Below are 144,179 nucleotides of genomic sequence, written 5' to 3'. Positions count from 1 at the left end.
GTGATGTTTCCTAGAGTGTCGGCCATCATTGACAGACTTGATACACAGACAGACCAACTTAAGAGTGGAGCGCCACCTGCTGAGCGCTGGGTGCATTACCTCAGTCTTGATCCCCAGCAGCAGGTAGGTGGCAGACACCTCGTTGTATTTCTGATTGAGCAGAGAGTCCTTGATCTCCTCGGAGGTGAAGCCCATCCCAACCATCACCTCTATAAGAGGACAGACAGACAGACAGAGACGTGAGAAACAGAGGCTCTGTGGCTCTGAGACATACGGTTATATGCAGAGCTCTGGGTACTCCTGAATACATGGCACAACTAATATCAACGATATTGCATGAAAGAAAACAGCTTTTGTAGTACACCCTCAAGGAATACACTCTGAGCAAGGGGGTTCTGGTGTGTTTTTGGTTACATCAGTTATATCAGCAGACCAGCTTCCTATTTAAAAATCTACATTCCATCGGATGCAGTTTTATTTGCTTATTTACCAGTGTAACAGGAAGTTGTTCTGCCGGTACAATAAAATGCAGAATTGTGACGTGCATAGAGGCTATATGCCCGTTATTGTGCTCTTTACTTACAATGATTAGTGATTACTGCAATGAACAGATGTGATGTGCAGTAAAGCTCAGTAAGAACAATAACTATAACGATAACAAGCAAACAAAAAACTATCACTCTGGCTAATATGAATGACAACGTCCTTACATAAACTATAATGATGACAACATGAAGAATAATATCATTGGGGTCACTTTCAGTTATAGTTATCCTTTTAGTTATCGTTATAGTTATCGCTTTAGTTATCATTATAGTTATCGTTTTAGGTGTGAGTGGTCCTTAAAGCAGGAGGTTTTAAAATACACCCACTTACAATACACCTATACTATGACACCAAGTGCACTTCAACATAGTGTATGTTACACTACAGTGCACTCCATTTCAGCATTATTCAGAAGCAGTTCTGTGTTTTTGGCTGTAGTGTGGACAGTGAATTTATGTACTGACCGATGCGGCTGGCGTCGCTGTAGTCGGCCACAGGCTCTATGTGAGGCTTGAGGTCGTCACCCTCAAAACCAGCGTTGATCCATTTGTCCTTCATTATTTGCTGAGGACGTTACATTATAACATATCGTATCATACATTTGTCCTTCATTATTTGCTGAGGATGTTACATTATAACATATCATATCATACATTTGTCCTTCATTATTTGCTGAGGATGTTACATTATAACATATCATATCATACATTTGTCCTTCATTATTTGCTGAGCAGGACATATCAAATGATATGTTAATTGTGCTTTTTCACATTTGAGATAAAAGGGTTGGTAAGGCTGTGGAAATATAACAAATATCGTTAGTCTCAGTGTTCAGGCAGTGTTTAGACATAGGAACACATATAACCAAAACAAACCATATAGCTGGCCTTAGTTTTAAGTTAAAACAAATAATAACAAACTTTCTGTAGTTATCTCAACATTTACTGAACTATGTCAAGGAGGCTACTTTGTGTTTGCTAGAGATGGGGATTAGACCACCTACATCAAGTCTGAGTCCAGACCAAAACCTTAAAGGGTCAAGACCAAGTCAAGACTGGGATTTTAGAGCAGGTGAACCCCCTCCAGCTACGCGCCATGCCACACACCTGCCACACAGCAGACTGTTACTGGTGTATGTGTGTGTGTGTGTGTCAAGACTAGGTTTTTGGCAAAGCGAAGACCAACACCTAAAGACCATGAATTTAATTACATCACAGATACGTAATTCTTCTCCACTCTAGGTCTGCTACATTGCGGCTCTTCACATTACAGAGTGGCAGTCTCTCTCTCTCTCTCTCTCTCTCTCTCTCTCTCTCTCTCTCTCCGGGGTCCGGTTCGCCCTGTCGTGACTTATTTTCCCAATAATGATAGGCGTTCTATACATTATCCCGCTTATTACACGGCTACTTGCTAAAACGAAACAATAAACTCCCCACGATATGACTCTTTAGCCTACATAGCCTAGGCTATAGCCTATTTGTTATCGTTCATTGTGGCTTTTGCTAAGAAACAAATAGTTTGCAACACACGCTGAACTTGAATCAAACATTCTTTAGAACACAGCTGATCAACCTGCTTTTCACTTTTGAATGAAGTTCTAGTAGTTGCGGAATGATATGAAAGACCTGAATTAGAATGACAAACTCCGTTGACAACGGTCTTTTTTTTTTTTTTTAAAGGTCCCTAGTTGAAAATAATGACGGCTAGAACTTTGGGAAATCCCATTCAAGTCAATGGAGTGTTCTACTTGCATTGTGAAGAGCCGTGTAATAAATATATTTAAATGAGCCGTGACAAGAAAAAACATTCTAACTCTGAACAGAGCCTTAGAACCATGTCCTGTTATGTCACAGTGCAGTGTGGTCCTCCCACCTCTAGGGTGCAGCGTTTTGTGGGGTTGAGCACCAGGAAGCGGCGGAGGATGCCCTCGCAGTCAGTGGACATGTAAAAGGGCACGCGGTACTTCCCTCTCAACACACGCTCACGCAACTCCTGTAAAGACACACACACACACACACACACACACACACACACAAAGAAAGATACATTATTGACGAACATGACTCACGACTCACAATCTTCACAAAAGGTAATTGAGCGTCTGACTGAATTAGTGAGTATTTAACCCGATTCTCCATGCCTCGAGGTTCTGTCCATAGAAGGGCATGAGTGGCTGACCAGCATGTACAGCATAATTATCAGGGTTCAGATAGCCACCATGGGTCTGTCTCAATCGCTGTCAGACATACACAGACCCTCTACTCTAACCTTTAGGTTCTGTTCTTTGAGAGGGCAGCATTAGAAGAGATAACCTCTCCAGAGAGGTCTGTCCTTAGGCCATGTCAATCTCTCTCTCTATCTTCTCTCTCACACAGACACATACACACACAGACACACACACACACACACACACACACACCCACACACACATACCATATTTTCCGGACTATAAGTCGCTCCTGAGTATAAGTCGCACCAGTCAAAAAATGCGTCATGAACAGGAAAAAAACATATATAAGTCTCACTGGACTATAAGTCACATTTATTTAGAAATGTATTTCACAAAATCCAAAACCAAAAACAGAGACTATGTAATTGGATTATTGAGGCCAAAAAGATTAATGTTAATGAAGACTAAGGAGTGAAGGCAGCCAAGAGGAGGGCAGGAAGGTAATTGTAAAGCAAAAGATTCACTGAAAGAAAATGCCATGTGGTACACCAAAATGTGGAGAATACAATGCAATCAAGCATTTTGGGCGATGTGGAGTCACAAGCTGGCAGCAGATTAAATTCTCACGAGAGAAAAAGATGCAGTTTTAAAAGGATGTGACAGAAGCAAGCCAGGGATAGGCCTATAGGCCCGATGGTAATTGTAAAGCAATTTACAAAAGATTCACTGAACAAAAATGCTGATGTGGTACATGTACATGAACATTTAGCTAAAAATGTGGAGAATGCAATGCAATCAAGCATTTTGGACAATATTGGCACAAGATGGCAGCAGAACAAATGCTCGGCTAGCCAGCACCAAGAGCGCGAGAGAAAAAAAGATGCACATTTAAAACCAGGGCCTAAATGCGGGAGAACATGGATGTGTTCTCCATTTGAGGAACGTTGAATCGATTGCGGACGTGAACAGACAGCTACAGACACGGAGCGCATAGTAGGCCTACTTTCACTTTCTGTGCGTATTGATAACGTGAAAGATAATTAGTAGCAAAACAGCGATCAAATATTACATGGCAGTGAGTTTTGTTTTGAAATGGGTGAGGAATGTTTAGGAGACAGACTATGGTAAATCCTCAAATTATGGCTGGAGTCTTTTATTTAGGTTGTGCAAAGCACAGCACCTTTATTTGGGCCATGGCTTGTATTCGAGTCAGCTATAGGCCTTTATTTCTTGCGTTTTATTGTGAGACATAGGCCTACTCTTCGTTTGGAGCGGCATACCGGTAGGTTATCAAAAGCAGAAGATGTTCAATTTGAGATTTCATTTACGTTTGGACTGTTTGATTATATTGCTAAATATCGGGACTGATGACCACTGAAATCTGTGAGGTATTTAATGGTTCACTATTAAGTTGTGTGAAAGAGTGTCGGGATTTCCATCCGCTTATTGCGAGATAAGGCATCCGCTAACGTGTGCTGTACTGCAAGGGAAACCTTATTCCATATAGCCAAAGAGTTCTAAGATAGCCTAAATTTAGTTATTTTTTAAATTATGCATGATTTACTTTTTTTTAGAAAATTCATAGGCTGATGCCTGGCAGCAACAAATGTGTTTAAATGTAGGTTACTGCTTCAGCCTCTAGCTCAGAAGGGGGCAGAATGCGACTTGTAGCTTGAGAGCAACCTGTTGGAGACTCATGGTGTAGGACAATGACTTTTCATTGGCAACAATATTAAACCAACCAACAATATAAAATATTAAGAAGAGCTCTTTTATGAGTTAAACTGAAACAAAATTATACTGGCTTTTATTTGTCCGAATCTGAGGCCCGGCTATGAATAGAATCCTGGCCATAATTTGAGGATTTAGGTACCGTACAGTGCTCGAATTACGTGGGACCCAGAGGGAGCCGAGCTCCCTTAGTGTGAGGACTGGCTCCCATGAAAACAACAAAGTCAAAAATCTGAGGGGGTCTCTCAAATCTGAAGGTGTCTGGCATTGTAATTTAATCTTAAACAACGCTCATTATTCATCCCTGTGCGATCTCTTACCATTAAAGACGTTAAATTAAAATATAGGCTACTACTGGATGTAGACCTACCCTACGCTCTTGAACGCATGCATGACAGCACTTCACCACCACACCACTAGACTATATGAGCAAACCGCATACGATCGATTTGACAGCAGCAGTCCGAAGAAGTCAGCCTGCTTGATGCGAGTGTTTTGTCTATTTACGTAGGCGTTCATTGGGCTAGCCTGGTTGGATATGTGCTGAAAAAGTCCAGTTTGCTGTTGAACTTGCTTCGCCTCTTCTATGTTTATTGACAAAGCCATAAATTATGGCCCCCTTCTATGATTGTGTGCATTGATAGCTATCCTCTGCCATTCAGAGCTCCGGAAAGTTCCCAGATATTTTGAAACACCTGTTAACAATCTCTGATGGTGGTATATTCAATGGCTACCCGACAACATCTCAGTGCAAATTCCAAAATTGTTCGTCTATTAATTTCCACGGTTCAACACACGAGACGACTGAACACCCAGTGTGTAGCCTACAGTAATGTACATTAGCGGTAAAACATAGTTTGGCTGCAAAGGCTTTATTAATTTCTGCCAATTAGTGCATTTTCCCTGTGTATAAGTTAAAGACTAAATGCATTATTGTGTTTGACACTGAGGATAGCCTATCTGAGACGGTGGTCTGGTTCAAATGAGTTACGTTGTGAAATTGAGAATGGCACTCCGACTACATCACTATTTCTTTGTGTTGTGAATTTGAAATGAAATGAAATATGGACTATTGCAATCAATATGTTGAAATTAACTAAAAGGAATCAATTTCTATGAAAAATCTCTGTATGTTGTGTGCGTGTGTCAAGTTATAGCCTAGGCCTATGCGCATACTGCGCAAAAGCGCCACTCGCGCCTATAATGTATCGCCTTTAGGCTATGCGCGGGATGTGCCAACTTTTATGAGATAGAGAGACCCCCTTAAAGACAAAAAGATAATTCGAGCCCTGGTACTGTATGCACGTGTGTTTCAGGCATGTGCAAGCACTAATCTCTGGCTGAAAGTGCACAGGACTTGTGCATTTGAGAGCGCTCTCTCGCGGCTGTAGACAGTAATGTTTCATGTAGGGTTCATGTCAAAAACATGTTCAATTATATATTTTTTTCATATATAAGTCACACCTGACTATAAGTCGCAGGACCAGCCAAACTATGAGAAAAAGTGTGACTTATAGTCCGGAAAATACGGTACACATACTGTACATGTACACATACACACACTTCGGTCTAACCTTTAGGTTCTGCCCGTCGAAAGGCAGTGACCCGCTGACGAGTGTGTAGAGGATGACCCCCAGGCTCCAGATATCCACCTCTGGCCCGTCGTACTTCTTGCCCTGGAAGAGCTCGGGTGCGGCGTAGGGCGGCGATCCGCAGAAGGTGTCCAGCTTGTTGCCCAGTGTAAACTCATTGCTGAAGCCGAAGTCAGCGATCTTGATGTTGGCGTCAGCGTCCAGCAGAAGGTTTTCAGCCTACGACAAACCACACAAACCGGAAAGAGATGAGCCATATACTGGAGGCTATATGTGCTGTTCACAAACGTCTTGGCAAAACGTCTATGGGCTACCACAGACGTTCAATTCCGAATCACAGCAAAAAGAAACCATACAATGGCAGTAATTCTATCTAGTCCTGCTGCATACATCTCATACATCCCTGTAGGGTACACGATTAACCATTTATCTCTTCTGCACAAACAACAAGAAGCATTCAGCAGCATTGTACATCCCACACTGAAAACGATTTAGGCCATTCTGCCTGTCTGTCTGTTTGTTTCCATTCACTGCGCAGTAAATCTGTCATTTCAGTTTTAGTTGCACTTGGCACATGTTGCACTAGGCACAGAGGAAAATGTTGTTAAACACACTCAGAAAGCAACGTGAACATTTCAACATTATCTATCTATCTATCTTTGAGGATCAACTAAGAAATATATATCTATCTCTCTCTAAAACAGAGAGTGGGTCTCACCTTCAAATCTCTGTGGACTATGTTTTTCTGGTGGCAGTAGTGGACAGCAGACACAATCTGAAACAGACACAGTGGTTGTGAGAGTCAGATGACCCATGATCTGGTCACCCATCACACTGACTACACTCAGCATCATCCTCATCAGAGATGAAGACTATGATGAGCACTGACTCCATGAGCTGAAACTGACACAATGGCTTTGAATCTAAAGGTTAAACATGGACCAAATAATCCTTGTCCAGGTTCAACCTTGGTCTATGGTTTGAGAGTGGTCTAACTCTGTGCACAAAGAAAATGTGAAAACCATGACATAGCTAACGCTGTTAGCAAAAAATGACTTTTCTTGAGATTGAAGCAAACATACAGTAAAGAACAGTACACCCAACATGGCATTTTCATAGATGAAGAGATTGAGTATTGACACACTATAGCAGTGTTTTTCAACCTTTTTTGTGCCACGGCACACTTTTGACACTTAAAATGTCCCACGGCACACTAACATCCTGTGTGAAGAAAAAATAAACATACCATAGCCTAACATTTTAAATAATACACAGATATGGCCTTATTATGGCTTCTATGCAAGACCTGCTCAATAAAACAAGCGCCCTCTGTTTCATTTGTAGTTGACTATATCTAATTTAATTGTCGTTATGAACTGGATATGTGATGATTCTGTGAATACTGGATATGGGGCCCCCGTTGAACAATGCCTGCATACCACAAATAGTGCAATCATACAATCAACGAGAGCATGTGGTTCTAAATTCTTTGATGCAACAGTTGCTTTTCTGGACCAGTGAGGGACATTTGGGTAATTTTCTGCGGCATACCCGATGATCTCTCACGGCACACTAGTGTGCCCCGGCACAGTGGTTGAAAAACACTGCACTATAGTGTAAAATGGAAGACATTGGGCCCTAATAAATGCAAATCTATTAACAAACAAGTCTTGCTCATAGTGTTATTTTTTTTTTTTTTAACCAATTAACTGTGATTAGATTTAACTTTGCACTTTGTCCATCGATCAAAATAAGGCCAATAGAGTTAAGAGCCTTCCTCAGAGTATAAAATGGGATGGGCAGACGTTCAAACCACTGCTGTGCTACTATGACTGAGACATAGAGTCCATTAGAGTATAGAAGCTCTACTAGCGCTACTGTGGCTAGCCTGAGACAGTGCAGTACAGTACAGATGCTCTGCTAGCGCTACTGTGGCTAGCCTGTACAGTACAGATGCTCTGCTAGCGCTACTGTGGTACGCCTGAGACAGTGCAGTACAGTACAGATGCTCTGCTAGCGCTACTGTAACTAGCCTGAGACAGTGCAGTACAGTAGGCCTACAGATGCTCTGCTAGCGCTACTGTGGCTAGCCTGAGACAGTGCAGTACAGTACAGATGCTCTGCTAGCGCTACTGTGGCTAGCCTGAGACAATGCAGTACAGTACAGATGCTCTGCTAGCGCTACTGTGGTACACCTGAGAGAGTGCATTAGCGTACACATGCTCCACTAGCGCTACTGTGGCTAGCCTGTGACAGTGCACTACAGTAGGCCCTACAGAGGTTCTGCTAGAGCTAGTGTGGTACGGATAAGACAGTGCACTAGAGTAATTCACAGAGGTTCATTCTGTGGCTCAGCAAAACTGGCTTCGGATAATCCAGAAAGCAGCTGACTGAGGAGCAGATCAGGCATTTAATCTGGCTGTGAGCCGCCGGATCAGACACTCTCCACACACACCCTGGCAGCATGTTCAACTGAAGGGTTTGGTATTTGGTGTTTTAAGTGTTTCATGAAGAACAAAGTGAATCAGTTTATCTTTTTTTTCTAATCTTCATCTTTAGTGTCCAATGTACAGTATATAGTCAGTTTTGCCCTCTACTATATTTCCATAGTAAATTTATTAACATTCTTTTCTTTTAGGCCTGTTTTTTTTTTACATTTTCTTTATGCAAAGCACTTTTTTCTCATGCTATAGAATAAAGCTTGTTGTTGTTTTGTGATCATTGCATTCTAACATATTAACACTATTATTTGCCATCTCATTATTAGGGTATGTTGTCAATAGCCCACCCACTCCCAATGTAGGGGCCAAACCTCCTTACCTGCCGGAATTTGGCTCTGGCTTCTATTTCCTTCATTCTCCCATGAGACACGAGGTAGTCAAATACTTCACCTGAGGTGGACAGAGACAACGAGTGTCAGACAGGACACACATCATCGTCAACCGAGAATGAACAAGGTTTATTTGACATGCCCACAATTATGGGCACCAATAATATTTGCATTTACATGACACCATGTTGGCTTCCTTCAAGGCTTCAGTTCAAACACACAAAACAACACTGACGTCATTGATGATCTCAGAGGTCATGTGACATGGACCTGGACAACATGCCACCTCAAATATAGAACCTTTCAAACTGTTCCTAGAGGGTTTCTGGTTTACACATTCAAAACCAATGCATATACCTCATATTCAATCAAACTTTAGGCTATAGCATAATGCTCTAGCCTGGGAATACCCATAGGACCTTTCAGTAAATTTGGAATTTGTTCTGCAGGTCAGTCTGGCCAAGAGGCCATTGAAGCTCATTTCCAACATCCCTAAAACACAGGCACGCAAATACAATCTCTAATCCGACATGGACGTGTATTTCGAAAACCGTTTACAAGACTGTTACACTTTTGAAACGATTTGGTAAGAGTTTAATGTACCAATTTAAGTTTAATTTCACTGCTTGTTACGCCCCTGCTGGAAGTCGCAAGTCAATAAACCTTTTCCAGACCCACTCCCAATTGTACAATTGTGAAGATCTGGGTGTTCCCAGGCTAGTAATGCTCTAGAGAATGCCGACTTTAAAACTTGTTTTCTTTTTTTTTTGTTTCACCCCAAGTTGCCATTAGCTCAATGTTGTTTTCTGTACCACCAGAAATGCCTTAGGAATGCACGTTTGTGTATTCAGCATGTTGAAAGGGTCTATACGTGGTACCAGAGGAAAGAAAATGTTAAAATGAGAGCTCCTCTCTTTCTCGATTGTTTCTCCTAGACAATAATGAGATCACAGTGATATAAAAATGAGATTATTGCTTTTTGTCTCCCGCTTCTCAGGTTTGTCTCTGGAGCAAAAGAGTTAAGTTATCTCAGTGTAGACTCCCTTTAATCTACAAATGAGATCTCATCAATATTTTAAATAATGCTCAGTGTTGTCTAATTTATACATCTCATATTTTACTCAGGCTGATCCACCAGAGAACTCTCTCTGTAAACTCATGCAATTCTCATTTCAGATCTTTTTGGTGAATCTCAGATTAGGCTCCATCAGTTCTGTAAAAGAGATCTCTTCACAAGCTTGAACGTTCTCATTCTAGTCATCTCAGTTTAGTCCTTTTTTGATTTACAAAAGAGATCTCAGCAAAGGCTTATACAATACTCAGACTTGCTCAATTTATATATCTCATATTTTACTCAGGCTTATCCATCAGAGAGCTCTCTAAGTGAACTAATGTAATGCTCATCCAGACCTATTTGTTTTATAAATTAGTCTGATCTGTAAGAGCTCTAGCTGTTGTACAACAATTCTCAAATGATTTTCATTGGCTTATTTGTTTTAATTGCACATATTTTCAAGTTCACATTTGCAAACAGTAGGCCTAACCATGTGATGTGACCACCACACATGACGATGCTTGACAGACCTCTGAAGTTCGCCTACAAAAAAGCTACCATCTATGCCCATATAAGGAGATCACCTGTTAAATTCTCGCGCAGGGAGACGACGAAATCGGGAGACGCAGACGTTTTCCTGAACGCACTTTTGTCTTCAACCTTCGAGTAGATATTATAATCAATGGTACGTGAAGGCGGCACAATTTGATTTTTGCTACCCCAGAGCTAACTTGCGACTTGTTAGCAAATTAGAGAAATCAAGTTAGACTCCAGAGGTCTATGATGGTCGGACGTGACGTGCAGAAGACTCCTACCAGAAAATGCAGTCTAGATTTGGCGCCCAGTGAAACCAAGTGAAACGGTGTGTGGGTATGAAGGATTGTGCAGAACTTCCCACCACGAAAACTCAGAGAAGGTACATTAACATTTTGGTAATTTGCTAACGTTCTTGCATATTTTTAGACTCAATATATCATTGAACAACCTGACGAAGCAGCGCATAAAGTTAGCTAGCTAGTTAATGTTAGCTACTTGTAAGTTACATCACTGACTGTGCCGCTTGTATATAAAGCTAACGTTAGACAATTTAACGTTGCTAGCTTACTTTGCCTTATAGCTTTAGTCTGTATGTTTTGAATGGTGTTAAGCCATGCTGTAGCCAAAATGCACGGAATTTTAAAATGTCTTTGGGATGTCAGTCAAGATGACGAAGCTAACGTTATTGCCACTGGTTTAAACTGGTTTCAGCTCAATTCCACTGAAAAGAGGCCGGCAGCTTCTTAAAAAATTGGAAGACTACGCTAGACCATCAGATCAAATTGCTGAACAAACAGCGTACCAAAATGGTAAGTATATTTTCCCCCACAATATGTTCTCACTTTTGTTTAACCTGCTATAAATTACAGCATATTGTAACAGGAGTGAAAGGGCATTCTTGTAACCCAGGTAAACTAGGAAGTAGCGTTGCTGCGGTCGATTGATCGAGAAATAGGCAAGTCAGCATCTGCTGTCATGAATAACTTACCAGTCAACATTTCTTTTGCAATTAATAGAATCTGTAGCATGCAAATCAAACCAGCTATTAGCCTACTGAAATAAAACCATGATATATCTAGGTATGGTGAAGGGTATGTGATGTGGGGCTATCTATCTATCTTTTAATTACAAAGGCCAAGGGAGTCCATCCAATAACTGGCCTTTAAAAATAAAAATCTGCCTGCCTCTATGGGATTTTAACATAGGGGGTTCCTTACTTATGCCCCCTGTATTTTAAGGAATAACATTTATTAATTTACGATACCTGTTGTTCATTCACAAAGAATATTGGTGTGTTTAAAGGTTGGAAGGTTGGATTTTTTCCTCATTTTTTAATTGAGGCATTAAGATCAATTTCCAACAGATGATTTATTGTATTCCTCTGGTTGTCTTAACTTATGCACAGTTGATGGTTTTATGAAGACACCCCTACACCAATAAATAGTTCATGTAGACTGTCACACAATGGTAAGTGGAACATTGGCCACAGCTTGTAACAACTTCATTTTTTACCATTCTTTGCGTAGGGATGTGTACACAAGGATGTGTAACCTTGTGTAACTTTGTGTAACTTGGGAATTACAACAGAAAGGAACACGTTTCAGCTAATCAAAATCAATGACTGGAACTGTCAGTTTCAGAGCTATTATTACCACACTGATAGATTGATTTTGCTTTTTATTTGCAGCCTACGTTATGCACTGGAACGCTCTGCGGATGGACAGCTGTGGAATCCGCAAAGGTCAAGAAGGCCTTTGTTACGAGGGCTGGAGGTTCCAAAACATCCATGAAGCTGGGGTAATTTTCTCTTATTTTAAATTATTTCCAATTGTGGTGAGCATTATTGGTGGGCTTTTTATAAAGGGTTGGCCTCTATTGCACTAAAATTATTCAACTTTTATACAGTTAACATCAAACTGTGTAGCTACGAAAGCTACAAAATCAAACAGAAACAGGCTCAAGATGTGAAATTAGCACAAATACATTAGGGAAACCAGATGCAAACACCATACTCAAAAAAACACAAATACCTTACTCTCACATAAAATGTCTTTGTATTTGAATAAAAATTTAATACAAACATATTAAAGTTAATTATCTAAGTTGTCTGTCACTGGGCTATGCTGTTCTAAAACAAATTCCATCATGGGGACATTAAAATATAATCAATTTTATTATATTACTGTAAATCAAGACATTTCCCCCACTCTATGGCCATCTATTTTTGTAGCTGTTACAATAATTTGACCTGCTTTTTTGTCTATTTGTTTATTTTCTCAAGAAACTTGAGGTTGGTATGAAGGAGTGTATTGTGTATGTGAGCAATTTCATCTTCCTGAATCTTAATATTATGATCACAACAAGTATGGGCAAATTATTAATTAAATTTTCACGTGGGGTAACTTGTTGCAGGGCAACCATAACCGGTTCCATGTCTTCCGATTAGATGATTAATCATCAGTTTCTTGTGAACTTTAAAGTTCTCAAGAAACTTGAGGTTGGTATGAAGGAGTGTATTGTGGATGTGTGCAAACATTGTGCACGCTGCACATGGTGCAACTTCTTGCAGGGCAACCACATAACCGGTTCCATGTGTTTGAATTGGATGACTTCCATGTGTTTGAATTGGATGACTTCCATGTGTTTGAATTGGATGACTAAAGATCTCCCTGAATCTCAATATTCTGATCACAACAACTCTGGGCAAATTACAAGTCAGCACCAGTGCTGCATTCATTGTTTTGCACTTTTATAATCACATCACCAAAAGTAGGTTATTGGTTTTACCAAAATAATTTGGCACTATTTTTAAACTACAAACCTATAAAGTATTTTGATACAAAATATGATGACATTTTTTTCCAACTAAATAAAATAAAAATGACAACATACTATTTTGTATTTTACATACATGTATCAGACATACTGCCTATCCCTGGCTGTTGGCTGCAGCAACTCAAGTTAGATAGTACTGATTGTTTTGTGTTTGTTTTGTGTTTATGTTAGTTTTGATCCAATTTGACAGCTTTGCTATGTTGCCCACCCAAAATTTCTACCAGCCCACCCAAATATAGTAGCCTAGCCTAGGTTAGAACCAGTCCTGCCCTGCATGGAGACATATTTTACGATAATAATGGAGAAAATGTTAACGGAATCTCCCGACCCTCATTCATCTATTTGCGCAACAGCCCACATTCTGCCTTCAATCCAGCGAGACAAGCGAAATAAATGTTTTTTTTTTTGTTTTTTTTTTAAAGCTGTCATCGTCATAGGCACGATATTTAGGCTACCTCTGTTAAGCCTACACAAAGTTGCGTATTAAGGAGTATTTCCTGATCGGGGAAACCTTTCGTTCCGCAGTTCAATTGTGCCGCAGGCCAATAAAGGCAAGTGTGTTTGCCACTTACATTTCTGACGTCAAACACTTCACACTGCTGCAAGTGCATCAAGAAAGGTCCCGCCTTACACCATGTTAATGGCCAATCGTAGACTAGGATTTGGGGTGGCACCTGGGGTGGCCAATCGAATCTCAAGGGTGGCCTGTGCCACCCGGAGCCACCCCTCTGGCTCCGCCCCTGTATATATATTATACATACATACATATACATAGCCTAAACATTATGATGCTCCGGACCTTTGCTTGAGGAAATTTTCCGTAACGACCTCGCTGAAGATTAATTGAATACCCCTGGTGTATACTGTATTTTCTGTATTTTGTTTTTGTTCTTGACGATTGTCAGTGTCTCTTGAGTGATCAGAGCTAAATGTTTTGGGCTAATTTAGATGTAATATTGAGTCATTTGTCTTTGATTTACCGGATTGACCCTAAAGCACTCCTTGTTTACAAATCACTTAAAGGACAAATCCGGTATGAATTGATCCATAGCTCTTGTTGGAAATCACTGTGTGCTGTTCATAGGAAAAAGAAAATGTGGCACAGCCAATTCTGAGTTATGGACAGGGAAGTATAGCCCAGAGCCGTATAGAAGTACTTTTGGTATTCCTGACATAATGCAGGGTAGCCGCGGGGTCTTAAAAGTCTTTAAACGGTCTTAAATGTCATGTTCCTTAATTAAGGTCTGAAAAAGTCTTAAATTCCGTTGCCAAAGTCTTAATTTTTTAAACGAAGGTCTTCAATTTTAATTATACTAGCCTGCAAGCAAGGTGAAATGGGGGAAAAAACTAGCCTGGCGGGCCATCCTATATTGACGTACAGGCTGAGCAAATTAATTTGCCGCCGCTAGGGTGCGTCTAGATTTCTAGGCTAGGAAAAAACAACAACAATGTGAAAATTCAACAGGGGGTTGATTAACGTCAGAGATCGTCTAATTTAGTGTTGCACGGTGCACCGATACTACAAAAGTGTCGCAATAGCTATTAGCAGTTGTCACAATACCTAATTTTATTAGTATCAATACTTCTTGATTATATCAATCAATACAGACCGTGTTCTTGTTTGTGTGCACAAGGCATGCTTCTAGTGCCTCCTCCCCAAGCCTGTGGCTGTGCGTCTTTTCTCCTCACACACATATGCGCAGCTGTCGTGCCATAAACAGCGAGACATGGCTGCTAGTTTAGCTTAAGTGATTCTGTGGTAACACATAATAATAGGCTAATATCAAGTTTCTTTGCTCACTTGCACCTCTCAACTTTGTGTTGCTAACCTACCTAGGCTATGAGATGTACGTAGGTCTACTATTGGGTTTAATGTCATTTAGAAATAGGCAGCGCAACCTTTGCAAACTTTTACATCTGGAGAGAGCTCCTTGCTAACTAATTCTGCTAGCTCAGGTCATGTATGTCATTCGTAATTAGTGCTAAAATCATTATTGAACATGATCCCTTCTATGAACTTGATAGTTTTTTATTTACATTTATTTTATCTAATGACAGACAACAATGAATTGCATCCACATATCCTTATGCATTATGTGCAACTATTATTCACTAGCCTAAAACCGTGAGACTGAAGGCTACAGTAATTACTCACGTATTTCTTAAAGTGACAAACACTCAATTACACCTAGGCCTACACACCACATTAAAATTTGCCTAGGTGTAATAGTTTAAAAATAAATATTAAGTATTCAAATGACTAAATATGTTTAGCAATTAAGCAGATTAATAGTAATTATGCAGATTAAAAAATACTATACATTAACTGTACACTTTATATGAATTCGAAGGTATATGAAATAGAAACATATGAAATAAGCCATAATTTTCCGTGTGTGTGGAAAGAGTCGAGCAGAATCTAGGATGCCCACTGGTGTGAATGATAACACTATATTCAGTATTACTGATGATGTTAAGGTGGTCTGGGCCCCCAAATCAAATACATTTTTTAAGAATTATCGAAGAAGTATCGAAATCGCAATCCTTGATGTGGTATCGGTATCGAAACTATAATTTTGGTATCGTGGCAACTACACTAGTCTAATTTCTTAGGATATGTGCAAACAATACTTTGGGTTTTCGCACCGGCAGCAATGAATCAACATAATCAGTCGAAAGGAGAGGACAGCACATCATGGGGAAGTGTTGTTTTAATTGTCATTATGGATTTGATCTGGTGTTTTACAACCGCATAATGGGTGTGATGTAGGTCTTAATTTTCATGTAAGTGGTCTTAAAAAGGTCTTAAAAAAAGTCTTATTTGGGGTGGTCAAACCTGGGGAAACCCTGTAATGGAAAGAAGATACCGAAGGCTTTTTTGCCATATTGAGTCAGCTTTACTTTCTTGTCCATAACTTGTCTAGGTTATGACACATTTTATTGTTCTTTGTCCTTTGTCCTTTGGACAGTGCCTGGTGAGCTCGAACAACAAGGCTTTGAATCAGTTTACACCAGATTTGCCCTTCAATGAGACTGTGTGACATGTTCCAGCAATACTCATCACTTAAACCTCACTGGTCACAGGAGAAATGTTCCTGTTGAAACCCACTATCAGAACAAGGCAACGCTGCATTTAGTTGTTATGCGTTCTGACTATGGAGCCAGCTCCCAGATGACAAAAAAACATCAGGACTCTGAACTAAACTATTTTCAGATGCCCATTTCTTTTTTTACACTGAATAGGCTTAGTCCAACCAAAACAAGGTTTTGCCTAGTGGTAAGCTGGATAGGGGTTAATCCTAGCCTGACAATACAGTTTACTCACTAGATGAGGTGAGGGAATTCAACAAACTTGTTTAAGCTTGACAAATATATCAATACAATCTGTTTTTCAATTGGGCAACATATAGCAAATGTGAGTGGTAGCTATCACATCCCCCATTCTGTGTTTAAGTGATTAATAAGGTGTGTCTGATCTTTGTGCTGTATCAAAATTCCCACAGTTATGAAAGCAGACGGTCAAACAAATGTCTTACTTTGTATTTTTAATTGGCTCACAAACTAACAATGTTCTATTTTCTGCTCTTCTCTCCCTCCTCCCTTTGGTTGGTTCCACCACCAGGATAAAAGACGCAGATTGACCAGCCCACGCTTTCATCCACCATTGTACACAGTATGGCACGCTTTGGCACAAGTTCAGTTTGTTTATGTTATTGTTTATTAGTTCATTTCTCCATGTTGTATGATTTATAGATAGACTTAAACTGTCATTGTGCAGTTGGTCCGTACAATGCAATTTGCTTGTGCAGCTTTTAAAAATAATACTCACATACACACTAACACACACAAAAAAATAAAAAATAAGAATACACATTATAAAAAGAACATATCAAGGCATTAACATGCTTCCATTGCTTGAAGTCCATTTTAAAGTGCAACTGTGCAAGCTCCCATTGCTTAAAGTCCATTTTTAAAGTACAACTGTTTTGCTTTGTTTTATAAAATAAAAGTTTGAAATGCTATGGAGTGCCCTATTTTTTGACCCTCAAACTGATATCTCAATTGTAACTCCTACTTCTCAACAGTTTCTCATTGCAATGTCTCCTCATTTGCTCTATTATTTCTCCTAAGGAGAAACAAGTTGTAAATGAGACTACACTCAAACATATAAGAGATCTCCCGTATTTCTCCTGCTTCTCAAACTAATATCTCTTATGTGACTCCATCTGCTCTATTATTTCTCCTAAGGAGAAACAAGTTGTAAGTGAGACTACACTCAAACATATAAGAGATCTCCTGTATTTCTCCTGCTTCTCAAACTAATATCTCTTATGTGACTCCTACTTGTCTTATTGCTATGTGTCTCATCTTTTGCTTGTTTTATTTCTCCTAAGGCCAAAATTAGGAGAAATAATTGTGACAAAAGTAATACTTAAATGATCCTTAAAAGAGAATCACCATTTTGCCTCCTTAGCAACAGAAGGGATACAAATGAGAAGCAAAAGTTTCCTCTGGGGTAGCAAGTGGGCAGAGAAGAGGAATAGACAACAATAGCACAATTCCTTTATCAGCACATGGCCAAATCTAATGTTGGTTATCCAATCACAGAAGTGATATTATTATGGGTTATTATTATCTTCAAACTCCTTCCTTAGTTTTGGTGACCATGTTTGTTGGTTGTTGTCAGTACATGTATTTATTATAATTCACCAAAACTAGGATCTGTGATGACTTGCCTGATCAGAAATGTTTTGATTGTAGGCATATTTTTTTTGTATCGTATCATGTCATGCCATGTTATGCTGTCCAGCCTGTCCTAAATGTGATAGTGCCCATGACTTACCTCCACTGGCATACTCCATAATCAGATACAGTGTTTTTTCTGTCTCAATCACCTCAAACAGTTTCACTGTAAAGCAAAAATGACAAACATGCGACACGGTTACAATAACATCCCCAGGTATTCCTGTATGTGGCATTTGGAGTGCCTGAATAATGAATTAGCATTGATAGATTAGCCTCCCGTGCTGCTGCCATTGCCCCTGTGATATTTAGGCTGACTGTGTGTGGGTAACTCACCAATGTTTGGGTGATGTAAGCCTTTCATGATTCTCACTTCTCGAAAGAGCTGTACAGGACAGAAAAATCACATTATCACAAAAAAACTCATTGTAAAACAGTCATTGTAAAGTCAAATGACCAAAAAAACTAAATCTTGTTTTTCTTCTTCTTGATTACAATGCTTTTGTAATTAAATCAGTGTTTCTGCAGCTGGTAGAGTGTCTAGTAGACTCAGGAAGCACATACAGGCTACATGCATATCTGCACTGCTGGCTATTTTAGATTTAACTGTCTGCTAAATGAATACATTTAAGGAATGACATTTCAGACACAAGGTGTGCCAGCCAGGTTTTATAAACTTCCTGCAGTCACTGTGGCTGTCTCCAGCACATGCAGCAATGCCAATGGTTGACTTTTTAGCAATGACAGGACAGAAACTTCTTTGAACAGACTATAGACAAAGTCATCAAAATATTTTAAAATTAATTCAATTCAATTTCTAAAAGATATCCTTATCCACATACAGGTAGCTTTTATATATGTGCATGTTGATGGGGGGAAAACAGTCCACAACTGTATTCTTTTGAGGGAAAAGATGTTATTCACATTGTTACACATTTCCAACTTTCAATGGACCTGAAAGACCTTCACATGGGATTAAAGAGGGGAAATCTGAGAGTGCAAAATACATCAGAACAGGGTAATACTCATCCTGACATGCTCTAAAATATGGCCTGTGATCTGTGGTATTTAGAATATTTAAAATATTATATTTCTGTCATCATGCTGTACATTTTCTATCTCTACATTCTACTAGCTACTACCCTAGAAACACACACACACACACACAGAATCAAGTGACTACTGCGGGGAGGGCTCCATCTGTGTCATTCTCTAACAAATATCACTTTTAAATCGACCATTATTGGTAGACTTCACTACTAAATGCAGGATTGCATAGACAAATCATATCGTCAAATACTGTAAATTCTACTGTTGCTGTAATATACTGTAAACTAGATGTACAGCATAGCGGCAGCCTATATGGCGTTTCCACCTGTCACCTTGCCTGTGTGTGCATATGTGTGTGTGTGTGTGTTCTCCTATGTGCGTGTGCATGCACTAGTGCTAGCGGCGGTCATAAAAATCTATTACATTACACTACGCTATATTATACTGCTTGCACTACACTGTCATATTCTATACTGTGCTAACTAAACTACTGTGCTAATACGATCCTATACTGTGCTAATGCTATGCTATGCTAACACTGTTCTATGATATACAACTGTCCAGGCTTTCTACCAGTAGATTAACGCACAGAGGTGAACAAGCATATGCACCACAGATGCATTTCAATTACAGGGGACACTTGCGCCCTAAGCCTTAAGCCAGCTGGATTAGTGCTACCCAGAAGGTACCATAATAAACTGATTAGTTTTAGTGAAACCGAGGGCAAGTCTCATAATGCCTGAAATACCAGTCTGGAAACTCAAAACAAAACAAGACCGAATTAAACTGGGTATTACTGACTAACTTTGAGGTTCCCCATAAAAACATACAGCAGTCAAGCCCATCTCACAGTAATGAAGAATGCTAGCAGTGCGTGGTAGGCCTATGTTACATGGTGAAAATAACGCATATTTCCCATGTTCTCTCCATGCCGTACACCTGCATCTCCTTGTAAACTGCACTTCCCACTTCCTAAATCCTCTTACATGTTCTCCCCTTGGTTACTCAATCAGTGTTTAACATTATGCACAGACTTAATTTGAAGTACCAGGTACAAGTGTGTGTGTGTGTGTGTGTGTGAGAAAGAGAGAGAGAGTGCTCATGTGTGCATATGTGTGTGTGTGGATGTGACTGTGCGAACATTTGTATGGCTATATAATTTTGTGTGCACTACTTCCATTAGACAAGTCTGCAACAAGAGAGAAAAGCTATTTTCATGACACTGATAAGTTCGCCTGTGTGTCGCCATGTGTGTGTGCGTGTTTGTACAAACTTGTGCACACTGTCAATGTCCCTGTGTGTGTGTGTGTGTGTGAGTACGCATGGATGGATTGTGAAATCAAGTGCCCCTGGGCACATGAGCGTTCTGGCCCTCCACCCCAACGCACACAGCAGCAAGCTAACTTGCAGGGCCTGGCACACTTCAGCCGTTCTAAGCAGAAAACAATTATGTTGGCCCTCCATTTTCAAGGTGCCATACCAGAAACAACACAAAATATTGCGGGTCAACTGAGGGTCATTTTAACTGGTGATGAAAGATCACAACACACAACAATGCAGTTTTAGATAAGATAACAGGCTAGCCATTAAAAATCTTTGTAGAGCCTCTGTCACTGATGCACATTCTGTAGATATTCAAGGACCCCACACAGAATGCAAAACATACATTATAAGTAGCATGTTTATAATGATCAGACATTCAGGCTGGGGGCCCATGTGTCACTTTGCCATGACACCTCAGCATTCAGAAACAATGGGCATCGCCATGACACCTCAGCATTCAGAAATACAGTTTTCTATCCGGCCGAAGCTGTGTTGTATTGATTTTAATGTGGCGGTAGACGATAATGTGAAACAGAATAGAACGGAAGATGAAAACCGGATTACTGTAAGGAATAAGGTGGATAGGTTCTCAGGGCCCCTGGATCCCTGTCATTTATAGCCCCCTGGGTCGATGCTTGTCTCTATATCTGTGTGTCCGCACAAACTCCAAACGTTTCACTACACCATTGTGCACAGTACATCCACTCTGCAATGTGTCAGTGTATGTACGTGTGTGTGTTTATGTGTATGAGTCTCTGTGTGTGTGTGTGGGTGTGTGTGTGTGTGTGTGTGTGTGTATGTGTGTGTATGTACAAACTTGTGTGTGTGCCTCTACAAACAATGTGCCTGTGTGTGTGTGTGTGTGTGTGTGTTTGTCTTGAGATAGTGAGAAATGTCAGTTGCAAGGCCCCCTATGGATGGAATTTTATGAAATTACACAATACACAGTCCACATATAACATTCAGTCTCCCAACACACAGTCCCCACAGAATAAGTTCCACTGCATGACAGTGCTACAGCTCCTCATGCTATACTGGGACAAAGCCACTGGTGCAACATGAAGACATCACAGTCCATGTCCAGAGTTAAGTTCAACTCAGAGTTGCTAGGTCAGGCAGAAAACAAAGTTTCTGTTTTGAGAGACTCTATGCAGCTTCTTGCTGCAGAGCAGAACCGTTCTTGGCTGAAGCCTCATCAGTCAGCATAGTCTACAAACCCACTTTAATAAGAACACAAGGATTGAACACTCCCAGAGGACCTCACTTGGCTGCGGCTTAACCCTGGGAGGCCACTAAACTATGACCAATAAATATCTCCTGCTCTCGTGAGTGAGTGAGTGAGCAAGCGGGTGAACGTGTCAGTGAGTGAGTGGGTGAATGTGTCAGTGAGTGAGTGAGTGAGTGATAGGGTAAGTGAGTAAGAGGGTGAGTCGGTGATTGTAAGTATGAGAGGGTGAGTAAGTGATTGTGAAAGTGAGAGGGTGCTTGAATATTTTGAGGGGAGCTCCGAGCTCCAGACCAAAAAAACAAACCAGTCCACAGAGGGCACAGAGAGAGCAGAGAACAGATGAGGTTCTGCGGATCATGTGATAATCTTCACTGCCCAAGCACTGCCCATCTCCTCTCTCTCTCTGTCTCTCTCTCTCTCTTTCTCTTTATCTCTCTCTCTTTTTCTCTTTATCTCTGCCTCTCTGTGTCTACACTCCACTGGGCGCCCTCCCTCTCACTTCCACTCTTCTCCCCCTCTTTCTCTCTCTCTCTCTCTCTTTCTCTCCTCCCCCTCTCTCTCTCCCTCTTTCTCTTTATCTCTCTCCACTTTCCTCTCCCCTCTTCTCTCTCCCTCGCTCCCTTTCTCTCCCCCTCAGTCTGTCTCTCTCTTTCTACCTCCCTCTCTTGATCTCTCGTTCTCTCTCTCTGTGTCGTTTCTGCTTCGCCAGCCAAACCCCCACCCCTCTTTTCTTTGCTTTGCCTCTCTCTCCGTCTCTCTCTCTCTCCCTCCCTCTCCGTCTCTCTCTCTCCCTCCCTCTCTCTCTCCATCCCTCTCTCTCTCTATCTCTCATGCGTAAAGGGTCACATTGTGGTAATGTCATCAGTGTGGCAGTTCCTCTCATGCCCCCGGGTTAACCAAAGCATCTTTACACAACGCCAGCCAACCACGTGCCCCTTTTTCCTCTGCTGGCCAATCAAATTACTCCTCGCCCGCCACACTGTCCAATCAGCACTGGTCCCTCCTCCTTCCCATGTTGTTCAGCTGCAACATCCTTTCACCTGTCTCTTATCAAGTAGAAGAGCGAATGCTTCAGTCCTGTTCATGTATGTAGCGATGCTTGACCGATCTCGACAACACACTGGACAATTCTCCGCAGAGATCCTACACACATGCAACAGTGCCATGTCTGTTCTGGAAGCAACTGCATGTCATATGCCATGTGCTGTTGCATGCAGACAGACACACACACACACTCGCACACACACGCACACACACACAAACAGACACAAACACACACACCCACACACACACAAACAGACACAAACACACACACCCACACACACACTCGCACGCACACACACACTCACGTGCACACACACACACACACACTCGCGCGCGCGCACACACGCACGCACGCACGCACGCACGCACGCACGCACGCACGCACGCACGCACGCACGCACGCACGCACGCACGCACACACACACACACACACACACACACACACACACACACACACACACACACACACACACGTCGTGAACCACTGGCTCATCGTCTGCCACATGTCCCCCCTCCCCCCTTCCCCCAAAGCTCTGTTAATCTGCTCCTCGGTCACAGCACTTACTCCACTGGAGTTATGAAGCTTTGGGACAAACGAGAACACTTCTTTGTGTTTGTGTGTGTGTGTGTGTGTGTGTGTGTCGAAAACAGACTTGACTAAAAGTTAATTGTGATCAATAAATGCAGCTGTTTTAGAACTTTTTTTATCCTTTCCTTTATCATATTTTGTGAAATGATGAAAAATATCAAAATGTTAAATTAAAAACCCAATGATTTTCTCTACTGAAAAATTCCTGACAACGTTGAGGTGACAGGTTACAGTGTACAGTGTACAATGCTGCGGCTACTATGGATACGAGGACGGGTGCTATAAACTCGCAGTATGTAGCTTTGTTGTAATGAAAACGCTTTAGGACCAGGGACTATGAGAGATACTGTATATACAATCACTCAAAAGCAAAAGGATAAAAGTGTGCATGTTTGCGTTTGGCTTTTTGCTTGTTTAATCCCATATTCGTTTTGTCTACTAGTTTATATCACAAGGTTCTCATGTGAAAGCCATGAACTACTTAATGACTCTGTGGGTGTGTGTGTGTGTGTGAGGGAGAGAATGAGAGAGAGAGAGAGTGTGTGTGTGAGAGAGATAGTGTGTATGTGTGTGTTCACTCTTATTGAACTATAAAAACACAAAGGATGCTTTGTACTGAGTGGCGTCACTACATTATCAACTTATTTATTTATATTTGTTTAAGCTCTTCTGACCAGGTTGCCCTCACTGAGATTTGTAATCTCTTTTACAAGAGAGACCATGCCAAACCCGGCAGCCCAGCAGATCATCTCTAGATGAAAACATTACAACAAAAACAAAAAATAACATCTCCAAAAAATATACTGCCACTAGAAATATTTACTAAACAAAATAACATCTCCATAAAATATACTGTCACTAGAAACATTTACCAAACAAAATTACATTTCCATAAAATATACTGCCACTAGAAATATTTACCAAACAAAATAACATCTCCATAAAATATACTGTCACTAGAAACATTTACCAAACAAAATACATTTTAAAGAGTGATTAAATCCTGCAATAATGTGAGCTCAGTCTGTGAATCATTCCATAAAATGTAAAAAACAAACTTGCTATTTTCCCTGCTTAGTCCAAACACAGTGCATTGTCCCAAGACTAATGTCCACTCACATCCCACATTCTGCAAGTGCCACAGTGGTTTCTGGGTAACAGCCTCGTACAGAATGACACCCCAGAGGACAAGTGAACATATAGATTAAGTAGGCCAGTGAATGGACTCTCCCTTAAAATACTAACTCTGTGCTAGACCATGCCAAACATGCTAAGACCAGACTGTATGTTTATGATACGACTACATCCACCATGTTAACAAAACTGACTGTATGACTCTGAGAGACCATACCCAACTTGTTTAGACCACTGACCATATGTCTATCAGTGATAACACCACTGAGCATTAGCAGGCATGGATGAGGAGGGTCAGCAGGTCATCTGCGTGCTGTAGAGTGCCAGGTAGTAAAACTGTGCATGTCTAGCACGTGTTGGAGTTGAAGTTGAATGGACACTGGAGAAACAAGTGAAGAGCTCTTTTCTAAAATGCTATAAATACATTTTTGAAAACATTAATAAGCCATGTTATTTGATTGTGTATTGTGTAAAGTGCAGCTGTGTTGTTTTGATTGGGTAAAGATAAATCAAATAACAATTACCCAATTACAGTTCCACTGAAATTACTTGGGAAACAAAATAAAAAAAAATATTTATGAACATAAGTTAAAATATTTATATGGATATAACGTTTCGGAAAAGAACTCCTAAAGTAGAGCGGATGTAAGGAACACTCTTCTGTCAGCTAGTTTATTTAGATAGCCCACCTAGATAGATAGATAGATAGATAGATAGATAGATACTTTATTGATCCCCAAGGGGAAATTCAGGAAACCTACAGACATTTCACAGATAGTTCTTTGACATTCAGGTTTAGTCTTTCTAATTGTTCACTGAGCATCACCTTAACCAAACCCAACCCCTTATCCTGACCTTAACCATATGTTATAGTTAGCAGTGTCAAAAGATCTAAGCATCCTGTAGATAACCTATTCGGTTATTAAGTGATGATGCAATAATGGGATAATAAATCTCTTTCCGGGTCCAACGGCTTTCAGAGCTGCTCGTTTCTCCGTAGACAGTAAAATATACAATTTTTTCCACTATTCAGAGTAGCCTTTAAGAAAATTGTCATCCTACTACTCACTTGTTGCCTCAACCTAATAAATTATGTTTTCTAAACAAAGTTCGGGAGGAGCCCTTAGGGATGATTGACAGCAATTAACTCACCTGTCTTCCACTGCCAGGGTATTTAAGCCGGCCTCCTTATCCATACGTCACACGCCGCGGCGCTCGCAAAATTATCCCTCCTCCTCCCCTTACTCCTCCATTTCACTGATAGCCCAGTTACACATTCTCCTTACACTGGGGGGTGCAAGCGGCCATCGCTCTATCGCGATCTCCGCTTCAGGCATTCCATGACCACGGCCAGCTACCATGCCAAACACGCGTTTAGCTTATACACTCAGTATAGCAATCATGCCGACGGGCGAACTAGTGAAAATCCTATTTTTCGTGGAAGCCTGGACGTTACCCTTGATTGTATCATTTGGCTGCACAGCTACAGTAATAAGACCAAAGAGATTGTTGTTGACTTCCGGAGAGGTCACACCCAACACCTGCCACTGACCATCGACGGTGCTGTGGTGGAGAGAGCGAGCAGCACCAAATTCCTGGGGGTGCACATCAGCGAAGACCTCTCCTGGACCACCAACACTGCATCACTGGCGAAGAGAGCTCAGCGCCGCCTGTACTTCCTGCGGAAACTCAGGCGAGCAAGTGCTCCACCAGCCATCATGACCACATTCTACCGAGGCACCATTGAGAGCATCCTCTCCAGCTGTATCGCTGTGTGGGGCGGAAGCTGCACTGAATACAACAGGAAAGCCCTGCAGCGCATAGTGAACACAGCTGGAAGGATTATTGGTGCTTCACTCCCCTCCCTGAAGGACATTTACACCACCCACCTCACCCGCAAGGCGACCAAAATTGTGAGTGATGCAAGTCACCCCGCTCACAATCTGTTCGATCTACTGCCCTCTGGGAAGAGGTACAGAAGCCTGCGCTCCCGCACTACCAGACTCACCAACAGCTTCATACACCAAGCTGTAAGGATGCTGAACTCTCTCCCTCCTCTCCCCCCTCCACCCTCAGCTACATAACATCCTGGACATTGGACCCACAATGGCCGCGTGCACTACTCCACTTGCACACTTGCACACTTGTACACTTTACAACTTGTTGTTGTCCTGAAAACACAACACATCTGCTGCTCTTACATAACTTGCACCACTATGTCACTTTCTTTCTTACTTAGGTCAAACAGAACTACCCAAGCCTTTTATTGGCCTGACTTTGCACTAGTATTTTATTGACTGTCTATGCACAATTTAAACCAAATTTTGCTGCTCTTATTTTTTTTCATTATTATATGTGCCCTCTTATTTACTTACTTTTTTGTTTACTTGAATGTTATGTTTGTCTGTGGACTTAAATTGGTAAAATATGTCTTGTCTTCACCGTGGGATAGAGAGAAACGTAATTTCGATCTCTTTGTATGTCTGGAACATGTGAAGAAATTGACAATAAAGCTGACTTTGACTTTGACTTTGACTTTGATTAGGCTACTCTGTTAAAGTTAAACGGTTTTATTCTTACTAAAATGGAGGTGATGGTGACAAGGTTTAAAAATTGCGAAAACCGACTGGCTGTGCTAGTAAACGTTTTTTTGACGAAAAAGCTGTTGGACTCGTGACATCGGACTTAACAACCGGATAGGTTATCTCCACACCACAGAAACCACTGAGTCACCACAGAAATCTATACCTTACTGCAGGGATTCCCAAACTGTGGTCATGTATCACCGGTGGTACGTGAGATTCCACTAGAGGGTACGTGAGATGAAAAGGGCAATGTCGGAAAAGTGTTAAAAATATCTATTTTTTAAATCTTATGCCTATGTTCTCTTTGTTCTTTGTGTTTCATAATGTTGTTCTCCACACTGTTTTTTAGTGTGAGAGCTCATAGACCAGTTGCACATTAAACATAATTGGCTAATTAAACATATGATGCCTGGAATGCGTCAATAGAATATGTTACGTTTTTATGTGTCGGATGGTGGGGGTACGCAAGCCGAGTCAGGATGTAGGTGGTGGTAAGTGGGAAAAAAGTTTGGGAACCGCTGTCTTACTGGATTATGATGCTTATAGTACTTACACTAATAATCACAAAACACATCTTATGCCTGTAATTGTAACAGTTGTTAAATGAACAAAACTACATATAGCGTAGACATGGAACACAGTGCTGCTTTTCTTTGGACAGAACTGTGAGTCAGAGACTGAAGAGTCAGTAACGCGGCTCTGTGCATCTGCAGTAGACATGGGAAGCTCTCCCTAAGGAATCTGAGAATATTTCTGCGCAGTGTATCTGTGCAGTGTACATAAGAGGCTCTCTGTGATCAGTCACCTAGCCAACTCTGCTGGAGTAGACGCTGTATGACTGATCTGTACTACTGATCTGTACTACTGTAATAGTATGCACATGTAGTATACTCTGTGAAGTAGTATGCACATGGAGTAATATGCACATGTGCAGTGTACATAAGAGGCTCTCTGTTATCAGTCACCTAGCCAACCCTGCTGGAGTAGACACTGTATGTCTATGAGTCTATGTGATTGGCTGGTCAGTACAGTCAGTACACTGTGTAGTATACATCTGCAGTTCTGTATGACTGACTGATCTGTACTACTGCAATAGTATGCACATGTAAAATACTCTGTGAAGTAGTATACATATTTAAAATACTCTGTGAAATAGTATGCATATGTAGAATACTCTGTGAAATAGTATGCACATGTAAAATATTCTGTGAAGTAGTATGCACATGTACTATACTCTGTGAAGTAGTATGCACATGTAGTATACTCTGTGAAGTAGTATGCACATGTAGTATACTCTATGGAGTAATATGCACATGTAGTATAGTCTGTATGAACTGTGTGTGGACTCTGTGTGACTGGTCAGTAACTAGTGCTGTGGTACACATGAGTCATAGGCATGCGTAACTCTGCATGACTGACCTGACTGCAGTTCTGTAGGACACATGTGTAAATGTGTAGTATGCTAAAATGTGAGCTAAAGCTGTAGCCAAAAATGGTACATTTTCTGTTTACTACGCATGCTGTGCCTTACAGCACACTTCATGCAGACACTCAAATTGGCAATACTGCTGACCAATTTTGGCTCTATTATTTCAGAATGTAAGTGCAATGGTGCCGTGGAAACCACGGTTTCTGCAGTTGCTGGTTCACATGTACAATGACCGGCGTGTGTGTGTGACCAGTCAGTCAGCAATAATGCAGTAAATGTGGAGTATAAATAGCACTGCATGATTGGGCAGTCATCAGTAATGTAGTACACGTTAGTACTACACACACATGCCATTCTGAGTGGACGGACGGTCTGTGTTAATGCATTGTGCATAATGTAGTATACATGTGTAGAGCAAGCAGCCCCGTGTGATTGGCCGGTCAAGGATGACAGCTGTGGTCCTCCACAGGCCCAGCATGCCCCACTGTGCCTCAATCTGAGCCCCGCTGCTGACCAAGAGTCACCAACACACACACACACTGGGTCACGTAAACACGGCGACTCAGGACACACACACACACACACACACACACACGCATCACATAAGTCTCTTCTATGACAACTGCATGCAGGGTGGATTGAGATTCAAACAAAGAATTTCAGATAATATAATTTCCTAACATCAAGACAATAGGCATGCATGAGTGGTTGTGTGTGTGTGTGTGTGTGTGTGTGTGTGTGTGTGTGTGTGTTTGTTCATGTACAAACGTGTATGTATACCGGTGCGCACAAACATGCCCATGTGTATATACAGTGCAGATGAGACATCAGGAGTGCACCCTAAGCGAGGATGAGCCCTGACTGACTGACTAAAGCTGGCCTGAGATACCAACACACTGATGACTCACTCCCCTCCACAACCTCCCCCCCCCTTCCCCCACCACGCCTGGGTCGAACTAAAAATCCTCGAAAATCAGCTCCTCCTCCTCCTCCTCCTCCTCCTCCTCCTTTCGACCACACACACGCAGCGCCCTCCGCGATGTGACATAATTCCAGGGATATCGTTATGTTAGAGGGCCAAGTAAGACCTGCTACCAGACGCTCACCATATGCAAGCCTACAGTACATGTGTGCTTGGGAGGGCCCTCGGCTTCTAGAAATAACCAGCAGTAGTAAGAAGGAAAACACTACCCAGGAGTATGATGTGTTTTGCATTGTAGGGTTTAGGAAAACAATATTGAAAGTAATAATTAGGAATTTGTTGATATTTCCATGACATGCTACCATAAACTGTGACAATGGACATGGATTAAACCTAGTCCTACACTACAACAGACCTTAAATGAAAAAAGAGCTCAGTCTAGTAGGAGTAATCTTAATCAATGTCCATGATCTTGGCCCTATATGCATTAAGTTATGGTTTAAAGTGCACCTGAATCACTGTGGCAAACAATAGCTAAGCTTATGCTCTGTTGTACAGTGTGTTAAACCAAACATAAAGAGGTAATGGCCCTTCTGATTCTGATTGAAACTGTATACAGTTTCAATTTTTCATGTCAATAACAGGCATCAGGTAGGGGCGCCATATGGTACAGGATGGTTAAGATGGTTCAAAGGGCCCTGCACTGACTGGAAGGGGGGATTATACAACATAATGACCCCTGACTGGCACATATAAGACTGAATTGTAAGAACACACACACAAAAAAGAGGTAAAGGCAGTTACTTTAACAATTATTTAACAGTTCATACATTTCAGCAAATGCAAAAATATCACAGAAATCACACAAAACCAAAACCTCTTGTCTCACCTTTTGTAGGCTGGTTGGATTCAGCTGAGTTTTGTCAATAATCTTTATTGCGACCTGAAACACAAAGTAGCAACCAAAATAGCAAAAAAAACATTACTCTAATTTGCAAATGCTTATGCTGACAAATATGTTTACAATATCATATAACATTTATGATCAACTTATCAAGCATTTATGATCAATACAGGGGTCCAGTCTGTGCTGGTCTTTCCTATTCCCCCCTATACTAAACCAGTCACTTCTTTCCCCATTAGGACATGTGGTGTGTTTGTGCATGTGTGTGTGTGTGTCTGTGTTTGTATACAGTACGAGTCTTTCTATACCTATTTCGGTGTGTTTGTGTGTGTGTGACTTTGTGTGTATGTGTGAGTCTTACCTCTCTGCCTGTAAGGATGTGGCGTGCCAGCTTGACTTTGGCGAAGTTGCCCTTGCCAATCGTCTTCAGTAGCCGGTAGTTTCCGATGTGTGGCTGCTCGTCCGAACAGGAGGCCATGGAACTCCGACAGCGGGCACCCAGTGAACGGCTGGACACGCTTGCGCCCTTCTCGGAGCGACTCACCGCCAGCGAGGCATGCTGGGTAAAAGAGAAGAGAATGGGCAGGTGGACACAGTTAAAAAAGGAGTCAGGTTCTGGTGCTTCAGAAGTACCAGGACAGGTATGAACGACTTAGGTTGTGTTCACATTTCAGAGCAATAGAATGCTATGCTGTGAATTGAACTGGATTCCAAAGTGATGCCTCCATCTGTCATCAGGACTCATCACGGGGACTGTGTCAAAGACGGCACTGATGTAACTCATAATCAGATGAAGCACTACAAATCCTAGAACACCTGCATGGATACATCTTGTATTGATGGAACAAATGCTGTTCTCACGTGCGTGCGACCAACCAGACAGACAAAATGGACGCCCTGAACTCGACTGAATGCAAATCAAAGTAAAAAGCCCATTGTTCCATTCTTTTACCGAACCCTGGGGTTATAAACCAGAATGGGTCCACTTTTATTTGGCCTTGTCCTCTTTGCACCTCTCTATGTGTCGATAGTAACTATCTAGGCCTTTGTTTTGAGTCCACTCTAAACAGAGCGAGTAAGTGCACAGACGTTAAAACCTCTGCAGCAAATGTAGCTGGCTGGACTGGACTAGAAGTGCATGGGGACGATGGGGACAGAGTCAGGGTCAGTCACAGGGCTGGGGTCACTCACTGAACGGCTGTCTACTCGACTGCGTGGGCAGTGGGAGCGTCGGTCTGGCCTGTATACTGCTCAGGTTGCCATACTGTGTGTGGGATTGTGTAGTCAGCAAGGTTACTGCTGATGAAGTAGAGAGAGCAGGGGGTGGTCAGTGCTGCGCCTAGGCCCCTTCTCATGAATAAAGGCTCTGAAATGTCCCATCTCTCTCCAGCATATCTCCTGAATAAAGGCTCTGAAATGCCCCCATCTCTCTCCAGCATATCTCCTGAATAAAGGCTCTGAAATGCCCCATCTCTCTCCAGCATATCTCCTGAATAAAGGCTCTGAAATGCCCCCATCTCTCTCCATGCTCCCAGCACATCTCCTGAATTCAGAGTAGTTACAACACTCTTGATTAGCTTATAAGTAATCAAATAATCAAAATGACCAAGATCGCTTGCATAGCAAATCAAGGCAAAGGCTGATTTTATTTCTGCAGCACTCTATTCACATTGGTAATCCACAGTGTTTCACACATGACCAGATCAAGGAACATGAAAATAAACCGTGAATGCTCATACAAATGTTGTGGAGCGGATCTGAAGAGGGAGACAGACAAAAGACGTTGTTCGCTCTCTCCATAAAATAGTCAGTAAGTGCAGTGTGTGGAGGTTAGTCTTGATTTTGGTCTCTAGGCTTGATAAGCATTGAGCCAAGCAGCTTAGTGAAACTGGTTAGATGGATGGTTGCTTGGTTGAAACAAACTCCACATTACTCTCGTGGGGCTGGTTTGCCCATCAACATCTGCAACCGATTTGTCTTCTCATTTCACATACATTATGACGTGATCGTGTTGCAATTGGGCCTCATTAAATGTTTTGGCCTTTACTTACAAAGTGGCATGCTGCCAAGCCGCTGCGTAGAAAAATTATATGTAAGGCCCTGCAGCTATTTCATAAAGTGTCATTCTTCAAGCCAACATATACAAGCAGCACTAAGTGGTTGGCCACGTAATAAGTAAAAACTATCACATACCAACATCAAATGCAATTTGTATTGTGTTTAGTTAGTCTAACAATCCTGTCAACAACAATAAATGTTTGGTGGAATAACTGCAGAGTGCTTTTTTTGCCAACCTCATGACCTTGCAGTGCAGTTAATTTATAAAAACATTATTAATCCGTTTTTCTGATGTTGCAAGTCACTTTGGATAAAACTGTTTGTCAAATACCATAACCATAACCAAAAATGGTGACATGGTATCATTAACAGAGTAAATACAGTATGTCAGGTAAATGTTACTGACTGGCCACTGTAGGGGAGTCTGACATTAGCTCCTGTGGCTAGGTTTAGCTAAAGTAGGCCAACTACTAGATTTTTCTGGATTGGGGAGTTGTGCCGGTTAACTACTGGCAATTGAATGAATGTCTGGATTAGAGGTTGATGATATCCCGGATAGAGATCGTCTCAGGCCTGGATCTTTCTGGCTCGGACGGATGGACGGATGGACCTGGCACCGTGGGCTTAGCCGCCGCCGGCTGCGACCGCTGCACGTGTCCGAACAGATGGGTGAGTGTTTAGAGTACTCAGGAGCTGTGAAGGATTTCATGGACAGGGAGTGTGTGTGCAGGTGTTCAACAGAGCTCTGAGGATGAGGATGATGAGGAGGAAGAGGAAGAGGGTGGACATACAGAGTCATACGGTGGGAAAAATAGAAGAGAAAGTCATATCTGAATGAGAGCAATGACATAACACTCAATAGAGGTTTCTCTGTTAGGAAACACAGATGGTAAAAACCAAAACCACAAAAACAAAATCATCTGAAATATCATCTAAATATAATATAGTAATACATTGTTATGTCATACATTTGCTGAATAACTCCCATCCTGAATAACTCCCATCAATAACAAGTTGAAAGCCATATGATAAACAAAGAACACAACTCTGCCATTTAGACAATTGTCTCATTAATTAAGAATGGCCAGTAACGATACACAACAGCATAGTATACAGCCAAGTCAATATAGATCAATTCCACGTCATTAATCTAGTTCGGGTATATTACGTCTGCAAGGTAATCCAAGATTAAGTAACCATTGCTGGTCTCGACCAACTGTCAGGACTTTGCTGCTGCTGTTAACAAAACAGAATATTATACTATTAACAATGTTGTATATTTAGTGGATTTCCAAAACAAAGCAACAGTTACAGTAAATAGGGATAAATATTGTTTTATGCCATTTTCTAAGGTTTCCAGTTTCACTGAACAATACTGTTGGTCTTATTACCCTTGTCTTAGTCTTAGTGGATGACTTGATGAGATGACAGACAGGAAAAGAGAGATTCAACCACAGCCCATCTGTGTAGCCTCTCCACACATTTCTATTATTTTCCACAACTAACTAGACACATCTCTGCATCCTTACATTTGATAAATCTGAATATCACATTTTTAAATCTGAATGACTCCCATACACCCAAAGATGGTGGCATATCTAGTCAAAAAAGCCCTTCAAACTTCTGAACTTCCCTTTAAGAAGCCATGTTAAATGTTTCTCTGAGAAGTGAATGTGATGGCGACTGATGTGAAAAGGCATGCTGCAAGGAACCTTAAGTGATGCTGGTGACCAATCACTGATTAAGTGGATTCCAGTCGACACTAATAACTGGTCCACTGGGTGATATATTTACCCATGTCAATTTTATTGATTAAAAAGTTAATTTATTTTAAAGTAATACTACTAATGAATAACTGTTATATGCAACTGTAAAACATAATTAGTTTATTGTGGCTGATTTACTTGTCAATTACTTTATACACTTTTTCTTTTTAACATTCTCCATCTCCTAAAGCCAATTTAAATTCTTCAGATAGAATTAGTGTGCATTTGAGAGGTGGCACTAGCAACATTATTTGACAACAATAAAAAAGGGTGCTTTTGCAATATCAAAAACAAAAACATTACAAAAACAAAGGTAGCTTCGTGTTGTGGTCCTATTCCCTAAAAGAGTTTATTCTTTAACACTGCATGCTGTCTATCCCTTACTCAAAATCTAGCAGTGATATTGTTTCTGTGGTGGTTTCATCTCCCACCACCAGGTGATTTCCTAGAGGCACAACTGTACAGTGCTTGGCAAGTGTTCATATCAGGAATTGATTTAATAAATTACTCAATGTTTGGAGTTTCTCCACAAAGCTATCCGTGTGCAGTTCTGACAAATATAAGTATCAGTTTCACAGCTTTCACAGCTATCACTAAGGAAAGGTTCACACTATTTCATAGTTCGTTTTCATGATGGTGCCCTAAATAGGAAATTGATGTATTTCATTTTCTGATCATTATTCTGCACTCCTACACTGTTATGCATGCCTGTAATAGTTTAGCAATTAGACAGAAGCAATTGAAAAATGAGCAGAGAAACCTGCAGGGGAGATAAGATCAAGAGATTAAATAAAGCAACATATACCTACAAACCTTTTACCTACAAACACCAGTTTCAAACTGATTTTGATGCCACACTGACTTACAGTAAGAATGGAGCCTCTGACATGATGCATCCTCAGAACACCTCACTACGTTGTTGTCATGGGTACAATAAGAATGGAGCCTTTGACATGATGCACCCCCATAACATCTTACTACGTTGTTGTCATGGGTAGGAGCAAGGCCCTTTTTTTCAGTTTTAGAAAAATTGGGTACCTTAGTGCTAAATGGCCATCGCATAGGTACCCCATGCTTTGTTACTTTAAGAAAATTGATGGTGTACCACAAGCCTTGTCCAACATTGGTTCAATTTAGTTGTGTACCTCATCATGCTGAACAGTTTTGCTTCTCAAATCCTTAAACGTACCGTCAGCGATGGTGGATGCCGTCACGTCTGCTGATATTTGAACCAAACACCAACAAAACAGAGAAGTCAAACTCACCAATCCCCTCCCCAAACTCCCATTCCATTTCCCCAAACTCCCATCACCCCCTTTTGGTTATTGGCTGGAACAGTTTGGCTATGGGGGACAGGCTTGCTCCCCTGTGCTTGTTCCCAGTTCAGGGAGTCAGGGTTGTGAACGAAGACAGGGATTTTGTACACTCTTAAAACAAATCTGTTTTAAAACATTCGTTTTAAGAGTGTACAGAGCACTCACAGAATGGAGAGCTAGCCGATCATGAGGAGATATTTGCTGAATGTGACAAAAACCAAATATCGCTGACGCTACCTTTATATTGGATTCCCACCAATTTGGTTCTTTTAAGAGTTTTCCCTTTTCCCAATCGATGGCTCCTTTCCCTTTTCAATGGAAATGAACCAGACATGAGTAATATCTCCATATGGTTCACAGAACCTCCTAAACCTCAGTACGAGTTCATACAAAATGTGGCATGATTAAAAATGTTCAAAAAGAGTTATTGTGTCCACATCCCACCTTCTGGCAGGTGCAGGACAAAAAAACATACTCCAGTGAAAAAATATATAATGTCCGCAACACTGCTTAAACTCCCATATTTAATGTACAAAAGCAACGTTTTGACCCTGCTGGGTCTTCTTCAGGCAAAATCAAGAAGAAGACCCAGCAGGGTCGAAACGTTGCTTTTGTACATTAAATATGGGAGTTTAAGCAGTGTTGTGGACATTATATATATGATTAAAAATGTTGCCATATGTTGTCAATCAAAGTGCTATGGGGAGTGGCCCTGATGATGATGCAAGAGGAAAACATCTTCATTTAAACTTTGATTACAGTAACGTGCCTATTGCTGAAGATGTCTGATTCAGAAGCATTTTATTGTTATGTGAACATACTGTATTTCACGTTTTGTTTTTTAAGGGGAAGGATTCTCTGGTTCCTCCATTCTGGATTCTATAAATGTTATTTATTGTATAACACTCATGCATTCCAAGTGAGCTTTTGTGCGTTTGTGACAAGAGCTGCAAGATCCAGCACGCTCAACTGTTCATTAACTATGCTCCCAGCAACTGGAATCCAGTGTGGTGCTCCCAGACCACAAAGAAGGCAACAAATGTAGGTTTGCAAGGGCAGGCTCTATGAAAACAGCTTTGGATTGCTGCAGGCCTATTTCTCTTACAACCTTCATGATTGATGTTATATAGGCTATGTGACTCATCTTTATCAGTCATAAGGAGCTATGCACTTCTTGTATAACATTAGTTGTATTGCACACCACTGTATTGGACGCTTTAAACTTTCTGTACTGTAACAGCTTATAATGGCATAATGGCCTTTGCAGAGGTTTGCCAATTAAATTAACCCATGTTGCAGCCCTTTCTATTTTCTTCAAATTTGCACCTTCATTTTCAACCCTCTGCCTTTACCCTTAAACCTATTCATTTTCACGTTCTTTCTGTGTTCAGTTCTCCATTTTGGAAATGCTAAATCTACTAAATGTACCGATGGGCTTCTACAGTGTGTCTAGCCCTTTGAATTCACACATATAGTGCAGAATTCATAATAGCTTGCAGACTTAATAGACCCATTGTTTAATAAATATCAACGTAACAATCATATTGAGCCTGTAAATGTGATTCACGTTGATATTTAAACAATGGTGCCTAAAGGCCATAGGCTTGTTAACGCATATAGTAGCCTACTAGCAAGCTGACTCTGCTAGCTTCCTACCCGGAGAGGTAGTCTAGATGTATATTATTATCATCTGAGCCTGCAGCAGTGTAATCTTGCAGGCCCGTGGTGGGAGCTGCACCCTCAATCCCATGCTAGCTGTAGCCTATGCTTTTCAATGCTGTTGTTGGTGCTGGACGCTATTTTACCTTCAGTATATTGTAAGCGATGGAAAAATGACCAATTATTAATTCACCGGAATCTTTTCATATAAGACAGACAGTGTATTCTGCTCGTAGTAGCATCCTTAAATTATGCTGCTCACTTGCGGATGGCGCTGTTTGGCCTCGCCAGCGTTTAGAACAGCACGAAACGCAATGGGAAAATTCAGCACTCTTTTGTCGATCATTTGACGGCTGAGATTTTTCGCCATGAGAGCGGCAGGGAGAGGCCTGGGTCAGGCTAGTCTAATGTTCGCCCCGCTGTCCCGAAGCATGAGAGAAAACGGATGCAGCATGCCAGTCGAGCGAAGGCAAAACGGCCTCAAAAGGAGAACACACAATCAGAATGTGACATCATTATCTGCTTGGTGTTATAATGAGAAGTGACGGCCGTGAGGATGGCGCTTCTGCGCACATCCGCCGAGAGCCATCAAATGCGGATGGGTTTAACCACGGCTGTTTGCCTAGCGTTACCACCGACAGCTCCGCACATACAGTCACACAGACACACACACACAATCTTTTTTGCAAAAGAACCTGCTGTAGCATAGCGCAGGTTTTTTCTCAGTCATCCATTCATTCCACCCATGTTCTTGGATAAAATGCTGCAGAATAATGTTAGGCCTATATGCACAATGCACATTAACATCATTATAAGACAGCCTTCAAAACAATAACGGTGCTATTTGTGCCTATGCAATATAAGCATCCTTTCAATTTTCATAAAATGATTGCACTTACATGGTCTGAGCTCCTCTCGTTCCCAGGTGGTAATGCAGACCGCGAGGACATTTTCCCTGAGATTCGTGACTATTATTGATGATTATTGTTAATGATATTTACAGAATCGAGCTCCTACGATGAGCTGTCGACATCGGCCTCTCCGCGGCTGCAACCACGACCCAGTCAATCTGCCTGTGAGGCTGCCGGCTGAGCCATGCCCGAGAGAAAGCCTGCGTTCGTCATGGCAGCGGCGAAGGCAGTCAGCGAATATCAAGGATGTCCTCAAGCCTGCTGCATCTTCTCTGACCGAAAAAAAAAGCTGTGGTGTACAAAATGAAAATTCACCGAAGGAAATGAAATACAACCGAACGAGGCCGAGGACAAGCTAGAATAGGATGGTGTTTGGCCAGAAACCAGCGTTTCGGTGGCGATTGACCACCCCCTGCTTCATGTCGCCTAGCAAAACAAATACGCATCCAAAAGCCTCGTCCCTCTTTCACATAACAGCCTGATATAAATTACACGAGTCTATTTCTTCTTTCTTCCACACTCAGTCTTGATTTCGGATGCGACTGACGTGGCTGGCAAAAGAAAAGGCCGGACTGCTCACATGATAGAGAAGCCCATTATTCCGGCAGCGGTCCGTGAGATGCGCCACTGCTCCCTCGGAAACACTGACTGACACATCAACCTCACCACAAACGTAAAGCCAACCAGAGCGGTCGTCCGGAGTCGATAGAGAAATTAAAGGTCTCAGCTAACCAGCACTAAATATTTAGAAAAGAGCGCCGTCGCTCAGATATAAGATATTGAATTGTTGTTTTGCAGTAAAAAAAAAAATATATATATATATTTATAATAAAAAAAAATATTGCAATCCACTGATTGGTGCAGACTACAATATTTGACAAAATTCGACTATACTAAATTTGATACTGTAGGCCTACCCCACCATATTGTAAAATATTCTACAAAAAATATATTGTAAAACCTTATTCTGAAATAAAATATTAGTGGGCCTATGAATGTTAATATAAAAGCCTGTCTGTGACAACTTTTTATATTTGAAGCTATATGTTTTCATAATACATTATAGCCTACATAGGATAGGATAGGATAGGATAGGATAGGATAGGACAGGACAGGACAGGACAGGACAGGACAGGATAGGATAGGATAGGATAGGATAGGACAGGACAGGACAGGGTAGGGTAGGATAGGATAGGATAGGATAGGATAGGACAGGACAGGACAGGACAGGACAGGACAGGACAGGGTAGGGTAGGACAGGACAGGACAGGACAGGACAGGGTAGGATAGGATAGGACAGGACAGGACAGGACAGGACAGGACAGGACAGGATAGGGTAGGGTAGGGTAGGGTAGGATAGGATAGGATAGGGTAGGATAGGATAGGGTAGGATAGGGTAGGATAGGATAGGGTAGGATAGGATAGGGTAGGATAGGGAAAAGAAAGGTCATTGTACCACTTGCATACTCCCACCATGTCACTTTTTACTTGTTTTGTTGAGCACAAAACAAAAATGGAATGCATGAAAGAAAAATCACCATTCCCATTCATTTCAGTGGCTGACAACGTGCTGGTGACCAGGAAGTACACAAATGACCACCAACTTTTTGTTTCCTGAAGCTAATATAACTTCATGGCACCACTAAAAGCTAAATGGCTGACGCCATCTCTAATGCCTAACCCCCTGGTTTGACAGGGACTCTGGGATAAGAAAGGCAGCGCAGATGCTTCAGACTTAGGATACGACTGTCTGCTAAAATAAGTAAATGTCATATAACGTAAACAATCTTAACCTGTGTATCCAAAGTGACTCACATGAGAAACTTGGAGTCTAAGCACTGAGCACAAAGTGCAATGAGAACGGTTAGAGAAGAGCACATAGGCACTAGTCTAGTCACAATGGCCCATGACCCTGCTGGTGTTCAGCAAACTACCAACTGCAAACCATACAGACACACCACAGATGTACTGATGGAGTTCATTGACTGATGTCAGCCACTAGCTCACCCTGAATGGTGTGATCAGGGTGTCCAGTTTCCTGACTCTGACCTCATACTATAAACACATCATCAAGAATCACACCACAACTGACAGCCTTTGACACCAGCTAACAGATAGCGGGCAGCCATTTGACCAGTCATAACTACACCATTGCTTTTGTTTGGACCGGACCTGCCCCCTGGTCCTTTCCTGCACTGAACATATCGGTCCGGAGATGTAGGTTACCTCACTCAACACCACACCCAATCCAGTTAGGGGCCCCAAAGTAACATGTACTGTGAGAGGCAATCCCATACTTCAACCCCCGAGCAGGGCTGGTGGCCTTGTTAGCCAGGAAGCTAAAACCCCATTGGGTGCTAGACTGGCATCTGTGGCTAACAGGTCTGCAGAAGTGAGGTTTTCTCACTGCCTACTTTCCTCCATTAGACAAATTAGGGAGAAGATATAGCACAGAACCATGGGCTCTGTAAAGCCAATCACCAGTCAGCAGACAAATGTAGAAGTCAGCCTAGAGCTGCCTCAAACCCTTAATTTAGAAGTCTATGCTGTAATCTATGGCTTGGTGAGAGAAGAGACACAATTAAAGACCCTTCTAGTTTTGTTTGCCTATGGTCGTACAGTTGTCTGAGAAGAAAGTTCAACATGAAGCATCTTTGTAACTGGAGCAGGGTCCATTCAACATTTACATTAAATGACTTTACATGTGATTCTATTGTTTTGTCAACTGCAATCAATCCTAAAAAAAGATATTGTGAATATAACTGTAGCCTATAAATGCTGAACCACTCAGTGGAACCCCCCTCCCTAATGATTAACATATTACTAGGATTTTCAAAAGCCAGGAACAGTATCACAATTATTGTGAAAATCGATGGTTATTAATATATGTGTTTCACATTTATTATGGCCCTTGAGCTAAAGTGTTTGCTGCTGAAAGGTTGCACTCACCAGCCATTCATTAGTTTATCTACCACCAGGGGACGCTAAAATCTGGAAATCATTTTAAATGGGCGAATTAGATATTTACATTTACATTCTTATCTTTTTATTTCTTACTGGCGATATTGTTTCAGTTCAATGCCTCCCAATTTGCTCACTCACTGAGTTGCTATTTAGGTTAGGTAGGGGTAAAATAACATACACAAAATCTATCCATACTACACTGGTTCACAAATCTGGTGTACCCAGATGAGCATATCCAGACGACCGTAAAATAAAGGCTTAACAATTCAATAATACATTTATACAAACAGAGTAGACGCTGCCATAAAATTACTGTCATCCTCAAAACATTTACTTGAATTACTAGGTCGTTAGCGTGGAATTGCATGCGCTGCAGTACTATGACTACACAGTAGGTGGAGCCGGAGAGCTAAATGAACAGCCATGGGGCTCAGGTGGCCTGAACAACCTTTGCTAATAATTTGGTCAACGGACACCGAGACACGCATGCATTTGCATTAGTGCCTTATGGGCTCCATTGTTCTGTTTTCTCTCAGGACTCCTGATTTTATAAAATACCCTGGCCCTCGCCAAGGACTGTATGCAAAGCTCAAGGGATATTGTAAGGGAAAAGATAAGCCAATACAGAGAAATCAGTCAACTTTAAAGGTAAAGATAATTCTGCTTTTTTATCTATATCTTATTTATTTATTTATTTATTTATTTACAGAGAACGTGATATAATCATGATCCAGTCTGACAGGGAGTGGTCTGGCCTGTTTTTGGCTATTGAGTGCCCTCTACTGGCCAATGAATGAATCGCTATCTATGCAAATATTTATTTCCACTGATATTGAAATTCTTGCTAGAATTTCAAACGTTTGCCCTATAGCAGGATGCCCACAGACACCCATGCAGGTCTATAGACCCAGGGGTCAAAGACCCCTGTCTTTGGGTTTGGTTAGATTAGGTTATTTGTATTTGTTTGCAGAAATAAGCATTTTAAGCATTTTTAGTTCAGCCTGTGTTTTAGCAGAGGACTGATTATTATTTAATGTTCATTTAATTTAATGTTTAATGTTCATTTTAATACAAAAAACTATGGTAGGCTAGGTGGTGGCATGTTGTGCTATGAGTTATCTTTCTTTATAGGCACTCTTTATTAGCACAAAAAACATTTTGTTACCGTCTGTGATTCTGTCATATTGAATGTTTGTGTGGACTGTGTTTTGCTTCTTTCACTCTCACCCGCTCTGGAAACCGCATCATCTCCAAATACTTTTGAACTATTCAAATAGCATCTTACACTGACAGGGCTCTGATAGGGCTATATGGTCATGGCACATTGCCATACTGGGTGGCAAAGACACACAGGAGGTAAAGCCAAAGGAATTCTACGCAGATAAAACTTCCTGTTTTTAACCGTCACACTTTATCTACAGGTAACCTGGCAACCTGGTTTGAATGAACTTAAAAGTGTGTTTAATAAAAATAGTATTACAAGACACTTTATGTTATTTCTTATAGATAGTGTATACAACTCTGAGTCCTGACTTTTCTTGTGGTAATGCCTCCCCCACCATAAGTTTTAAAAAAAGAATCCATTCTCTTTCTTGTGTTTTTCCTCTGAATGAAATACCTGTGTTGGTTTGGTTAGTTGTCGGTTGTTCTGAGCTTGTTCTGTTTCCACGGTAGCACCCCATTCAGAGGACCTCTCCACAGCTGGACCAGTGACGTGGTCACGCAACTCTAGTCGAGTTGGCCAGTCTCACTTTAGCAAACAAGGGTCTGGGGGAGCAGGAAGAGACGTGCATGTGGGAAATGAACAACCTATAAAGTGTGTGTGTGCGTGCTTGCTTAAGTCATTGTGAGTATTTCAGTGTGAGAATGAGTAAAAGTCTGTGTGTGTCTCTCTGTGGTGTGTGTGTGTGTGTGTGTGTGTGTGTGTGTGTGTGTGTGTCTGTCTGTCTGTGTGTCTGTGTATGTGTGTAGTAGTCTGTCTGATGTGATTGATTGAATAAACAACAACAAATATTTAATAGCATCTAAAGTGTTGAAAAGTTTTTTTTTATATTAAAGTGTTACATCAACTGTATGCTTTGGATACAAAATAATAATATGGCACTTTAGATTCCACTACCTCTCCCATTGACTGTTCTTAGATTCCACTACCTCTCCCATCGACTGTTAATCTACTTCAAAATCATTTGAGTGATTCTTAGCAAATGAAACATAATAAGGTTACACAGGCGAACAGATGGGCGGATAACTTTACTTTGGTACGACACAAGCAGAGGTGTGGAGCCAGGTCTGAAATGGGATTAGGCTGACAGTTATGGTGTAAGTGGATTGATGTGTATGACTTTTATGAGGTGTTAGTGTGTAAGTGGGTATGTGTGTGTGTTCAGGGAATGGGGCTGCAGCAGTGCTAGTTAATTGGTTGAAACTGCTAGTCTGAGTGGTAGTGTTTTGTTGTGGATGCTCATACACTTACTTACATAAGCTCTCTCTTCTCACACACACACACACACACACACACACACACACACACACACACACACACACACACACACACACACACACACACACACACACACACACCCCTCTATTCTGGCATACTGGCATACAGCATCCACAACAAAAGCCGTTTGTTTATGCCTGATTTAAGGCCTGTGAATCTGACCCCATTAACCCACAACCAAAATGCATTATTGGGCCCTCATTTCCTGTTTCAGTCACACACATTAGCTAGTTTAACAAACAAACACCCATTTATCTTAAATTAATACATTCACAGGGACCAAAGAAAAATACATAGACAAAAAAATGTGCTATCTTGAGAGTTCTATCAAAGCTTTTAAAACGAGGCTTAAAATTAATCTTCCACCTTCCAATATTCATAATTAAAACAATCACAATATGACAGTATATGCATACATATAAGATAAACAATAAAAATTAAATATAGAGAGACTGTAACACTAGCTGGGGTAGAGTCAGGATTCACAGCGACTAGCAGACTAAACTACCTTGCACTACTGTCAGCGGAGTCCTTGACACTAAACACACGCCACTTACAAACAACCTCGGGGCACAGACTCAGACAAATGGGTCACACACGGACACACAGACACACACACACACACACACCCAAAGCAAACTCAGTGAAAAAGTCACTAAAAAACAGAGAGAAACATGACCAGTGTTGTCCTCCACTAAAACAAATCTTGCTCTAGCTGTTTTAGGAGTATAAACATTTGCCATAATTACTGGGGTAAGAGTAGGGTCTTATGAGAATAATTGTACATTTCCAGGAAAGGAAATTCAGCAATTCAGTACCTAACTGTACCCTTGTGGAACATACATGACATGTACATACAGAATGTACACACTGTGGGTTCTCGGAAATGAATGTGAGTGAATGAGAGTTTGCTAGATAAGTAGTAATTAAAGTCACTGCCATAAAAACCTTAACCATTGAATGCTTATCTGCTATAGCCAATTCCATTTTTCATTTAGCATACTTTTCCCCCCAAAACATTTTAAACACTGAGAGGTTGATACTTCAGACATTTATGTGAAGTCCGCACTTAAACTCTAAACTCAATGTCTGGAACACTAGACCCAGTGGAATACATGTATTCCAGATTACGTATTTAAAATACAAAATTAGTATTTAAATGCAGTTACAATTTAAGTGGGTGGTATTCAGATTACACAGATAAATTTAAGGGATTACATTTTTAATCATTATATGGTTATGGCAATGGTTATGATTATGGTTATGGTTACGCTTTTGTCCAAAGCGACATACAAATACAAAACAATATACTACTTAAAATGTAACAGTGAACAAATTAAGATGTTGGTCAGACTATAATAAGGAGAATAGCAATAATAAACCATGTCAATTCAATCAATAGCCTATATAAAATAAACAATGAAAAAAGGGAAAATAGCAATAATAAACAAAAATGTACATTTAATCAATAATATAATAACAATAACAATAGCATGGTAAGACTACATTATGGAGAATATCAATAATAAACAACAATGTCAAATTAATCAACAGCCTAATGAAAATAAAACAATACTATACAAACCATAACACATAAGAAGTGCTTAATAAACTAAGTGCATGTTGAACAGATATGTCTTTAGATCCCTCTTAAAAGACCCAAAACTATCACAGGAATGGAGAGCACTGGGCAACTCATTCCACCAACATGGCACCAATGAGGAAAAAAGTCTTGAATTTGACCTAGTGTTTATGACTAGTCGACACAACAGCTCTTCAGAAGACCGCAGTGGGCAGTTGGGGGTGTACATCTTGATCATTGAATTAAATTAACAAGGAGCAGATCCAGTCAGTGTTCTATTGGCCAAAGTGAGAGATTTAACTTTAATTCTGGCTACTATAGGGAGCCAATGGAGAGTAACTAGGAGAGGAGATACATGTGTCCTCTTTGGCTGATTGAAGACCAGGCGTGCTGCAGCATTCTGAATTAGCTGTAACAGTCTTACTACACAGTCACATAGGCCATGCTTTATCAAACTCAAATTCAAACATTTTTAACCACACCTTGTAGTTGGCTCCTTTCTCTTTCCCTCTCTGTTTATATTGATAGCCTAAATGAAAAACCTCTCAGGGAATGTAGTTTGTTGTAGTCCAATAGGGCCTATATCCAGCCAACATGTTTTAGGTCAGTATAGGTTCTCGTTTCTTGACAGTGTTCCACAAGTAACTCCCCTTGTGCTGTTGAAAATCTTTGGGAAAAACCCTGTAGGCTACATTGTTTGGTATTTGGATGTGCAGATTCTCTGTGTAGATTCTGTAATAAATATCCAAAAAGGCCTGTGTACTTCTGAGCAGCAGAAGCCATTGTGGAATAGACACTGAGCATGTAGTGTGTGAATGTTGATACATGTATGTTGGAAAACACCTAAATGAGTTAAAGTATTAGTATCATAGCCTTAAAGTATTGTACACAGAGGGCAAAGGACAAAGTTGTATTCTCTACAGAGAAGGTTTGTCTGAAATGTTTGCGGTCAGAGAAATGTTTGTCTGTCCATCAGCTCTTTATTTTCCATACCTCATGTTTTTCTTGTTGTTTTAGCTGACTGTTAATAACCGCAGACTGTCGTCTGAATAATATGGCATAGACAGTTACTGGGGTTGTGACCACAACTTCTTGGGAACATTTGGTTAACAAGAAGACTAAAGCCATCATTACACCAGAAGACTTTGACAAGATTTGGGAAAGATTCTTGAAAGATTGTAGTCTTTTGAGTTAAGCTTTAGTCATTAGTTAAAAGATTCCAATCTTTCAAGAATCTTTCCCAAATCTTGTCAAAGTCTTCTGATATATGGGTACCATAAGCAAACAAGAGGGCATTAGGTTATTTGAAGATAAGACCCAAAGCCCCCAAAACGCTTTGTAAGGTGGATTGATGTCACAACCCTGATTGGTTTGCCAAGATGTCAGTCATCTACTGAGGATATGAAACCCAGGTGTGACAGTTCTTTGACACAATAACGTTTCATAGCACATAGGCTTATATATCAATCCATCCTCATTGTAAAACAGGTTGTTGGTTGTTGCTGACACAATGGGTCTTATATAGCCTGGAAAAATCAAAACTCAATCACAAAGTGAATAGAGTCTGGTAACTCGCAATTGGGAAATGTTTATAAAACTTGCATCGCGACAGGCACTGAAATCAATGGTCCAGCCTTACCAATCACATTGATCGGAGATTCCTAACGTTACTTCCTACTTTGCCTAAACTTTACAAACTGACAATAAACAGCATCAACAGTCAGGAAACAATGTATGTGGGTCTACCTTTGCTGTAAATATTACTGCATTTTTCCAATCGCATTCTTTGACGTTTGCAAGTGTTGCTGCTTCTGTTTATCACAATAAGTTTTGGTTTCAAAATTTTTCAAAATTTTTCAAAATTTTAATGCATGTAATCTGTAGTGGAATACATTTTAAAAGTAACCTTCCCAACACTGACTGGACCTCAGAACATGTTTTGCTCATCCACTATAATTACTGATTATTAGGCTTTATTTACAGGAGGATAGTATTCTGTATCTTATATGGTATCATGTTACTGCAGTGTTGCAGGGATGTACAGTACTTAAAGGAGAATTCCGGTGTGATATTGACCTAAAGTGTGTTGTAAATAAACTACCAGTGCTTTTTCAAAGTTCTCTATGTCTCGTTTTAAATGTCAAGGCCCTCGGAAGTCTACCAATGAAGTATGGAGCTACTTTGAGCCTCGTAAATGGTGTAAAACAGTGATTTATTTGCATGGCTAGGCCGATGCCCGAGGTACCACAACGAAACACTGTGTTGGTAGCATTGGCTAACTAGCGCCAGATTTCTGAGTGCAGGGGACAAGCCGAGGTGAGCTATGAGACATTCACACTCGGTATCATGTTTCAACACACTTTAGGTCAAAATCACACCGGAATTATCCTTTAAAGGTAATACACACACAGTACAATAAAAAAGATGGGCTGGTAGATGAAAGGAATATTAACACAATATAACAGTACCACAATATCACAAAAAAAGTAAAAGTCATTAACATTAACAAAGACATTAAGGGCACTCACCGTTCGCAGTGCTCAGTCCGAGGGGTGGGATAATCGGTTGACTTTTGCCAACTTAATAAAAGCTTAACTCATGTCACACTGTTCGCCAACAGCAACATTATCTTATCTGTTTTCAAGTAGCAGGGAATTCAAGCCAAACTGTTGCAACTCTGCCATCAATCATTATGTTAAGCCCGCCTAACAACTCAATACACGATTTGATTGGCCTGATAGAAGTTTAAATTTTCGAGCTCACAAGCCAACGGAGAGTTGCTAGACTAGCTAGGGTGCGTCTAGATTTCTAGGCTAACCATAAAGATCATGCCACATTTGTTTTGTGATCTAATGCATACACTTGACTTGAGGGTAATTGACACAAAGTATAACTCACCTTTCTCTCGTAAATTCCTCATTTTAATCAATCAAATGTTTCCTGAGCAATATAAAGTTTAACAGGTAGACTAGTCTTACAATTGATGTGTGTTTATGTCTGTATGAGTAAAATGTATTGCTGTTTGTGTATACTGTTGTGTGTTGTGTACTGTTGTGTTTTAATGTGTGCTGTAACACAAAATGCCTTTCAAGGACATTCAAGTTTCCTAAGTTATAATGTCCCCTTTCTATTCTAAACTTTTATGAAAGAAAACAGTCCATTTTGATACTATTAGTCTCCTATTGTAATCCTTCATTACAAGAACTGTGATATACTAGTCCAGCTTAATAAATGAATCACATGTCACATGAACCTGTATGACTGTGAGGTTGATTAGTAAATCAGAATCAGATTTGTTGTTTGTTACCAGGAATTTGGTTTTGGAAACTGGTGACTCCAGAAATACAGACAATATACAGATCAGACAATATACATTGCAAACGTATATAGTATTTGGGTAATGTGCTGTATGTGACGGGAGCATGTGTCGTGTCTGAGGTGCCTGGAGTCGGGATCTGCAGGGTCTTTACACTCACTCACACGCATGATAAGAGCACGCTGGCCTGTCAACACACACACACACACACACACACACACACACAGGTATGTACACATTGAGATGCAGACACACATACACACACACACTCACATATACAGGCAAAATATAGTATGATTTAATTCTGAGAATACTGATATATCTTACACCGTTGCAAGCTTAAAAGCTTTACTTCGTGCTTATGTGATTCTACGACTGGTTTAATGGTTGCAGCAGAGATAACTATGAAATACTTGGTTTTTGTGACATTGTCATACATGGTCCTGCTACATTTTTGGTTTGCAGTGGCCATAAGCTGTCAACGTCACTGCTCAGGTCTTACACTAGTAACTGGTTTCATGATCGTTTGCATCCATTCCCCTCATAATTCCGCAACAGTGTGTCAACCTCACAGTCCCTTAAAATGAACGTGCCATTAGTAGAAACTGTTACATGAACTGCGCATGCTACCTCAAAACTACTTTGATAACAGAGCCGAATCTCAACAAACACTTAGTGGCCGGCGATATAGTTATATTGAAAGAATGTCACAATGGAAAGAAGGACCACCGTATACTTCCTCTGCGTCTGACTGCTGGCTGGAGTGAAACGTGTCACTAAAAGGCTTAAATGGCTCTAAGGAGGCCCGGGGAGGCGTAAGTGGCCAATGCTGACAGGTTCCAGATGTGCAGAGGTGCATGGGCAAACATGGCAGCCAATTTGACAGGTGTGTCTCTAATGAGAAAGCACCATTGCTCTCTGTCTTTGTTGTCTATGGTTTCAGATGTCAGTACACAACATCAGCAAATCTTCATAAAATATAATGGAGGGACATACTAGTATTGTGGAAAGATTGTAACAGTTTATGAAAGATCCAAACAGAACAGAAATGCATTTCAAATGTAAATATCGGCAAGTGTTTTTCCATTTTAGAGCAATTCTGGTGCGTAATCACAAAGTAGAACATGTCGACTGAAAAAGCTAGGCTCTCAAAACGAAAAAACGTCACAGAGCCTTAATTTTAAAGTTTATGGGGATCAATAAAGTATCTATCTATCTATCTAGTCTTTTAATTGATGTGTGTTTATGTCTGTCACTGCGATGTCCGCCCACTCCAGGCCAGTCCAGTGACTTCACTGCATCTGTCTACGTCTCTGTCTAAACCTTACTTCTGCTACCATCTTTTAGTGACGTGTCACTGGGGTGCTAGTTCAGCTCCAGAGTCCAGGGGTGCATATTGTGTTTTGATGTGTGTTGTGTCAGGATGCCATGTAAGTGCGCTGGTGAGTTCCGAGGCTCGTGGATGAGGCTGGTGGGTGAGGTGTTGAAAGGCATTCCCCTTCTCTCTCTCCTAGGACCAGATGCCCAAACCTGTCTGCTGATTTAGGATCTCTGCTGGCAGAATGTAAGCCATCTGACACAGGAATGCATACACAACGTATTGCAAAGCCTACACCACGCAATGCAATAAAATGCAGAGAAACGCTGTCAAAAGAGCAGACGTAAGGATGTGGCACATTTACCATCCGTCTAACTCATCTGCTTTCTTTTACGCTCCGTAACACGTTACCACACGGTTAAGTTTACATAATCTGGCCCAGGGGCGCTGCTAGAAAATTTGGGCCCTATGACAGACAATTTTGCCCCCCCCTATTATCAGGGGGGCTCTTTGGGGGTCCCCTGTCAGTGCTGGGCCCTTAGAATCGTCCTACCCGCACCCTTTATCAGCATGTTAGTACCCTGGATCCATGAAATAACTGGCCTTTAAAAATAAAAATCTGCCTGCTTCTATGGGAATTTAACATAGGGGTATGAATACTTATGCACCCTGTATTTTAATGAAGAACATTTAATTATTTACGATACAATATTCATTCACAAAGAAAATTGGTGTCCTTAAAGGTTGGATTTTTTTCCCATTTTTTAAATGAAGGCATTACGATCCATTTACAAAAGATTCCTCTTTTGGAATTCCTCTTTTTTTATTTATAATTTTAGTCAACTTTAGCATGGGGCTGAAGACTTTTTATAGGCACTGTAAGTAGATTCGGATAAAAGCTAAACACATCTCTGAACAGATGCTGTAATGTGCACACACAGAAGTTACAGTCAAAGAAAGAAAAGACATCAAAAACTCATCAGGAACACAGGTACGTCTTGTTAAGAGGATTTGAACAATGTGATCAGTGGTTATTTTTGGTCAGTCTTCTCAGACAACTGTGTACAGATAAGCACTCAGCAGTGGTGCCGAACTACATTCAGTGGTGCCTAACTACATTCCAAAGGTCAAAGGATCACCTCTCACAGATACATCTAGAGTGGAAAGAAAGCAGAGAGAGAGAATGAGACAATGCCCATAATGCTTTGTGTTTATTTGTTTGTCTGTTTTAGCCTCTTATCCATGTGTTTATTTTTTCTTCATTTATTCATGGTGTTTATTCTTTATTCCAGCTTTGGCAATGTTGTCCACTGCACAGGCATGCCAATAAAGCACATGAGACCCAAAACCAGACAGAGTCTGATAGAGAGAAGGAGAGTGAGTGGGCGAGAAAGGGAGAGAGAGATGGGACTGCTTTTTCTTAAACAGATATCTTGAGGCTTGGGAGAGCAAAGAGAGTAGTAACACAGGCAATGCGCTCTAGAGCAGAGTACAACCCTCCCCCCTCTATCTTACACAAACAATCTGACAGAAAACCTGTACAACAGGACATAAACATCATACATTGAAGACGGAACATCATAAAAATTGCTAGTCGAAAAATTGATATAAATGGCAAAAACCTGGCTGCTAAAAGTAGGAAGAAATGTACTAAAATCAGATGGCTGATCTACAAACACCAGAATATATATAAAAAAGTATAGCCTATATTATGTTCACATGTTATGTTTTAAAGCCAAACATTCAATCATTCATCATTCACAATTATGATGATGATGATGATGGTCATGATGATTATGATGATGATGATGATTAATATTATTATTATTATTATTAGTAGTAGTAGTAGTAGTAGGAGATGAATAGTCTCTGAGCCTCTTTTGAAGCAACACGTTTTCCTCTACAAAAGGTGTTAATGACGCCTAAGATTATAGTCAGAGGATTGATCCACAAGTTTAGTTATGCACTGCAAACATAGTAAACGTTATCATCATCATCATCATTATTGTTATTATTATTATTATTATTATTATATTATTATTATTTGGACGCCTTATTGCTGGCTTTGTTTAAATGCAAATAGAATACACAATAGACCACATAATCCACGTGTCTTACTTACATAATACATACTTATCAGTTATTTCAGAACCTCTACTTTAATGAGCTGGTAAACAAACATCAGTCGCTTGGCATGTAAACCAGAAGTAGCGCTCATAAACTAATCTCCACCCTGCTTTGTGTGTTCTGACCTATTGGCTTTCAGCTCGCTTCGCTATACCCAAGTCTAGTGACGAGGTATTTCTCCAGAGATAGATTCTGGTTGGTCTCTCAACATAGGCTACCTCAAATGACAAATGCTTGATAGGACGTAGGCTATCAAATAGTCTAAATATAGGTTGTGATATATGGTATAGCATATATCCAAGGCATGTAGCCTAGTGTGTGTGTGCGAGTTGGTTTTACTAGAACATCGGAAAATATAAAACGTATACAGAAGACTCAATATACCAAGGCGTAAGTTATTAACTTTGAAACAGTTCTGTGATTCTTCAAAATGAACCTAATCGGAAGCTATAACCATCACCATATCATGCATGAGACATTTTCTTTCGCGCAACGGTGTCACCAAGACAACCCCTACCTCCGTAGCTGGTTGAATAACGGAGAGCACCCTATAGATCTCCAAATACACACATCAAATTGGACAGAATTTGGAGAGGCTGTATCGGTCCATGGGAACCAGCAAGACTCCTTTGCAGCCGAGATGGTCCAACGGCGAACAAGTGCTCCTAAAAAGGAGCGGCGGAGGACAGAGAACATTAATATCGCATTTGCTGAATTGAGAGACTGCATCCCCAACGTTCCCTCGGACACGAAACTGTCCAAGATAAAAACATTAAGACTTGCCACAAGTTACATTTCCTACCTCATGAATGTTTTATCCAGTGGAAGTGCGACTGAGGGGTTCAGGGCTGAACTGCAGAATTGTGACAACACAGACTCAAAAAGAAAACGAGAGATTAGAGAAGTTATAAAGGTAAGTTACGTGCGTAAATTCGTTAAAAATCTGTCAAATAATGTATGCATTGGCTAACAAGATATTACCTTTACCTGTTATATAATTTAAGTCAAATATCAGTGTCAAACCTAGTTCAAGTGGGGGGAAAAGCCTACAATAATTACATGCCGGGACTGACATCTGATCTTGAAGTACTTTTTGAACAGCTAAATTATGCCTTTTTTTCAGAATGAAGACAAGCCAGAGGAATATTGTCGTGAAAAGAAATTAAAAGGACGAACTGGATGGCCGCAGCAAGTTTGGGCACTTGAGTTAAATCCGTGAAGGGGGTTAGCCTACGAAGAAGCCAAGTGCTAAACTGCCTAAATTGGCTACGTGCAATCAGATTATTTATAGAACTTCATATCTGCTTCAAATGTGTTTATCGTTGTTTCATTTTTATGCAACGACTTCCATAAACTTTGTCACATATTTGCCTATAAGCCTATATCACAGATTCCACATCATATCACAAATAATTATACCTCAAGGATATTTGATTTTTAATTTAAAACTGAATCTGGATTGAATTCAGGATTTAAATTAAATCATTTTGAAAATTGCTGGCGTCTCAAACCGAACTCTCAGGGCAATGACGCTCGCAATCCCCAAATGGATAAGGCCACTTTATGAACTTTTGATGGGGGAATAAAAGTTCAGCTTTTGTAATTGCTGATTTGTCCTTTAAACAAATTATAAAATTAGGCCTATCAAAATTGTAAAAGTTTACAATAAGAAATGAAGTTGACACAAAATTACAAGTGGTACTATTGTCTTCGCACTTGCGTTTTTACGCATATTTTTGAGTCCTTTTTTGTCATTTATTGACTATTACCTCACCTGAACTTTTGACTTATGTCAATGAATTACACATGATGCTTGACGTATTTTTCACTGCACAAATGGAATGTTGTAATGTGATAAGAATGGCAATAGCCTGTACAGGTCAAAAATAAATACATTTGTCAATTCATTTTTGTAGTCAAAGTTAGCAAACAACCTCGATACAGTGCAATGTTCTAAGAAGAAATCTGTTTCCTAAATTGAGCCACCACAAAATTAGTCCAGCAATCCCTGCTCGGAAATGATTGCGTGTGGAGTAGGTCACGCACCTGGTTACAGGGAGTTAACAAAATCCAACATTACCAAACATGGCGTGCACGAGGGATTTAAAAAAAAATATATCCAAATACATTTTTTTAAAAGATGTTCTCCGGGGTGCTCTTTCACGGGAAATATGGCCTACTGGACTTAATCTTTTAGTTCATCAGTTTTAGAGGAGAGTTGAATATGCATGGAGCAAATTGGAAAGGGTTTGGGTTGAATCCCTCAGGATTCTCGTGTAGTTCTGCTGCTTAGCCAGTTCTTTAGCACACTAGCAACCAGAGTGCGAATAACCCCACCATAATTGGGGGGTACTGCTCCTTCACTTCTTCTATGACCATCATGGTCCATTACCATATCAATCCCCACCGTGATCGCCAAGTGCAACATGTGTTGCACAACACACATACAAGGTCTAAACATGCGACAAACTAATAATCAGTAGGCTACAGAATATCTCATCGTTCTTATACGGTATATCCAAAAGAGAACGGTTTTGATCATCTCTGCCCTCTGCCCTCATCGTGTCGTCTCCCTGCGGCCTGCTCACAGCTTTTATCCTGTGCCTCTCCTGTCTGCTGGGTACCCCTTTCCTTAACACATATGAACAGTGTATAAAACCTAACTGCACCTACACTTTTAATGTAATTGTTTGTAGATCTTAGTGTTAATATTTCCTGCTTACTCTTTTAGCACCAAAAAAGTGCCTGATGTCTGTGTGCCCTTTCCTTTTCCTAAAGTGTCTCTTTGAATAAAAAAAATAGTTTTATTAAGATAGTAGGCTATCAGGGTTTACATTTATCAAATTAAAAATATGAAATAATTGAATGTAAAAACAATACCAACCAATTAAAAACAAATTCAAATACTAGCACATATTTAGCCTAGGCTACTTGGGTCTTTTTATGTTTCCACAGGTTTCACTATTATGTCTTAGCTACATCAGACCCTCTTATCTCATACCGGTAATATAAAAACACAGGATCTGTGCCAAAGTAATTTCAAAAGGGCACAATAATTTATTCAAGATAAACTGAGAATGGACACCTAGGCTATGGAGTTCATCTCCTTGGAAATGGCAATCGATTTTACCTCATCACAATGTAAAGGTTTATTTAAATAGAGAATTAACTTGCTAACTAACCTATATATCTAATCTTTGCTATATATCTCTTAACCAGTGGCAGTTGCTAGCACAGTTCGAATTACAGGGGGTACTATACCCCCCAATGAAGACCCAGTACCCCCTGTAATTCGAACTGTGCTAGCAACTGCCACTGGTTAAGAGATATATAGCAAAGATTAAACAAACATGGCAGTAATAGCTAGGATGGCTCATAGCAAAGTTAATAACCTTGTCCCCCCTCCCCCAATTACTTTCAACTCCCCTCACTGGCACCCCCATGTGGAAACTAGCGAAATAACCTGACGTCATAGAATACACTTCTGACCAAAAAACCCCCACTTCACTAGGCCTACTTACCTCAAGTGGAAAATTCTCAATGTTTCATATGCATGAAAAGTCCAGGGTTTGGTTTCTCTGGAGAGCAGAATTGTCAGGGGAAATAAACACATGGTCATTGTGTTATGTATCTCATGAGAACATTGGCGTTGATATTTTGACATACATGCATACAATCTCTGGTCAAGAATCCAATCCATATGCCAGATAGACTGTTATGGTGTAGGTATTGGATGCAATTAAATAGCAGACCATTTCACACCCAGCAAGCAGTCACACTAAATCATTCTATTGAGCTTTACAATGACCACTGAACTGCAAAAATGAACTAATGTAACTTGATCAACAAAGCCGAAGAATGCTTATGAACAGAATGCTCTGTAACTACCATAGGGATAGTGCAGGCCACATCGCCTTCTCTAATGTACTTTAGTTGTGGACAGGCTTGAAAAAGTATTTCACAATTTATTGCTAAAACTGAAAGTTTTGATTATATAAGGGTTACCAAGTCAAATGTAAAATTCCATGACTTTTCCCTGACAAAAAATGACTAGTTATATCATTAATTGTACAATATACCGACCAATGATTTCAGAGACGTGCAGCATTCAAGAATCTTTTACTTCTTTAGAGCGGGAAATGAATAAATAGGCATTGAATAAATCAATTGGGCTACTCAAGCAAGCAGTTAAGCTAATAACCAGACATACTCCAATTCGGCGTGGAAATATTTGAATTAATGTATTATATTTGGCAAGTACATTTTAAACGGCTACAACAAAATTCCCTGATATTCCATGACTTTGCCCCAAAAATGATAAAATTCCCTGACTTTCCAAAATTCCATGATATTCCAGAAATTCCATGACCCGTGGGAACCCTGCTATATGTAATATTTGTACATGATATTCAGGACATACAGCCAAAGATCTGTATATAACCAGTTTATTTAAACCAATGCACAGACATATACATACAGGTGCCCTACTACAAGGAAGTCAACATAGCACAATCAATGTGTTAAAAAACATGAATTTAAAAAGTTGCTGAAAAAAGAAAAAGAAAACAACTCACAGTGACACTAAGGTATCTGTGAAATGTTAGCATGGCCATGTGTGTTAAGGAAAAAAGCACATGTGAAAACAAAGACGAAACTAATAAAAAGTACTAGGGCACCATCGGCTAAGCCAGCGTTTGGCATGTGGTCTATGTGAGCAGGCATTGAGAAGTTTTTCCATGATTAATTATACTCACTTACACAACCACATGATTTCTAATGACCCAAGGAGCAACTGGTTTTGAGAGACCCAGTCCAGACTCACATAGTTCTGATGTCAGAAAAGAGTCTCTGGCTTAATGTTCCACCATTGCCTTCATTAGTATATAAATAGTCCCCTCTATCTCCTTACCCAATACTCTTATCAGCATTCCATTACAGTTATGTCAAGGTGTGACATCAGAATTGTAGATCTTACTTATTTATTTATTTTAAATTGTATTCATTTATTTTCTTTTTAACGAGAGCTGTATAGATTTTAAATCACATTAACAAAAGGTCACCCTTGTAACCTCAGGTCTATTTTACAGCTGAAAACACAAAGATAAATTATGATACACATCAGTATTAAATTTAAAAATGACCAGAACACAGTTCTACAGTAAATCTAATTTGTCTACAAAAAATCCATCATATAGAAGTACTGACATTTCATGAAGACAAAGCAATATATATATATATATGTTCATGCTGCTAGTTCCTAAGCAAATGAAAAGACACATCAGAAAAGGACCCATCTGGTGCAGGTATGTGCGAACACGCATACACTCAGACACACACTCAGACACACACACTCTCACTCACTCACTCCTTCCCTCCCTTACGGACACACACAGAAGCACACTGCTATAGTGTTGAAGAGCATATAGCACTCCGAGCCAGCCAGCGCTTTCTTTGCCCACCTCTACTCCTCCATGTTGAGCATATATGTGTATATATATATATATAAAACCTTAAGCATGTCCGTTGACATTTCTTTCCTTTCCCTATGGTTTGGCACAGGAAAATCATATTCTGATAACAGTCAAAGCTAGATACGAAATAATATTGATATTCTTAAGGCAGTTACCCTAGACTGCTTGACCCTAATGGATGTGGATTTTTTTTGTTGTCTTTTTCTTTTGTTGTATTTAAGCCTTCATCTTGACTTGTAGACCGTTGCCCAACTCTGTAGACAGTGGGTAGGAGTCAAAGGCAGCTAGCTGTCCCTCGGTAGAGCTCTACTGTTATTGTTTTGTATTTGTGCCTCCCAGTGACACTCATTCCAGCTGTTTGCTGCTGTCCGGCTTCTGGTCCAGTCGACTCTTGCTGCTCTTCACCATGTAAATGAAGTAGGTGAGCGTCTCCTTCTCGTTCACAGGAATATTCCGGAAATGACGGCTCACCGTCTGAAAGGTAAACAACAAAGCAGCTCAGCAGGATGATAAGACAGCTAAAAGCAGAAGTTGTGTTTTTTGGCGACGGCAACAGAAAGAGGGATGTAGGACCAACTGAGAACGGGCATTCACTGGCTGCGATTATTAGCTTGCCGTTTATACAGTAAATGACGTGTTGGACTCATTAAGAGGAACTGCTTCACCACCTGGGGATACCACTCCCTTCTCTGAAACACACACACACACAAAACATGTGCTCGCACTCTTAAACTCTCTGTGCACCAGACCACAGCTAGAAGAAAGCTCTCCCCACAAACACTCATTTATCAATCTATAGAATATAACAGCTAGACTGGGGAACAAAGTTGTTGCTTTCAAGTCTTAAACTTATACATTGTTGCTGTATATTTAAATGTATATTTCCATCTGCTATGTTTTACAAGACATATAATGGGGGAAATAAGCAGTCAGTCATAGCCTAAGATTTCTGCTTTGGATCTACGTTGTCAATTCACAGCCCAAGTGGGCCAATTGAGGCATCAGTCAATTTGTATGCATATTTATACCGGTATTTTATGCATTTAGCAGACTGTTGTCCAAAGTGACTTACATATGTCAACTATATTACAAGGGACCACAATGTCCCTGGAACAACTTGGGGTTAAGTGCCTTGCTCAAGGGCACAACGGTGGATGCCAGGAATTGAACTCACAACTTTTCAGGGTACTGCACACTAGCCCAGCTCCTTAACCACTATGCTACCCACCGCCCACTACATGTTCATATGTACAACAAGGGTACAGACCCAATCATGAGTATCTAGGGGTGGAATAATTGTTCATAAGGAGATGCATACAAGCTAGGTAATGTGTCAGTTGCAGCAGCCAGTAGCACGTGAACTGTGTGTGGAAAGGTGGCGGGGCCGATGGAGCCTAATGGGCTACTTGCATGCAAGGCTCTCAATGCAGCCACTTTGTTTCAGGTGGAGCATTAACTGTTGTAACGGCATCTTCAGTTATATTCTGCTCCTAACATCTTCACTCCGACACTGAATATCTTGTTTGCCCAATAATAACAGTTTTAACTCACATAAATCCTTCTTCATAGTAATCGTGCTGATTTACTAGGTGCAACACCCAACCAGGTCGGCGTAGACACTAATTACGTTAGCAATAGCGGCAGGTTCAAACACACCTGGCTCCACTGGAAACAAACAAGCCGTTTGTGCAAAGAGCCCATTCCCAAAATGAAGGTGTCAGATTTACGCCATTTCAGGGCCATGAGGGTATTTTTTTATTTTTTTTTTAACTTGTGAAAGTGACTTGAGGAATAGAGAAGAGACTTAGGTGTGCAATAAACCGCTAAACGTCCATCTTTAGTACTGCATTGTTCTGGTGTGTTTTGGTTTTTAAGTGAACCAATCACAAATGCTCACTAGTACCTTAAATAGGTAGCTTTGAAACATCTCCATTTACACAATACTATTTTTGTTTCAGAGAGTTAGTCTGATTGTCCCATTTTTTTTTTTACGTCACCACAGAGCAATATGCATACTTGTGTCTGAAAAACATGCCAGTGAGGTTTGACTGACTGACCGGAAACTATCAGAATCAGGCCCCGTTTAGATGACAACAAAAACGATGCAACTGGTGATGTTTTTCTGCGTTTGACCATGTCATTTAGACACAAACGGAGGTTTATCCCCCCGCAAACACAGTTTTTAAAAACTCTGGGCTGATCGTTTTTTTGGGAAAACTGTTTGTTCATTTGTGTCTAAAGATGTACAAACAGAGATTTGTGACGAGGCAGAGATTTTTAGTCAGTTCAAAAGATAAAGAGGAAGTGATTCGTTGCTGTTGTTGATATTTTCGTGATTCTGATTGGCTAACATGGGCTTGAGCTTCTCGTTACACTGCCACGCACAGGTTTGGCATGCTCTTGAAGGCATATACCCGGTTTAGTGTAAAGGATAACTTCTGAAAACTGACAGTTTTTTTTTTGAAAACGGAGAGGGTGAAATGTCCGTTTATGAAAATAGCCGGCCACGTGTAAACGTAGCATTAAATGTCTTCCCATTAACTGTCTGCTCTGGTGAACTACACATTATGTTATTGAGTGACAAAGACAGAATTACCTCAGCCAGCTGGGCTTTGTTGAGTCCCGGCCGGGTTTGGAGTTTGTAGTGCCTCTTGTAGCGTCGCAGTGTATTCACCTGCAGTTGAAACAGGTCCACCTACAACACAAACACAAATACCATCCCCATTTATTCAACTTCCCATATGCAATTGAGGGCTTCTGGATTGAAAAAAAATCAAAGAATGCCAACAAATAAACTTAAAATGTAAATTAATTCTGGGAAGACATTTGCCAGATTTATTAAATACCCCTTTGAGGATTAACTTCAAAGATCAAGTCTGACATTGTGAATCAAGAGCTGCTTCTGAAGTTGCTTAAAGGACTCGTGGGCTCATGAACATGCCCCAAACATAGGCTAGCACTGTAGCTGCAGCAACTCGAGCAAGGCAGAACATAAATTGTCTTTTTTTCCCCCTCGTATCGACAGTACTCTGTGACCTCGAGAAAGAGATCTATGTGAAAAAGGGTCAATTTAGGCCCTCTCTCTGTTAGCTGAGGTCACCATATATACATGCTCACCTCAGGCACCTCAACATCATGATCAGGAGACTCTCCGCCATCGTCGCTGGTTTTTCTCTTCCTTTTGTTGCGAACACTTTGAATAAAGTTCTTGTGGAAGTCACAAATGTACAGATGGCGGACCTACATATACAATAAATGACATACAGAGGTCATGTTATCCGTCAAACAACGAATATTGGAAACCAATTTCAAAAGTAGGCTAGGCTGTGCAGATTCTTTTTTCCATCTTGGGAACCTTTCTGACATTGAGTAGTTGTAGCAGGTTAAAAAGGCAGATTCCCATTAACCTTGAAAATGTGCATATGGGTCGTTCCTGTTTTTTTTTTCTGATTTGACATGGAAAATGGTTGCTGCGTTGTCTCAGATTTTGCTCAAAGTTTGTCTATCTAATATTTAGGTCCCAAAACTAAGACCTGTAAAATATTTTTGTTGAATTCCAATGTTTTGATACATTTTTTCACTCTTGATTTTGTGTAATTTTTACACTCTCAAAAATGCCTTCTTGTTGTTGATTGGACTGTTACGAGTTTGTACTGCATGGTCATTAGTTTTATATAAGGCCCTAGATATGGGGCAAAATGCAAAACTGGTGACATTGAGGGTATTCTAAACTCATTTTTTGTATCCACATGTCACTAATCATTATTTTGTGTGCAAATACAATACTTTATTCATGTTGAGCCAATATTTGAGGTCTCTGCAACAAATGCAGATGAAGATATTAAGGATAAAACAAAGTGTGATTGTTCACAGGACAAAAATGGTATGTGGGGTAGCTAGTAGGAGCATGAACATCAACGTGGAAATAGTTCAGTGTATAATCATTTTGTGTATAAAGTGCCAATGATGTACCATGTTTCATTCATACATAAATACACTTACTTAGCTACATTGTACTGTATACCAATGCATTTTTGTTCTTGTCCATGAGGCAAAACAATGATTTTTTTTATTTATTTATCTATGGTACAACATTGCCACTTTGTACACTAAATGCCTATACTGAGCTACTTGAAATGAAAAATGACCGAAAAACAAAACTTCCCTTCGTTAAATCCTTACAATCTCCAAGTCCATTATATGTGGAGAGTTCAAATATTGGTACAAAATTAATAAAACATAGTATGTTAAGAAAAGAATATTACCAAATGTGTACAACAACAAGTTTATACTACCCTTAATGTCACTCTTTTTGCACTTTTTTCCAAATCTAGGGCCTTGTAGAAAATCAATTTGCCGTACAAAGTTTTAATGGTCCAGTCATACGGAGAACATGTTTGTCTTCCACCCTACAAAGTTTGGGCTGCCTGTAAATAATACTTTTCAAGATATTAATGGCCAAACATTGCTTCCCAGATAATGTGATTTTCACACTGTAAAACTGGTATAATTTCAAGGGCTGAAAATAACATGAAGACATAGGATTTGAGATGGTGCTGCAACAACCTTATCTGATTCCGCAAGGAATGAGCCATATCTAAATCACAAAATGAAAAACAAGTGATGGAAACACATGTATTTCTAAAAAACCTCACAAAGGTTGCATGGACAAGTCACATTTGCTTGAATGCGGCGGTTTTTCCAGACATGTCGATTTTTTCACATTGGTGCAAAAGGTGAATCACAAGGTGATGTATGTGTGATTAGATGAAGTTATTTTTATAGTTGGTTCGAAGTGAGGGCATCGATGCAATTACGAAATGCAAGCATTTATAATGATAATTGTGAAGAATGCTCTCCCAGAATAGTCTTGCATTGCCGCTACCAAGTTTGAGGGGTTTAGCTTTCGATATTTTTCCTCCCCTCACATTAATCACCCACTATTTATGAATAGTATACCATGGTTTTGGTGCGTGCAATTGAAGATAAACTGCCAAAACCTGATTTGGGGAAATCCAATGTCCCATTTATCTTCATGATTTCCCATCCTGCACCAGATATCAACAGGAACTCAACAAGGCTTGTATAAATGACCCACAGGCCATTCCTATCAGTCATATTTTTGTGCTTCTGCAGCATTGTCTCATGTGTGACATCCCAAACCTGCAGTGTTGTGTAGGCTATACAACGACATGAAATTAGTCTCCATATGCATGAACAGTCTACAGATAAGTGGAAGAATTTTCAGGCAGGTCGTTTGGCTATACAGTTGTTATGTCAGGTGGAATAATAATCATTTATATGAAAGGAAATAACTAATAATCCTGTGCTTCTGTAGCCTGCTTTACCCCTTCCTGTTTGGTGCTGGAGAGAGCTCACTTCTTGACTTAATATTGTCCACGACACTATTTGCATGAGCCTGGACTAAAAGACGTATAATGGCAAACAGGTTTCATATTGTCGTAAAGTGACAAGAAAGACGTGTGGAGTTAAAACAGGTCGGATTGCCACTTTACACTACACGATCGAAATGACAGGAGCGCACCACAACTCCAGTAAACGTCCATGATTTGTTACTTACTTTGAAAACGCTTGAAAATTGTATGGCGTCATGCTACCCCCCTACATTTTGAGGAAGGTTGTGGGAAACCCAGAGGGCTCTACTGACCATCGAATGGATAGAACACATTGTTACATTGATACAATGTGATACACAGGCCTAACACTTATTGGCCTTGTCAAGTTAGTAAAAGAAAAGCGATAAGTGAATTTCGCTTGTGTAAATAAAACAATCATGTCAAAACGAAGTATGTATACTTTGTGTGTTGATCAGATTAGCAACCCCATCCTGAGTAGACACCGACGTTACGGCTCCATGCTTTTCTGGTGAGCCAGAAAACGACTCAAGATAAACTTGCTGGCAACACAATTAACTTAACGTTTCTTCATTTTGTCGACAGGATCCACTAGTTTTATCTGGTTAACAGACGCCACCTGCTTACATATCCACGAGTACCAATAATTGTTAGCAAGCTAGCGACATTATTCTTGATGAAGCCGAGCAAATGGCAGCAACCGGACTTCTAAATCGATTAGCTTAGCAACGTTAACGCTAACTATGGGCTTCCTTGATGGTGCGGTGGTTGTTTGTCACGCCGAACTCGTGCAATTAGTCTAACGTTAACATTAGTAATGATGAACGAATGCAAACTGTAAAAACGTTACGTTCACTTCGACACGCAGACAGATACATTTGATACACACATTAGACATACAATAATTAAATTTGTTTAATGACAGTTACCCAATACAATACATGGGCTATTTAGATGGCACATGTAACAGTAAACTTAACGTTAACCGTTAAGTGAAGCTAACGTTACTGAATGACTAGAATATGGTAGTGCATGACATAATGGTCCTTGCATGTTGTGTGATTTGAACATAAGCAACGTTAGCTACTTACGCTCTTGTCGATGTCTAACTTCAGTTTCTTCTGAGAAATGCTTTTCTGGATCCTCTTGCTGAAGGAGGCGTTTCCAGCTGATCGGCCGCAACGTTCACCATCCTCAATCAAACAGCAGCTTTGCCCATAGAACGGCGGAGCAGGGGGACCATCGTGGCTGTCTTCTTCTGTGCTAAAACCATTCATGTTGGACTTCTGCTGTTTGCTCCTGCTTTAAACTAGATGTCTAGGCTGACAAGGCAACTAACGATGCTAGCTAGCTCGCTCGCAAGTAACACAAACGTTAATCCTTTGAATGGCGGAAAATGTGCAGCGGAGATGGAAAATCTCAAAACGCCGCCGCTTCACGTCGCATTATCTTTAGAGTTCGTCGCAACTAACGTTACACATAGTTACTACGAAGCTTGACCCCGAGTAACGTACTAACTGCCTACTCTACTGACAACTTACGCCAACTTTGCTAACGTTTGCCAATAGTTACACAGGTAACGAACGTTAGCTAAGTAGTTGCTATCTATCCAGCAGTAAGCAAACCTTTTGCCATACACATTGGTGTTATGAGAAACACACAGTTATACTCAACTGCAGGTTTAACCTCAAATAACCTGACATTAATGCAGGCCTCTCGATTTTGCTAAGTCACAATAAATAACTTTGCAAAAATACCTAAAATCGTACACTCGTAAACTGCATGCAACGTGAAGACACGGTAGTCTTACTCGACACAAGACCTCTCTTGAACAGATTGTACAATAGAGAACGTTCGGAAGTCCTGGCGGAAGTTTGCCTGATTGTCCTCTATTGGCCAGAATCCTTAGCAGGCGGGCCTCCATGTGTTATTCTTGACTGGGATTGGACTTTCAGTATGTCGCTCTTTCGTAATTCACTTCCGTACTCAATTGTTTCTGTTGCTTGAAATTTCAAACTGCTATGGTCGTTCCAACTCTCTGGTCGATAATGGCATGCATACCCGTCAAATATGTGGGACTAGTTCGAACATTTCTTATGTACGTGATTGTAAATGTCAAGGATCTCACTAGACCTAAACCTCACGGATTTGCCCTTTCATTAGAATAGCATTAAAAACTCCAAAGACAAACAACTGCGCAATGCGATTGAGACTGCCGTCCGTGTTTGCTCCAGCTTTGCCTTGTAGGCTACGTACGACACGACGAGTGCTAAATCAGTAGCTCTACAAGTAGGCTAATCTACCCTCATAACTTAATGTCATCACTGGGCGAACATAGCTTTTTTAAGGAAATGCGCGCAAAAGTAAATCGTGTTGTTTTTGTTATTTGTTAAGTAGGGTTACTTAGCAAGAAGTTTCATGTACCATTTGGTGTGAAGAATTATACATTGGTCTCCTGTCTTCCCTTGTTTTCAAATATTCTTGAAAATATGGCCTTTAAGAAAGTTTCTGATCTCAGTTTGCTAGACCCTAAGCAGTCTCTTAAGAGTAGCCTAGGCTATGCCTGAAGCATTGAGTAGCCTAACTTTAACTTAGACTTTTCAGCAGCCTTTGACACAGTAAAGTGAACTAGAACTATGATTTTGAACTAGGAATTTCTGGAAAGCACTCAGTTGGTTGGAATCGAGTCAGTGGATGTTCATTCAGCTAGGACCTATGGCAAGGACTAGTGTCATGAAATCATATGACCTCACCACTGGACCTGCAGGGATCAGGACCCTCATGCTCAATAAGGCGGCAACTAACGATTATCGTCATAGCCGATTAATCTACTGGTTATTTTTTCGACAAAATGTCAGAAAATTGTGAACAAATGTTTCAGTGTTTCTCAATTTACAGTTACAGAAATAGGCCTACAGCTGAAAAATATTCAAGTTTAAGAAGCTGCCATCAGAAGTTTTAGGTGTTTTCCCTAAAAAAATAAGATTAACCTATCAGCCTACTAAATTGGCAATTATTTTAATAGTTGACAACTAATTTAGATAAAGGGCAACATTCTTTTTCTAAGCTAAATCAAAGTCCTTTTAGGCAAGTCCCTCCACTCGGCGGCCATATACCAACGTTTTATGGGCACTCATCAGGCACAGTCTTTGGGTCGAACTGCGCGTGCGCAAGGCTTCACGACACCAATCTTGCTCCAGCGGTGAGATCACAACACATTGGCACGATGTCTTCACAACACACCATATGATTGGCTCAATGTATTCACATGTCGACGTTTTGCCGAGGAAGGGGTGGGATATGTGTAGACAACGGCCATATTGGCGTGACAAACTAGCCCCATGCATTTCTATGGAGAATTTTTGAGTGCTGTGTCTCCACATTAGAAAGTCTCTGGCTAAATTAACATACTTGTCTCTCCTACCTCCTCAGTGTTTGCAAAAGTTTGTGGCAAACTCAAAGCAAAAAGAAAACAGTTTGCAAATGTTTGTGAATTGAGCAACTCAGGAGTGTACTCATAATTAAAACACAAAAGGCCACATAGCAATAATGGGTCCACTCGTCAAATTAAGTTTATTTGTTTATTTTTCAGAGGAAACCAGACAATTCTTATAAAAATACTTTTTTTTATTTTACAAAAAAGATCACTGGTTGTTTTGAGTGATCAGTAAAATGTTTTGAGTGGTCAACAATGCCCTTGAAAATTAAACCATTTTTATATTATAAAAAAAGTTGGTTTTCTAGACTGCTCTACATGACTTGACTTGTGCATTATGAAAATGTATATACACCTTTTGATCACTCTGATCATGATTGAAAATACTATATTTCCAAATTCTTTACATGTGCAATTAAAATGTATGAAACTGCAGCAGGACGTACCCTACATCTCAAATTTGAAGTGAGAGCACCAAGACAAACAAAAAAAGATAATTCCTTCATAGCAAAATCATTACCATAAGGATACAACCCTGTTTCAAGATCCCCACAACAAAAACAAACAAACATCCTCAAAGCCACTCCCACTGTACTAGTGGTACATGAATACTCTATGAAAATGACATCTTATACAAATTATCAGAGAAATATCAGGGTGAGAGTCTAAAAGTGCCCGACCTTCAATCATACTTTGGGCTTATTGTCCTCAGAGAATCACTGTTTGATATTACAAAACAGTTAAGAAATACCCCGAACAGTTAGCATTTTCTGTTATTATGCAAATCAGCCACTGAAGAAGTCCTATTTCTGGCTTACACGTGTGGCAGACTTTCAAAATAAAAAAGCTCTTCCCGACCAAAGAGTATGAATCAAGGCTGCACACCTTTGTTCATATATGCTACGGTCATAAGTTAAGACTCTACTATGTAGTACTCAAAGTTATGTGTCTTAAAAAATCATGGCAATCAGTTTCACTACAAAGATCAAATTAGGCTCTGGCTGTTTGCGTAACGTTGTAAACTCACAATGTAAATTATATTCTAAGTACAAATTAATAAACTGCTTAAGTTATTTAGACAACTTTAGGAGGTTGAGGCCATAAACATGATATTCCTGCAATGGTGGTGTCAATATGCACATGAGTACTACAATGGTTAAATACACTGGTTCAACACAGTATCTATTATAATGCTGAATTTTGTTCTTTCCTCCTGTAAACTTCCAGTGCATAATGTTTTCTATTGAATGAGAAGAACTCTGTACAGTTTTTTTATGATGTCTAAAAACAAAATGAGGATGATAATGAATTCATCAGAATGTCATCAGGCACTGATAAAATAAAACATAACATAACTATACTAGAAGTTATCCAATGTAGTGGAATGGTTGCAAGGTAAAAAAAAAAAAAAAGACTCAATTCACAGAAATGAGCAAAACCAGTTCGGTCAAAGAAATGAAAATGGAAAGATGCAATGCAGGACATATGTAAACAATAACTGCCAAATTACATCTTTTTGTCCAATTTCTGCAAAGAACATAGTTGTGTGTTCCATCCATTAAATCTAATGGCCAACCTGGGGTGCGATGTCTAAAGGTATTCAAATTATTGTAGTCAAAGTCTTCAAATGTTTACAACTTATACATTATAATGTATTAGAAAACAAAGACACGTTAATACATTAAAATCTTGACAAGAATGTCCTGTGCTTACCAAAACCAACCGGATGTATTGTGAATAAACCCACATGTTTAATTCTGAATCAAATAAAGTGATAATGCCATCTTGTAAACAATATGTTTGTATAAATAGATAATTAATTATCTCATTCTGCATCTGAAGTGGCCATTATTGTCCTTGCTCTAATAAAACTGGAAGAATTAGCATATGATTTTGAGGACAAATGGGAAGCAAGTCACCATCCATAATTCAAAAGACAAAATAATCTAACATTTATTGTATTAATATAATTTACAATTATTCCAGTGGTATACAGGATTTTAAAAGTCTTTTTGTCACTCCACTGCACTGTTTGTTTAATTTACATGTATAATGTAATAACCCATCAAATTCTTAAAAAATTACGAGTTCTTTCTGTGAATTCCATGTTCTCAGGCTGTATATAGTAAGTTTCTACCAAAAAAATATATGCCAGTTTAGTTTCCATCTTCTCCACTTGAAGGATAACTGTACCTTAACATTTTTGAATGTGCACAGCTGAGGAAAGAAGATACAGATCTATAAAACTATTTTTGTCTGAGGTCTTCTCCATATGCTGAATTAAAACTTAAACCAGCTAGAGGATTTGCATCAATTTGACACTGATCTCCATTTTGCATTTTGCCCCACCATATGTCTCTCCAAGATCGCTCGACAATCTCTTTCCATAACCAATTTGGTTTCTATAAAGAGATGCAGCCAGTGTTTCTTACCAATGTAGACCCTCTAAACTCAATAAAGCAAGACACACACACACACACACACACACACACACACAGACACACACACACAGACACCTTGTGTGCTCCACTGCAGAGGAAAGCATACTTGCTGAAGCCGTTTATAAGCTGTAAGGCACTGTGGCTTCATTCTACCTCACTAGCCATTTAAAAACCTTAAAGGCTCAAGACCTGATGGAGATACAGTATGACGTCCATCCTCATTTTTCTAGACTGTTCTGTGCCCCATTTCTGTGGTGCTGACCGCCATGTTGTTTGGGAAAGAGAGAGAAAATGGAGGGAATAAGGAAGGAAGGGAAGAAAGAAGTAAAGTAAATAAAAGGAGAGACAAACACCCTTTCAGGCCACTATGAGGGCCTCAAACTCACATGTTGGCATCTGGGCTGGGTTACTGCATGGAAGGAACACATACTGTAGGAAAGGAAAGGTTAGCGAAAATGAAGAGAAAAACCTTGACATCCACTGTACACAATGCCCACCTTCTGTGTGGTCAATCAATACTGACACACTAGGATGGACAAGGTAGCAGAAAACAACAACAAGGAAATCAAAAGATGGTCTTGGGGCCATGGAGGAGAAACCGTGATCAAAAAAAGTGTCTTCTCCTCGAAAAGAAGAAGGAAACGGCAGGACCACATGTTGAGGGACACATCCATGGAGATGAAGCCGAGAGACCAAATCAGGGGGAAGAGCCACACACACACACACACACACACGGGACAAACCCGAGTGGAAAAGCCAGCGCCCGACCGTGTCAGAGGAGATGGGAGGATCCGATTGGGCGAGCCGGAGCAGTGTCCATTATTCACCAATCCTACTTGGTGTCTTCGCTTAATGAACACGCCCTGTCCATCACTCCCCCGTCCCCATTGTGTTGTCCACTGTCTCGCTCGGCACTACTTTGTATTGCTGGTTGGTCATGTCAGTCCTGGTCAATCAGTTCTAGTCAGTGCTGGTTGAGGTTGAAGCGCTCGAGCACGGAGGAGTTGGTCTTCTCAAACTGCCAGTGCTGGCTGGGAGCGAGGGGGTCACAGGTGTTCATGAACACGCGCTTCTCAGCAGCGTTGCTCTCTACGCAGCTGTTACTGATGGGGTGATACAGACTCTTATCCTGCAGAGAGGGAGGGAGGACAGAGGAGGCCAAACTGGAGTTGTGATTTGAAAACATATAAAACAATACTTTACATAGTGTGACCACAACGAACAAAAGAAAGAAGAAAAAAACAACAACCTTTAAAACCTAAAACAAGTTTACAAGATGTGTGTACTTCAACAACTCCCTTTCTGCATTATGTATTACCCACTACATGTCCTAGTCATATGGAAGAGAAGGCCCTTCATTTAATACCATAAGCTCCCCTATATTAACCCTGCTGCTGGTAGCCAAGCTTACATTAACTAAAATATCCCTCCCACCTGTATTTGGATGACACCTTTAAAAAAAAAAACTTTAATCAATGAAAACAAGAGTCCCATTTTCAGTTCAGTTACTTAATTACAGTGTACTTACAACATTTAACTTCTCATGGACGTAATAGGTTAGAAGACATTTCAAACCATAACCTAGTATCTTAAATTAACCATAACCCCACATACCCCCTGTAACAACAAGTACTAGTATAAATGCAATGATCTATCAATTAATTTTGTATTAAGCACAGAACACCTAAATAACCGTACATGAGGTAGGCCTGTAAATGTCTTATAACCCTCAACATCATCTTAACATGATATATAATGTAGTACTGTTTATATACTGTAGTTCATGTTTATAAAAGCATGATATGGAAGGTTTACCTTCCTGTAGCGCCAGTGCTGGTTGCCCTTCATGCCGTGGCAGTCGTAGAGCGTGACGGGGCTGTTGTGGGAGATGGCGTCGAAGCAGACCTTCTTGGTGTGCAGCGGGTCGCCCACACGAATGTCCTCACGCCAGCCAAACGTGAACACCTGCAGCAACACACATGAGCCCTCACTTACAACACAGAGAACAGGGCTTTCCCTTAGAACCCTCACACAGAACAGGGCTTCCACTGCAGCCCTCACAACACAGAGAACAGGGCTTTCCCTAAGAACCCTTACTTACAATACATAGAACAGGGCTTCCCTTAGAACCCTCACAACACAGAACAGGGCTTCCCCTGCAGCCCTCCATCATTACATTTGGACATCTTTGAGCTGGGCCATGGTGGTGTTTTTGAGGTGTGTAAATGTCTTAATACAAAAGTAATGCAAAGGAAAGAACAATGAGCTAAAAAAATAGGATCACATGACTTCAATGAACTGACAGGTCACCAAGCCTATTACTATATTTCCATGGCTGTGTCTCAAACCGTGGTCACTACGGACGGAAGTGCTCAGTGCACACTAGCAATGTACTGACGGAAGTATGCAGAATCAAACCCAGCTCCATGGCTGTGTCTCGAATTACCTACTTGCACACTTCAAATAGTGTTTAAGTATATAGTGCAGATATTGGGACAATACTAACCATTGAAAAGTGGGCACAACGCAAGTAAGTGGTAAGTGTACTGGTGGAAGTATGCGGTTTTAGACACAGCCCATGTGTTTCTGACACAATATGTTTTCATAATGCACCTCAGATGTTAGTCAGAGCCCCCTTGTGGCAGACTGTGTGTCCTGGTACTGATAATGTTAACACAGCCTCAGACACTCCTACTGTATAAACTGTTACTGCCAGACATGATCCAGATAGATCCTTCTGGGGTAATGATTTTTAATCATAGGGGACAATGATAAATTATAAATAAAACACTGTTTTAAATGCTCCTATTGTTTTGGACCATGTTATAATTGGTCATGATCATATTTTTTGAGCGAGAGCATATTTTAACTAATTTAAGGATAGATTCACTATACTATATACTGTATTTACACTAATTAATTGTGTGTGTTAGTGTCTATTCCGAATTTAATTAAGTGTGTGTGTTTGTGTGCATTCTGAATTTAATAAAGTGTATGTAAGTGTATGTAAGTGTATGTGTGTGTGTGTGTGTGCGCGCGTGTGTGTCCATTCTGAATTTAATAAAGTGTGTGTGAGTGCATGTGTATGTGTGTGTGTGTTGGTGTCCAATTTCCTCACCTGTCCGTGGGTCCAGCTGGAGTCTCCGTGTCCTTTCCCACACACCTCCAGGTGCACAGGTGAGCCAGAGGCAAAGTGCTTGGTCTCCATACACAAGCCAGAGCCCACGTTCTTCAGCTACACACATGCACACACACACACAGTACAGAACACACAATGTTAACACAACATTAATGTCAATCTTTTCATTTGAAATTACAGTCTTAGTTAAAGATGTACACTGGACAGACAACTCAATATTGCAAACCCATGACGTAAAGTAACATATTTGCCCCAGGCCTATGGTGTTAAGTGTTGCAAGCGAGCGTACCTGTCCCCAGGCTGCAGCGGGCGGTTCCACAGGTGGGTAGTGGAGGGCCAGGTCCCATGCCACCTCCGTCATGAACCATTTGAAGTTCTTGCAGTGCAGCCGTGAGCGCAGCTCCTTCTGGGCGGTGGTGTCTCCGGGAGAGAGGTGTCGGTACTCTGGCCGGCGCTGGTAGATGTACTCCGCATACTCGTCCATCCACACCTCAGCCACACGCTTCAGGTTCTACAGAAGGAGAAGTAGAGGTTACTGAGTAACTGATATTTAGCAGACACAGACTCGCAATGGTAGGTTTGGGAATGGAATTCGGGCTGACTGATTGTCAGGTTTGCCACTACCGCTGCTCGACCCGCAAGACAGACAGACACACACGCACGCACGCACATAGAGACACACACGCACATACACACATACAGAGAGACACACACGCACACATACATACATACAGAGACGCACACAAGCACACACGCACACACACACACACAGTGTTGTGCATTCACATTGTTACCCTGTTTACAGTCCAGTCCATGAATCTGTTGTTTTTTAAAAAAAATTACATTCTAGAAGAGATGCCGCACACTAGTGTTGCACGGTGTATCGATACTAAAAAGGTATCACGATGCCTTCACGCAAAAAACGATGCGATTTCCGACGTTTTTAGAATCGATACTTTATTAAAACTAGATGTACCGCAGAGCGGTACAAAATATGACCGCTGCCCAGTCCAGCACATTTTTTCCACAAAAATAAATGACGCTGAAAGGCCTATATGATTCTAACTCTCACTAAATTGCATTATCCACACTCAATTCTCACTGGTATCTGCTAGACAACAAGTACCAAAACATGATTAGTTCATAGATTTCACATGTAAAATTCATTTTATACAACCCCACCCCCCATCTTGCCTGTTCATAATTCTGAGAAATTCTTGAATTGTGTGCATGTGTGCGTGTACACGTTTATGTTTATGTGTGTGTGTGTGTGTGCGTGCGTGCTTGTGTGTTTGCCTGCGTATGTGTGTTTGTGCATGTGCATGCATGCGTGCATATGTCTACTGTGTGAGTATGTGTCATACGTATGATTACTGTGAATGTATGTGTGTGCGTGTGTATCTGTTTATGCACATGTGTGCACATGGAATGGGTTAACATGACCCCTGGAGGCAAACATACGGAAAAAATTGGTCATCCTAGGCCCTACGGTTCTCAAGATATTCACAGAAAACTGTTTGTGCCCTACCCTCCTTTCGGGGGGTGCAGTCCAGCGGGGGGGGCTACAGATCAAAACGAAAAACGATGGTTCCATGCTATCCATATGGGGTTACATGCCCACCAAGTTTCGTCTACCCTGGTCTTTCAGTGTCCCGGCGGTCATAATAATAACGTTCTGTGTCTGTGTGAACTGCTGCCCTCACTGCTCCTTGCACGCATCTAGGCAAGTGGGCGTGTCAAGCAGGCAGCTCTGAGTGAGTAAGTGCGCAGCAACGTCAACATAGTTCTTTGCCGACAGTCCTCGGCCTTGTGGATAAAACAAAAGGTGATGTGAAATCTGGAACTATTTTGGATACATCGCGAATAGTGAAGGCAAGCCATCAGGTACACAGAGGCCAGTTTGTAAAATATGTTTCAAAGTCATTTAAAAGCAGTATGCTACGCATGGAACTTGGCTAAACACCTCGCAGACATATCCCAACATTTTTAAAGAGTTCAAAGAACGACAGGTTAACGAATATGCTATAGAAAACACAACTACATGGTTAGTGCCAAGTTCTTCTTCTGTTTTGTGAAAGCGAACCTTCCTTCATCAATGAATTTTGACGAGACATAACGAGCTGTAATCATAGGGTGCTAACGTGATGAAAGCGCAATGTTCACGCCAGAATAACATTACCAACACTACCAAACAATCTATTTCATGTTCGGTCAGTACTACTGGTAATTTTTGTCATGGCATGTAGACTGCAATTTGTTCAATAATTATTGCCCAGATGTAGGATAAGCCGATAGGCTACCCGAAATGCGCTAATTAAAGCCCACAGCATATTACCATCATAATAGCGGCTTATTGTTACGTGGTAGCAAATCATGTTATCAAAGAAATAGACGTAATGTAATGCACACAGATATATTGCAACAGGTAATGGTGAAGGCCTATCTGACGAAGACCTGAGTGGTTGGAACGTCGTACTTGTACACTGGGCGCAAAGAAGACTATCCTCACATTTTCCCCTTTGCAACTGTCAATGAAATCCCATGAACACGGGAAGGCCTAGGGTAGCCTATACTGTACATCAGATGGCCTAAAGATTAGGCATAGCATTCAGTGATTTGCATGCAGTAATATCAACACTGACCTTGATCTAGCCTAGTTTGGCTATTTAAAGCTACTTTATTGCCAAAACACAACACAACAAATGAACTATAACAAACAATAAAGGCCTTAAATCACACAAAGTAGGCCTACTATTTTACTGACTATAAAAAATAATAATTATGTTGGAAGTTTAGAAGTTTAGAACCCAGAATTGACCTGCACACTACAAAAGAGCACCGAATTCAACACAAATGACTCAATACACTTGGAGGAGGTATGAGTCCTTTCTTTTCCAGATATCTTAGGATTTCGCCGTAGTATCTAGCATCGTGATATTTATGGCAGGTATCGTATCAAAGTCATAATTTTGGTATCGTGACAACACTACTGCACACTGTCCATTCCGCATGCAAATATTTATTAGAATATAACACAACGTTTCGGTCTCAGACCTTCATCAGGTAAATTCCTGTATTATATTCTAATAAATATTTGCATGAGGAATGGACAGTGTGCGGGATCTATTCTAAAACCACTGATCTACGACCTATGGTCATCTCCAATGCACCTCTCCTCAAAAAAGAAGTGTGCAAAAGCTTTGCCACTTTAAATGATATTCTACACCGTTACATGCATTTTCCTGTAATGGCTGTGTGTGGTGCTGGGATTATGACAATTATGTGACCTGAATCTGAATGAAGCCAAAAGGCAGCAGAAAGCTGCCTGTGTGAACTTGAGAAAAAGCACTCCGCCTTACTTAGCCCGTACTGTTTAATGGCTAAGTCACAACTACTATTCTTTAGTACAGAAGTAACAGCTTACTCTAACTGCATGCGAGTGCCACAATGGAACATAGCACTGACGGCTCCTACACACAGTTGCGTGCATTGCAGTGCTGGAGACGCATCCCATTCACTTTGCATGGGCTCACGTCATCCGTTGCCGGACTGAATTGTGGGTCTGTTGCGTCGCGTTTCTCCCGTCGCTCGCGTTAAGAAGTTCAGCTGTTGCTGCACCGACAGACGGCACCGGCCAATCAAGACAATCGACGGACGGCACTAACCAATCAAATTACGGTTATACTTCAAGTCATTTGCATAGCTACCGTCGGGAACACCCACTGGCATGCGTTGACGGAACGCAACTGTGTGTAGAAGCCCTAAGTGCTCTCTGTCCACACTGAATCTGTCAAATATGGCGTTTTTATTTAGTCATGTTTCTCATTCACTCATTAGCAGAACAATGAGAGCGACAGAAAAGATAAGAGATGCGGCGTCCGTCAAATGTTCTACTCAAAATGTCTCGCCACATCGCGCTGTACAGTACTGCGTCGTGTTTCGTCCAGTTAGTTTGCTTCAATTGAAAACAATGTAACGTAATCGCATTGCGTGCAATTAGGACACGGTGTAAGGGTGTGCTTACTTTGGCTAGGCTGACACCTCCGGGAACCTTGTATGGCACATATTTCCTGTAGATGTGTCCAACTCTAGAGCAGGGGATGTCCTCCATTCGACCCCCACACATCCACACCTTACATGAAGGGGGATTGAAAAAGGGACAGAAAGAGAGGGAGAGAGAGGGACACAACACAGTGACGTTGACAGTACCATAAACTGATGCCAACATGACTGGCAAACAAACTAAAGCGTCTTCAAAGCTCATCTCAAGACCTTTCTGTGTCACTTCTCATCTCCTGCCACCGCATAGACTCATCATAAATGCATTTTTTTTTTCTTTGTTTGTTTTTGTGTTGTCTTGCTCTGTGTGTGCTCTGTTTGTGTTGAGTTTGTAAAGTGACCTTGGGTCTGAGAAAGGTGCTATATAAATAAAATGTATTATTATGATTATGATTATTATTATAAAGCAATCGGCTCTATTCCATGCTATGTCTTGAGCTTTCTCATCAATGTAGGCTGTAAAGACTGACAAATAGTAGTAAAACGTGCAAAGTCAGATTTTTCTCAATGTATTAATTGGCTTAATTCTGCAATCCTGAATCGTGCAATACCATCCTGGTGTGTGTGTGTGTGTGCGTGCGTGTGTTACCTTGAATGAGATCTCATACTGCTCGCCTCCCCAGATTTCTAGTCCCGTGTCATATCCTCCCAGCTCCCAGAACCACTTCCTGTCCACAGCAAACAGACCGCCAGCCATCACAGGGGACCTGCAGGACATAAACACATATTGGTATTACACACATGCACACACGCACAAACGCACACGCACTAGCAGAGTGTCACAGAATTATCCACAGAATCATCCAGAAAAAAACCCCCACAAATCATTCAGTGGATTTCTGATGAGACATACAAAAGGGTCAAACACAAATATTTCAAAATTGATCACTTTATTACACACACACACACACACACGCACAGACCAGCAGCAGAGTGTCACCAGTGTTGACAGAATTATACACAGAATTATCCATCAATTTTTTACTATTTTGTTTTTAACCATTTTATTTAGGTATGTTTTATGAGCCTCTCATTATTCTTTTCCCTGGGAGGGGAGAGAGGGGCACTGTAATTGGGTTAAAATTTCTACAGCATGATCATCTGGACATGGCAGATGTTACAATTTGGTTTTACACGGGTCTAACTGTTCTTGTTTATATAAAAAGTTCACTTTTCTCCTTTGGTTTTACACTGTTCTTGTTTACATACGAAGTCACTTCTCCCTTGATACATTTTTCTACAAATAAATTCACTTTTGCCCTAGAGAGAATGAAGAGTGATAACCACAGAGTCAGTCCTGCAGGGCTGCCCAAGATCTGACTCATGTGCAGGCAGACGGACGTGGCCACCCAAACAACACACACTCTGATAAAAGGTGACTCAATGTTACAATGCTTTATTTACAGTGGCAACAAGGTACCGTCCCCCATTTTCTCTGTAGCATAACTTGCTTATATCTGCAGGCGTTTTTTTGTTGCTGTTGATGATTTGTTTGTTTATGCTTGACTGGGATGGGGAAACACACACACCTAAAATCAACAATTCAGATTTGTCCTGAACAAAGAAATCAAAGCACATGGCCAATAGAAATTCAGGTTCAGGTTGAAGGTAAGGTCAGTTTGTGATAATTCACGTTGGGACAGGAGCTGAAACGCAGAAATCCCACTGATATATAAAGAAGTGGCTTTGGCAAAACATCACACAACATCCGGAGTGATCTCCAACTGATTGCTAAGTGATTAGTAATGTCAGCAGTGTGATTACCCATGGCCTGGTTGTATCAGGAGAATATGCAAATTACACTGTTGAGTGTCACCAAAAGTAGTTCAACTTGAATCAATGTTTCAATCAATGGTCTGTTCCTAGTGTGCTAGTTCAGCAGGGGTGATTTGAACATTCTAACAGAAGATTATGTTCCGCAACAACATAAGGTTCTAAAATGCCATATTGAATTCAATGAATCCAGAGCCTGGGCTCTGAATGCCTGATATTCTTTAGAATGTTCAATTTCCAACATTCTGACGGTAACGGCTGAAGGGTTAATGCTAGAGAGATCACTCGTTCAGTTGTAGAACCACATCAAACAACAGAAAAATGTGCAGATATTATCACTGGGGCTGAAGGGGGAGCAGGGGAATGGCATCCTGCCTGATATAAATGGGGGGGGAAACATCCTCCCTTGTACATCTACCATCATCACCATGGATATATAATAACATAACAATGGATGTAGTCATTGTCTAATGTTGAGGAGTGTAATAGACCATCCCCTTGATTTTTCTTAACAACTCGATCACTGACTACCACTAAATACCGTGATCACTGCCTGTAGGGATGGTTACCGCTGGGGTCAGTGGTACTCACTTCAAAGGACTCACTGGTGTCAGTCAGTAGTACTCACCCAAAGGACTCACTGGTGTCAGTAGTACTCACTCAAAGGACTCACTGTAGTCAGTCAGTCAGTACTCACTCAAAAGACTCATGAGGGTTTGTAATACTCACTCAAAGGACTCATGAGGGTCAGTAATACTCACTCAAAGGGCTCACTGGTGTCGCTGTTCTGCAGCTTTGAGGGGATGGGGATGCGCTTGTAGTACATCTCCCAGTCAAACGCCCCGCGCATGGCATCCCCGGCCTGCGTCTCGTAGCCAAAGTTATCGTGGTCGATCACATCGATCATCGGGCACACGATCGTCTTGCGGTTCTGGGCAATACGGTCTGTTGACAGAGAGTCACAGAGAAATTAGTATTAAGGAGAAATAAACAAATATGTACTGTACAATGTCACAATTACATCATCCGCTATAAACAGTTATTAGTTTACACTATTGACTTATTAGTTAAATCTCATCAAATCTATCAAAATTTGTTAATTTGTTCTTCTCCCAGCAATACTGTTTGCATTGATGTTTAAAATACTGTATGCCACTGGAACAGTGGCCACCTGGATGGGGACCACGCACCAAGCAGAGGGGGCAACCAGTTCACGTTGGCCTCGCAGTGTGAGTCCAGGAAGGTGAGGACTTCACCCTTGGCCGCAGCCGCCCCAAGCAGACGTGTCCGGATCAGTCCTTCCCGTTTCTTGGTGCGCAGGATGCGGACCTTTGGCAGCCGAGCCATGTAGTCCTCTAGAGAAGACTTCAGATGCTCTACAAAGAGGGAAACAGAGGAGCGCATCAGTGGCCAGAGTGTGTGTGTGTGTGTGTGTGTGTGTGTGTGTGTGTGTATGGACCCAACTCGAAACGATCTGAGGCAGAACTCCGATGGGCTACCACCACCATGGTCAAGTATGTGAGGTACGTTAAAATTCGGCAAACAGTGGCGAACATTCGTGGCGAATCTATTTCCTCTGAACGGTTAAATTTGAACAATTTGGTATAAACATTCCATAGACCTCTGAAGTTAGCCTACAAAAAAGCTGCCATCTTTGGGATCCGGTATCTTATCTAACATGGGGATTTTGAATTATGGCACCTGGTAAACTCTCGCGGGGACATATAAGTCTGAAATGCAGACATAATGTCATAATCGTTAGAAGTCATAATCACAATTAATCGATTAATTGCACAGCCCTAATGCTTGGTGCCCCTAGACCAAGGTGTGAGTCTAACGCTGCAAGTTCAAGCACCGCACTGGCCTATGCTTCAACCTGCACACTTGCAGAGGTCTACTCACTGCACAGACACAGCTATCCCCCACACACAGTTACCACACTCACCAGTTACCGAACACACACACAGCTACCGCTCACACACACAGCTACCGCTCACACACGCTCACACACACACACACACACACACACACACACACACACACACAGCTAAAGCACACACATACACACAGCTTCCGAACACACACACAGCTACTGCTACGGACACTAACGACCTGTGCCTGCACCGTTGGGGTTTAGACTCCTTGCTGGCAGTGTGTGTTGAAGTCCAGTGACAGTCCAGGTAACATTATAAGAAGGTCTAAAGGGCCCTCATGACTTGTTTTGGTGACAGTCTAATTGTTTGAAATACATTCATAGTACCATACAATGTGTGTGTATACACACGGTATCAAACAAGTAAAGCTGTAACCAACAAACAAGTAAACCACCACCAATATTTCTGTCACTTTTTGTGGAGTGTGGTGCAGCAGCATAAACATCGATGCCTGACAATTGGTCGGCCTGGGTTCGATTCCAAAAAACACAGCTGCAAGTCCATGTTGCTTTGGATAAAAGTGTCTGTTAAATATCAATCAACTTTATCTTTAACCTATCTTATCACTGACTTATCAACACTGAGGAACGTAAGCACGCCCAGATCACTTTTCAACTCTGAGCGTTCAACTCCAACGCCTCCCTCCATTTTTTAAACCAGTAATCCATGACCTACTCCATGCATCTGTGAAGATTCAACCATCTGATTAATGAAAAAGCAATCACTTCCCACACACACTCATACACACATGCAGACTATGCTGCCCTAATCCATCACTTTCCACTCGCGTGTTCAGCCTGTTAACCTACTGAATGCCACCGTGCTATATTACGCTTTTATAATCTGTCCCGGTCATATCCGATTTCTCTGCTCACAGCCTCACTGGACTGGTATTCCCAGAAGGTGTTGCTGGGAATTGTTTGATGAAATTTCAGGGAATATTCAGCATTTTAACATTAATCTCTGCATAATCTTTCTGTATGTGTATGTATGTAGTGTGTCCTTTTTGCTCGGATCATTACGGGTGCAGACCTTTATCGCTGAAGTCATCCACCAGAATGATCTCTGCGATGAGCTGTGGAGGTGACCGATTGAGAATGCTATGGACAGTCCTGAGCAGCGATGACCATCCCTCGTTATGGAAGGGGATCACAACACTGGTGTTTGGAAGCTTCTCAGAGTACAGTTTAGTCTTACAGCTGAAACAGACACACATAACACAGAGACAAGAGTAAATACACACATAACTAACACACATGCACATAAGTACACATATTCGCTATGAAGACACAGCAGTTGAGCAGTTGGGTTTGGGAGCTTCTCCGAGTACAGTTTAGTCTTAACAGCTAAAAATTGAAAGACGCTTATTCATTGACACATAACATGAGCTAATTACATGAAGCTTTCAGTTCAGGTAACAGTGACATCTTGTAATTAGCAGCAAGGCAAAAGGGCAAGCCAATACATAATATAATACATTTTTGTTGTGTACAACAAAGCTAAAACAGTCAACATTTAGAACTCCTGTCACGGATGGGACCATGGATTCAGTCCTGGACAAATGCTAAGGCCTGGCCAGTGGAATAAATGTTGGTGACCGAGGACAAGCTCAGACTCACTTTGGATGTCGGATGTCAGGTACCGATCTGTTGAGTGATATTCTGTCGCTGACGTAAATATTGAAGCCATTCTCACGGTACGCCAGATCCACACGATCCGCATCAGTCAGGGGAAATGGTTTACCCTGTTCTCCATTACCTACACACACACACACACACACGCGCGCGCGCACACACACACGCGCGCACACACGCACACACACACACAAATGAAAGCAGTCAATTCAACAGTTCAACACTTAAAACACAGTTGCATGAAGCATAGAGGGTCAGAGGGTCGAACAAATTTGATTTAACAGATCACATTCTTGTCATTTGTGATGAAAAACAAATAAAAGAAAACAAGAAATGCAAATAAAATAAAGAGGCTTTAGTGTGTTTATCTGTGTCAGATAGACATAAAAAAAAAAAATCAAGAAATACATTAAGTGTTTTAGAACACACAAAGGCTCTACACGAGCACTTCAGTCTTTTACACATTGGGCATGGACGTTATGCCCATTACAGTTTTGCTTTATGTGCAGCAATTACGATGATGCATGAATTTGCCACATAACTGGTGTCATTCTTACAACCACAAACACAGAGCTGTGGTAGCAATTCTCAGAACAACAGATGTTAAAATTTTGTCTAGCATTCTTTGTCGGGCTGTAAACATGAGACACACACAAGCAGACCAGCTGAATGAAAAAAACATCTGAGAACTTAGGTCACTTCACACTTCACAAAGTATCCTTTTGCTATTTTTCGCATCTATAAAACTATGGGTCCAAATTCTTCCGAATTCAGAGTCCAGCTGTGAGCCCACCAGCAAACATGAGAATCTCCTCCCCTTATCGAAAACTGCCGCTTAGACAGACATCTGGCAACCGAAAGAATCTCACTGATGCTCCTCTCTGCAAATGCTTTACAGCCTTTACAACATTTATAACGTCACTGTGTTTTCCAAAATAAGAATATTCTACAAAAGATTATTGAAGGTATTTATAATGCCTTTTACAACAAATTGCTACACACAAAGGTTCTTAAAGATTAGAACTAAAGTTACTTAATTGCATTTTATGGGGAAGGATTCTAATGAGAACTAGGTTTACTAACATTGTTGCACTTCAGCCTGGGAAAAGATTATGCTTAGAAAAATGTATTGCATTATACAGTTCAAACAAACGAGGGGCTGTAAACCCGAGGGCGGAGGGCGAAACGGGCTCCACACCTGTCCGTGCTGCGTCCCTTCTGATGGTCTCATAATCGTGCCAGTCTTTCCTCCGCAGTCCGTCCCTCCGCAACGCCTGCTGCAGCCAGAGACAAACACACACACAATCAAATACAAATATTTACCCAACGCCAGCCACAGCAAACACAGGCCCTTTCAGCACAGTGCCAATACACCCGCAGAACACACAGATACAGGCCATCAGAGCTGTACTGTTACAGCCAGCCAGTAGACTATTTCTCACCACAAGGGTAAATACAATCTTCTGTTGACCTACATGTTGAGTTTCATGAACAAAAAGAGTGTCATTGTTTGGTCAGTCATTAATTCATGTTCATTCCAAACTATGCTTAAAACCCAAATGAATGTAAAAACATTGAGCCGATATTTACCACAATCTTAATCATTTATTTTTAAAACATAACAGTAGGTCGAAAATACTGTGCAAAACTCATCAGTCTCAGAGATGGACTGCCGTGTCAAAAGCAGGTCTTATCACCAGACACAGAGTTGTTGAGTGTGAGTTCAACAGGTGGGGATATAAAGCATTTACAACATGCAGTAATTTGCAAACATTCTGAGCTTTACCCAGGTTCCTGGAGTGAACTTGGGTAGTAGAGGAGGTATTCTATAATCTATGTGTAGAGCTAACTGCTTAGCATCTGACCTGGCTGCAGACAGTTTTCTGAAGTGCATGGATTAAAAAAATCCCACAAGGCTGCAATGTTATCCTGTAATCACACACAGACCTGCGCTACTAGATGGTGAATCACATTTTCCAAATTTAAAGCTGCGATGGGCTCTGCTCGTCCCCTGCTTGACAGAATCTCAGAATCGCACATTCACATTACAGGATTTGCCATTACTTTCAAATCAGGGGCACCAGCAACCGGTTCCATTTTCATCTCATGTAGTAGAGCTTAACGTTTATCTCATGGACAAGAGCTCAAGTGTGGCAACCTTTTGACCTCCAGCAAATATGTTTGACACACGCTGTATCCAGGGCAGAAATGAATGGACTGGGACTCATCGACTGACTTCTGGGATCAAAAGCTTAAAGATCCCATATGCTAGTCACACTGTGCTTACAATCACCTTGCACTATAAACTGACAATTGTTTTGAAACTGAAACTCAATAATAATCTTGTGAAAGCTAAAAACATTAAAATCATTCTGTCAGACAATGTTAGTGTTCTTCGACTTCGAGTGACACCAATAGCTGAAACAATGGGCATGCATTCACTTCAAATAGCAGAGAAGTGTGCTGGTAGCTCTCAAACTCCTTTGAAGTGCTTGCACACTGTAAAGCTAACAAACATATCATTCTGTTACATCATCGAGAGATATCAGACAATTTAGAGAGACGCTCTAGCTGAAACAAATCTCATTCATTCTCTTTAAGGAGAACACCAGCAGACAACTCTACATTCTGAAGTACTTTCAGTCCACACACTGTAGCCTACAAAAACCTCTTGCTGAACTGTTGCAGGCTCTCATTAAGCTGATGCAAGAAAGATGCTATTGGATGTTAAGCTGGGCACTTTCCAAATTTACCCATAGCGAGCTGTTTTTGTCAACATCATTAGCGCACAATACGTGTACACGCGAATTGCTTTCCTAATCTTCACAATCCTCACCAAAGCTTCACAGTATCTCTGCCACACACTTTATCCTCCAGAGAACAAAGTCCATCAGCTATCTCTTTACCGACCTTCTCCTTATCAGATGCTTCCGGTGAATTAGACCGCCACTAACCGGAGACTTCTCTCAAGAGGCCAGTGAATAAGAGTCAACTCTAACTTTCTGTACACAATCACAAAAACTCAAGATGACCATAGCACTGTACACATTACCACTCTCATCACTGACTTTATCCGTATACCAGACCATTGATTTCCAAGTGTTATCTCCAGAACATGCCTAGTCCATGAACATGAACAAGAGTGAGTGTTGTTAAATAGACATGGTAATTAAAGGTGCGTTGTTAAATAGACATGGTAATTAAAAGGTACGTTGTTAAATAGACATGGTAATTAAAAGGTGCGTTGTTAAACAGACATGGTAATTAAAGGTGAACAGGGCACCTGACAAGAGTATGATGACAGACCAATTTGGAACTAGACTACATGTAGTGGATGGTAGGTTTTCAAAAAAAGTGTGGTCGAATCATAAGTGAAATTGTTGATATGTAATAATTGAGTTATTTGACACATGACTATTATCATTCATTAGCTTATATTTTCAATTGGGTCACTTGTGGAGCACCATGAGGGGACTATATAATATTCACCCTGTTCATCATTTGCCCTAGAAACGTTCTTTTTAGAATTTTGTTTGCGTCCCATATCATTTTAGGTTAATTCTGACTGAACACAGTTTCATCAAAAACCAATATGCCACATGTGGCAGCTTACCATTAACCCAGTCATGGCATTGGCAGACAACATGGTGAATCCCCCAGATGACCAAATGGCCCCATGAAGTAGTACTACACGTCCACTGTCCTCAATTACGCTGCAGAGATGTAGGTCAGTTTAGATGCCTATGGCAAGCAAATCCCACTCTCCCTACCACACGGGAAAACTAGCCTCAAGGGCACTATGTCTGTTTATGTTTATATAAATTGTTTGTAGTACTACCTAGTATTATGTTCATGTTTATATAAATTGTTTGTAGTACTACCTAGTATTATGTTCATGTATAGGCCTACACACTACAGACCGTTATATTCGGTGATAAGTGCTGTCACAATGGGGGTTTTTTTCATTCTGCAATCCGACTTTCAGCCCGTGCTGTACTTTAACAATTTGTGTGAGCAAATGTGTGTATGTGCATCTATGGGTGTGGGTGTGAGAGTGCGGGTGCGGGAGTGTGTGTGTGTGTGTGAGAGTATGTGACTGAGTGTGTGAGAGAGAGAGAGGGAGAGAGAGGCAGTGTCCACACATGAGAGTTTGTTCATCATGTATCAATAAGCACAGCGTGCTATGCATTAATCTCGGAGCGTGAGATTAAGGCCGCCTGGCTGACAGCTTGGTGGGGCCGAGGTTAGAAAATGATCTATTTTAGAGGCTGTGTAATCTCTAATCTCTCCCATTTATCCTTATTGCAGAGGTCCGCAGCCCCCAGCTGGTAGATTGTCTGAACAGAGCGAACTGTGAGTAACTCAAGTCACCTTGCGCTTTGTCAGCTGTAGGCCTATTTGGATGTACATTTGTCCACAGATTGGACAAATGAAGCAGAGAAGAGGGAATGAAGAGAGCAGAGGGAATGAAGTAGAGAACGTTCAGATTTCTACATTCACAAGATTTCTACATACACAACTATTAACCCATAACCCACCAACAGCAACTAAACAGCTTTGTTTTCAATTAGTTTTGAATTTAGTTAAATTTGGTTTAGTCACTCACTTAACACCCTGATAAAGGCTACGCTTGAATGGTTGAGGGGCCACAATAACATGATACAAGATGTTCTGTCACCGACCATAAATAGTGTGTGTGTGCGTGCGTGCTTGTCCAATAAATACTAACCCATAGGCTATGGAGAGACTGAGGGAACATGACAAATGTGAAAACAGCACAGTGATAAATAATCCAAGCCATTATCTAATTTTCACTTCTGTTTTGGATAAAGCAGGTGGCCAGGCCCTCTGTTAATTAATTCCCTGTGAGGCCATATACTGGTCAGGGCCATGTGTGCACTGCAGAAGAGGCGGACCCTGCTTCACTATGACAGATAATGTTTGTGTCATACGGTTTGTCTGGCCCGAGGACAAGACATTTTTAAAAATGTCTATCCGGATTACATGGTGTGGAAGGACACAGTGACCGAGCGAAGCGAGAGGAAGCGCGCGAGAGAGAGAGATTTGCATTTAGATCTACAGGCACTGCACCTGTCTCGTTTGGCCACAGTAGCTTCTCTGGAGTGGAACGTGCCTGCTCAGAGGCATACAGAGAAGCTCACACATTTGTATACACACAGAGGTCCCTGTCTTACACACACACACACAAAACAGTGCTAGCTTAAGGCACATTGTATACTCGCCCCGTCAGGCAATCAGGCAGAGGAAAAGCAGCTATGTGTGAATGTGTACAAATAGTCTTTCATGCCTGCTACATTTCCTAATGTTGCACCCCACCACTGACTTATCACCCTGTTTGCAAATTGCTCTAAATTCTCAATTCTTAAAACTAAATCTAAATAATTTTGGATGGAAAGCAGACAGCAAGGTGAAGCCTTTTGTGATTTAAACAATGACGATAGAATAGGCCACCTGAACTAATCTAATGTCTCTAAAGGAGTTTGGGAGCGTATGATTAAATTCATGAGAAAGACAAAAAAACATCCAACAGATTAAAACTTCACACGAAAGTTGGCTTTACAGTCACAATGCATGATGCGACTTAAATATCTTCCCTAAACGGAACAAACACTAGGCTACACTTACTTCTGAATATGTACATTTGTCGTGCCATACTTTAGCTGGCCTGTTACTTAGGCAAAACAATTGAACTGTGTGTGCGAGCCAAAATAGCCTACTCTTACAACATCGAGCTATAAGGCCATGTCGAGATGACTAAATAGGCAAGAGTGTCGTGTCACTAGCGATTATGACTTCCTGAACTAATTTGTCAATATATTGGGGAAGACAGTTCTACCTATGCAAGACTGCCAACACATGGTCACTGAAGCTGAGATCACAACGATGCAATAACTCATGCCAGTTTACTCATCACTAAAGCATAGCCAAAGATTCTATAGTTAACTTTATCAAGCGTCTCTGGCATAGCGTTAGCTACGTAGCTTCCTTGGTAAAACAAACTAAGATTCGAGGACAGACACCCAGCACGAAGACTTCAACAAGTAGATAGATAGATAGATAGATAGATAGATAGATACTTTATTGATCCCCAGGGGAAATTCAAGTCAATATAGCAATACAACAGCAGTAGCCTATCTTACAAACACGTCTCTACCGCTTCAACATAGTGCTAAACAATTCACACAAGGAATGTAGAAGTAAGCCATACCTGCATGTGGGAGGAGATGTCGCCCGGTCTTTCAACTATTTCGGGCGAGTTTTCAAACATTCGGTCTCGATATAAAGACCACAACCCCACGTTAGGCAAAAAAAGAAGGGCTGCAATAAGCAAACCAGCAAACTGCAGCAATCTCTTCTCTTTGCGCCTCATTTTGTGGTCTGACTCGGTTCTCTCCGAACGTTGACAAGTCACGTCAAGTTGCTCCAGGTGGAATCAACTTCCTCCATAGACAGTAAAAGAAACACTTTCTCTCGCTCTCCTCGGAGGCTGCGCTTGAATCTTCTTTTACTGTCTTCTATGGCTTGAGTGCACGCACTTCCGCTAGAGGGAGCGGACCACTCTCTAACATAGGGGAGATCCAGGATGAAACTATTTCCTAGTTTAGAGTGGTGGGGATTATATCCAGCCGCTCAGTCTGTATGCTTTTATAATGTCATCACGATTTATATATCCTACTTTGGAGTCCGGACTATCATTACTGTCTCTCAAGAAAGCAGTGACTATTTTAGGGAGAAAAAATGATGATGGGGTGACCAGGTTGGAGCACAGGCTCAGAGAAGGATGGCACATAGCCTAAACATGTGTAAAAAGTAAAACAGTAAATATTAAAACCTTAGATTCAATACTAAATGGCATATTATTAATAACCAAACTGTTAATTTTGTGTAGGGAGCCATTCAAAACAAGCAACTTGACACAGGCCTATGAAGTCGCACACAACTCTTTGTCTTTTCAACCAGTCGCCTATAAGAATGAAATTTCCCACCATAGGCTATATGTGCATCATGGATAGAATAACATAATTTCACTGGCTTTTGAGCACAGTGACACAGGACATGCATAAACTTGCATTGATGACAGAAAAAATATAAAGACAATATAGCTGCAAGCAGCAATGAGGGGGCCAAGCAGACAAGCAAGTAATATGCTGTTACATCAGACATGGCTGTAAGTCACTGCAAGTTTCATGTCTAGCAACCAAAGATTGGCTGAGCTATAAGATCACTTCCTGTTTGCCGCCAATAGAGAGCCGAAGTCACGGCCTTCTACTTCCGGTCCATGAGACCTATCTTTCAAAAAAATATGAACGGGAGTTAATGCCCCCTTTAATATTTTTTGGTCCCGTTTGAATTGTGCCACGAATTTCACATATGATGTGTGTGAATTTAAAAGATCATTTTTCACGTCAAGAAAGTGCTGTTATTCGATAGACTTTAAAAGTTATGTTGGTTTTGTGCGAATCCGTTCAGTGGACTACATCTCTCGTCTCGAACGATGTACGTCACCAACGTAATGAAACGATAAGATTAGCTGTTATGCTAGTTAACGGTTACATCTTGCTGCCTGCTATGTCACTTAACAGTAGTTTATGTACAGTCTATGGATACATGAAAGGGTTTGTTGAGATATGAGCTCATTTCCTGTTTGGCTGCTTCGCCGCGGATTTTGATTGGCTGTTACGGATGAACAGTTTTAGATATGGCTACACAAAGCACCACTTTTGTGAGGCTTGGTCAGAAGATTATCTGTGCCAAGATTCGTGTAGATCGGACAAAATTTGTTACCTGTGACATTTTTTTTGTCTTTTTGATAGAATCCAATGGTGGCCGGATCGATTACGTTGACGTCACAAGTTGGCATGTTTCAGACTTAAAATCTCCCTGAGTATTAATAGACACCCTTAGTACGTTTTAATTCCAAACACATCAACAGTTACAAGCCAAAATGCATTTTTTCTAATTGCAATGGCTATTAGAGGTCAAAGGTCACCACATTTCTTGGGATCTGAAGTCCATGTATTAAGTTTGGTTTTAATACATGAACGAGTTGCTGAGATATGAGCTCACTTCCTGTTTGGTGGCTTCGCCATTGATTTCAATTGGCTGTGACGGGCAAGCGCTTTACAAAATGAATACACAACTTTTGTGAGGCTTGGTCTGAAGATCATGTGTGTCAAGTTTGGTGTCGATCGGACAACATTTGTGACCTGTGACCTGCCATTTGTATTCTCTGAAGTTGTGGCCAGGACCACTATCCCGTGTTTTCGGGCATGTGTGTAACTTGGTCTTTTGTCAATTTTGGATTTTGCATCACTTGACAACATGGACTGACTCAAACAATTCTACACATTCAACAGCTAGCTGGCTGACAAATAAGCCAAGCTAAGCAGCAGTAGGAATGGTTCTTCATGACCAGAGTGTTTTGGCTAAGACAACAATTGTACTTGCAGACGTTTAATGGTGTGGATAAGCCCAACTATCATCTCTGGTTGGATGCCACTTGGGGTGATGGATTGGATTCATCCCGGATGGATTGTCCCAGCACCACCAGCGGTGGTTTAGTTTGGAGTTTTTATCAGTTTCATTACAATCTATTGCTTTTTTGTTAAATAATTAGACTTCTCTTCCTGACTGGGTCTGCTGCAGTCAGAGATATGTGCTTACTGTCTGTGAATGTGTTAAACAATGCAGCAATTAGGGCAGAAGTTGCCATTAAGTCGTTTCAGGTGGCAGCAACACCATTTGTCAGCCTTACCAGACTTGAGCTGGCTTTGGCTCCATTATTGGAAAAAAAAAAAGTAACAATATAGGTCATAGGGTCAAAAACACACATCTGGGTTGTCTGTCGTCACCTGTATTGTAAATCTGTTTGTTAAAAGTGTATCACTTTTTTGAAGATTTAACAGCATTCTGTGGTGTTGTACAAGAACAGGAGTCAATTACGAAATGCAAATTCCAAATGATACACGCATTTATTATCAGTCATGATATAATAAGAATTTTATTATCATGATTGAATTCATATACAATATATATGTACTAAAACTGTGCAGCATTTTTCTTTTTTTTCAATAAAAATGTGACATTTTTCATGTCAGTCAACTTTATCATGAGATAATTACAGGAAATGGAACGTATCTGTGTTGCCATCAGCTTTGTATGGTACAGCTTCATAAAAAATACACACAAAAAATCCTTTTCTCTTCTCATGACTTGGGGTTTGAAAGCATTTAGAACATAAAATCAACTGCCACAGGTGAGGCACTGGCAGTGGTGAACGCCAAACAAAACAAACAAACAGACAAACGAAAATGTCCAGTCCTCCTGTGTCGCCTTCCATTCTTAAAGCCATTTATACACCTCTTATAATACTGCTACTTATCCATTTTTCTATGATATTTACAATAATATCTGATACAGTTGCGGTAATGACGTTTTCCTGTGGAATTTCACGATCAAATTGAATGAGAAACGTAAGAATGAGTTGCTGAAACAAAAAAAGGTCTCAGCTGGGCCAGGAGATAAGGCAGAACACCAAGCAAGCGTTAGTATTTCACAAAAGACCCACGGCTCAAGAGAAACCTTCTGCCAGTTTGTACTCTGGAACCAATGATTACTATTGGAAATTACATTGTTGGTGGAAACCTTGACCCTAACTTAACAGGCAGCCAAAAAAATGAACACACTAACAAACTAAAGGACATGGAGCATAAAAACATAACAATCAAAAATAACATTGGAACAAGACAATACATTTGTATTCCTGTTTAAAGTCATAACGTTAAAGTAAAAAAAAAAAAAAATATTTGGCAACATTTTTGGGACTGGAACTAATTTAGGCACTGCTAATTGAGTGCCAACCAGCCTAAATGTATTGGTTTTGCGGAAAGAAAAAAAAAACATGTTGAAATACCAGCAGCTGTGTGGAGACATATATGCTATTCTGTATATACAGAGCTAAGCAAAAATGTTGCTGATAGTATTTAAAAGCATAACTAAGTGCCCTACAATGTGTGCTAAACGAAGCCAAGAAAAAATACGGTTGTGGCCGAGTTTCTGGGTCTCTGGGATATGTAATTTGTGACGACAGTTTAAAATTAGCCCTGCGACCTCAACAAATTCACTTTTATCTGTATAGATCATGATTGAAGCAAGGGCTCTGGAGGATGTTAAAATCCTGTGGAGGGGTTAGAAAGAAAATGCTGACATTGCTTGATTTTGTTTTAAAACAGTTATTGAAGAGCTACATATTTTCATTTTCTGTACATCTTGTGACTGAAGGCCCTAAGTGTTTTTCATGGAATTCTTAAAATACTGTGGTTTACATTTCTTTCATTTATATTACATAGCAAATGAGCATTTCTAGAAAAGATTGGAATGGTATACTCTAAATACATAGGCCTATTCCTTTAGACTTACTACATTTCTATTAGGATGCTGTCTACAGAGCTTCATGTTGATTCAAGCAGTGCCAATGGACTCAACAGGATATAGGAAACCATTTAGTCATTTGGATAGGGTGGTCTTGAGTCAGTGATATGCAAAACGTGTCTTCAGAACTTAATTGGATTCGGTCTTTCTACATATCTTTGTCTTTAAGGAGCAAGGAATAGAAAGTGGCATAGCGGCTCCATGCCCAAACTCAAAATTTCCATAACGTTAAAGCCAAATAAACAAACAAACAAACAAACAAATGAAAGGATATAATTGTAAATGTGATCCCACTCATGTAACAGCAATATTGACCATACATCAAATACTGTGCAAATAGTCAAAGTTGGAAGCAAAACAAGGTATCTGCAAATAGAATCACATCTTTCCTTCAATGTGAAATTTATAAGAGAGGAACACCAAACCGTCACCATCTCAGTTATTCCTGAATGTGAAAAGATTCTTCTCTGAAGCAGCATGATACAAATTTTTACATAAGAGTCATGCGCAGATCAAAGGATTATAAATACAACTGTACATCACAGTCAATACAGGGAAAAGAAAAACAACTTACAACTGTGATTTCCCACTTATATGATCCTCAAGACCATATACAACACCAAGACTTGGGTAAATTGAAAGTTTACGCTTTTCTAATCCTTGGTTCCCTATTCTAAAGTACCCATGATTGCCTGACTGTGAGGCAATATTTCCTAAACCTAGTCCTTGGGTACCCCCCTAGAAGAGCTAGCATACAACTCTCCAATGGATCCAGGCCTCCATCCCCCAGGTGTGAAAACAAATGCCAAAACTTAGGGCTGACACATACCAGGACAGGTTTATGTCTAAAACTGTATGCTCAATGATTGGTACATTCCCAACGATGAAAGATTGCCTATCATAGCTAACTCATTGAGCCAAGAGCTTGGCATTGAGAAGGGATTTGTATATTTTTTTTAGTTTTTATATATTCACATACTGTACATGTACAAAACAAACACACAGGTATAACGGCCTTTACATCTTGATTATTTCCTCCCTATCTGATTTTGGAAGGACTTAAAAAAATATCTGGACTTCATTTTGGAAGACCTCTTTGGACCAAACTAGATATACAGGTGTTGACAGAACAACAGAGAACATTCTCTTGACTCTTGACTGTAAGGATTAGAAAACAAATTACACTGATGAGTTGGCTCAACATTCTAACACTCTGAGAATAAGCCAAAAAACTCTGTCCCAGGTCAAACAAGTCAGGTATGAATCCCATAAGAGTACTAATGTCTAATTTGTAATATAATTAGACATTGTTTATCTTATCGCCAACTGTTGGATTCAGAGACAAACAAAATTAACAATATTTAAGTGCCATCACACTCTTGATACACACCTGGCATTTCACCAAAGTACTGCACCCATCAGATGCCATTGGTGAAACCTTTGGGCTAGTTCCTGATATCTTTACATACTTATGTCTTTAAAATACCATCTCATTTACTCATAGATACCTCATTGATTCAGTAACTAGGTGTGTAAGAGACAGGAAATGTCCATTACATATTGTTTTCTTTTCACTTTTTAAAAAAACATTGTGCCCAACACAAACACCATCTTGCTGTGTGATGGTATACTAAATTGATTGCCAGAACTGGGGCAGTCTGCCTATCAACATGCGGCCTGATTTGAGACTACAGCTCTGATTACAGCACATTGTTTAGGTAACCCCAAAATACCCGGCTGCGAGTCCGCACGGCGTCCTGGGCCGGTAGGCTGAATACTCGTTCTGGAGCTCCTAGATGCTCGGGTGGTGGGGAGAGAACGGGGGTGGAGGGGACAGAGAAATGGGGCTGTTCTGAGGGCTTGCACAAACTGCCAGGCCTCCAGCTGAAGAGTTGTCAGGCTGGGAAACGCTGCGAACACAGAGGAACAACATGTTCTTAATGTTGATAAATTCTGCAAATATAAAACATACCAGAACAACATATAGAAGAATAGACATTATTGGGTAGGCTATATATTATGTATAATGATGCATATTATGAAATAAACATTATATATCCTTATACATAAATATACAAGGACATACCGGTACATTGAATAAACAGTGTTTGCTTGGATATAGAGCCTTACCTGACTGTATAACTCGTTACATGAGCAGGTTCTGTCACCCCCGCAACAAAGAGCTTTTTGGGAGGGCCATCAGATTCCACGCCTCCTAAATAAAAAAATAAATAATAATAATAATAATAATAATAATAATAATAAAAAAAACATCCATAAAGAAAATAAAGAATTATCAGTAATCATCATAAAATTTCAATTAGTTCACTAAAGGCTTGCTTGGTATCAATCCTACCTTTCCTTTTCAGTGGAGCCAACGTAGGCCACCTCACTGCAGAGCTCACAGAGCCCCTGTAAATGCAACAGTCATATAGTGCTTTAGGATACATTTTGAAAAGGAAGGAGAGAACACCGTGATATTTTTGACGTAACAAGAGAGTAAGAAGACGGAATATTGTGCCACATTTTCTCAGAATCTTCATCATAACTCATGGATCCTCCAGTTGGCTTCTTCGAAACCTGTTCCATTCTCAACACCTGCCACTATACATTCAAGGCTTGCTGTTTTGTTGCATATTCACACTTCAAAAATGTGAATATTGCACACTTTTTTAAATTACAAAAAAGTATTAAACATAACACATTTGTAGATAACTTCCTCTTTTAAATACACAGAACAAAGTTGACTTGTGTAATGTTTTGGCTGTCAATCAAGTACAGTGCCTGCATTGGCTGAGACTTTTGCCACTTGCTTGTCAAGTATGCATGGTCTCTGAGCCCCAAGGCTACCCAACAGCCATTTCGTAGATTTTCACAGAAATGTTGACACTTCCAGAGTTACAAAATAGCCTTGGTGCTCACCTGGGTTTAACTAAAGTGAGGTACAGGATGGTTTACATACCAGGGTTAGGAGAGATCAGAGACTGTAACTGTCTCTAATTTACTCCCCAAGCCTCACTAACAAAACAGCTGAACTTGCTTGCAAACCAGCTGTCCTACATGACATCTGACTAGTTGCTACATAGCACACTATGTGTAGAGTAATTGTTACAAAGTAGAAAACACACACACACACACACACACACACACACACACACACAATAACATGACAAAAGCACAGACACCCCTCGGACCCAGCTCACACAGCTGTGAAAGAAGTACCACTCAGCTAGTGGCAGCCCTCCAAGCCTCCAGAGCTGCTACTTCCCAAATCACTAACACATCTCATCCCCTACTGTTCAAAGCCATAGATATTAGAAAGCTAGATACCGCATTAGGCTCCAGAAGGTACGTAAATAGTGCCGCCATCTTTTACATTACATTACATTACATATGGCTGACGCATTTTTAACCAAAGCGACTAACAACATGTTTTTTGTTTTTTTTAAAGCAAATCTCTCAACAATTTTAGGACAATTTAAGAAAAAGGTACAGTACAGTAAGAATAAGTGCATCAGTGAGTGCTGTTTTTAAACAGTTGAGTGTCAGTTCAAGACGGGTGGTAAGTGCTAGGATCAGCAAGACTTGTTGTAAGTGGTGCTACGAGAGGAGATGTTCTCTAAAGAGCTGGGTCTTCAGGAGTTTTTTGAAAGTGGATAGGGGTGTCCCTGCCCTCGTAGGAACTGGCAGTGTGTTCCACCAACGAGGAACAACAGATGAGAAAAGTTTGGATTGGCCTGAGCGTACCGGTGGTAGAGCTAGATGTCGTTCGTCTGAGGAGCTCAATGGTCTGGAGGTAGCGTATGTCTGTATGAGGGCATTCAAGTAGGTGGGAGCAGAACCAGAGACTACTTTGTAGGCAAGCGTTAGAGCCTTGAATTTGATGTGGGCCGTCATAGGTAGCCAGTGTATCTGGACGAGCAGCGGAGTAACATGTGCCCTTTTGGGTTGGTTGTAGACCAGGCGCGCCGCCACGTTCTGGATCATCTGAAGAAGTTTCACTGTGCAGGCTGGGAGACCTGTCAGGAGGGCGTTGCAGTAGTCAAGTCGTGAAATGACTATTGCCTGAACCAGGAGTTAGGTAGCATCTTGAGTCAAGTAAGTCCTGATTTTCCGTATGTTGTAGAGTGTGAAATGGCACGACCGGGCGACTGAGGCAACATGATCGGAGAAGGTTAGTTGGTTGTCGAGAACAACTCCTAGATTTCTTGCAGTCCTGGTTGGTGAAACAGACAGGGAGTCAAATTTGATGTTGATTTTGTGGTGTATGGTAGGTTTAGCTGGGAGGACCAGCAGTTTTTGAGAGGTTCAGCTGGAGGTGGTGTGCCTTCATCCATGTAGCTATGTCTGAGAGGCAATCCGAGAACCGTGCTGAAACCAAGGGGTCATCAGGTGGAAAGGACAGAGTAATCTTGGTGGGGGCAACAATCACTGGAGGCCAATGGAGAAACATGTGACTAGAAATCAGACAGGTGTCTCTGATTGCCGGCAAGTGTTGCCCATAGACAGTAAAGGTGTTTGCCCCCAGCAATATGGCGGCTGTGTTTACGTATGCCACCTAATAGAACTCGATGGACAATGCGGTATCTAGCTTTCTAATATCTATGTTCAAAGCCTCTTGTTACTTGTCAACTCACAGCTCTTGCCAGTGTTAAATGGTAGAAAAACAGTCAATTGGGACCTAATTTATATGCTGGGTAAAGTGTAAAGTCAGTGTACAAGCAAAGTTCTCGTGCATGATCTAATGGCATCACATGGTCTGAGACGCTGTTTTGTGCTTAGGATCTTTCTCATGGTATTAAATATGCAAATAGATTTTGCATAGTTATTAAGCAAGCTTAAGGTAGAAATTTAGACCAGCATTTAAATCAGGGCCCATTCCAAAGCGTCTCTGTTGGACACAGTTTACAAACTCACCCTCTGAACCGTCTGGTTGGACTGGGGGAAGAGTTGGGTGTCACCCCACTGTCCTGGTGGTGGAAGCCCTTACAGAACAAGTGCAGTGGAAATTACGGAAAAGGCAATGGGGGAGTTTTGGTAAAACAAATACATTTACATTTAGCAGACACTTTTTTTTATCCAAAGCGACTTACATATGTCAATCATATTACAAGGGCCATTGTCCCCGGAATTGAACCCACAATTCTCTGGCAACTACATGCTAGCCCAGATCCTTAACCACTACGCTACCACCAGCCCAAATACATTGACATTTATTAATTTACATTCATTCATTTAGCAGTTTATTTTTTCCCCCAAAGCGACTTACTAGAGCAGTAGAACAATCAAGCCACGGTACGTAACAAAGTTCAGAGAGAGTAAGCAACACTGAACTAGTTCTAGTTAATGGGGTCAATGAGGTGGCAAGGAACTGGGCTAGCATACAGTAGCAGGCAGTAGAATGTACCCAGTAAAATGTGGGTTCAGTTTCCAGCTACAGCATCGTGGCCGTGAGCAAGGCAGTTAACCCGGAGTCGCTCCAGGACGACTGTCCCTGAAACTGATCTCTTTAAGTCGCTTTGGACAAAAGCGTCATCTGAAACAAACAGACAAACAAACAAATAAAGGATGACTATGACTCACCACTGATATATGGTCATGCCAGTGACTCGCTGTTGGAACAGGAACCAGTTGGGAGGCACTTCAGAGAGAATAGGAGAAAGTTAGAGCTGTGCTATGATGGTGAGAGCTTGTTTTTTTTCCTTCAGCACAGCACCAAGTGTCAGCATGGAGAAGCACCCTCACCTTAGTCTCTGCAGACTGCCTCTGAGAGTGAGCTCCATGTGCTCGGCCTGTGAGAAAACAAACAAACAAACAAACCAATGCCAAACAAAACAAAACAAAAACCTTAGGATCAACACTGAAAAAAGAACAGTAACTCCATGTAACTCTTTCATCAACCAATGAACAACCAAAACAAAACAAAACATCAGTCAACACTCAACAAGGCACTATGTAAATCTTTCATTCAACAATCAGATGTCAAATCAAATCATGATAATATTTTGCTTTTGTCACTGTGAAAATAAATGTAATCTACAAATCTACATTAGTGTGGTTTCCTTTATGGACCCACTCATACAAAACACACAATCTTCAGAGAGACTATAAACCCTGTCGCTCGAGTTTTAACCCTGCTGCTTGAATTTCTATTATGTCCACGGTCAACTCACCTGTCGCTTTTGTTCTGATCTGTCATTTACGGATGAAAAGGGATTCGACAGAGAGAGCACCTACAACCAAAAATCCAAAATACATTTTACCAAGTAAACTCAGTGGCTAGGCATACATAAAAAAAGTCAAAAATCTTAATCCATATTAATGTGATAACTCATATGGACAACCAATTCAACCTCACAGGCAATCTTTAAAGTAACCTTGATACGTAATGCAGTTTATAATGGTAAGGTCTGAAGAATGCTATCAGAAATAAGAAATAATGCTTACACGAGGAGGGCAACTTGGATTGACTGACACACTACTCCTTCGATACCGGGCAGAAGACGTAGGGCTGAACACGGTCATACCATCACTGTTGAGAAAAATGTTCATTCAGGGGAATTAATCAGTTTATCATTTCATCATTGATTTTAATGATAATGTGATATGAACTTGCAAGGTGCTGTAACTGCACATCTTATCAATTACATTAAAGTTTCAGTGTGTGAAATTGTATGAGATAAAATAGGACAGCATGGTATGTCTGGTGTTGTTACAGTAGGCTACATCAGGCCTTAAGTCAAAGAAAAGAAATCAAACCTGACACTGGTGATCATAGGAGCGCTATTCGACCTCCGAAGAGCCCCTCCTCCGCTTCCACAAGTTGCGCCTGCGCACTGGTCAACTTCCATTCTCTCCATTTCAGATCTTCAGGCCCTAGGGCAGGCTGTAGTGCTTCCTGGACACGACGTCCCCTACACGGCTTGACTTCGTAATCAAACCCGGCGGAAGCCTGACCAGCAGGCCCTACGCCTAGTGTCCGGGGCAACTTACAGCCACTTATTCAATGGGAAATGGTCCCTTCTTACTTTCCGTTCTATAGCATTTCTGCTTCTTAGGTAATAAATGACTAGATGACTCCAAGGACGTTGTTCTGAGCGTTGGGGACACAGATAAGATTTCTGTTTTGCCCTTGTTTGATTAACTTCAGGCAGCTATCTCTAGGCAAGTTTATGTAGCTGGCAAACCAGTTAGCGTTTCACGTCAAGTTCACTATGACTTCTCCGAAGCTAACAAACTACATGTCTGCTAGACTTGCCACCTTGGAAAACCCTTTTAATGGGCAGGTCATTTAAATATATCTTGTTTGCAAAACCATGAAGCTGTGACGAGCACGAATGAAAGGTAGATTTGTAGCTATGTAGTTAAACTTGTCGTTGCAGGAGCTAGTCCGTTACCTACCTAGCTAACTCAGTATCGATAGTTAACGCTGATCAGTTGTTTTCATGAAAGCCAGCCAAACAGCTGCGTACCTTCAAAACACCGACCTACTGAATCACGAAATTCCATCAACAGTCTTGTTTACGCAACTTCTGAATGTTCTCCAGGGTGACTCAGTTGGCAAATTGCTTACAGTTACCAGTTTTAAAATGATGAAATATCACACACTGTCCTTCACAAATAGTCCATGAAAGGATCTTTAAATGGTTGTCAGTGTCGTCATCCGAAACCAACGGGTTTCTCCTCGAAGCCAGATAGTTATATTTCACATAGTCCAAAGATTGCATCGAAATTCACTTATAAAGAAAAAAAATGTATCGACATAGTTCGCAACGAAATAGTGGTGTCTCGTCACTCATGCAACTACACCTCGCACAGGCTACAAAAGGTACTACCTTTCAAAGTTGCTCAAAAAGCTAAAGGTGGCACTCGGGATCTTGAGCCCCCACTGAGATTACATTTGAGGGATTAGTGCGTCAAAGTATGGCAGCGCGCCAGAACCACAAGACACATATAATTTTATCATTTAAAACATCCTCTAAAATTCTTTTGAAACTGAGCATCATAGCAGCTTTATCTTTTTTGTACTTTTCCAATTAAGTGGACTGAGCAGTAACTGTAAGCAGATAGGCTAGGCCCATTTTGATGCGTTGTCAAGAGGCATGCAAGAACAAAAAAAAAAAATATGTAGGCCTATGAGTTGTAACAAGTTGTAATTTTAACTATGTGTTCCAAATACAGTTAGGCCTATCTGAGCTCTCAGTGACTGGCAATTAGCCTTAATTTTGTGTACAACAGTGTCTTTTGTTGTATAACAATGTGTGTGTGTATCTGTGTCTTAAGTATAAGTATATATACTTAAGTATAAGTATATATACTCTTTTGATCCCGTGAGGGACATTTGGTCTCTGCATTTATCCCAATCCGTGAATTAGTGAAACACACTCAGCACACAGTGAACACTAATCCCGGCACAGTGCCTGCAACAAGCGGCGCTCGGGGAGCAGTGAGGGGTTAGGTGCCTTGCTCAAGGGCACTTCAGCCGTTCCTACTGGTCGGGGCTCGAACCGGCAACCCTCTGATTACAGGTCCAGAGTGCTAACCAGTGGGCCACGGCTGTCTTACTGACCACCATCAGCGGGGTTTGGAACTGTTCTGGCCCACATGTGTAGCCGAGAGGTTCTTGGTAGCAGGGTGAAGTATCTGACTCTTGGAGATCATCTGAGGGGTACTCATTCACTGTTATGAAGGTCAAGGCTTCCCATGCTAAACTCAGTTTACCACAAGTATAATTATTCTGATTCTCATGATCAACTTTTGAAGAACTGAAATTGTTCAGATTGAAAATGTTCACCTAAGGTTGCCTGATTCTTGTCGAGGGCTAATTACCAAAAGGGTAACATTGATGCATGTTTAATACAGTCTTTGGATTTAAACTGAAATTGTGTTAGTTGACTGATTACAGATCCTTTTCACCAACCAGCAAACATTAAACTTAGTTGTGCCTGATTTGTGTATCTATTTGCTTTGATCGTGATTATGATAATTGTGGAATGTCCCTTAATGGGTTCCGTTGAACAGTGGTGACCAAATACAAGGCTTGCGGCTCCTCAATGAGATCTAGGTTTTTTTTTTTTTTTTAAGAAGGCCCAGAACCCCCCCCCCCCCCCCCCCCCCCTCACTTTTGTCTTTAGCCCAAAGGGGTACACAACCATTTATAAATAGCCGAGTGAGTCTTGATGAGATCCAAGTTGAAGGCATTCTGTCCTTCAGCAAAAATATCCTTGTTGCCTCAGTAGACTCCAAGGTATGCACAAACTGTATGGAATATACATAAACAAATACACCTAAAAACAATTGCTGTACAATACTGTAATATGTCTAAAGTATAATAGCAGATATCACACAAGTATATAACTTTATATAAAATTACATTTATTAAATGCAAAAAAATGCATAATAATATGATAAATGATTATAGTAATGATGTTATCCTTCAGGACAACTGTGACAGCCTAAGAACATTTGCAGCTTTAAGTTCATATCAAAATGAAAAATACTCTGACCAAAACATCAATTATAGTATTACAACTGATGGTAGCTTGTTTGTGAATCGACAGACACTAAAACTGAGATTTAGTTGATTTTTAAGCATCCTCTTCATTATAAATTAAACACTTAAAAACAAGAGGGTTCACACAATAAAACTTGTGACAACAATGTAATAATTAAACCTATTTACATATAGCACCAGTAAATCTCTTGTAAGATTCACCTTCTTATGCCTTACTCAAAGCTTCCTTTTAAACTAACAGGAAACTGGTCTGACGATGATGTTGTCCTCTTGCGTAGGAGTATATGGAATGCTACAATTTTGTTGCATGGCAAAATCTTGAAAAAACAGACAGGCTGGACAGAGATGTGGGAAAGTAAGGCGATAACTCGCCACACAAAGTAAACTGTTTGGGTTGGGGTCCTGTCCAAGTTGTTCCTTTGTCACAATGATGTCATATCCTGTACATCCAGAAGCATAGCGTCCTGCTTTGTCCGTAAATGATCCCGTACTAAGAGCTGAGCGACCAACTGGGAACTCAGATCTGAAAATGTGAAACAAACAACTTTGAGTTGAACATTGAGTGATAATGTTACAAAAAACAAACATGAAATAGACAGATAAGATATTTCAAATCAGCAGATGCCAATTTCATACATATGTTTTGCTCTTCTGTTTTAGACTGAAATTAAAGTAATCGTGAAAGTCCTACCAGAGGCAAACCACATACTCACAGTGCACACACAGGAATATTGCCTAACACTGTCACACACACACCCTTATCATCAATCCATTAATCACATTATTGTTTATAGTGCAGTATCATCATGCTTCACAGTCTCAATACACTTTACAAATGTAAAGGAAAATTAGATAAAACATGCAATCAGCAAGTAAAATACTAAATAATGAACATTAAAACAATGCAATTTGAAGACTAATGATGATTTTCGGGTTTGGTGGGTGTTTGAACAAAAAATGAAATATAATTTTAAAAAGATTAATGATTAACTATCATGCCTTCAGAATTACATCATCATTGCCTTATGCTAGAACAGCAGCCAGGGAAATGCAAACTCACCATGGATGTTCTGGAAGAGGGACTCCCTGAGTGAGTCTAGCTGTTGCACAGAGCACGTCTGGAGGTCACTACGGTCAAGCAGCTTCCTCCTCATGCCAGAGTCACTGCAAGTCAGGCGCTGCAAAAGTGTCCCCACAGGGATTTATCTTAAACATCTGCGCACTGCTCCATGACAGAGTAGGTGAACGGTAATAAAAACTGCACATGCTATGGTGTTGTGGATAATGGATAAAGCTTCTCCACCTCCTCTACACTTGAACAACTTCAGATATGATGCGCATTATCTGTGCTTAGGACCAGTGCCACTGTAGTGGTTGACCAGTGAGAAGAACTGGTGGCTGTTCCCATGTATTTTGAAGACATACTTGGAAGTGTTCTTAGTGATATTATTGGACAAATATATTGTTGGTTAAAGACATACTGAGAATTTGTAAGAAATTAAGAATATCAGGAAAAGGATGCAGGAAATGTTGTGAGCATAGACATGACATCATGTACGGACCCGTAAAGATCAAAGAATGTCTAGGAATTCCCGGCCTTTTAAAATACTCATTACTCAGTTTGTTGGTGGAACATGATGCAAGGATGCAAGCAGGACAAGAAATGGTGGTTTTGTTCACACCACAAAGCATGCTATTTCAGAGAAGAGGAGAAGAGAGGAAATATTTCTGATGCATTATCCATGATTCTCACCTCCTTCTCCTTCTGCTCGGCTAAAAGCTGATCCCGCAGAGCTCTCAGTGCAGCCTGGACCTCCAGCTTTAGACCCGGAGACTGGCCACCTCGCGCCTCAGACTCTTTGGAACACTTTGGGTGAGAGAACATTTCAGAACCATACCAAACAGAGCATAGTTAAACAAATGAAACAGCGATGATGATGGAGCATTCAGGAAAACTGTTCCCCCAAACTCTTCTCATTAAGGACAAATGATGTGGTACTGTGGAAAATGAATAGTAGTGAAAATCATACAATTACTCTTGTGCAATTATATTATATTCCATAAGTGTAAAGTCTAACCTGTTACAGAGGCAATGGATGTACTCATGGAACCATATGAAATGGTCAGAAACTGATAAGTGTTTTTGCAGATGTCCCCTTTAATATGTGTATTTACCTCACTACCAGATTTTTCATCCTCATCACTCTCACTGTTGTTAATAAAGCAGAGCTGAAGGTTTTTCTGACTATTAAACCTGTAAAAGAGGAAAGTAACAATGAGAACATTTCATATCAGTATTGAAGAGTGCAAGTAAAGATATCAAAGTTCTGGCTTTATGGCAAAATTCTGACAGAGGACTTCTCATTACTGAAAACAGACACACACACACACACACACACACACACAGCTGCTGATTCCATCCCAGATCAGTACCAGAACCATTCAAGACCCAGTCAGTCACTGCAGAGGGCCCACGGAGAAGCCAATAGGAAGCCAGACCTGTGTCAGAATGAACTGCTAGCTTGGGAAGCTTCAATGCAAGTAAACAGCATGATAGTGTTGATCAAAAATTCTAGACTCGCTCTGTTCTAAGATCTTTGGTGTTGATAACAAGTGAACAACAGTCCGTGAACTGTACTCTTTCCTCCCAGATCCAGAGAGTGGTAGAGTAGAGGCCCCATTAAGAAACAGATCCCATGCTGTATCCAGTCCAGAACCACAACTATGATCAGAAGTTTTTCAGCAGGAGTGAAAAACCTTTGAGATGAACATTGAACACCCACATCTAATTTCCCTTTGACTCTGTAGTTCACTACTGGTTGAGTCCACACATAATGATAAAACACAGATGATCCACTATACCGAGATTTAGTGACAGGTGAACGGCATCCCCCACAGTCATCCTCATCCGAGTCTACCCACTGGCCCGTGGGAAACGCATGCTGCCGGTCCTCCTTCCAACTGCCAAAGACTCTCCCTCGCTCTGGTATATTCAAAGTCTAGGAAGAAATCAGCACAGCACATGTTACTATGTTATAACATTTAACAAATACATTTTGAATACAATCAATAAAATGTTTTTCACATAGATGATGCTGACAGTAATACAATTAGGCTATTTAATAATTCCACCAAACAGGCAATAACAGACGTTATCAGTCTTGTGTTGTGTGTATTGTAATAGTGTAGTTAAATAGTCCTGAAGTTATCTTTTAATTAGATTTGTTGTTCTTTCCCCACCTTTGCCCTCTCTCTTCTCTCCTCCTCTTGTTTTTCAAGTTCAGCTATTCGCAGGCTCAAAGCCTCCCAATGCATGATGGGTAGAGACTGGTCGTCCGCCGAGCCCACGTCTTGGACAGCTGCTGAGCCCCCCGCTGTAACCTCATGACCTGAAAGTTTGATGTCATCACTAGCTTTAACTTCAGTCTTCTCTGTATCTCCCTCCATTCAGTGGTATTTAACAAAGTCCGGGGACCCTGTTCGGCGGGGCTGCAAGGGTAGAGGGAAGAATTAGTACAAGTAAACAGCCAGATTTATATGAATCAAGTGAAATATTGGAATACGTCAAAAAACTAATGATCGAGATGAAGAATCTATAACGTTATATTAACTCAATAAAATGTAAGTACCCGATAACTCGCCTATTTACTTTGCAACTCCACTAGTTAGATGTTATATTGCGGCAACTGCAGACTTTCCCTCTTCACTAACATCGAGCGTAAACGCACACACCCCAAAATGCCTCCATAGTTTCCTTACTTTGAAATGCACAGGCAGGAAGCATGTGAATTCTCATCAGACTATGGTAACACGCTCCACAGTATGGGAAACATCACCATTGTTTCAGGCTTATTTTCCGACAACGATGTGATAAGAGATAAAACAGGCAATTACCTAGTTCAAGTGGCGCTGAATTCCTGACATCGCAGCAGCAGCTGTTGCGTTACGCCCAATGCCTTGGGTTTGACACCATGATGTCCCGCAACACTAAACGAAATATAAAAAGATGTTTTTGCCTTCCTCTGGCGCAAGGAAATACCCATACCCCTTCCCTTTCCTCCCGCCCTATTTGCCTTCCCACTTCCCAGAACTTCCCAGACTGTTCTTTAACCTCTGTCTTTAACTGCGTAATTTCGGTGGTGTCTTTGAAATGTTCGTGCTTTTGAGGCCACATACATAATCAACATGCGTGATACAAGTCCCACAATTACACAGTGTGAGAGATGTGTCTCGGTTTATTTAAAACATAAAGTAAAAAACATGAGAAGAAGTTGGCACAAAGGGTTAAGAAACAGTTTAGGTGTCCAGTTTCACAATCCGCATGTCGACTCGAAACAGATGGGAAAACTGGGATTCTTGCGAGCGCTTTTGGAAGGAGTTCATAAAGGCAATCGATGTTAAAAAGGAACAATGACAGACAATGTATAGTCCAATACAGATCATTTCACACAGTATGTTTATTCCCACTATCCCAAATTTATCTGAAAGTACACTTACTTAGCTTTTCAAAACACGTCTCAGAAACGGGGCTGTTAGACCAGTTGTTGCGCAATTTGTTTGTGCACTGCAGCCGATGCCTAGGCAGTGTGGGTGGCTAATCAATCATACACAAATGTACAATTCTTTTACTTTTAAATATGAATATATCCTTTAATTTCCATTTCAACCATTATAGAATATAATTCGGAAATACAAGCCACTTACCTGAGGTAATCAATATATTCTAATACAATACATATAGGCCTATTTCCAAGACATTTATAATGCAGATGATGACAGATTATCTTGGAATTTAACCACCCCACTGGAATGAATGCATTTCTGTTCAGTGTGTTTTCTCCAGTGATTCCCACTTGGTGTCAGTAATGAGTTGATAGTTCGCATTCCTGTACTTCTGTGGGTGTTTCTTCCGCTGTCTTCCCACTTCCTCATACAGGCTCTGAATCACTGGGGCCAAAGGTGAAAACCCGCCGCTGTCCGCGAGACTTTGGTAGTAGCTCCACTGCTCAGACTCCATTCTCAGTAGGTGTCTCTCCAGGACGCCCATCGCGGTCTTTCTGTCCACGATGTTCTGGACGTCTCGTTCCATCTCCTCTCGAGATGGCAGGCTAACGGTGCCATCAAGCACCGCCAACGCAAACTGGACCTGCAGCCGGCAAAGCACAAGATGCTTGAGAAAACATGAAAGGTTCCTCCCTACACACACATACACACACACATATCTACAGTGGGTGAAAGAATGACAGTCAGTTGGTGTGAGAGAGAGAGAGAGAGAGAGAGAGAGAGAACTTACCTGACAATGGAAGTGTGGAAAGGGGCAGATCGTTTTGCAGACCCCAATAAAGAAGAGTGTGGGAAAGGCAGGAGGCAGGATGAACCTGTACAGGGGGATCACTACGTGGTCCCGGATATCTAAGTGCAGTTGCTCCGGGCGCAGAAACGGGAAGCTGAAATTGTACCCTGTACAGAACATGAGGACATTCGCCTCGGCCACCGAGCCGTCCTGGAACTGGACACGGCCGTCCTCCTGGACCCTGGTTAAGAGAGGGGCCTGGCGGATCCCGGGGGGCAGAGGGAAGGTCAGTGCTGGCTTGCCGTGGCTCAGAATCACCTGAGGGATTTACAGAGACAGGGCACAGAGATTTATGTTTATGTTTGTGATATTTCAGTGTTTCCCACAGAATTAAATTTTATTTGTGGTGGTAGGTTTGCAGAATTAAGTTTTTAACAAATTAGTGCAGCATGGTTATGATGCTAACTAGATTTAAGCACAATTTAGTACAACCTGGAAAATCATTGTGTGGTGGTCAATGTTGATATTGTGGTGGGCCGCCACAGATAAGTCAACGTATGGGAAACACTGTATTTAGCAGACGCTTCTGTCCGAAGATGTTGAGGATGGGTAGTGGACGTACAGGTGTACATGTACTTTGTGAGGGAGATATACAATCCTCTGTCAGAGAAAAATATCACTTACCTGGGCCTTTGCCTGGGCCAGCTCAATGGATATGTCCAACCCCGAGGCCCCAGCTCCGAAGACTACAACAGACTGACCAGCAAACGGCTCAGGGTAGCGGTAGAAATGGCTGTGCATCACCTTTCCTGCAGTTTACAGGACAGTACAGCCATGGGGATTAAGTGAGTGTGTTTGCCGATTAAGAACATATTTCAAACCCAAGGCCTGGGATACATCGAGTCCGCACTGGAGCGTAAAAATAGTTTTAGAAGACTGGTCTAATTTTTTTGATTGTACATGCCGCTATCACGTCTGGTGTAGTCACTTCCATTGATTACAGTGAAAGCTAATTGCTGCAGCAGACGCACCACAAATGTAACGCTTCAGTTACGTGCCTGATGTAGCCTCCCTGTACCAGAGAAGTTAACACCCACCTTTAAAATACTGCAGCCCTGGGGTGGGAGGGGTGTGTGGGTCTGAATAATGCCTGGAAGAAGACCAGACTCTGGATAAGGACACTTTGTAAAACACCAGGTAACCACAACTCATGATTAACAATGTTATTATAAAACAATGTTATTATAAATCACCATCAGTCAGTGGAAATACAGTTTCCCGCTGTATTCACTGTACATCAGACAGAGAAGTCAGAGAACAGTTTTATTATCCTAACATCACATACCATAATCCTTATCTGTCAAATAGTCGAACAAAGCATAAAGTTGTTCTTTTCTCTGAAATAAATAAACCGATTTTTATGGCAATACGTTTCTGTACATTTCAGAAAAACAACCATGGACACCACAACTCAGGTCATGTGTTCTTGTCTAACGCTCTTCTTACCCTGTACAGATGAACACAGAATCAAACGTTTCAGTGTTCTGTGTTCCATGTTTATCACGTGAGGTCACTTCCCACGCCAGGCCTTTCTCTCTGTCCATTTCCATGGCGATGGGCCTCACCTCTTCCACGGCCGTGTCGAACTGGGAAAGAGACACACAGCTTTACAAGACCTGCTTTTTATGCGACAAGCATACAACACAGCTCGGAGGGGGATTACCGATGGAAGCTCGGTGACAGGTCTTGGCACACAGGCAGTTGTCTCACATGGCAATGTTACGGGGTCTTTATTGGAGAGGGACCTCTACTAGCCTGGGTCTACCACATATTTTATCACTCTTCATTTGTCAGTGGGATATAGTCTGCAGGCCAACCACTGAGTGGAATTTAAGACATTTTGAGCTAACCATTTCTCAGCAAGTCAAAGGGCCAGGGGGGTACTTGTGTAAATGTGTAATTTATACAAACAAATAGTGTAACAAATAGTGTAATAGATACAAACAAATGCATTTACAAGTGGCAAATCCAGACTGATATTAAAATGTGTTTGAATTCCTACATTCCACCAGTATATGTCAACTCGTTCCTCAAGTACCAGGTTAATGCAACCATGTAAAGTTGACATTTGACACACACATTTTCACCTTTTAACCTCTTTAATAAGTAACCCCTTCTTTTTCCAGCTCTTGCACTGCTGCTGGTCTCTACGTGTATGCTACCTTCAGTTTCCTCTAAACAATCTCACACTTGAGTCTGGGGAAACTGAAGCATGGAATAACAGAACATATTGCTATATATTATTACCTAACCCTATTTTCAAAATACACTGTATCTTATATATTAGTTTTTATGCAATTTCCCATTAGCTTGTGTAACATCTCATTTTGTGATGCATCTCATATGTAAATGACATTGGATGAGGTATCTACCATACTTATAAATGAATGGGAATGTGACAGAACTGGTTTTGAATAATACCTTGATGTGTGGTGTAATGGCAAAATGTGTGCAGTATCTTTTTAGATAATTCTGAACATCCTGATGAGGCAAGAACGAAGGCAGGTGGGCCTCAAAGGGAAAATCAGGGAACATCATCACCTCCTTGGGTAAATTTGTTCTGCACAGAGAAAGCATGACAGTTACACAATGATTAATGTGGGTCATATTTATTACACCATTATTTCAGTATTACCCTGTGTGAAATAAGATTGGCATACTTTGAATCACAGATGTTCATCCATATTCCACACTTTTTGCCAAGCAGCCACGGCCTAGTCAGAAGGACTGGATTTCAGACTAGACAACGAAACATTGTCTAAAGAACTCGAACGTTGTTTAAGATACAGACTTGGAACCAAGATAGACCTACCAGTACCTTGACATGACGTGAAAGCGATTTACCTGAGATCTCTGTACATGCTGCTATGGACATGCCGTCTGTCTTGGGGCTCCACACTGTCCTCATAGAACCAGGTACCTCCCACGTGTGGTGTCCGCTCGTACACCACAGGAGAGGCAAATGTTTTAGGACGCGCCAATATGTGCCGCGCAGCGCAGAGACCTGCGGCCCCAGCTCCCACAATAGCCACCCGACGATTCCTCATATCTGACGCGCTGAAGGAGTCAATCAGCAGAGAGAGAGAGACAGAGAAAGAAACATGTCACACTGCCTGCTGATAGATTCCGCGAAAACAGTAGAATTTGAACCTTTAAAAAAATCGTTGTTACCTCATCTTGGAGTGTGCTGTCGGGTTTCTACCATTGTCGACACTGAAGACAGGTTGAACTCTGGACTTGTTAAGGTGTTCTGCACAGCACCAGTTAATTAGTCTGGTTTTAGAGAATAGCCTATTCATTTTAACCTGACTTCATTTGGCTGCATGCCTAATCTTCCCTTAGGATAGACGAAAGAGCATAATTGTAAATGTTAAACCGGCCTTATTTGTTCAGCTTTTTAAACAACTTGCAATGCACAGGGGAACCGAGGATGGTTACAAAATTGCAACAAATAACTTTAGAGGAAGTAGCCTACGCAAAGACCTTATAGCTGATCTTGGTGGTGACACTTCAAACACAAACCGGTTACATATAACCTCTACAGCGGACAATCCCTGGCGATCTAGAAAGTGTACCGTGCATAGCCTACATTTTGTTATTTACAGAAAACGGCTATGTAGGCTACACACTTGTGCAAAAATTGATTAGTTCACGTAGCCTAAGGCTACTTGTTTAGGCATGCCTACCGAAACTTGGACCGTGCAGTAACTTTCTTTAACAGCAGACTGAAAATTAGGCTGACACTTTGATCATTGTTCATAGAGATTTTCTGGACTACAGGCAAATGCACACGGACAAATCGTCTAAAATGAAATAAATGTTTGTGAAGCCAAGGGAAATATTCGTCAGTTCCACAGCAGAGTGGACGTTTACGTTATCAAAATAAAAGTCGTGCTAATCTGATTCTTAGCCAGTCATGATCCTGAAACTAAAGATTACCATGTCAAGTGAGCATTTCCAAAACCACCACCAGAAACAAGAGCTGAACCTTAATATTAAAATGCATGGGTTAAGTTGTAGTGCAACTTTTAAAACCGTCCTTAGCCAAGCGTGTACATTTTCCCATGAATGGGTTATTTAATGAAAGATTTGTGTTTTGTAGACTACATATTTAACAAGCGTTTTGCTCTGCTTCGTTATGCAACTGACATGTTAAACAATTCCACAGAACAGGTGTTACATGGCAACTGGCACCCATGTTAACTGGCTGCGTTGGTGACGTTTCTTTGACAGATGTGGCCGCTTGCAGATTTGTCACTTTCTGGTGGAAACTGGAGACGAACAAATACAACTATGCATGACATATTTAAATGTCAAAATTGTCTGTACTACGCTACATGCACTGGATCATAAATATGGCACCAAAAAAATAAATACCTAAACAGCCTAATAATAACTCCACGTGGGTATCGAACCTGCTTCCTAAATGAAACCTCTTAAATGATAACCATTTATCTACGTACTTGAGCCACGAACCAGCTGATAAGTCATAGTGCAATTTACTTGACTTACTCTATACAATTAGAAGAAGTCAGGTAATGATTGTAGCAAGTTAACACGGCTGATGGTGTTGTCTTGCTACAGCAGTTGCCCAAGCCAGTAGGTCTTCAAAGTACCATGGTTAAGTTTTCAAACATTTCACTTACTGCTGGTCATGCTCTCTGTGGCCACCTAGTATCGGTAGCCTAAATTGAGGAAGCGTTGCTGGTCTAAGGTCTAAAAATAAATAAATAATAATTAAAAAAAAAAAAAAACGTGTGATGGGGAGGACTGAACCCATGTCGACTGCGTGAGAAAGCAATGTATAGGCATTAACCTGTTGCGCCACAGGAGAAGCACCCAACGCGAAAATTAGGAAATAAAGTATAAAAAAAAACATCAAACCCATGTTTACATGTCAGTAACATTAACGTTAATAGCCTATAAGCCTAAGAGTTTGACTCTCCCTGTGCGCAAATTTTGTGTAAAATATGGACACGTTATAGACTTCTCCTGCCCATTGCAGTGTGCGTTTCAATGCCTGTGTTTCATGAACTGAATTCTTAAAAGAATAGGCTGGACAAAAGGATACACAATTAGGCAAAACATTTTTATTTGATTTATTTGCTGACGTTCATGTGGCTCTACAGACACTTCAGGTAGGGGCGGCCACAGCCTAACCTCAGTGAAACGTTTGTAAAACTTAACCATGATACTTTTAAGGCCTACTAAATGGCTTGGACAACGGTAGCATGATAACATGGTAGCCAGATAACATGAACAGCTATGTTAACTTGTTACAATTATAATAACGTTAGCTGACTTCTTTTAATCATACAACTGAAGTCAATTTCTGTAATTGCCGTCAGCTGGTTCGTGGCGCAAGTGGATAGACGTCTGATTACCAAGCAAAGTCAATTAATTATGTGTGGTTCAATGCCCATGTGGAGTTAATTTATGCTATTTAGATGTTTGTTTTTTGGGTTGCGTGTTCATGGTCCAGTGCATGTAGTACTACATACAATTTTGACTTTTAAACATGTCATGCATATTTGTGTGCGTCTCTAGTAGGCCTATATCAGAAAGTGACAAATCTACAAGCGGCCACTGGCAAAGACTCGTCATCAATCATGAAACGTCATCAACAGCCAGTTAACATGGGAGCCAGTTGCCATGTAACACCGGTATTTAGTTTCCTAAATAAATATGGGCGATCTGATACTCAGTATAACCATTGGATGGCAGTGTGACCCTATCTCTTGTAGTACTGTGATAAATATGGGCATGGATGTATTGGCAATTACATATTTGGTATATTCAGATATCACTTCATTTAATCTGATTCATGCCCCTCTTTGCAAGGAAACAGACACGCAGGGCAGTCCTCATCGCGGAATGAATGTAGAGATGTTCTGTGCTAATCTGAAGTCTCAAACTCCTGAAACATGTTTTACAATTGATCTGGCAATGTCAATGCGTGAGGCGCATGTCAGTGATGAAGACAAGAGAGCTGAAGAGAATAAGACAAACTCAGAGACCTGTACGCGCTCAGACGGGTGATCCATACATATCCCATGGACTCCAACATATCCTAAATGGACTCCAGTCGAGTCTATATGCTACCGAATTGAGTTATTTTACGCAGGGTAAATGATTACATTTGTCTCTTGAGGAAATTCAGTCCACATAACGAAGAAAACAGATCAAGATTTTGCCGTCAACAGTCTGGTGTTTGTGCGGGTATTGATTTGGGGTTCTTGGGTGCACGCACAGCTCTAACTCCACCTTGGCTGGAACCTGAGAGAAGCTGAACACGTAAGTAAAATTATCATACCCCTTATAGTATTGAGTGTTTTGGGCAAAGAAAAAGTTATGGCATTCAACAACTTATTTGGGTCTAATAGTTTATCTTCGAGTCTTCAACAGCCTGTGCACAAGAAGTCTATATGTTTTCCATCCATGTTGCATAATTGAGGATGCAGTATGCTTTCCATGTTGGTTTAATGCTTAATTGTGTTCCTGTAATATTTGTTTTTCCACTGTGGTAAAATGTTCATTTGGACACAGGGACTTTAAACGTTAATATCGCACTAAATTAAAAACGCCATTGCTGTGTCTTCAGCACCATGGACAGCCGCGGCAGGTAATTAACCGACGTGAGGTTAAAAGGTGACTGAAGAGAAGTTTTAACCAAATTAGTCATTCATTGTCCCTAAACGCTTTAAGTGTTCGGCTACAGCAACCATTGTCATTATGTTTCACTGAGTGATTTTATAAATAGGCTACTCAGTGGAAATGAAAACATCAATACTGTATGATAATGTATGTATACTATGTATATGGATACTGTATGAAAGCTTCACTGATTTTGCCAAATGCATCAAAGCATAATTTAGTGAAATGCAAATAGCTGTCCTTTTATTCTTGGTGCTGCATCCTGATATAAGTGATCTGTCAAACAATTCTGAGAACAATTCCATGGTTCTTTGACATCCCTTTGGTTTGTTATTCCATTTTAAATCTGTTTTCCCCCAACAGTCTGTTGAAAGGACACGATGACTCCTTGAGAAAAGTTCCACCAAACACAGCCCATGTGAATGTCAACATTTTCCTCAGAAGGAAAGTCACATGACCAGTTCATAGCTTGGAGTGCCCTAGTTGGATGCCTTGAGGAGATCTCCCATTGTGTCAGACTCTCCTAAGCTTGTCCATAAATGCCTTGAGGCCTCTACTCTGATTTGTGTGTGTGTGTTTGTGGAGATGGAGGGAATACTAGGACTTTCCTGGATCATGCTGGTGGTCTTGATGGTGGCCGGTCCTGTTGATCACGTTCAAGTGAGTGGCCAAGCCACCGAACGCCGCGTGCTGGCTTACCTCCCCGGCGACATCATCATTGGCGCGCTCTTCTCCGTCCACCATCAACCGCCGGCCGACAAAGTCCACGAGCGCAAGTGTGGCGCGGTGCGGGAGCAGTACGGCATCCAACGCGTGGAGGCCATGATGCACACACTGGACCGCATCAACGCCAACCCGCACATCCTGCCCAACATCACGCTGGGCTGCGAGATCCGCGACTCCTGCTGGCACTCGGCCGTGGCCCTTGAGCAGAGCATCGAGTTCATCCGCGACACCCTGGTATCCGCCGAGGAGGAGGAGAGCAACGCGCGTTGCCTCGGTGACGAGGGTTTCACGCCCATCAGTGGCAAGAAGCCCATCGTGGGCCTGATCGGACCCGGGTCCAGCTCGGTGGCCATCCAGGTCCAGAACCTCCTGCAGCTGTTCAACATCCCACAGATCGCCTACAGTGCCACCAGCATGGACCTGAGTGACAAAAGCCTCTTCAAGTACTTCATGCGGGTAGTGCCCTCGGATGCACAGCAGGCCCAGGCCATGGTGGACATCGTCAAGAGGTACAACTGGACCTACGTCTCCGCCATTCACACAGAAGGTAAGCAAAGATGGCCAGGCCTTCTGATCTGTCCCCCTTGGGTTTCATGGTTGTGCTAGAAACTTGAGTGTGTGTCAGTAATCGGTGTATACTACTTCTTTTGGGAGAGTCCGCAACTGCTGTATACTACTTTTGGGAGATTCCTATGCATGTTAATTTGGAATATTAAACATTGGACTTGATGTGACATAGGTGTGATGCTACTGTCTGTAAGTGACATTTACACCAACATCAAGGTCATCTTTCATGATGTGTAAGTTGTAAATCTGAGATGTGTGACTTGCAGATCTTTTTTTACCAAGAAGTGCACTACTTCATATCAGTTTCTAAAAGTATACCAAAGCGATGGGCTGAGAAATCACAGGGGCCTCCATTATCCATCTGGAAATAGTTGGCTTGCTGAGATGTTTTTCTTTTAAAGTAAACTTTGAAAAACTAGTAGGGACTTAAATAAATTGCTCCCAGGAAATGTTTTGTCTTTTGTTGATATCAGATGCACTGGATTAAACAAAGGAATCTTAAATTGTTTGGGTAATGTAGGACAGGGAGAAGATAGCTTGCATTCAAGATCTGTGAGCATTCCACATATTGTCTATTCAGTTTTCAACAAAACATTGCACAATACCGCTACTCCTTATCACTGCTGTCATATAGAGCTGAAGTTGGATCAATGCCGTGTGTCTTGCAGCTTGAAGTTGTTCAAGGCGATATGGTGTCACAGTAAACAGCACTGCTGTCTGGCACTGAAGCTGTTCCCCAAGGACTTTGTGCACATGTTGGGGTTTGTATTGGGGCTCTTACAGCTCTCATTCCTTTCCACATTAATAGACAATGAGATTAGAAACATTAGAGACCAGTGAGGCTGAGTTGGTCACAGGTGTGTGCAGGTGTGTGTCTGAGTGTGTGTACATGTATTTGTGTGTGTGTGTGTATGTGTGTGTGTGTGTGTGTGTGTGTGTGTGTGTGTGTGTGTGTGTATGTGTGTGTGTGTGTCTGTGTGTGTGTGTGTGTCTGTGTGTGTGTGTCTGTGTGTGCATGTGCGCACAACCTTCAGTGGATTGGCACCCTGTGGAGTAGTTGTTCCTGCCAAACCTACTTTTGGTTTTGTGCCAAATCAAAAAGCAAAACCTGAAAAAATATCTTTGCCAAGCTTCAGCTGACAAAATATACCCACACATATTCCTTGCTGCTTACCAAAGATTCTAGAACAGAGCTCTGTTCTAGAATCTTTGCTGCTTACTACAAAGGAGTCCTTTAAAGTCCCTTCTCTCGCCACACAGCATGCTGTAGCAGCTCTGCTATGGCTAATAAGTTAAAGCAATTAATTTAAGAGGTCACTAGGGCAGAACCTAAGTCTTGTGCTGTTTGCTCTGCAGATTAATTATCTGATATTTGTTAATTATGACTCTGGTTTGACTATGTGACCTTGTCCCCTCAGTGACGGTGTGGGGGATCTAGGAGACCTGCTGCTCATAAGAGACACTTAGGTACAGAGGGGAGCCACAGGTTTGAGATAAAAGCCAATGGGAAACAAAGTATTTCTGGGTGTAGATCAGACTAAAAGAGACTGAAATAATGGTGGACTTTGCTTTCTCCTCAACTTTAGAAGTATGTGTATGAAAGAGGGAGGATTTGTTTCTGTGTGTGTGTGTGTGTGTGTGTGTGTGTGTGTGTGTGTGTGTGTGTGTGTGTGTGTGTGTGTGTGTTTGTGTGTGTTTATGGCTGGGCTTTGACAAAAAGGAGCTTAGGGTAAATAAATAAAAGTTCAGTACATGTACATAAATGCTGGCTTTGGGAAATTTGGCGTTGGATCGACTACTCTGTCCTTGACTACTTAGCAGCAAGTTTTAGAGAGAAAAATATTCACACAGTGACAGAAACTAAAATCCTGTGACTAGAACCAAATAATCTGATGGTGAAGAAACACGTTAACAAATCCTTTGAGGTCCAACATGAATTTGTTTTTAATTAATCATTCATCAGAGGCTATGAAGAGCAATCTCTTTTGAGTTTTAAGCAGTATCTCAAATTAACATGACAACACATAAACCCACCTGATCGCTGGAAATAGGCATTGCTGCTCCATTATGATGCGTCTTCATCGACACCCACGTGTCTGTTGGTAGCCACAGATGGAGCTCCGTTGCTAGGGTCTCTGTGCAAAACGAAAATGTATCTTTAAATAGAAAGCAGAAAAAAAATGATACATGGATGTTTCACTGCAATTATCTTTTGTAACGATGAGGCCTCATAAACATGAAAACACACACACACACACACACAGTCACTCACACACAGGCAGTAACACCCTCACTCACACAAACACACCTAAACACCTAAACACCCAGACATACACATGTACCCACAGAACACTGTATTTTTCTCTCTCTCCCCCAGACACACACACACACACACACACACACACACACACACACACACACACACATACAAACACACACACAGACACAACAAGGTCGTAATGAGGGTGTATAACAGTAGATATTCTGTAGAAGAATGGATGTATGTGTTTGAGGCAGATGGAGGGGCATGGTTGGCAGTGGGAAGTAGGTGACCTGGTTTTTATGGAAATTGGGGAGGGCTACCCCTGTCATGAAGGAAATGGGGATACCATAAATTATGTGTGTCTCTGTGTGTTGACTTGTTTGCCCATTGCTATTCAGTTAAACATTATTTTCATTTCTAGAGCTCCAGCTCAACACTGAGAATTGGCTCTGTTGTGAGCCACTGTAAAAAGACACATCTAGATATTATAGTTAATGAAATATAGAAAAATATTATATCAAATATATATGAAAATATGAAAAAGATATGAAAAATATGAAATATTCCTCTCAAATTAAAAGTGTGCAGCAGTAAAACGACAAGACCTTGTGATTGTTTTTCTTATCCATGTGCTTCCCCTGCAGGCAACTATGGTGAGAGTGGGATGGAGGCCTTCAAAGACATGGCCGCCAAAGAAGGCATATGCATCGCCCACTCAGACAAAATCTACAGCAACGCAGGCGAGCCGAGCTTTGACCGGCTCCTGGAGAAACTGCGCAGCCACCTTCCCAAGGCCCGTGTTGTCGCCTGCTTCTGCGAGGGCATGACCGTGCGTGGAATCCTCATGGCCATGAGACGGCGCCACCTAGTGGGCGAGTTCCTGTTGGTGGGCAGGTAGGCGACTGTTTAAAACACTCTGTTTGGGTAGTCTTTTTTTTCCATAGGAAAGCGCTTAACAGACTGAGGTGACCTAGAGGCAAAGATAATTAATGCGTAGCAAGATGGGTCGTCCTGGTTCATGTCTATGAGGGCAAAGTGGAGTTCAGTCAGAGACGGGCTCTGGTTCAGTCCCCGCCTGCACAGGGGCGTGTCACTGACGTATGACTTACGTTTAAACGCCTCGGTTCCACGCCAGACAAGCCGGAGTACAAAACAAACTTGGTGTAGACCTTCATTTTGTTGATTTTCTCCCGACTGGAGGGTCATACTGTCACGACATTCTCCTGAAATAGGGAGGAGGGTTTGGAGATCATGATACCGTGTCCGAAATGTGCATCCATTGCTCAGAAAAATAAGGCTTTGACAAATTCTGGGAAATTCTTGGATTCTGCCATAGACTTCAATGTTAAAAAGTGAGCCCGATCACTGCATAAATGCCCCCCCGTGCAGGGCGTGTACTACTGCTACCCTATTTGCATACATTTCCGGGGACAGGAAATGGCCTCTCAGGAAGTATCTTCGTAATCAACCATCTTTGCTAGAGGTATGCAGTGATAAAAACTTTGCGAAAGTAGAGAAGGTAGTAATGTCCCACAAATCATTGCACCAGTAACAACAACTGATCCACATGATAGGCCTACACAAAAACACCTACCTTCCCATAACTATGTAGCCTAGAGTAAGTTTAGCCATTTTGTCTCTTAAAGGAATATACGGAATTAGATAAGAGGATACCCACCCTCATCTTCTCTGCGCGTGCAATAACCTAGTCTAACACCATTAGCATAGCTTAGCACAACCTACTGGACGTGGGTTACACCAGTTAGCCTATAGCTCCCTTTTATAGCTATAGGCTAACTGCTGTAACCCACTTTTAGTAAATAACCACTTTTCCCCAAAAGTTGGTATGTTCCCTGAATTCTTCTTCACATCTTTCCTTGACCTTCACAACTGTCCTTGGCTGTTTTCCATCCGAGTGCTGCCTATATCAAACAGTCAAGCTGTTAAAGTAATTTAGTCTCTTGAGCCCAGGTAGATTTTGACTGTAGGTTGTTGATAGGCCTATCTGAGGTCAGCAGCCAGTGATAAGAAATGGACAACCTGAGCACTTTCAGGAGCAATTTCTAAAATTTAACAAAAAGTGTATTGGATTAGAATAAATGACTGCACCTTTAAACAAAGCTGTCTGATCTTGGTTTGCTGGCATGTAATTGGAAGCAATAGCTATTTAAGATTTGTATTCTTTCCTTCTCTGTTGTGTGTGGTAGCCTAGAGGCGGGAATATCTGTTTGATTGGTGGGTTCATGGTTAAAACCTCCATACTGTATCTTGGCTTGTATGTTTTGGTGTTATATACCTCTCAGTTTTTTCACAGAAGTGTATCTCTCCTTGATCAGGTCTTGTTGAAGACATGTTTGAGGTTTGTGTGACTTCTTCACTGTCCTTCCTGGCAGAGATGCTCCTACACACCACAATGGCTTTACAGCTCAGCTTTCTAAATGCTTCCTTTTTTTAGTTAAGACACAACAAAGGTGCCAGTAAACAAGCACATTATGCATGCTTCAGTATGGAAACATCTGTTCAGCAACTAGATTATTTATTTATTTTTTCTTGAATGTGCTTACTTTAATTTTCAGTTTCAACAGGCTCTACATCTTAAAGTTTTGTGTGTGTGAGAGAGAGAGTATGAGTCCATAAAGTCAAACACTCTCATTTTGAAGACATGAGTGTGAGCATAATTTTGTCAGAAACTACTTCACAGTTCAAATATTTTTTTGGGCAGGTAATTGGAATTATCATCATCGTCATCATAACCAACACCACCACCATCATCATCATCACCATCATCATCCGTATTATCGTCATCATCCTCATCTTCATCACAGACATAATTCATCTTGGTTCCATCCCTTTTTGTCATCTAAGCCTGGTGTGCAATCACTCAACAGGTACTTTTTAAAAATATATATAAAAACACAAATTCTTTAATCCATTCCTACAAAAAGAGGCGGAAGGCTTTATGTAAGATCATTAACCTACTTTAAAAACCCTCTTAATGTGATTATGACAGATCTTTCATTAAAAGTATTTCAAGAATTTGCCCCTGGGCGCTGGTCTTGAGACATTTCTCAAAGCTATTCATAGTGTCTTTGAAAGAGAACAATTTTGCTTTCTTTTTCTGGGAGAGAAAATGGAAAGCAGCCACTATATATTTTAATGCCCCATGATCTCCTGGGTGCCAAGACATGGTATACTAGGGCAAAAAATTACTTGAAAACCTGCTGTCTAACTCACTGCTTAGACATAGACAATGACGTAATGCCTTCTTAGTGTTATCTGTTGTTTTTACAATAATCTATTGGAATTATATGAATCTAAATACTACATCAGCATCATCACTAAACTAGTTATTTGACTGGCATCCATGGAGGCAGTCTGTAGTTATGGTTACAAGGTTCAAGGTTCAAGGTGTCTTTATTATTCCCAAGGGGCTATTTGTTATGCAGCCAGCAGAGAGAACATATTCATAAATAGACATACTGTAAATACAACACGAAGGCTCACCAAACAGTGGACATCAATACAACATAAAAACATAAGATATAACATAAAAACATAAAAAAACACAACAGATGCTCTTAGGTGTAATCAACCTAATAAACAACCTACTGAACATGTAACCAAACCTATTAGAAATATTGGAAATGTACATTTGAGAAAATCACATGCTCACATGTACAGTAATGTAGTGTAACAATAAAACCCATCTACTCATTTAAGATGATGACAATCTCAAAAGAGCGGAATCTATAATTTAGTAGAGCTTTAGTAGCATAGTAGCAGTACAATTACCATCTGAGGTTGCTTTTTGGACTTGCCAAGGTGTGTGAGTTTATGTGTGTGAGTGTGAGTGTGTGTGTGCGTGTGTGTGTGTGCATGCGCACACACGGATACATTATTTTTTTTACGATACAGGGGCTGAATATTTAAAGAGGTGTCTATTTCTAAAAACGGTGTCACCATCTCCGCGGTGCCGGTCAGCTCACAAGGAGCTGCCGCTTCTCTCCCAGCGGTACCGGACGCATCCTCTGATGTCTCTGCCAGAGAGGCTTTCCTGGAGAAGCCTGGCCAAATCACATCACCGCTGCCTTTGGTGGTATGGACCTGGCCCAGGTTCGGTTCAGATCCGGTATGGCGTCGATGCCCCTCAGTCTGTGCCAAATCAGAACCGGTCTCTGCATCCCGGATCCGTTCCAGAATCAGCCTCTGTCTGGGCAGCAGAGTGGTTCTGTATGATACACGGTCTCTGTGGGAATGTTGGGCCTGATTTCCACCAGCCTGTACCGGCTTGGGGACTTGATGAGTGTGTGTGTGTGTGTGTGTGTGTGTGTGTGTGTGTGTGTGTGTGTGTGTCTGTGCGCGTGTGTGTGTGTGTGCGTCCGTGTGTGCGTGCGTGTGTGTGAAGTGAAGATGAATGCCTATTAGCACATCTGCTGCCACTGGTACTGCTCACAGAGCCTCAATCACATTCAGTGAAAGCAAGTGAGGAGCTGTGGCTGTCCTTGTAACATTGTATTGCTGGAAACACATCTGTGTGTGCACACTGTCTCTCTCTTTCTTTCTCTCTCTTTCTCTGTGTGTGTGTGTGTGAGAGAGAGAGTGTGTGTGAGCGAGAGAGAGAGAGAGAGAGGGGACAGAGGGTGTACGTGTGTCTACGTATATGTGTATGTGCATGTATATGTCTGTGTGTGTGTCTGTGTGTGTGTGTGTGTGTGTGTGTGTTTGTGTGTTTGTGTGTGTGTGTGTGTGTGTGTGTGTGTGTGTGTGTCTGTGTGTGTGTGTTTGTGTTTGTGTGTGTGTGAGAGAGTGTATGTGAGCGAGAGAGAGATAGAGAGAGAGGGGACAGAGGGTGTACGTGTGTCTACGTATATGTATATGTGTATGTATGTCTGTGTGTGTGTCTGTGTGTGAGTGTGTTTGTGTGTATGTGTGTGTGTGTGTGTGTGTGTGTGTATGTGTGTGTGTGTGTCTCTCTCTCTCTCTCTCTCTCTCTCTCTCTCCCCCTCTCTCTCTCTGTGTGTGTGTGTGTATGTGTGTGTGTCTCTCTCTCTCTCTCTCTCTCTCTCTCTCCCTCTCTCTGTGTGTGTGTGTGTGTGTGAGTGTCTCTCTCTCTCTCTCTCTCTCTCCCTCTCTCTGTGTGTGTGTGTGTGTGTGTGTGTGAGAGAGATAAAATGGGAGAGCATAACAGAAACGTAATTGGTGCTGAAGTGTGTTCAAATGAGAGACAGCTGCCCTCCTTCATATGGATGAGATTTAGTGTCCAAGTGGGTGCGTTGTGTTTTTATTTGGAACCTGAGAGGGATGAGCCATCATTGTTCCCGTAGCTGAACAGCTCTTCCATTCCACTCCTGTGTTCATGGAAGCATCATTCACACAAGTTTAAAAACAGCGCTTTGTTTTTGTATAGGCACAGACTCATTAACACTGCACTTCACATTGCCTAATGCACATCTTACTATCGTGATATCATACCGACTACATCAGCCTATTTAATCTTCCAGAATAATTAATTTCATTAATATTAATCGTCAGGTCCCTTCTCGGCACATGGTACCGGTCCGGTAAAAGAATGACTTCCCGTCTGGTGTCTATTTTTGCTGTGACTGATTAGTACCGATGAACAATCTCGCAGCTATCCATCAGACTATCACAGACTTATCCATTAAGGCCAAAAATGTATATCAGGTGAGAATTATAATCAGAGCTCGGGGTGACTTGAGGAGATGCCACTTCCCACCTCCCCCCAAAAAATAGCTGAGCATAAGCAGGACAGACGAACGAGGGATGATGTCAAGTCAAGTTTATTTATATAGCGCATTTCATACACAGAGGTCATTCATTGTGCTTTACATGAACAAAAGCAAACAGTAATAGCTAATAAAAGCATATAAGGGCAATAGTGAAAGGAAAATGTACATTGGCTTTTAAATATGTGAAGTCCAAATCAGCACTGAAATACTGACATTTACAGACGCTGCAGTGATTCCACCAACTGTTTTGGCGTAGGGGAAAATGTATCGTTTCCAGACTTCTCTACCCTATAAATAGTGCTGCTCTGCTACTTGGCACAGCTCTGTACCGTCAGTCTGTGCAATCATCCCCAGCACAGGCAGTCAGGGTGGAGGGAGGATGGAGAGATGGATGGAGGGATGGAGGCTGCCCTGGGAAGGGTCAGTGTGTGTGGGCTTCATCCAGAGCTCTCCAGCTCTGAGCGAGAGAGAGAGAGAGAGAGAGAGAGAAAGCGAGAGAGCGAGAGAGGGTGAGACAGAGAGAGAGTGTAAGGCCGGGAGTGGAGAGTCGCGGCTGTGCATGCAGGCAGGGCCTCTCAGCTTTTGATAGCCCCACGCTCGCCTCCAAGGATGAGTTACGAAACCCTGGGCTTCTGCACAGGGGGAATATAAATGATACAAAGGCCTCCCACGCTGCATGTTGTGTAACGCTCGCTCTCACTAGCACTCTCTCTCTCTCTCGCTCTCACTCACTCTTGCACTGGAAGGTTAGAGTGTTTTTTTAGAGACACCTTCTGTGTGTATGTGTGTGTGTGTGTGTATGTGTGTGTGTCTGTCTTTCTCTTTCATTTTGTGCGAGTGTGTGATGCATGTAGCATTGTACTGTAAAAAATTGCTTATGTCTGTATTAAAATAATTAATGCTATCTACATCATTCTACTCATTCAGTTTGTTCGATCTGTCAGAAACTTCAGCCATATCTCAGTGTCACACATTGGCTAAGAAGGAAACACAGTTAGCAATTCATGGATTTAAAAAAAGAAATTGGACCAAAACTGTAAAATATTAAAGAATACCTGTGTGTGTGTGTGTGTGTGTGTGTGGGGGAGAGAGAGAGAGAGAGTGTGTGTGTGTGTGTGTGTGTGTGTATGCATGTCTTTGAGTGGATGAGTAGGAGTGAGTGTTATATACTGTATATGTATGTACTTGTATGCATACAGGTCATAGATCAAGAGGTGAATGACTGAGTGGGTTATAAAACTATCTGATGCTTGGGGTGTTTTCTCACCTGTGTTGCTCTGAATTATTTTGCAAATTTCACGAAAATAAACTCAAATAAACATGAAGGCTCAAACTATTTAAAAGTTCCATCTCCAAAAAACTTCTGTGCATCAGAATTTTCCCTGAAAGCACTGTTTTATTAGTTTCTCTCTTTCCATCTTTGTTTCTCTGTCTTTCTCTCTCTCTCTGTTCATCTCTCTCTATTTTCTCTCTTTTAAGTGACGGGTGGGCAGATCGCCATGACGTGACAGACGGATATCATCAGGAGGCTGCCGGTGGGATCACCATCAAGCTCCAGTCTGCCTACGTCACCTGGTTCGATGATTACTACCTGAACCTGCGCCCCGACATCAACCTAAGGAACCCCTGGTTCCCTGAGTTCTGGCAGCACCGGTTCCAATGCAGGCTGAGCGGTCACCCACAGGAGAACACCAAATACAACCGCACCTGCAATGGTTAGTTAGTGTATCTGCCACCAACAACGAACATGACTTTAGAAGGCTTACTGCATCTGTGACTGAGTGAATGAACTGAAGTTAACTGTAATTGTTGTACAATTATACGTGCTATGTGATGCAAACGCTATATTGTTTAATGTTCTTCGCTGGCTGTGGTTAAGTGATTCAAATATTATTATATGCAACTCTATGAACTTCCCATTTTAAATATTTATAGTAGACAAGTACTGTTTTTATGCATATATTCATAAGTATTATGAAAACAATGGAAAATCACTGATGGTCAAGCAGAAATGTCAATGTTTAACTTAAAAATAATACAATGTAAACCACACCATTTCCTGTTCTAGAGAAAGAGTCCCTTCGTCATCAGTACACCCAGGACACTAAGATGGGCTTCGTGATCAACGCCATCTACTCCATGGCCTATGGCCTGCACGCCATGCAGAGGACGTTGTGTCCCGGAGTCACAGGCCTCTGCAGCGCCATGAGGCCCATCGACGGACAGAAGCTTCTGGAATTCCTCATGAAGACCAACTTCACAGGGGTGTCCGGCGAGGTCGTGCTGTTTGATGAGAATGGAGACTCCCCAGGACGGTAGGTGGAGGTCAGATGACTATGCCGCTGTAATCTGATCGCATTGTCAGCCGTCTTGACAGGGTGTGAGAAGGTGTGATATAGTCTGTAGGTGGCCTTCATCATATCTTGGTGCCTCTTTGTTAGCCGTCAATTGACAAATAAGCTAATATGTTGAACTAATATTCTTTTGTTTTATGTTTTTTTGTTATATACTGTATATATATATATATATATATATATATATGTTTTATGTTTATGTTTGTTTACTTAGCAGATGCTTATATCCAAAGCAATTTACAACAATAACAATAAACATCACATTAGTGTTAGAATTAATCATTAAAAGTCAAATATATTTGAAATAATAATAATAGACTAATACAGTTTTACAAGTCTTATAGACTTTAGTCATGCACTAATATATGCTATTCATGTTACAATACAGATCTACAGTACATCCCTACACTATAAGTAAGTCAGTCTGGATAAACTGAACAAATGTAAATATAACATAGATGGATAACTGTGCAAATGTAGGTACATTTGTTTGGCATTGAATTCATTTTTCCGAGATTTTTCACACCCTGGGTTGTCTTACACTGTTTTTCTTGTCTTTACCTAAGATTTACCTTAAGTGAGTGATAAAATGTGTAGCTGTCCCAGTGAACTCACTGTTGAGATGCTGTTCTGGAGTAAGCTTGAGATAAGAGGGCCTCTTCAGTCAGTGCTCGAGGAAGCTCTCATGCTCACCTCTCACTCTCTTCCCCTGACTGCTGTGGGATTCCTGAGACGTTAACTGTGTTTGTGTGTGTGCATTTTTGTGAATGTGTGTGTGTGTGTGTGTGTGTGCTTTTGTGTGTGTGTGTGTGTGTGTGTGTGTGTGTGAATGTTTTCTTTTGTGTGAATCTGTGTGCCTGCGCGCATGTGTGTGGTGTGTGTGTGTGTGTGTGTGTGTGTGTGTGTGTGTGTGTGTGTGTGTGTGTATGTGTGTGTACATGTGTGGCATGTCAGGTATGAGATCATGAACTTCAAGCAGATGAGTGACGATGAGTACGACTACATCCATGTGGGCAGCTGGGACAAGTGGGGCCTGCGCATGGATGACGAAGAGATCTGGATGAACCAGAGCTCCATCATCAGATCCGTCTGCAGCGAACCCTGTGAGAAGGCCCAGATTAAGGTGAGGCACTGACTGACTGCAACACAGCACAGACTATCCACACGTTATCCTTTTTTAAAAAAAAAGATGTGGTTAGTGTAGGTTAGGTCAGTGGATACCAGACATGAAATGAGTGGGCGAGAGATAGGGAGTGGGATTGAGAAAAGACCTCAGGCCAGACTTGAACCTTATGGGCACTGGACCCGCTCGCTCCACAGCTCCAACATTTCTTTTAATACTTTACTTACTTACTTACTTACTTACTCACTTACTTACTCACTCACTTACTTACTTACTTACTTACTTACTTACTCACTTACTCACTTACTTACTTACTTACTTACTTACTCACTTACTCACTTACTTACTTACTGACTTACTTACTTACTCACTCACTCACTCACTCACTCACTCACTTACTTACTTACATACTCACTTACTTACTTACTTACATTCACTTATTAATTTGGCTGATACCAAACCGACTTACATACATCAATTCTTACAAGGGCCAGTGCACCACTGCCCCAGAGCACCTCAGGGTTGAGTGCCTTGCTCCAGGACACAACTGTTTTGGCTACTGCTTGCTAGCCCAGTTCCTTAGCCACTACGCCACCACTGCCCCCTTTATTGTCTGTCTGTTATGTCCTTGGTATTGTCTGTTGTATACTTTTCTGTTTGCTTTGTTTCTGGCCTTGTCTTTGTTGTATACTTGTTTTTCCAGTGCTCCTTTGGAAAAGACATTTTAATCCCGATGGGACTCACCTGGTTGAACAAAGGATCAATGAAAATTAAATTAAATGAACGTCTGAGCTTCCTTGTTAATAGTTTTTTTTTTATATATGAGATAAAAAGAGATAAAAATGACAATGACAAACAACCTGAAAGAAATAAACCTACAACAAAGATAAGATATTTATCTGCATCCAAAAATACTTCTATCAGAGAGGAGACGTCACCAACACTCTCTGCCCGAAATTATTCATGCAACCTTGGGAAAATAACCATATGAAATACATTATTTATTTATCCTTTATTTAGCTAGGAAGGTCCCAGTGAGATACAATATGTCCTCTGCCAGGGAGTCCTGGTCATGATGCCCTTGGCTGTGTTGGCTCACCTGGATGTCCTGTGCGTCTGTGTCCGCTCCAGGTGATCCGCAAAGGTGAGGTGAGCTGCTGCTGGACGTGCACACCGTGTAAGGAGAACGAGTACGTGTTCGATGAGTACACCTGCCGCGCCTGTGAACTCGGGGCCTGGCCGACCGACGACCTGAAAGGTGAGTCTGCCCTATAACTCACTAACTACGCATACAGTGGATCAGGAGGACACGTATAGTGGAAGACCGTAAATTACTAAATTTCTCCTCATCTAAATAAGTTTTTAATTAGGCAGTACATTACCTATTACTTACTGAGAAATAATCAGGTCATTTAGTAATTTAGTAATAGACAAATAATAAATGCTACGGTAGATTTAATATACTATTACATATAATGTTATATTATTACATGTTACTGAACAACAAACCTTTTCTCAGACATCCTAACCTGCATAAAGTAATTTCAGGGTGGTAGCCCTCCTATTTATCTCTCTTCACTATGTGATTACAGACAATTACAACAAGTAAAAAAACAACTTAAAAAAATGAAAGTTAAAACAATCTTGATATTAATTGAATTAACAACCATTTTATTCCCCTCACCTTGTGTGCACGAAGAAAAAAAGTTACATCTTCTCTCTACACAATCCTCTCTTTGTGTGTGTGTGTGTGTTTATGTGTGCGTGTGTGCGTGTGTGTGTCTCTGTGTCCAGGCTGTGAGCCCATCCCTGTCCACTACCTGCGCTGGGGTGACCCCGAGCCCATCGCCGCTGTGGTCTTCTCCTGCCTGGGCCTGCTGGCCACCACCTTCGTGACGGTCATCTTCATCTGGTTCCACGACACTCCGGTGGTCAAGTCGTCGAGCCGCGAGCTGTGCTTCATCATCCTGGCGGGCATCTGCATCGGCTACCTGTGCACCTTCTGCCTGATTGCCAAGCCCCACATGGCCTACTGCTACCTGCAGCGGCTTGGCATCGGCCTCTCGCCCGCCATGAGCTACTCGGCGCTGGTCACCAAGACCAACCGCATCGCCCGCATCCTGGCGGGCAGCAAGAAGAAGATCTGCACCAAGAAGCCGCGCTTCATGAGCGCCTGTGCCCAGCTGGTCATCGCCTTCGTCCTCATCTTCCTCCAGCTGGCCATCATCGTGGCGCTCTTTGTCATGGAGCCACCGCAGGTCATCTACGACTACCCCAGCATCAGCGAGGTGCACCTCATCTGCAGTACCTCCACCACCACAGTGGTGGCGCCGTTGGGCTACAACGGACTGCTCATCCTCAGCTGCACCTTCTACGCCTTCAAGACGCGCAACGTCCCTGCCAACTTCAACGAGGCCAAGTACATCGCGTTCACCATGTACACCACGTGCATCATCTGGCTGGCCTTCGTGCCTATCTACTTCGGCTCCAACTACAAGATCATCACCATGTGCTTCTCGGTGTCGCTGAGCGCCACGGTGGCGCTGGGCTGCATGTTCGCGCCCAAGGTCTACATCATGCTGGCCAAGCCCGAGAGGAACGTGCGCAGTGCCTTCACCACCTCCACCGTGGTCAGGATGCACGTTAAGGACGGCAAAACGGCGCAGACAGCACGCAGCTCCAGCAGCATGGCCAACCTGTTCAGACGACGCAAGTCCGACCACGAAGTCAGGTGAGCCGATATCAAGATTATTAGCGTTATGATTTTTGAGAAAAGATCTGCAATTACAAACAGATGTGCAGTTGCATCAGTGTTAGGGTGTCATTTTCGAAGGCAGTAAAAAAAATAGTGGTCAGGTTTAAGATGGTTCCATAATCATTAAAGAGGTTGAAGAAAGAAAGTTATATATCCAATTGCTTTATGACACTTATTCATTCTAAGACGCTTGTTTTGTTAATGTTCTCATAGTCCTCTGTAGACCCTTTCAATCTGTTTCTAGAGGGTTTCCAGTTGAAACGTTCCCACGCAGATGCTTTGAAATGAAAATTAATTGGACTTTAGCGTAATGCTCTACAAAATATCATAGATAAACTTGTTTTATTTTTTTTTGTTTGTCCCCAAGTAACCTTTAGCTCAGTGTTGTTTTCCAGAAATGCCTTAGGAACGCACATGTTTGTTAATGCAGTTGAAGGGGTCTATAATTTGCATAAGAAAATACAAATCTAAATATGAATTTATTCTAATATGATGTTATTTAATTGTCTGTCAGTTCTAATGGTAAGTCAGTGACGTGGGCGGCGAATGAACGTGGCTACAGACCCAACCTGTGGAAGCGCATCTCCATCCACATCAAGAAGAAGGAGGAGATTAACCAGACGGCCATCATCAAGCCCTTCTCCAAGGACTGTGACGGGTCAGGTGATGGCAGCATGAAGATGTCGGGTAAGGGCCAGCAGATGGTACAGTGCCACCCGGTGGGCACCTACCGCCCCCGCTCCCCGTCCCCCCTCCCCACCATCTCCCAGCGCACCTCCCTGCGGACTCGCGAGGAGGAGGATGCTGCTGCGACCGCGGCGGAGGAGGAAGAGCGGCACGACCGCGTGGTGGCACTGCCCTCGTACCTGAGCGAGCGTCAGCATGAGCAGCAGCAACAGCAGCATCCTGCTCTCACCCTCCGTCAGCACCAGCTGCAGCAGCACCACCCTCCCCCGCAGCAGCAGCAGCATCCCCAGCACCAGCACCAGCTGCACCACCACCACCCACAGCAGCATCAGCACCAGCAGCGGACCGGCTCCCCCCCGCAGGGCTCCATCATGGACCAGATCAGCTGTGTGGTGCACCGCTTCACGGCCAACATCAGCGAGCTCAACAGCATGATGCTGCCTGGCAGCTCTGCGCCTCCAGGGGGCGCCACCTCCGCCAACGGCGCCGCGGCCGCTGGGGTCCTCCTGCCCTCCTCGCCCTCGCCCTCCTTCCTCATCCAGCACGACATGCAGCTGCCCGCCACCGTCACCACCTACGCCGAAGTGGTCGCCGTCAGTAACGTCAACCCGCACGCGCTCGGCGGCAGTCTGGCGGCGGCCGCAGCCGCTTCAGCGAACCGCATGTCTCCCAACAGGCTGATGAGCAACAGCACGTTCAAGTCCTCGCCCATCTCCGTCTCTGTCTCCGCATCCGCTTCGGCCGTCGCGGTCAAGCCGCCCGAGCTGGAGGAGCTTGTGGCGCTGCAGCCGCCGTCGCCCTTCAGAGATTCGTCTCTGGGCTCGGCCAGCGAGTCGTCCACCTCCCTGGCCTCGCAGGCCGGCATGGGAGAGCAGCAGCAGCCCTCCCCGCTCTACGACAGGCTCATGCTGCGACACTACAGCCAGAGCTCCTCCTCTCTCTAAAGACTACATTTTCCAGACTGCAGAGCTCCTGCTCTTTCTAAAGACTACATTTCCCAGACTGCAGAGTTCCTCCTGTCTCTAAAGGCTACATTCCCAGACTGCAGAGTTCCTCCTGTCTCTAAAGGCTACATTCCCAGACTGCAGAGTTCCTCCTCTCTCTAAAGACGACATTTCCCAGACTGCAGAGTTCCTCCTCTAAAGGGGGAAGCCTGAGACACAGCACACAACATATAAAACGTTTGATAACACAGACAATGAGACAGACAATGTATTAAAGAAGAAACAGCAGGACATGGGTGGGTGGATGGGTGGATGGTGGGGGGGGGGTGGGGGGGGTGTACTGTGGAACAGTACTGGAACTGTTCTGGGGTTAGACTATATCTCCCAGACTGCAGCTTAAAATGCTGGAAATGACTAAACAGCAGACACACACATACACACACACACACACAAACACGCACACATGCACATACACACAGAAGCAGAGTGAGAGAGAAATGTGTGATAAGTGATGAGGAGGTGGTGTGTGTGTGTGTGTGTGTGTGTGTGTGTGTGTGTGTGTGTGTGTGGTGTTGATGGAGTTGTTAATTAGCAGATGGCAGACTCTGCTGCACTGGTGGCAGATCTGTGTTGGACCTCCTCCAGAGACAGTGGCTATTTGGGTCAGGCTTCACCCGCCTTCGGTTCCGATCCTGCCCACAGGGCAGCCCCCCTGAACGAGTCCCTCGGACTCCCCACGCACCCAGTGGCTTGTCTTACACAAAAATGCCTTTGAACTCCCGACACACAACGTCTCTGAGAAGCCATACGAAACAATGAGCCGCCACAGAGTCAAACAGTCTGACTGGCACATCATCACTACTTGAAGTCACATTGCTCTGACTACCCTTTTGTCTGGTTTTGCTGTGAAAAAACAAAACCACACGGCAAAAACTTAACTCAACAGTAGTTTTGGAATAAACTTTTTCTTGGTATGGACATAAAACCCTTTGGGAAACCTCAAGCAAAAAGAGACCATAGTTGCTTATTCTGGTCTGGGTTTAGCCTGGATTGACCTGGGTTTGGCCTGGATTGTCCAGGACTGACCTGGGTATGGCCTGGATTGACCCTGGTATGGCCTGAATTTGGTCTGGCTTTGGCCTGGATTGACCCGGGTTTGGCCTAGATTGACCTGGATTTGGCCAGGATTGACCTGGGTTAGACCCAGATCTGGCCTGGGCTTGGCCAGTATCTGGACTGGGACAGACCCAGTTTATTCCTAGAGTGATCTACTGTGTGAAGCCCAAACTCACATTCCAACCACAGATGTGTGACGAGGTCCTTAGTCTGTTGGCCTACTGGCCCTTGTGCATCAGGTGTCCTCACAAACACAGTCAGTGAATGTATTTTTCTACACTAACTTCAGTTGATTCAAGTAATTCAATTAATTCAGACAGTGGGACCAAATTCCACATTCCACAGTTTTAAGACCAAGTAGTTCAGTTCATTTCAATTTGTGAGTGCTCTTTAATCACTGGTAGAGAATCTGCATGATCAAAAGTGATCTTCTTAAGTATTTTTGAAATCCTGCCATTTTTCTGCTAATGTCACATTATGTTATCAAACGTAAGTATATTTTCATAATTTCTCAATTGTAAAATTCCACAGTGGCATCTAGATGTTGTTTTTATCCTGGACTAAAACACAGAATGATATGCTTATGTCTCATTTAGGGAACTGTAAAGTAATGTTTTGCCTACTTTAGGAAGATAATGCTACGGTACATTGAAGAGACTAGACAAGGAGTCCTATTCCTTAGAGGTTTCGGATTTCCTCCCTACTGAAGAGTTTGGACCAATGACCTCAATACCAATCAGTTTTTGCACAGCAATCTAATGCTTGATGTAACCGATTGATCCAAAATGCTGCCGCTTTGATTGTAGTGCCAGCCTCACCACGTAAACAAAAATTATTTCTCAGAATCAGAATACAAAAAATGTGTTCAGCGGTGAATAAAGAGTTTGGGTGCTGTTGCTTCATATATGAATACATACTGTAGGTTTATGGAGCCAGATAGATGCCACCTTGCAAGAAGTTGGTCTACATGTGTTGGTCTACGTGTTTTAAACAGCCAAAACCAAGCTGACCTTTTCAAAGAGCTGAAACTAGGTAGCTATGGAAAGTAACAAGCGAAAAACAGAGGTGATTGGTGCTTTTGTGGGGTTATGAGTATTTTTAAAAACAACAAAGACAGTTTCGAAACACTATCTCCTGACTGTGTACGTTCATCATAAAGTGCCAAAATCCTACCTGGCTCCACAAGACTAGTGAACATCAAACATAGTGTAGTTGGGTAGGGAACCAGCGCTGCTGTGCTTGGTGAGATGTTTTGACCTCTTTTTCTAGATTTTTTTAGATATGACTCTTCAATGAGAAGTAGGTATAGAGCAATAGGAATGATAGATATGAATGTATCGAGCATATAGAATCCATATACATAATTTGCTAAGACCAAACTAAATTCTTTATATACAAGATGTGGCTTTAAAATAATGAGGCTGTTACTACAACTGTTTTCTCATTTCAATTGAATTACTACATTATTCTCATTATTTAATAATAGTCACACCTTGTATAATGTATTATATAACTGTACATCTGGTTTTTGCATGAGATAGATGCATAATCCAAGCTCTTGTTTGGTAATGCCTTTCTTTGTCAGTAATGTAGACATATGTTTGAGTGATTTAACAATAAGCTGTTCAATAGACTTCTCCAATAGGGCATGGGACCATAATACATTTCAAATTCTGATCCAGAGTGTTATACTTTTTCTTTCTTACTGACTGCAGGCTCATCTTGAGTCTTGACAGTCCGCTTACCTACACCCTTTATTAGTCAACAGTGTGCAGTGTTATGGTCATATCAGCACTGACGTTTTTGGTGGTACGTACATAATCACATTTGCATGCAACACAGTGCCAACATCCAATATCAAAGTGCTTATACTAATGCCGGAGGACCTTTTCTACAAATGTTTGTACTGTTTGTCTTTTTGAAAGAAATGTAACTTGATATTTATGATGTCTTCATGTCTTTTATGTAAATTTCATATTCATATCTATTATGACATGAATGGCTGTTTATAATGAAGATACTTTGTTTAGCTTTGTAAATTTACAAATCTGTAATGTGCTATATTTGATTATTTAAGCATTTTTTCCTGAAGCTTACTATGATGTTTCAAGACATGTTGTGTTGACTCTGGTGAATACTTGAATGTTATTAAAAGACTATGGTTAAACAGTGAACTACGTGAATATTAGTAGGTTTGCATCCTGGAATCCTTGTGTAAATCTCGGGGTGAGATTTACTGAATTACCAGCACTTTATTGCACATGTTCTTGAATTAAGATATGGGCTTATGTGAACTTATTTCATTGAAAGCAAGTTTCTAGATCTCTCTCTATTTCTGTGTAGGCTATGTAGGCCACTTGTGTGGCTGCGCTGCAAGTATAAGTTTTAGAGTTTGTGTAGTGTAGTGATCGTGCTATACCACATAACAACCCAAAACTGTGCCTATGGCTACCCCATTATGCGCAAACCCGTCCCTCTCCTCCTTTTCACAGACACAAGTGAAGACCGTGGCGCTCACGAGCTTTGCTTCTCAGAAAAGTCTAGTCACAAGTTTACTCCAGGGCGTTCCTATATCATGGGGTCAAGAACGCAGCAACCTCTCCCATAATATCTCATCGCTGTGTGCGGGGCATGACCAACCATCGTGGTTCACCGGCGCTGGGCACAATGCAGAATAACTTGAAGGAACATTTGTACAAAATACTCGTTATTGGTGACCTGGGAGTAGGGAAGACGAGTATCATAAAGAGATATGTTCATCAAACGTACTCTACCAACTACAGAGCAACAATTGGGGTGGATTTTGCACTAAAAGTTCTCAATTGGGATTCGGAGACGGTACGATTGCAGCTATGGGATATAGCAGGTAGGCCAACCTATAATTTATTGTTTGCAGATGTTAAGCCGTTTAAATTTATTTCAGTTTAAGTCAACACAATAAAGCGAAAATAACTATCACTTCGAAAGTAGCCTATCTGAAAGTATTTAAAATGTAGCTAGGCTATGATCTCAATAATATATGGAATATTTAATTGAATTATATAGGCTAAACGAAGAATAATTCGAAATTTGTCCGCCTGTTTTTAGTGCCATAATCAGTCGTACAATCATAATTGTATATCAATACTGTGTTGTGTTTTACAAATCTGCTTTGTTAATTGGTGGTTATAACCCCTGGGCTTGAATACTTCAAGAGGTTCTCACGTGCTAAGCAAGACGTCAGTCGTGTGTGTGTGTGTGTGTGTGTGTGTGTGTCTTTAAAGAATAACTCATTTCCTACCCCCGCTCGGAAGGTATGCGTGTAATCATATGAGAACTGGTCTCATGTGAGTAAGATTTAGAAACAAGTCACAGGAGAGCCATTATAGGAGAGAGGCAGTAAACAAACCTAGCCTGGAGACGAATGTGCCCATTCGCACTCACTGAACGTTTTGTGCTGATCAGTCCATCTTGTAGCCTCCACACACAGGTCCCACTTCTTCTTAGCCTTAATGGGCAAAGTGTGTTTTCATTAAGTTTGATGACAGCTTTGCGACGAGTAGACCTAGTGATTATCAAGATGGTTCTTAGTGGGTTATGGTTGATTGGGATAACCAATTAAATCCCCCACCACATTAAAACAGTCACTACTTGAAGACTTTTGGAACAGCATATAAGACATTTCTAGGTGTTGTTTTCTTTAAGAATGCAAGATTTGTTTGACTGAAAAAATTATTGGGTCAAGCCCGTGGTCTCCAAATCTCTTGCACCCAGAGGGCCATATGAGGGCAAAGCTTAATAATGTAATCTCACTTGACTGGCCCCAGTGCTCTGAGTTATGTCTGAATTCTGTAGGATTGGCCTGGACAATGAGTGCTCCACATTCAAAACTTTATTATTTATTAGCTGCATCCATGGAAATAAGTTACATATACACATATTTAGAATTTTTCAGTTGAGAAAAATGGCTATATAAGGGAATGAACAGCATTGCTGAAAATGCTGGAGCATCCTGGAGCGCCTAGGAGACTAGAAATGGCTGATGCTATTGAATTAGCAAATTGTCCAAGGAGGCTTTGTTTACACATTCAGTTCAGCTTTCCTCTCACCCCCACACCCCTCCACCTACACACATACATGAATCTGTATTAACACATAAACAGACAGACACACACACACAGACACACACACACACACAGACACACTCACAAATAAGTACAATTCCACCAGTAATGAAAGACCTAGGCCAAGGAAGGAACATATCCATGTATTCTCCATTCTGCAGATAATATGATTCAGTTTTAGTCTAAAATGGTTACTTCTTCATCAACTTAATATGAGTGAGAACTTGCTGTTATTGACATTTGTCCTTTTTTGTCGATGTTCCCCTGTAAGGCCAAGAGCGTTTCGGGAACATGACGCGGGTGTACTACAGAGAGGCCATGGGTGCCTTCATCGTGTTTGATGTCACCAGGCCGACGACGTTCGAGGCGGTCACCAAGTGGAAGGAGGACCTGGACTCGAAGCTCACGCTGGCCAACGGCCAAAGCATCGCCACGGTCCTGCTGGCCAACAAGTGTGACCAGGGCAAGGACGTCCTCAACAACAACGGCATCAAGATGGAGCAGTTCTGCAAAGAGAACGGCTTCGTCGGCTGGTTTGAGACCTCAGCAAAGGTAGGCCTCTGGACAGACACCACACTTCCAAGGAGTTTCATGCACACACATGTCCACGTCAGAAACTGAAATCTGTGATGGAGATCAAGATCTTGTCCCTGGATAAGGCAGGCTGGTTTGATTCAGCTGAAAGCCTGTGTCCTCTTGGTAAACAGTGCCGCGAGTCACGAGACGCAGTCAGTAGAGATCTCTACAGCCTCTCTCTAAATAGCATTTTGTGCGAGTGAGCATTTACGTAGTCTATCCAATTCCACCAACACATAAAACGTATTAACAGACAGTGAATTCTATTCATATCTGGTGGAAGAGTATTACCGAGACCAGACTTACCCCAGTCAGGGATGGAGATATGCATTGCATAATGGGCTGGTGAGTTAATTTGCAGGAGAAAGGATTAACACCACTGCTTATCACTGCAATTTGGGATACCTCCCTCTTAGTCTACGACAATTATTGTTGCATTGTGCGGAATGATAACAGTAATAGTGTAAAAGGAGAAAATTCAACTCTGGAATAACAGTAGATATTGTAAATCAGTCAGTGCATTTGAAGTCAACTAGAAGATAGTTTTTAAGAATGCTATGAAAGTTTGAAGCAACTAGTGCCAATTTCAATGTCTGTTCAGATAGCTTCCGTGACAGCAATACGCAGAGCATTCAAAGTCATTTTATTCAGAGTTGTTCTGGAGATCTAGTTAATACCACGGATCAGGTTGTTCAGTCATTGTCATTGATTTTGTGACAACTGAATGTTAAAAACAATCATGCTTGAATTGTTTGTTAGTGTATTGTATATTATTGTTGAATTCTTTGGACAAAAGTGTCTGCTAAATTAATAAATGTAAATTCTAACTCACAAATTAAGAGCATGCGAGCATTTTGTTTCATTCTGTCAATAAGGCTGTGTATACTCTCATCTGAAGGTTTTTGGTTAATAAACTATAATTGACAAGTTTATAAGGACAGTAACTCTTTGTGTCTAAGTAGTTTGAAAAGTACCAAGTTTTATCTTTTCGTGACATTTTAGGTTAATGTGTGCATCAAAACCAAAGCTAATGTCACCAAAGCTAATGTTAAAGTAACTCAATGTAGAAATTGCCCTTTTTGTCAATTTTGCACTGGGTACCTATTTAGCCAACGAAAAAAAAACATGCTCTTACCCACAACGACATTGCACAGAATATGCCACAACGCAGGGAATTCTGGCCGCACGTCGGCTATGTCAGAGACTTTGTTCTATGTATTTTAAGTGTTACATCAAAATGAGATTGAAGCTGTTATTTTAAGGGGAAAGAAGTTCATTGTGTTGCTTTAATGAGATGTCTTCTTGATATCCATGTCTTTTACACTTGACTTTACCTGTTCATTACATCACCCTCGCCAATTTTCTTTTATCTTTTCTCTCTACAGGAAAACATCAACATCAATGAAGCTGCCAACTTCCTGGTGAAGCACATCATCGCCAGCGAGAACGACATCCTTAAGTCCGTGGTTCCAGACACCATCTCCCCACAGCTCAGCTCCTCCAAAGAGGTCAGCTGTTCCTCCTGCTTCAGGTCCTAAGGGAGGTGCAGTGTCTTTGGAAATGGGCTCAATGGGGAAGGCTGCACATCATTGTTTCGAGGAGCTCACAGAAACATAGCAGTCACGAGTCTCGCTCCTTTCACTACTAAAAGTCCCCAAGCCTCCAGGTCAAGCCTGCTCATGGACACTCTCTCCAGGAGGTGTTGTTTCACATTGTGTTAGAAACAGATCTTGGTTGTGTTTTTATTTTATTGAGCCAAACTCATAATAATAACAAATGTGAGATTATGGACAGTGTTACCGAACATGTTATGGTTTGAACACCTCAGTGTTGTAAACGTTTTTAATACCGATGTCAAGCTTGTATGAACCATGTCGCACAAATAGGAAGACGTGGCGTGTTTATTTTTTTCTCCCCGAACATATGTGGAATGGGAGAGTTTAAACTTCATACGTATGTGTCAACTCCTCAGAGGCATACTATGACATGGCTCTCCAGAATACAGCTAAATGTCTTCTAGGCATGTTACAGCCCCACAGAGTTCTTCAGCCATTTTATTTCTCAAGCCACTGGAGTGTTACAGTTCTCCCACTAACTGGTTCTTTTTTATTTTATTTTATTTTATTTTATAAGACAGAAAGCCGACGGATAGGCAGACATGAAGATAGGTTAGTGGATAGGTATGTAGATAGACAGATGAATAATATATAATAATGAGGATTTTTGCGCATGGAATTGCACAATCATTGTCATGTAGATCAACAAATACTGATTAGATGTTTGCAGTTTGCAGTTTTAGTCATCCAAAATGCCACTAGAACTACCATAGTGGAAAAACCCAGCAAGAATGTGTCACAATATTTTAATCTACTCTGTGTATGGGAGAAATATTGTTATAAAGGACCAAATATATTTTCACTGCTCATTTAAAATTGTAGTTTTAGAGGCATCTTCTGACAAATGCAACTGTAAACTGCACCAGTAGTGTTTTTAGAATGTAGAAACTATGCTGATGGCACAGCAAACCTTTTATTGAAGTCTTGTTCATATCTAGTTGTGATGGTACGGTAATGAGATATCTCTTACATTTAGGCTAAATCACTTTAAATGGACTGTCTTGGCTGATATGACATGTCAAACTCCATCACCTTTCTTATTTGTATGTGATATTGTTTGTATTGCTCCTAATGTGTTTTTACATGTAAGGTTCTGTGCAATAAAACAGGTAACTGACTCCTACTCTGAGCTGAGACTGAGAGAAAACTGCTGTTGGACACAACTGCAACCCACACCCACCGATGCTTCAACGGACTCTTTTTCTGTTTTTCTTTTTTCTGTTCTCTCTCCAGCCTCCTTTTGAAAGTGGTCTTTTGCTTCCTTTCTTCCATGTCAGTGTGCTGTTGGCAGTGCTGTGATTCATGCCGCCTGACTCACTGACTTTATATAAATCTCCTGTGGACCTCCCTATCACAGCAGTTTTGTTATTCAAAGCCTCGACAGCTAGTGATCCTCTCTCTGCGTGTTTCAGTCAGATTTTTTAAAAGGTTGTTTATTTTTCTTTTAGGACAAAATCTCTTTAAAAGCAACCATTTCCTGTACTAACTTGACATTCAACTCACAGTTCATATGAAAAAAGAACATCTACAGTGTGATATAAATAGCCATGCCCCTCTAAATGTACCATTTGAGTAACTAAGGGCCTATGTCCACCAATTGCAGCCGATGGCGGCTATTTTCTATACAAATCCTATGAAGTTCAGCGTTAAAAAAAACCCTCGCCGCTGACCATTTTTTACGCAGCGCTCAGAATGCTGAAAGTTTTAGAACAGCTATTGGCTCGTCTGTCTCGATGACCAATCAAAACTTTGAAACCTAGCAACAATAAACACTTGACTGAAGCGCTCTAAAAATGAGGTTGAGGGCGCTGTCAGCACAAAAAACGTGATTGGTGAACACAGGCCCTAAATCTCAACACTATGAGTTTTGCTAGCCTGGCCACACCCACCTAGAATTCAGTGAGATACTAGTCTGGCACATACACTAATGTTTCCCTCAGACACAAAGGGTGAAGGACCAATCAGCAACGAGAGGCGGTTTGTACATTTATGTACTGCAAAAGTAGGCCTAAATTGTTTCCTGACTGTCGATTCAGTATATTTTCAGTTTGTAAAGGTTAAGCGAAGTAGGAAGTAGCGCGAGGAATCTGTGATCAATATGATTGGTTATGCTGGACCAATGATTTCAAAGTTAATGCAAAGTCTACACCCATTATGATGCTAGAGTTGGAAACATTTCCCAATCATGAGAGGCCAGACTCTCTATGAAGTAAGACAAAGTAGTGAGTCTGGTGTAACCAGGCAAGAGTTTTGCTTCAAGAATAAACAGAACATAGGCCTATTTAGTGAATAAAGATAAGAACAACGAAGTGAAAAGTAGCTAATAGTTTTATACATTTGTAGGTTTTCTAAGTAATGTTTTTTACCACTGCATAACCTACTTGGAACTGATGATTTAGGGTGAAAATGATTTATTTTATGTAGCACATTATGTAGCCAACTTCATGTGCTATTCACAGATGTAGACGAGGCACCATCTAGACCGACAGTGATGTAGGCTTTAGCCTTTTTATATTCCACAGCCTTTGTAACATGTCGCCTGTCAGATGGTTGTAAGAAAAAGGGTCAGAGAGAGAGATGAAAGATGCAAAACAGGTACTGTGCACTCTGCCTTTGCACGCCCCCCTCCTAAGCTGTTAGTGTGTGTGTGTGTGTGTGTGTGTGTGTGTGTGTGTGTGTAATTTAGCCATCATTTTCGAGCATATTAATCACAAGCACATTTAGATCAAGTGCATAGCTGTTATGGCACGATAGCCCGCTTCTCAGCATGTTGTGGTTTATTTTTTATTTTTCCCCCATCACAGATAGAGGGGTTCCAATTCACTCCAGTTCTGCTGTTATCACCATGACAACAGACCCTCATTAATATGGCCTGTTTGGCAAGGGGAGTTTTTGTGGGCCACTTTTCAAACCTTTTTTTTTTTCATTTTTCCTCTCCACACACACACACACACGCACACACACACACATCACAAACCCTCCTCCCTTTGCTTTCCAAGACTCTGCTGAAGCATGAAATAAAACCCTGATGAAGGATTTTAATCGGAGTCCTTAAAGGTGTTAAAGAGAGCAATAAACGTCTACGGAGTTTAAATCTCACCATGTGGTTTTTAACAGCCTGTTATATTTTGATGGCACACAGTGGATTTGAAGCACTTAAATTCAAAGAAGGCAACAGAGGTATATACAGTATGCTATTTCCATTTACAATACAATGGCACATTTAGTGGACATTTTTATCTCTTATACGTATGTTATAGAAGGAGATATATGTATTCGACATATACATCCAGTGTGTTCAGGGAGTAGAACCCATAAACCTGGTGTTAATAACACCTGTCTCTCTTCACCACTTGTACTCCTGGAACACTCACACACACACACACACACACACACACACACACACACACACACACACACACACACACACTCACACTCACACTCACACATATCACATGGGCTTCAACAACCTGTTAGGTGTGGCTGGCACACAGAGGTTTTGTAAGAGCTCTGATTTGGACTGCAGCCACCATCAGGGAGGGAGGAGGGAGGGGTCATTATCTGAGGCGTTATGGCCATTTTCTAGGGATTCTAATGGCTTCGGAAGCTCCCACCAGCTGATGACCCTTAGTGGCAGATTGCAGCTGACCTCGCATAAAGCTGACTCGCCACACACGGGCCCACAAGAGGGCCGGATCTGCGCCAGAATCACCTGCCACCAGCCTGGACATCCCATTAAGCGCCGCATGACTTCATGTCTCAGCTGCCAGAAATTAGATTTGATTCTCGCCAAATCCACCCTCGGACAGTAAAACACGCGCTGGACGGCCAGATGAGGCTGTCACCCTGTGTGGTCATGTGACTCAGAAGCCGAAGGGTTTGCTGAGGGGTAATACGGAATGTGATGATCAACAAATAATTACGTGTCCCATCCCAATGGCCAAAAGGTACAAAAAACAAACAAACAGACATCTGATTTGAATTTGCTATTTACACTGTCCATGGGCTCATCGTCAGATTGCATCATGCTGGTAGCACAGAACTGCGTGTTGTGTTAACACAGTGTGGAAGATAGACAGTTTCACGACTGGTGCAGCTTAGCCACTCTTGTGTTCATCTGAGAGAAATCTAAAGAATTATAGACTGTACCGAGTGCACAAATACATACAGCACTTGCCAGAGAGTACCTCCCACACGCTAACACCCACACCTCTTTTGACGTGCACAGAGGACACACACACACACAGTACCAATATTTTAATACACTCTCTTTCTCTATCTCTCTCTCAGACACACACACACACACACACACACGGCAGTAGATAAATGCAAATCATGTCAGCTTAACCTATCAGCAGGAGCTCAAACACACAGATAGCACGGAAGTACATGCACAGACACAGATACACAAATAGACGTGCATGCATATACAGATAAACACGTGATAAACATGCACACACACACACTCACATTGTACCTCTAGAAAGCAATGCTGTTGTTTTGTCTTTTCTGCCCTTTCTAGACTTGATTTCTAGCAGAGGGGACTGTCAGTAATGACTCCTTTATATGCTTATGTGATTAAAGGAGGATATAAGATTACGCCAGATTACTACCCATCATCATATCAGAGCATTTTCACATGTTCATGTGGCAAGAAATCCATGCAGTTCCCAGGGGTACGTTACATAAGGTGTGTTATATTTAGGTTTGTGCACCCCCAGATGAGTGATAACACGCTGTCCTGCTGTGCTATCACACACTCACAATCACTCCCACTCCCACACAAAACAACAGCACAAACCAGCCAGCATTTTCTTACAGCCACATCCAAAGGTGAAAGCTCTGAGCACAATTCTCACCAGACTACCTCTGTAGCACCACCTACCTTCTACTGTGGGTACTGCAGCCTGTGCATCAGTACAGAATGTGTATAGTAATCTATTAACTGAGAGGTATGTGGTGTGATTATGGGAAATGATGTGTTGATTTGCAGAGTAAATTATAATGTTGTTTTTTATTTGTTACCTGCAATTTAAATTCTTTCAGGTGGACTATTAAAACAACTGAACACTTGAATTATATTTTACCAGCTATTTTACAGAGTGAATTACTGAAGCTGGTCAACATCCTGCATCAGAATAGAGAGGAACATCAGAGGGGTTTCATGTTTTATTTTTTCTGTGCGAGGTGTCAGTGTGTCAAGGTGTGCTTCTGAGACGCTCTCATTCTCTCACTCTGTTGTTGAACTCGCCATCGTGACACTCTGACATCACACCTGGGTGAGACGTATCAGGCATAGGCCCTAAACTCAGGGGACTCTACTCAACGTACATGCTGGAAGAGGGAGAGAGAGAGACAGAGAGGAAAACAGAGGGAGAGAGAGAGACACATAGAGTGAGAGAGAGAGAGGAAAACAGAAGGAGAGAGAGACACACATAGAGAGAGAGAGAGAGAGAGAGAGAGAGAGAGAGAGAGAGAGAGAAATTATTCTATACAATATGAAACAACAAGAAAGAAACGCCATCCTTAAGGTCTTTATTTCTTTAAGGTTTTTATTTGTGTATTTTACCTCTTGGGTAGAGATAAAAAAAATGAGCTTCCTGAAACAAATGCTTCAGCACAGCTACCTGTATATTGTGTCTGTGCCACCAGACTCATCTCTTGTCATTTTATCAACAGAACCTGTCTGCTGTGGCATGAAATCCAGCCCTGGCATGACCAAAGCTGACTCACATGACCACGTCGGATGAGTTTTCCGTCCTGTCTGTCAGAGCAGAGGGCCGCAGTGGAGTGGAGTAGAGTATGTGTGTGTGTGAGAGTGTGTGTGTGTGTGTGTGTGTGTGAGTGGAGCAGCGCGGCTGTGCTTTTCTCCTCCCGCACAGGGACGCGCTCCACCAGGGCTGCAGGTTGATTATGCTAAGATTATCTCTGTGCGCCTGAGTAGACCCACCCACTGAACAAGCCTTTTAGAATCACTCACACACACAACTTGGCTCTGGCTACCCCCCCCCCCCCCACACACACACACACACACAAATACACACACATCTACTCAACACTTGTGTATGTGTGTGTGTATGTATGTGTGTATGCATGAGAGGGAAGGGATAGGAAATGATTGAATGGAAGGAACTGTGAATGTCAACACTGAATTTCATAACTGTACAATAATTGTAAAATAAAGAGGACTGTACTTTGAAACCTGCATTGAATCACTGCTTCACTTTCCTGTGATGATTGACGCACACAGACACCCTAAAATGCAGATACACCATGACTGAACAGGTTTCTGTTCCTCTTCTCCACGTCTATTATTACCCATCATTCCTCTTTCCATTCCCTGTGGCTTGAAATCACACCAGATCCAATCAGCAATGGTTATTATTCATTTACACGATCAATATAACAGTCTAAAGGTGCTTCAGTAACAGGGAAACAAATCAGATAAACTAACAAACAAGACAAATAGCATCACGTTCCTAACTAATAGTCTGGAAATGATGCACGTGAAATGGATGACAAGGAACTAGGACACAATAATTCTCTTCAATGGCATGACCAAAGGCAGACTTAAGAGGTGGGGAGTGATGTTTGTGCTTTG

General features: G+C 41.4%; 9 protein-coding genes across 17 annotated transcripts in view; 3 read left to right on the top strand and 6 right to left on the bottom strand.

Moving 5' to 3' along the window:
- Positions 1-38,642, bottom strand: part of mark4a (MAP/microtubule affinity-regulating kinase 4a) — a 47,693-nt gene extending 9,051 nt beyond the window's left edge. For 3 of the 4 annotated variants that reach the window (XM_042091555.1, XM_042091554.1, XM_042091552.1), the window contains exons 1-11: positions 37,945-38,642; positions 30,608-30,805; positions 30,232-30,285; positions 18,375-18,423; positions 18,139-18,204; positions 8,860-8,930; positions 6,758-6,814; positions 6,022-6,258; positions 2,419-2,538; positions 1,011-1,110; positions 100-209 (exon numbers count right to left, since the gene is read on the bottom strand). In XM_042091555.1, coding sequence (XP_041947489.1) covers positions 100-209; positions 1,011-1,110; positions 2,419-2,538; positions 6,022-6,258; positions 6,758-6,814; positions 8,860-8,930; positions 18,139-18,204; positions 18,375-18,423; positions 30,232-30,285; positions 30,608-30,805; positions 37,945-37,995 — 1,113 coding nt within the window. In that variant the 5' untranslated portion in view covers positions 37,996-38,642. The remainder of the gene's footprint in view (positions 1-99; positions 210-1,010; positions 1,111-2,418; positions 2,539-6,021; positions 6,259-6,757; positions 6,815-8,859; positions 8,931-18,138; positions 18,205-18,374; positions 18,424-30,231; positions 30,286-30,607; positions 30,806-37,944) is intronic. The other variant, XM_042091553.1, reaches the window with a different exon arrangement.
- Positions 38,643-51,946: 13,304 nt separating this feature from the next.
- On the top strand, positions 51,947-53,647 carry LOC121709415 (heart- and neural crest derivatives-expressed protein 1-like). The gene is made up of 2 exons (XM_042092743.1): positions 51,947-52,676; positions 52,887-53,647. The coding sequence occupies exons 1-2, from the start codon at positions 52,194-52,196 to the stop codon at positions 52,980-52,982; spliced, it is 579 nt and encodes a 192-aa protein (XP_041948677.1). The 5' UTR covers positions 51,947-52,193; the 3' UTR covers positions 52,983-53,647.
- Positions 53,648-56,192: 2,545 nt separating this feature from the next.
- sap30l (sap30-like) lies at positions 56,193-64,463 on the bottom strand. The gene is made up of 4 exons (XM_042091461.1): positions 63,701-64,463; positions 60,352-60,474; positions 59,831-59,929; positions 56,193-57,708 (listed from the first exon to the last, which is right to left on the bottom strand). The coding sequence occupies exons 1-4, from the start codon at positions 63,884-63,886 to the stop codon at positions 57,580-57,582; spliced, it is 537 nt and encodes a 178-aa protein (XP_041947395.1). The 5' UTR covers positions 63,887-64,463; the 3' UTR covers positions 56,193-57,579.
- Positions 64,464-67,558: 3,095 nt separating this feature from the next.
- On the bottom strand, positions 67,559-87,554 carry LOC121708669 (polypeptide N-acetylgalactosaminyltransferase 10). 4 transcript variants are annotated; one of them, XR_006031743.1, is made up of 13 exons: positions 87,255-87,554; positions 82,224-82,302; positions 81,011-81,149; positions 80,424-80,590; positions 78,648-78,833; positions 78,219-78,402; positions 76,274-76,391; positions 75,650-75,757; positions 71,915-72,136; positions 71,605-71,721; positions 70,302-70,451; positions 69,203-69,615; positions 68,542-68,561 (listed from the first exon to the last, which is right to left on the bottom strand). XR_006031743.1 is itself a non-coding variant. In XM_042091455.1 (12 exons), exons 1-12 carry the CDS (start codon positions 87,414-87,416, stop codon positions 69,451-69,453), a joined length of 1,797 nt encoding a protein of 598 aa, XP_041947389.1. In that variant the 5' UTR covers positions 87,417-87,554; the 3' UTR covers positions 67,559-69,450. The 4 variants fall into 4 exon arrangements, 3 of the variants coding, with proteins under 3 accessions (XP_041947389.1, XP_041947390.1, XP_041947393.1); XM_042091455.1 differs by having other exon boundaries at positions 67,559-69,615; XM_042091456.1 differs by having other exon boundaries at positions 67,559-69,615; positions 82,224-82,299.
- A 4,182-nt stretch (positions 87,555-91,736) lies between these two features.
- Positions 91,737-99,299, bottom strand: LOC121708670 (P2R1A-PPP2R2A-interacting phosphatase regulator 1). Its single transcript, XM_042091460.1, has 9 exons — positions 98,237-99,299; positions 97,925-98,009; positions 97,651-97,710; positions 97,223-97,269; positions 97,061-97,118; positions 96,395-96,462; positions 93,834-93,889; positions 93,608-93,692; positions 91,737-93,387 (listed from the first exon to the last, which is right to left on the bottom strand). Exons 1-9 carry the CDS (start codon positions 98,335-98,337, stop codon positions 93,270-93,272), a joined length of 678 nt encoding a protein of 225 aa, XP_041947394.1. The 5' UTR covers positions 98,338-99,299; the 3' UTR covers positions 91,737-93,269.
- A 1,532-nt stretch (positions 99,300-100,831) lies between these two features.
- Positions 100,832-105,478, bottom strand: im:7136398 (schwannomin-interacting protein 1). The gene is made up of 7 exons (XM_042093328.1): positions 104,886-105,478; positions 104,232-104,480; positions 103,854-103,990; positions 103,167-103,245; positions 102,745-102,858; positions 102,052-102,169; positions 100,832-101,514 (listed from the first exon to the last, which is right to left on the bottom strand). The coding sequence occupies exons 2-7, from the start codon at positions 104,436-104,438 to the stop codon at positions 101,414-101,416; spliced, it is 756 nt and encodes a 251-aa protein (XP_041949262.1). The 5' UTR covers positions 104,439-104,480; positions 104,886-105,478; the 3' UTR covers positions 100,832-101,413.
- Positions 104,886-110,146, bottom strand: LOC121709721 (flavin-containing monooxygenase FMO GS-OX-like 4). 3 transcript variants are annotated; one of them, XM_042093326.1, is made up of 10 exons: positions 109,516-110,146; positions 109,189-109,401; positions 108,766-108,904; positions 107,791-107,930; positions 107,382-107,434; positions 106,969-107,093; positions 106,285-106,602; positions 105,696-106,137; positions 105,489-105,585; positions 104,886-104,978 (listed from the first exon to the last, which is right to left on the bottom strand). In XM_042093326.1, the coding sequence occupies exons 1-8, from the start codon at positions 109,641-109,643 to the stop codon at positions 105,817-105,819; spliced, it is 1,437 nt and encodes a 478-aa protein (XP_041949260.1). In that variant the 5' UTR covers positions 109,644-110,146; the 3' UTR covers positions 104,886-104,978; positions 105,489-105,585; positions 105,696-105,816. The 3 variants fall into 3 exon arrangements, with proteins under 3 accessions (XP_041949260.1, XP_041949261.1, XP_041949259.1); XM_042093327.1 differs by having other exon boundaries at positions 105,489-105,568; XM_042093325.1 differs by having other exon boundaries at positions 105,489-106,137.
- Positions 110,147-112,191: 2,045 nt separating this feature from the next.
- grm5a (glutamate receptor, metabotropic 5a) lies at positions 112,192-133,407 on the top strand. The gene is made up of 9 exons (XM_042093638.1): positions 112,192-112,638; positions 113,362-114,271; positions 117,199-117,448; positions 123,784-124,019; positions 124,373-124,619; positions 125,613-125,781; positions 126,913-127,039; positions 127,576-128,512; positions 129,051-133,407. Exons 2-9 carry the CDS (start codon positions 113,584-113,586, stop codon positions 130,165-130,167), a joined length of 3,771 nt encoding a protein of 1,256 aa, XP_041949572.1. The 5' UTR covers positions 112,192-112,638; positions 113,362-113,583; the 3' UTR covers positions 130,168-133,407.
- Positions 133,408-133,811: 404 nt separating this feature from the next.
- On the top strand, positions 133,812-138,932 carry rab38b (RAB38b, member of RAS oncogene family). The gene is made up of 4 exons (XM_042093733.1): positions 133,812-134,149; positions 135,658-135,938; positions 137,348-137,470; positions 138,688-138,932. Exons 1-4 carry the CDS (start codon positions 133,915-133,917, stop codon positions 138,820-138,822), a joined length of 774 nt encoding a protein of 257 aa, XP_041949667.1. The 5' UTR covers positions 133,812-133,914; the 3' UTR covers positions 138,823-138,932.
- Positions 138,933-144,179: the final 5,247 nt, after the last annotated feature.

This window comes from Alosa sapidissima, chromosome 5 (assembly GCF_018492685.1).
Source record: "Alosa sapidissima isolate fAloSap1 chromosome 5, fAloSap1.pri, whole genome shotgun sequence".
NCBI classification, from domain to species: Eukaryota; Metazoa; Chordata; class Actinopteri; order Clupeiformes; family Clupeidae; genus Alosa; species Alosa sapidissima.
The sequence above is the reverse complement of the archived record's forward strand: the minus strand, read 5'-3'. Positions and strand labels throughout refer to the sequence as shown.

Coding starts and splice junctions, on each gene's coding strand:
- sap30l (XM_042091461.1), bottom strand. CDS start 63,886: ATGAATGGTTTTAGCACAGAAGAAGACAGCCACGATGGTCCCCCTGCT. Junction 60,475..63,700: donor AGTTAGACATCGACAAGAGC/GTAAGTAGCTAA, acceptor TTGTATATGTAG/GTCCGCCATCTGTACATTTG. Junction 59,930..60,351: donor ATGATGTTGAGGTGCCTGAG/GTGAGCATGTAT, acceptor TTTGTGTTGTAG/GTGGACCTGTTTCAACTGCA.
- grm5a (XM_042093638.1), top strand. CDS start 113,584: ATGGAGGGAATACTAGGACTTTCCTGGATCATGCTGGTGGTCTTGATG. Junction 124,620..125,612: donor AATGGAGACTCCCCAGGACG/GTAGGTGGAGGT, acceptor GTGGCATGTCAG/GTATGAGATCATGAACTTCA. Junction 127,040..127,575: donor GCCGACCGACGACCTGAAAG/GTGAGTCTGCCC, acceptor CTCTGTGTCCAG/GCTGTGAGCCCATCCCTGTC.
- LOC121708670 (XM_042091460.1), bottom strand. CDS start 98,337: ATGGAGAGAATGGAAGTTGACCAGTGCGCAGGCGCAACTTGTGGAAGC. Junction 93,693..93,833: donor GGCTCCACTGAAAAGGAAAG/GTAGGATTGATA, acceptor TTTTTTATTTAG/GAGGCGTGGAATCTGATGGC. Junction 93,388..93,607: donor GTAACGAGTTATACAGTCAG/GTAAGGCTCTAT, acceptor CTGTGTTCGCAG/CGTTTCCCAGCCTGACAACT.
- rab38b (XM_042093733.1), top strand. CDS start 133,915: ATGACCAACCATCGTGGTTCACCGGCGCTGGGCACAATGCAGAATAAC. Junction 134,150..135,657: donor GCAGCTATGGGATATAGCAG/GTAGGCCAACCT, acceptor TTCCCCTGTAAG/GCCAAGAGCGTTTCGGGAAC. Junction 137,471..138,687: donor AGCTCAGCTCCTCCAAAGAG/GTCAGCTGTTCC, acceptor GCAATAAAACAG/GTAACTGACTCCTACTCTGA.
- im:7136398 (XM_042093328.1), bottom strand. CDS start 104,438: ATGGAGGGAGATACAGAGAAGACTGAAGTTAAAGCTAGTGATGACATC. Junction 103,246..103,853: donor TCACCTGTCACTAAATCTCG/GTATAGTGGATC, acceptor CCTCTTTTACAG/GTTTAATAGTCAGAAAAACC. Junction 102,859..103,166: donor ATGAAAAATCTGGTAGTGAG/GTAAATACACAT, acceptor TCTCACCCAAAG/TGTTCCAAAGAGTCTGAGGC.
- LOC121709721 (XM_042093325.1), bottom strand. CDS start 109,643: ATGAATAGGCTATTCTCTAAAACCAGACTAATTAACTGGTGCTGTGCA. Junction 107,435..107,790: donor TCTGTGTTCATCTGTACAGG/GTAAGAAGAGCG, acceptor GTCTTCTTCCAG/GCATTATTCAGACCCACACA. Junction 106,603..106,968: donor TGGCCCAGGCAAAGGCCCAG/GTAAGTGATATT, acceptor TAAATCCCTCAG/GTGATTCTGAGCCACGGCAA.
- LOC121708669 (XM_042091455.1), bottom strand. CDS start 87,416: ATGAGGCGCAAAGAGAAGAGATTGCTGCAGTTTGCTGGTTTGCTTATT. Junction 82,303..87,254: donor ACATCTCCTCCCACATGCAG/GTATGGCTTACT, acceptor CTCTGGCTGCAG/CAGGCGTTGCGGAGGGACGG. Junction 75,758..76,273: donor AGTATGAGATCTCATTCAAG/GTAACACACGCA, acceptor CCTTCATGTAAG/GTGTGGATGTGTGGGGGTCG.
- LOC121709415 (XM_042092743.1), top strand. CDS start 52,194: ATGAACCTAATCGGAAGCTATAACCATCACCATATCATGCATGAGACA. Junction 52,677..52,886: donor AGATTAGAGAAGTTATAAAG/GTAAGTTACGTG, acceptor CCTTTTTTTCAG/AATGAAGACAAGCCAGAGGA.